Consider the following 140769-nt stretch of genomic DNA (forward strand, 5'->3'; position numbering starts at 1 on the left):
CGCACACCCGCAGCCTCGAGCAGCAGCGCGCCGTGCCTTGCTGGAAGGTTCAGCCTGAGAAAGATGCAAACGACGCCCAGCGAGGCATGAACGCGGCTCTCGAGAGCTGCTGCAAGCGAGGTGCCTCCACCAAAGGGGAAAAAAAACCCCAAACCAAACCCCAGCCGCCGCTGCATGAGCTGCAAAGCAGAGAGCAGAGCTGCTCCCGGGCACTGCTCTCTGCCTGCTCTTGGGGCTGTGCCTCCTCACTCTCGGGCACGTGGGTGTCACCGCGGCGGCTGAACAGCCCCCAGCTCTCTCTGGCTCCATTTCACCCCGTCCTGCTTTGTTTGAACAGCCCCCAGCTATCTCTGGCTCCATTTCACCCCGTCCTGCTTTGTTTGAACAGCCCCCAGCTCTCTCTGGCTCCATTTCACCCCGTCCTGCTTTGTTTGAACAGCCCCCAGCTCTCTCTGGCTCCATTTCACCCCGTCCTGCTTTGTTTGAACAGCCCCCAGCTCTCTCTGGCTCCATTTCACCCCGTCCTGCTTCGATTTGCAGCATCAACCTTCGCTTCCGGGCGAGATCAGCCCGTGTTTACCTGAGATGGTTCCCGTGTGCTGAAGGCTGGGGTCAGGCATGTGACGGGCTGGGATCGAGCACCTTGCTCTGCATCAGGGAATGCTCCGCCCTGGAAGCGCTCGAGGCCGGGTTGGACAGGGCTTGGAGCACCCTGGTCCCGTGGAAGGTGTCCCAGCCTGTGGAACGGGATCAGCTTTAAGCCCCCTCGGGCCCAAACCTTGTGTGCTCGCTCAGGTTGCAGCGATGGGCTCCAGCACCGTCTTTGTCTCGCGCAGCTGCAGCTGCCCCGGCCGCAGGCAGAGCGAAGCCGAGGCGTTTTAACGCCTCGTTGGGGTGGGCTGGCAGGGTGGGCGCAGATGCCGAGGTCAGTTAAGGCTTCTCAGCCGCACTAACTCGAGCCCCGTGTGGTTTTGGGCACGAAGAGAAACAGGCTGGTTGTTCTCTCACCACGCCGGGGTAGTTTTGAGTCTTGTGAATTTAAAAAAAGAGACGTTTGGGAAAAAAAAAAAAAAAAATCTGCTGGTGTTCGAGGCGGAGTTAGTAATAAGCAGCAGGAAATGATGATGATAATTTAATACCCTGCACATGCAGGTGTTTTGTGTTGGGCCATTACTCACAGGGCGCGGGGGAGATGCTCTGGGGGTCCCTGTTTGCTGAGGCGCTGAGTGAGACACAGCCAAAGCAGCTCTGCCCTTCCCCGGGGGTGGAGAACCGCAGAGAGCTCCGCAGCAGCAAAGCCCCCGGGGAAGGAGCAGAGGGAAGGATGGGAGAGGATCCCAGGGCCTCCAGGAGATCTTTGAGAGTCCAGGGTAGAAGTGGAGGCTGGAGGTGACGCGGTTGTGCTGGTTCTGCTGAGATCTGAGCACAAAACACGTGGAGCACGAGTCTGATGAGGGAGCTGGGAAGGGGCTGAGCCTGGAGAAGAGGAGTCTCGGGGGCCCTTGTGGCTCTGCACAGCTCCCTGACAGGAGGGGACAGCCAGGGCAAGTCCAGTCCGTTCTCCCGGGGAACAAGTGATAGGAGCAAAGGAAACAGCCTCAGGCTGCACCAGGGGAGGTTTAGGTTGGATATCAGGAAAATTTCTCCACTCAAAGGTTTGCCAAGCACTGGCACAGCTGCCCAGGGCATGGTGCAGTCACCTTCCCTGGAAGTGTCCCAAAAATGTGTAAAGTGGCACTTGGGGTAGTGGTGGGCCTGGCAGTGCCAGGTTAAGGGTTGGGTTGGACGTTTCTGGGGTTTTGCTGTAAGATCACTCAGCCAGCTGTTCGCAGCTGCAGTGGTCACAGCCCATTGGCCTGGCGAGGGGAGAGGGAGAAACATCCACACCTCTGACAACAGAGCCACATTGCAGCTCCTCCACCCCTGCCACACAAATGGGTTCATTGATGATTAAAAATCTCAGCTAACGAGCAGCTCTGGCAGGACAACTTGCTCAGGGGAGTGAATCCCGTGTGAGGAATGCCGTGTGGGACTGCAAGGGAGCGATTCAGCCAGGGAAACCTCAGCTCACGTGCAAAAACAGAGGATGTGTCCTGAAAACAGCAAAGTTCTTTGTGAGACAGACTGGGCCTGATAAAGCTTTCACAGGAAAGGTGTTGATCTAAAAAAATGGCCTTTTTTTGTGTTTTTTCTTTCTTTTTTTTTTTCCTCTCTCAAAAGAAAAAAAAAATTGGCAACAATTTCCCACCTATTCTCCAGCAAAGGAAATATGATCTCATCTTCCATCAGAGCAGCTCTCTCAGCTTGCAGGTGATAATTCATTCCCCATTGTCGGGCTCTCCCCTGGTTACACTCCTGCATCTGGGTGCTGCATTGTTGATACGACCCCTCTAATCACGATGCTTCCTGCTAATCCAGGTATTTTTCCTCTTGACTTTTCCAGTATAAACTTACTAAGGTGACAGTCTGCTCCAAGCTCCATACGGCTGTGGAAAGCACGGATTTATCTGGCGCTGTCACTTTTTATGGCTTGAAATCTAATGGCCATCTCCATTCCTGCAGGCACCTCCAAGATGATGAGTTATTATATGGACACAACCATCGGCAGCACAGCTCCTTACCCTTTGGCTCGGCCTGGGATGATGGTAAGGAATGCACAGGACAAGGGGGAGTGGCCTTGCACTGAATGACGGTGGGCATAGATTAGATTTTAGTAAGAGATTTGTCCCTGGGAGGGTGGGCAGGCCCTGGCACAGGGTGCCCAGAGAAGCTGTGGCTGCTCCTGGCAGCGTCCAAGGCCAGGTTGGACACTGGGGCTTGGAGCAATCTGGGATAGTGGAAGGTGTCCCTGGCCATGGCAAGGATTGGAGTCAGACAGTCTTTAAAGTCCCTTCCAATCCAAATCTTTCCATGACTCTATAACAGACAGGAACTGGTGCCGGTTTCCTATCCCCAGCAGTTTTCTCTCAGGTCGCTGTGATTTCCCCAGCCCTGACCCAGCTCGGTGCCATCTCCTGAATACCCAAGCTTTTAGGTAGCTCAGAGCAGGCCTGAATTCCAAGCGTTTACCCAGAGCTTCTCTGACCCTCTGGAGCCTGCAAACCTCCCCTGGAAATGGGATCCTGCGTCGGATTTCCTGCGCTTGTGTTGGGAGGAATGTCAGGGGGAAGCATTGTCCGGCTCCTGCTCCCCCTGCTGACCTTCACCCGGGATGGAAGGGACCAGCACAGAGCATTTGGGCAGCTTTTGGGAAAGGCTCCCGTGGTTTTCTGGAGTTTTGGGACCTCTCCAGTGCTCCCTCTCCCGAGCCAGCTCTGCTCTGTTTGCAGCTGATGGGTGGTTGCGTATAATCCAGGTTGGAGTGTGATCCTGGGACAGGTTGGGCTGGGATCTGAGCCTTTTTTTTTAGGAAAATCAGATCCATATTTAGGGAAATCGGATCCATATTTAAGGAAAGCAGACCTATATTCAGAGAAATCACACCTCTTTTTAACCGTTTGACCAAAGAACTGCTGAGCTTTAGAGGTCAGATAAGCTCTGGGCTGACATCTCAGGCTGCACAGAACTTGTGCTAAAACCCAACGTTTTTCCCAAATTGGGAAGAAAAGCCCACCTCTGAGCTATGAAATATTCCCAAGGCAGCTCCACAGCTTTCCTTTAAATGGTTCCAAGCAAGCATTTGGCTTTTAAATATTGATTTGCCATCAAGGAAATCTATTCCCCCGCAGGGAAATGGTAACAATGATAAAAAATTCAAACATCCTGCATTTATTTATAGATGTGCACATGGTATTGTCCTCTTCTAGGGGGACAAACAAATGCGATGTATTTATTATAAGGTATATATGGATATGTGTGTGTGCCCATGGTAAATATAATATATATAATATGTACATACAGATGCACATAATAAATATGGTGTGTTCATATATATACATACTATATATGCATAAATATATATGTATAAAATAGGTGTAGAGAATAAAATTAAAATTACATCCTGGGATCATTTATTAAAGCTTTGTTCCCAATCTAAACAAATCTACACAGATCTAAACAAATCTAAACAAATCTTTCTAACTACATCTATATTTGTGTCTAATAAACATATTTTCTTTATAAAGTATAAATTTAGCTTCATATGCAATAAAAATAAATGTGTAATTTATATTGAGTTATAAACCAGGATTACATCGGTGTGGGTGTATAAATGCTTATATCACACATATAATCAGTACATCTATAATATATTGTGTGTTAACACATAATAATACAGTATATTATGCAACGTTTAGGTAAGAATACATTATATAATATACAATATATATGCATCTGTACATTTCATATGAGGTGTATAACTCATGTGTGCACACCACATGTATAAACGTGTCTGTGGACACAACAATAAAACCAAGAGAAATATAAATAACCCAACTATAACAAAAATAATCCCAAATAATATCCCTATAAATAGGAAGAGGAACATAAATATGACAGCTGGGAGCAGGCTCTCCCACGGTGCCTGGGCAGGGCTGTGGTGACCCCCACATTTGGGGGGTTTGGGGCTTTCTGCTGCCCAAAAAATGCCATTCCCCGTTACGGGGAGTGGGACAAACCCCTGCCGCGGAGTGTCCCCATAACGAGACCCCTCAGGCTGAAACCCTGCCAGGCTCAGCCTCGCTCTGACCTTCGCTTTTCTCCTCACTCCGGTTCCAAAAAGGCCCTTTTGGCCCCATCCCAACACCCTGCCAGAGCAGGGCTCGCTGCCCGGCTTTGGGGGCAGCTCCCTGCGCGTTTGGGGGTCCCGCTGCCCTGACTAGCTCCCCTCTGCTCCTTCCAGAAACAAGGAGTCCCCGCTCCCTGCGAGGATCCCTGGGTGACGTGCGGCTTCCAGGCCTCCTGCTGCCCTCCCCGGCCGTGCTGCCCGCTGTGGGACGAGCCCGCCACGCAGGAGGTGCCCACCGGGCTGGAGCACTACAGCACGGGTAGGACACGGGCGTGGCACGCTGGGACACGGGGGTGGCACCTTCCCCGTGCTGGGGGGGCTCGGAGCAGCTTCAGATGGAAAAACGAGCCTGAATCCCACCAGGCTGTGTTGTATCCCCCACCCCGGTGTCCTCCCAGGTTTGCTTTCTGCCCCAGTCCTGCCTCCATTTATTGGGGTTTTTGCCCTTAGTGCCTCCCTCAGGCACGGCATCACAAGGTTGGTACCTGCCCTGATGGTGTCAGGGGTCTCCCTTAGTGAAGATTGGCCCAGAAAGCAGAAAAAACCCTTAAATGCGGTGGGGTTTTGTATCTATTGTCCTCATGCTGAAGCGATGCTGACGGCTGGGAGCTTCCTTCTTCCCTGCCATGGTGTGGGAGAACTCCTCTCCCCTTTCAGCTGGTGATTTTGCTGGTTTTTGGGGTTTTGAAGCTCTGTGTGCACCTCCCTTGCACGCAGGGGCAGCAGCAGGCTCTCTGGGAGGATCCCACCGGCAGGGTGGACCTGCCAAGCTGCTGGTCGCATCCTCTGCATTTCTCCTGGCATCTGCAGGACTGATGTCCTGGCTCCTGGTTAGGGGCTTTGGAAAGTGGTGTCCATGGAGGCTTGAAAGGAAACAGGGATTCCCAAATTTCCGTTCCACTCTGGTGGTAATTTGGGGTCTCTTGTAACTCAACGCTGTGCACTGGCACAGGGTGCCCAGAGCAGCTGTGGCTGGAAGTGTGCAAGGCTGGGACACTTGGAGTGACCTGGGATAGTGGAAGGTGTCGCTGCCCATGGCAGGGCTGGGACTGGGTGGGCTTTAAGGACTCTTCTAACCCTGACCTGGGGTTTTATGATTCCTTGGAAGATTGGTGGTCACCAGAGCTGGAGAGGAGAGGCCACACTGGGCCATCAGCTAAAGCAACTTCCCTGGCTGGGCCTAGGGAATGTCTCCTCCTACACCTGTAGAAAAAGCACCGGTGCTTGCCCCAACACATGGAGTTTCATGCTCAGCTTGCACTTTGGGCCGTTCCATGTGATGTGGAAGGTGGAATGAGAGGAGCTTTAGGGTCCCAAGCCAGACCATCCCGGGATTCCAGGACTCCTGTATGAGCAGCTGGCAGGACAGATGTTCTCTGGCCCAGGGTGGGTGAGGAGGGAGCAGCCCAGGGCTCAGGGACCCCCCGGCATGGCCCGGCCACAGAACCAAGAGAAAGAGCTCAAGTTGCACAACCATGACCTCTGCCACGGGCCAAGATGAAGTTTGTGTTTCACCTCAGCCCCACATAAGCCTGTCCTGAAGCACTTAAATCCCGTGTAAGCTTTCCCGTGGCGTGTGCTGCTCTCCTGTGAGCGGTTCCTGCTCGTTAGTGGCACTCATTAGCCCCTGGGGAGGGAAAGCCCTGATGTTCAGAGACTTTCTGCAGCTGAGGAGTTCAGCAGAACCAGTGACTGCTGCGGTCAAATGTACAGTTTGAAATCTCTCCTTGGCAAAGGTTCAGGCATTTGAGTTGTTTTTTTTTTTTCCTTTCTCCTCTGGTGAGCACTCGAGTGTGAGCGGGAGATGGACGCAGAGAGCTGTGCCTGTGGCCGGAGCAAAGCCCCTCTGCTATTCCCAGGTGTCCTTACTCCAGCTATTTGCTCAACTCCTGTGAGTGACCTCTCTCAGCGTGATGTCAGCTCTGCGCTGATGAAATCTGCCCTGGCAGCATTTGGATTTGCTCAAACATTTTGCAAGTCTGTGCCTGGAAAGTTTTTTTTAGGGCTTTTTTTTTTCCCCAACCCTCTCCCGTTTTCTGTGAAAGTGCTCTCTCCAGGGAACAACATATCTGCAGCCCAGATCTTCCTTACTCCGCGATGGCTCTGTGAACTTCCTTCTTGCAGAGGCTGGAGCCTGCCTCAAACATTAGTGAAGGCAGGGAAAGAAATCCAAGCTGTTGCTGTCTTCCACAGGTTTTGATCCAGCTTCTAGTGAGTGGGGATGAGCAGGACAGGCCCCTGGCTCTCTTGCAATACCTAAAAATTACTTTTCAGTTCTTCCTGTTGCAATGCAAGGTGCTCTTTCTCTGATTTGTTTTTTAATGTTGCTGGTTCTTCAGTCTAGAGCAGTTTCTAATTTTAAATGAGAGGAAACTCTTATTTGTATATGGGGCCAGGAACAGCCTTTCATTTCTCCTTTGTGTCTCGGCTGCACATGAAAACCATTTGTCATCTATTCTTCTGCTGCACCAGAGGCTATTTTGGTTTTCATGGTCTTGATGTTGGTGAAAGAAACAAGTCAACAAGGAAAATGCAAGTGTGAATATATCCTCCTGCAATAGAAACCCACAACATTTCTAAGAGTTTGAGGGCTGCTTGTGTTTAGGGAAGACGCTTTGCTTTTGAAGCTCGGGCAAGTTTATTTACACTGTGCTTGAAGCTGATAAGATTATTCTGTGATATGGATAAAGGAAAGCCTGATGTGGATTTAGCTCCTAGATAAAGCAAGGAGGGGTGGAGTTTTTTTGGCTTGAAAGGCCAACATTTGAAAATGGACTGGAGTGGGGGTTTTATTTGTCAGCTTGTACCACAATGTGCGGCGCACATGTTGGGAATGGCACTGCCCAGGGATTGCCACAGCCAGGGACAGGCCCACCTAGAGGTGCCAGAACAAGGCCGAGCAGAGGGGAGCTGCTGGCTGCTCACGGACAGGAGCTCTGCTCCTTGCACGGGTGGCATCAGGACTGTAAAGGCACCTTGGCTGTTCCATCTGCCACCCAAATGCAGGCGCCTCCTGCCTGCCCAAAGCAGTGGCTGAAAGCCACATTTAGCACCTCATGGTGAATTCATAAGGGACTAGGATCCTGACATTCCTCCCTGGGAATATTTTTTCGGATTATAAAATGTTAGGTGTAAAACTGGAGTGGAAGAAAAGGTTTGCTAGCGGAATGATAAAATTATTGCGGGGCTCTGAGCAACCTGATCTAGGGGGTGACATCCTGCAAGGGTTGGAATGAGGATGATCTTTAAGGTCCCTTTCCGGGATCTGGGATTCCATTACAATTTCAGCATGGACACGGCACTGGCTGCGCTGCCTTCAGGAGCCAAGGCCACTTTGGCAGCCCCTTCCACTCAGAGTGGGTTTGTTTTCCTTACTGATAGGGGAGATAAACTTGTTGTTAATGGCAAGCGAGGGATGGAGCAACTCCGGCTCCGGCGGAAGAAGTTTCTACAGCTGTTGTGCTGAATTAGCATCCTTGGACTGAAGGTATTCCCAGCCTTTGGGATATTTCTGGAGCATTTTGGGGGAGTGCTCCTGGCTTCGCTGAGAAATGAATCACAGAATCCCAGAACGGCTTGGGCTGGAAGGAACCTTAAGGATCATCTCATTCCAACGGGATGGGACACCTCCCACCAGAGCAAGTTGCTTTAAGCCATGCCCAGGCTGGCCTTGAACCGTTCCTGGGATTTTTGGAGAGCAAAAAGCAGAGCTGGTGCTCCACGGGCACCGAGTCCTCGTGGCCTGGGCGTTGAGCTGGTTGGGCCAGGAGGAGCGCCCGCAGTGCTGTGCCCCGCGCAGAGCGGGCTGAGCGCTCCCCGTGCCCACGCTGCCATCCCTGCCCTCCGCCCCGCGGCCCCGCTCCCAGCCCGGCCTGCGCCGGGGTCCCACGGGGCCGAGCCTCCCTGCTTCTCCCCACGTGTCCCCCTGCTCTGCCGGCTCTTCTCCCGGGGGAGAGCCCCGCAGGAAAAGGTTTGCTGTGAGCGCTTTCCGGGCCGCCTTCCAGGCCCACGCTCGGAGGAAGGGGGCTTGGGGAGGAGGAGGAGGAGAAGGGGGGAAGGTAAAGCTGACCAGGCTCAGCCCGATGGCTTCTCCAGCTGCAGAGCATTTTCCGAGAGAAGCTTTTTTCTTTCTTTTTTTTTTTTTAAATCTCCCTTTTTTTTTTTTTTTTTTTTTTTTTTTCATGTCCTTTTATCCTATTTTTAACTGCGGCCTCCTTCCTTTTCTCAGCCTCCTCCAACACTTCCCCCTCCCCTGTGCTGTGCTGCCTCCCCCGCATGCTCTCGCAGAGATGAATGGGCGCCTTCTCACAGGGCACGCACAGCTGCTGCTCCTGCCTGCAGGACAGGCAGCCCTGCCCGGGGCCGGCCAGGATCAGCCTGGGCTAGCCAGGATCAGCCTGGGCTAGCCAGGATCACCCCTGGGCCAGCCAGGATCAGCCTGGACCAGCCAGGATCACCCCTGGGCCAGCCAGGATCAGCCTGGGCAAGCCAGGATCAGCCTGGGCTAGCCAGGATCAGCCCTGGGCCAGCCAGGATCAGCCTTGGGCCAGCCAGGATCAGCCTGGACCAGCCAGGATCAGCCTGGACCAGCCAGGATCATCCCTGGGCCAGCCAGGATCAGCCTGGGCCAGCCAGGATCAGCCTGGACCAGCCAGGATCACCCCTGGGCCAGCCAGGATCAGCCTTGGGCCAGCCAGGATCAGCCTGGGCCAGCCAGGATCAGCCTTGGGCCAGCCAGGATCAGCCTGGGCCAGCCAGGATCAGCCTTGGGCCAGCCAGCCCTTCCCGGGACCAGCCAGGATCAGCCTTGGGCCAACCAGGATCACCCCTGGACCAGCCAGGATCAGCCTGGTCCAGCCAGGATCACCCCTGGACCAGCCAGGATCAGCCTGGTCCAGCCAGGATCATCCCTGGGCCAGCCAGGATCAGCCTGGGCAAGCCAGCCCTTTCCTGGGTCAGCCAGGATCATCCCTGTGCCAGCCAGCCCTTCCCTGGACTAGCCAGGCTCACCCCTGGGCCAGCCAGGATCAGCCTTGGGCCAGCCAGGATCACCCCTTGGAGCAGCCAGGCTCTCCTCACCCTCTTTAACAAACCAGGAGCAGGCAAAGGAGGATGTGCAGGCAGGTGAAGGGAAGCAGGATGGGGGAAATCAGGGTGACCCCTCGCAGGGAGGGATGTGCTGGATGGGAATTCATTTCACAACTCAGAGAAAGCCCTGCACAAAATCCTGCCCCTTCCCAACGTGCTGCATCATTCCCTGATCCACAGCTCTCCCTGGCCCAGGGGCTGGGTGAGGGCTCTGCTGTCAACCTCTGGCTGCTGGCTGTCATCCCCAGCCTCTCTGGGCCTGGAGCTGTTTAGGGCCTGGCTGGAATTGGGGTTTCTTTTACTTTTCCTCTGGGGATCTTTGGGTATTCCATTGGCTCCAGTTAAAGGCCAGTCCCAGGTGCTGTGCTGGGACAGTCTGGGCTGTTGAGGGACGCACATCATTTTCTCTGTTAAGGACACTTTCCAATCTGTTGGTGGAGAGAGGAGACCCCTCTATGCCTTGGGAATGAATTGCAGGGCTGTGGGATGCCTGAGGTGTGCTTGAATCTGCTGGGAAGGATGAGCAGTCCCTGCTTTGCTCTCAGGTCAGTGGGAGCTGCGGTGCCTGGTTCCTGTGGATCCTGCTGTTTCCCAGGTGAGGAAAACACACACAGGGGTTCCCATGACACTCAGTGAAGCTGGGACCTGCAGCAGCTCAGCACTTGGAGAGGATCATTCGCACTGAGGCAATAGAATGACAAAAATCCAGGCTTTCACTTTTCCATTAGTTTCCTGCCTGACTCTGGAAAATTCCCTGTGTCGCCTCTCCAAGGCAAAACCCCAGGGAGCTCCCTGTGCCTTGGTCATCGGCAGAGAATGAGCTCAGAGCTCCTTTCCCACTTGAGCTGCAGGCTGGAGTCAGCTGGGGATGAGGGATCGTGCTCAGACCAGGGCGCTGGTCCCTGGGATGAGGCTGGGGGAAAGCTGGAATGTTGGTGGGTGGGTTTGGGGAGAAGCCTGGAGAAGCGTTGGGGTTCTCGGGTATAACAGGGGGGTGGGAGCTCAGCGAGACAGAAGACTCAAGTTTGGGAGCTGCAAGAATGAGCAGCAGCACCAAGAGCTCCAGTGTGCCTTGAGGAAGGGATAAGGGGATGTAGAGCCCAGGAGGAAGGGAACTGAGCCACAGCCAGTCCGGGGCTTCCGTGATGCCTGCAGAAGAGGTCTCGTTTTGGGGTGTCCTTGGAGCAGGACTGACTCCTCCATAGGGCTGGAGTGAGCTGGATGTACCTGTTTGGTTTTCCAGAGGAGGAGACCACCCTGCACCACCAAACACTTCAGACAGGCCACACAAAGCAAAACTGGGGGGAAGGGGGGGTGGTGCTTGAGCTATCTCAAGAAAATTCCTCGGAGCCATGACCAGGCGGTTTGGTTGCCCGTGGCTAGCCCTTGTAGCAGCACTTGCAGGTTGCTGGGCTGGTGAAGAGCGGGGAGGGCAGCAGAAAAGAGGAGAGATATTTGGAACAGGCTTCCAGAGAAGTGGAAGAATCCCTGTCCCTTGAACTGTTCGAAAAATGTATAAATGTGGCGCTGGGGGACACCGTTTAGTGATGGACCCGACAGTGCTGAAGGAATGGTTGGACTGGATGATCTTAGAGGGTTTCTCCAACCTTTAGGATTCTTTGATTGTGTTTTCTGCCGGGATGGGCATTATGATGCCAGGAGAGCACAGCAGGGCGGGCAGAGGGGCAGTGGGGAGGGGGGAATCCTGCAAGCAGCCTGATCCTTTCAGCTCCTGGCAGCTCGGAGCACCTCTCTCTCCCTCCAGATGTTCCTCGTGTTTATGGCTGCTGGAGCAAGAGCCTGAACTCTCTCATTAATGCGTTTCTCTCTCTCTCTTCCTCACATCGAAGCCAGAAGTCTCAGCTCCGAGGCTGCAGCTGGGAAGGAGCTGGGGTGAGGGGTGGGAGAGGGGAGGGAGGTGTGCGCCAGCCTCCCGTCCCATTCAACTCCCCCTCCGCTTCCCTCCCCCCGAATCCTCCCAAAATACACATGCCCTGCAAAAAGAAAAACACTGGCAGATTTTTTATTTCAGAAAGTAAACACTTAGGCCATGGGGGTCTGGAGGTTATGGGAAAAGAGGAAACCATTGGGCTAATCAGGCCGGGACACACTTCCCCTGCTGAAATAAAGCAGAAATCGCTGCCTCGCAGGGCGCTGCTGTGGTTAACCCTGGGGCTGCCAGCGCCGTGGAGCGTTTTCCCTCAATCCCTGGGATTTGGTGCCTTGTGGTTCACAGTGCTGGGAGCTGGACCCAGCGCACTCGTTTTCCCTCAATCCCTGGGATTTTGGGGCTCGTGGTTAACCCTGGGGTTGCCGGTGCCACGGAGCTCTGCGAGCTGGACCTTGCCTGTGGGTTTTCCCTCAATCCCTGGGTTTTGGTACCTCATGGTTCACCCTGGTGCAGCCGGTGCTGGAGAGCCCTGGGAGAGGTGCCTACGTGTTTTCCTTCACTCCCAATTTTCTGGCCAGGGTGAGGTGCAGGGTGGAAGGGGAGCCAGCACTCCACAGCAGTCCTGTGGCCCTTTGGGAATGAGCCGTTGGGAATTTTTAGTAGGAAATGATTTTTTTCCCCCTCTGGTTTATGAGCTATCCTATAGAATTTCATCATTATTCTTGCCTGAGAACTCTGCCTGCCGGCTGCAAACCTCTGCAGAGAGGAAATCTCTCTCTGCTTGGATCAGCGGGATTTGGGCAATTTCTGCAGAGCTTTGAAAGGTTTTCAGAAAGCTCCATTTCCCCGTCCTTGCCGGATTTGCATGAGGTGTATAAATGATTAGATTGTGGATTCTTTGGTAGCAAGGGAGGGATCCTTCCTGCTCTCTTTCACTCGGGGGTCTGTAGAGCACATGGAATATGGGATCTGGCCAGGAGGTGGGAGATCCTTGGTGCTCCCACAGGACAAGGAATGGTCTTAGCCCAGGTGTGAGCCCAGGGGCCTTTGTACCAGCTTACAAAGAGATCTCAATTATCCTCCTCAGAGCCTGGCCTTGGATTTCCCAGCTCCTTTCCCATCCCGAGCTGAGCACTAGGAATGGGTGTCACTCCCAGGTCTCACACCTTTTGCAGCTCTTTGTGTTTTTGGAAAGACTGGATCGCTAAGCAGGAACGTTTCTAAGTGAATATCAGGGACTGGCCCTTGCTGGGAGCCAGGTCTGTTCCATCAGACCCAGGGATTGCTGACTCCCTTTGCATCCTGCCAGGCTGGGATTGCCAGAAAACCAGAGGAGACTTTGCACCCAGATCCCTGCTGCACCCAGGAACCCCAAATCTTATCCCGATGGGATTTAGGGCTCCTGCCATGGCCCCTGAGGGAATTCCCAGCACTCTGAGAGGTCCCACAAGCCTTCCCTCTGCCTGAATCACTGAGCAGAGCCTGAAAGCAAAAGCCAGCACGGAACAATCTCTAGCCAAGGGAAAGTGATCTTTCCATCAGGAGGAGGTTTTCCCTCCGTCCTGGGAGTGTCAGCAGGGGTGGTGAAAGGTGCCGTCACCGGCTCCTTGAGCCATCGGCCCGGCTCTTGCAACATTCCCACCAGGAGGCAAACCCCAGATAGCCGCAGTAGGGGAGCTGCAGACCTGCCGGGTCCCACCCTGCTATCTCAAGAATGCATTTGAACAGGAGCTGTTTCTGTAGTCTCTGGAGGTCGGGGCTTCAGATGGAAATCAAGCTCCAGAGACAGTCCCACGGGGCAAATTTCAGGATTTTTGGAGTTGGTGTTCAGCTCAGATAAGCCCTGGAGAGCACAGATACTTTATCTGAGCCTTATCTGAGCTATTTGCATCACTTCAGCCTGAGAAACTGCTGTCAGACGTTTGGGGGAGGAGGGGGGCAATTAGAATGGTCTGTCGGTTCTTTTAATTGTTATTTCCAACACAGAGACACTTCCAGGAGGATGGGACTGTCCTGTGCCCCAGCACAGCTCTGGGAGCTTCTCCAGGCTGGAGAGGGGAAGAGCAGGAAGAAGTGCCAGAAATAAGGACAGAAATTAGAGAAATTAGAGAAATAAGAACAGCATTGGGAGGGATATTTCTTGGAAGCCCTGTAAGGGATTGCATCTCTCTGCTCTCCTTCTAAAACGAGAGAGAGATCAGCCCGAGCTGCTCCTGCTGTCAGCTGGGAATGGAAATGATTCCTGCTCTTTCAAGCACAGCCAGGGTTGAGCTTTCCAAAGGAGCTCTCTGCACCTTGCTCTCCAGAGCCTGCTTTGTGCCTGCGATGTTTCTCACCTCACCTGGAGCCTCTGGGGGAAATACGGGGTCCCTGATCTCTTGCTGCTCCCCCAAATCCCTCTTCATCCCAGCTTTGCAGCAATCAGCTGCTGGGCTGCAAGGACCCCGCAGTGCAACCTCCTCTTCCCAGAGGGTGCGGGGTTCCTTCAGCCAAGCTCCCAGTCCTGGTGACTCTTCCCAGCACCCATGGTCATGGAATCAGAGAATCCCAGAATGGTTTGGGCTGGGGGACCTTAAAGCTCATCTTGTTCCCTGGTCAGGGCCAGCTTCCACTGGAGCAGGCTGCTCCAAGTCCTCTCCAGCCTGGCTTTCTACAGGAGAAGGGTTTCAGGGATAAGATCTAGGAGACCAGACTGAGTCTCACAGCTGGGGTGTGGGAGATCTTGGCCATACCACTTACCAGAAAGTCTTCAGGCATCTAAACCCCACTGCCTTCCCCTGCAGTGAGACCCCTAAATCCCTGCAGCCGCTCCTGTGAGCCCCTGCACAGCGGTTTCTCACGTTGGAGAGGCAGATGATTAATTCAGCGCACTTTTTATGGCCATGCTTAATTCAGTGAGGTCAGGAGAGTGGCTGAGGGTCCCTGGAGAGCGGGGCCGTGCGAGTTCTTCGCATTACACACAAAAAGAGACGTCTGAAGTGACCCTTGGCTGCGGGCGTGGCCAGCCCTGGAGCTGCCTGCAGCCTCCCCAGCGCGTGCTGGAGTTTCCCAGCCCTCCAGCTGGACCTTCCCCCGAGGGCTTTGGGATCAATGGGCTTGGAAAAGCTGCGGTGGGTCAATGGTTGGCTGTTTGACCAGAGCTGGAAGGCGGTGCTCTGTGTGCAGCTGGTCCTGGGGAGGAAGCCCTGGGCCCCTGCGGAAGCAGGCAGGGATGAGGAGGTCCTGGGTGTGTTGGGATGATGGTTTCTCTGGGGGACAGCCACGGGACACTCGCTTGCCTGTCTCCAAAATGGCTTCAGTGAGGTGTGGGAACAGCTTGGGATGGAGGGTGGACTTTGCACATGGGCTTATTTCCAGCTTTAGGATCACGAAAGGAGCTTCTCCATCCTTTGGGAGATGCCTTTGGAGATCTCTGCTCCCCTCTTAGAGACAGGGCTTCTCTTTTGCTGTTTTTCCTTCCTGTGTGACGCAAGGGCAGGTTGGGATGCAAAGCTGGGATCCCCACAAATCCCTGTCAGGAGGGGGGAGCCCGGCAGGGACTGGTCTTTTCTCAGGGGTAACAAGGGACTGGGCAAGGGAAAACAGCCTCAAGTTGTGCCAGGGTTTAGTATTTAGGAAAAAATGGAGAAAATAAAGTGCTCCACCAAAGGGGAGATTTGACTGCTAGGGAGATCCAGCCCAAACTCCTTCTCCTTAACTCAGCAGCAGATCTTTTTCAGGAGTCAGGAATGCCTTTCTCCCACATCTGTGTGATTCACTCTCCACATCTGAGGTTCAAGTGGGGCCAGGGGGCTCTTGCTTGGTCAAACTGATGTCAGTGTTGAGGTGAAAAAGGGAAAAAGGAAGAGATGCTGCAAGGGAGCCTGTTCATGGAAAAATTCTAATTTGGTCAGTTCCAGGCATCTTGCAGAAGAGTCTGTGCTTGGGAGATTTCAACCCAGTTCTCCAGGCTCCAGAGACAGGACTAATTCTGGAAGGCAGTGATGGAAATAAAGCCGGCATCTCCTCCTGCCCTCGATCAGCTCCTCACCACGAGCACCCTTGGGGTATCTGAGACATCTCCCGAGGTGACCAGACCTGCTCTTCCTCTGCTTTGCATCCAGCCCCTGCCTGACCCCAGGAGAGCAGAGGCCTCCCGTGGCTGGCAGCTCCGCCTGTGCTTCCATCCAGGCAAACAGCCGCTCCATGGAAGTAGGAGCAGTTTTCCTTGCTCTGCAGTAATCAGCCTGACAGGATAACGAGGCAGCCCAGTAGCTTGGCTTTGCCTTCCCCTTGTCTCGAGGCTGGGTGTCAGCTCAGTCCCCATATCTTGAGGAAAAACCGCTCCTTTTTTTTTTTTTTTTTTCATTTTCCTCCTTGCTGCTGCCAAAAGTGACAGACTGTCGGGCGGAAATCATCAATATTTTGTCGAAACCAAATCCAAATATTTCCAGCCGAACCTCAGCATTTTCTGGTGCTGAAGCAAAAACAAATCTCCGTGGGAAATGCCAGCAGGGAAAGCAGATGGAGCAATGGGCAGGAGCGTTCCGCTGTCCTGGCTCTCTGCTTGGGATGTGTGGCCGAGGGGCTGCGAGGCGAGGGGTGGTTGAACCCAGGAGCTAAATTTGGGCTGCTCTGTGTTTATTCAGAGCACAGTGGTGTAAACAGCCGTGCTCTGCTGACCTGCACGAGCAGCCCGGCCCAGGCAGTTCATCCCACAGAGGCTGGAGCTCAGCAAGCACCCAAATTCCCTCGCTGCTTTCCAGGAGCAGGAGGTGCTGCTTCACCCTGAGCTCAGGGAATGATTTTAGAGGTTTCACCCACCTGCTCCAGCCTGGCTGCCACCACCCTGCCCTTCTCCCCCCACATTTGCTCCCAACCCCTGCGTTTAGCACAGCCACACCTCCGCAACCATCCCCCTTCCCAAATCCTCACAGCTCCAAAGGCGCTGCGTCACCGTGGGAGGATTTTCCCCCCCCAGCCACCTGAAGCCAGGGGTTTTGGGGCTCTCCCACGCCTGCCAAGAGCACCTCACCGTCACTGGCCGTCGCTGCCGCTCCTCACTTCATTAGCACCAGGGATGTTTATAAATGGCAGGATAATATTTTTCGTTTCCAGTTTGGGTTTCCAGGGCAGCCACTTTCTGAAGCACTTAGGAAGTTTAGAGAAGATGAGGTTGTATAAACGGTTTTTTTTCCCCCCGGGCCCTTATTAATCAAGTGGCTGTGGAGCCATTCCCAGAGCTTTGGGATCGAGGGCACTGGCTGGGTGAGGGGAGGCAGCTTTTCCTTGGCTCCTGCCCTTTATTTGGGAGTTTGGGATGAATGGAGCTCTCAGAGCTGGCTGTGGGGTTTGAAGGCTGCTGGAGGGCTGAGGAGGCTGCTCCTGGGTTATGTTAAACTGTGGTTGGGACTGGACTCTTGTGTGGCCCCTTCTGGGCCTCTGTGTGAGCCGTGGCACATCTTTTAATGATGTTTTTCCTGGCCCTCTGGATGCAGCCCTGTAAAATTTGGTTATTTGGTGTAAAACCTTTGCATTTCCTGAGTGCGGGGCAAATTTGATTTCAACAGCAGCGTGCATCAAGTTGACCCATGTGCTTTTCCAATGAAACCCTAGGGGTTTGTACATGCACTGATTAATAACTCCCTGATGCATTCCTGAAGCTTCTCAGCTTTTTCCCACCCAAGCTCCACCAGCTCCCCAGGGTGGGTTTGGAAACCAGGAGCCAGCTTTGGTTCCCATTAGAATGGAGCAAAGCTCTGCCTCCTCCTCCTCCTCCTCTGTGCCCTTCCTCCCTCTGCCTCCTCCCCACAAGGGATGAGGAATGGGGATTTTCTCTTTTCCTCGGGTGGATGGAGCTCTGTCTGCAGCAGCAGGTCCAGCTGCTTCCAGCCTGGAGCTGCAGGTCCGCAGGAAATCAGCTCATTAATCTCCTGCCCCACCTTCCCAGCCCTCCAGCCAGGCTCTCCCAGTGTGAAAACAGTGATTGAAATAGCCAGGGGTGGGAAATGATGATTTAAAGCGGGTAAAAGGGATATTTGCAGCCATCGCTGACTGGGGCCTTGACAGAAGGGAACTGAATTTCTTCCGGGTCTTGGGAGCGTGTGAGGAAAGGTGCTGAACATCTGGAGTGATTTAGGAGTTCTGGGCTGTTGTGCTGGAGCTCAGCCCGAGGAACTGGGCTGGGATGGGGAGAAAATCCTCCCGTGGCTTTTGGCCCGAGCTGGTGCAGGTTGGGTGTTCAGAAGGTCCACGTCCACCTCCCCCAGGGATGGTCGTGGTGGCCCAGGATATTTCAGGCAGCCCTAGGGTGTTTGATGCACCATCTGAGTGGATTTTCTTCACTTCCCAGAACTCCTTTTCCGGCTGGAAGGAAACCCCAAGGCCCAGAGGTTTCATCTCACAGAGCACAAATCAGCTCCCCAGCTTCCCTTTGGCCTCATCCTCATCCAAGACCTTCCCCTCCCACAGAATCCTCCTCCAAGAGGTGAACTAACTGGGTGAAAAGAGCTTGTTAACAAATTACTTTTAAAAGGCCCATTTCGTTTTCCATTTTGCAATTCCTTCCCATATTAAAAGTGCAAAAATAGAAAGTTTTAGCTCTGGTTGAATGACACAACATTTTCCTTGTTTATTTTCTTCCCACTGCTTTAACCAAGCAAGATGTGTGGGAAAAGGAAAAAAAAAACAACACACCAACTTACAACAAACTGGTTTGTATCAGCCAGGAACATACTCAGAAAAAACACTTGCATCTGATTTTTTTCCTCCAGCCACCAGCAAAGCATGAAGAAAATAATAAATAAATCATCTGTTTTCGTGGCTTTTGCTGCAGGCAGTTGGGAGGTGGATTGGGAAGCAGAGTGCGCTGAACCCTCCTGGATCCCGGGATCTCTGTTCAACAGCTTCCCGGAGGTGGGATAAGGAAATGGCTTCAGACTGGAAGAGGGTGGGTTTAATGGGATACTGGGAAGGAGTTAATCCCTGTGAGGGTGAGGAGGCCCTGGCACAAAGGAGCTGTGGCTTCCCCATCCCTGGAAATGTCCAAGACCAGGCTGGACGGCACTTGGAGCCCCCTGGGATGGTGTCCCTGGCGTCACTTGGTGTCCCTGGCGTCACCTGGTGTCCCTCGTGTCACTTGGTGTCCCTGGCGTCACTTGGTGTCCCTGGCGTCACTTGGTGTCCCTGGTGTCACTTGGTGTCCCTGGAGTCACTTGGTGTCCCTGGCGTCACTTGGTGTCCCTCGTGTCACTTGGTGTTCCTCGTGTCACTTGGTATCCCTGGAGTCACTTGGTGTCCCTGGCGTCACTTGGTGTCCCTGGCGTCACTTGGTGTCCCTGGCATCACTTGGTGTCCCTCGTGTCACTTGGTGTCCCTCGTGTCACTTGGTGTCCCTGGCGTCACTTGGTATCCCTGGAGTCACTTGGTGTCCCTGGCGTCACTTGGTGTCCCTCGTGTCACTTGGTGTCCCTGGCATCACTTGGTGTCCCTCGTGTCACTTGGTATCCCTGGCGTCACTTGGTGTCCCTGGCGTCACTTGGTGTCCCTCGTGTCACTTGGTGTCCCTGGAGTCACTTGGTGTCCCTGGTGTCACTTGGTGTCCCTCGTGTCACTTGGTGTCCCTGGTGTCACTTGGTGTCCCTGGCGTCACTTGGTGTCCCTGGTGTCACTTGGTGTTCCTGGCATCACTTGGTGTCCCTCGTGTCACTTGGTGTCCCTGGCGTCACTTGGTGTCCCTGGTGTCTCTTGGTGTCCCTCGTGTCACTTGGTGTCCCTGGTGTCACTTGGTGTCCCTCGTGTCACTTGGTGTCCCTCGTGTCACTTGGTGTCCCTGTCCCCATGGCAGGGGTGGCACGGGATGAGCTTTTAAGGTCCCTTAACCCCCTGAAATCACCGCTGCCGCCGCCCGTGGCCGTCCTGGGCTGACCGCATCCCCTCGGGAGCCGCGATTCCCTGCCCAGCAGCTGCCCGCTCCCATTCACACCCGCCAGGATTTAGGACCTGGGCGAGCTCATCGGGAGGCGCTCCCGGGGAGCGAGAGGCGTGTTATTTAATTAGCTGCACAATGGGCTGGCTGGGAGGCACGTGGTGGCTCCGATGGCAGGAGATAGATGTCCTTTTAGCCGGGCTAATTGTTGGGAAATAGCGGGGGCTTTGTTCAGCCCCAGCGTGGGCTCTGTGATCTCGCAGAGCCCGGGGGCTGCCCGCTCATAATTTTAGACGGATCTATTCAAGCCTGGCCCGCAGCGCGGGGCCGAACAAGCCGGGCATTGTTGCAGAGCCAGGAGCGGCGGCCAAGAAAACCACCCCGAAATACCCAAACACGTGTAGGGAGGAATATTTCCCTGGCGTTCATTCACTGCCAGGCCAGGTTGCCAAGCGCCGACAATCGCGGGAGAGGAGATTTCCAACGCCGGGCGAGGGTTTTTCCTCTTTGAGCCGCGTTGGCAGGCGGATCCCTCACCCCGGGAGCGATGCTGGCGGTGCCTCTGCGGGCAGAGCCGCTCTGGGGAGGGCAGTTCCAGGGCTGCGGGTCTCATCCTGGAGTTCCCGTGCTCCGGGCACGGGGTACATGGGATAATTCCACCCCGGAATTACCTCTCTAGCCTGACTGTGTGCACCTGTCACCTCACGGCCTTGGCAGGACGGTGGTTTGGGATGGAGGGACCTTGGCTCTTGGGTCCTGGTTGGCTGGGCCTCCCAGGGTCCTGTGGAGCAAGGGATGGAAATCCAGGTTCTCCATCCTGAGCTGTCTCCTCAAATGTCTCTCTGAGACCCCATCACAGTCCCCAGCCCCTGAGCTTTTCCTTTGGGACTGCTGAACCCCCAACTCCTTGGGAAGGGAGAAAGTGTCATTTAAAGATGGGATGGTGACACCAAGGTGGAAATATTGACCAGGAATTAAACTTCCATCACTATAACCCCTCTGTCCTGGCCCCAGCGTTAACCTGGGGGTCACTGCAGTCCTGTGGTTTATTTTCCTGGGCTGATCATTTCCAAATGGCTGCGAGCATGGGATTTTCCTGGTGGCTGCCATTTCTCAGGCTGTGGGCTCTATACCAGAGCTTGGAGCTGGACTGACCTCCCTTGGGAGATGCCTGTGTGTCTCTTGGACCTTGATAAAGTGAAATGTGGCTGTCCCTCGGTGTTTGGCGAAGCAGTGGGTGGTGTTTTGGTGGTGATGGGTTTTTGAAAAGCGTCAGTGATCACAGTCTGGCTGTCAGGAGACCACTTATGAGCAATGATTCCTCTGCGTCTCTTTCGTAATGCCTCTGTGCATCCCAGGGAAGGGAATTCCAAGGGCTACCAGGGATGGGTTCAGTAAGGAGAGACTGGTGAATGCCAAGAGCTGTGCTGCTTAAACCTGCGTGAGCTGCTTTGTTTGTGCTCTGAAGGAGAGAGATCCGAGCCAGATCTGAGCAAAGGCGAGAGGTGTCCTGCAGGTGAGATCCGATGTGTATTGGCTGCACGCGCTCGGTGTGACTGAGAATATCGGGAGTTCGGCAGCAAAACCTTCAGGATGTGTTTGCCAAGAGCTCGGTGCTGCGACTTGAGGGGAGTGGGAAAATGTCCGGAGGGCAAACAGTGCTGCAGGGCAGTTTACGAGGATTTTCCATCCAGCAGGGACACGAGGGAGTGACAGCACGCCCGCCAAGGGAATTCCCGTCAGGATGGCACTGCCGGACCCCGAGCAGCACCTCTGGGGAGCCAGGAGCGGGAGGCACTTGGAGATGCTCAGGCAGCCTGGGAGGCTCTCTCGGGGTCCCCCGGCGTGTGACGGGGCCGTGGCTCTGCGTGCCGAGCCCTGACCCCCGCTGGCCACAAAGCGGCTTTTGTGAGCCCTCCCCGGCGGGACTTAATGAGAGCAGGAGCCGCGGAGGCTCGGGGCCCGGGGACAGTCAGTCACAGGAGGGCATTGTGGCAGCCACGGCCCGGGGCTGGAGATGCCAGCGGGAACACTGCCCTGCTTTTCGTGCCTCCAGCGCCCAGGATGGGGCGCTTCCAGCCCCGCAGCCAGGGCAGCCCAGGGGCCGCGGAGCAGCCACGCTCCGGGCACGGTCCATCACCTCCGGGACCCCTGTGCCGGACCTGGGAGCGGCCCGGCTCCCGCAGCCCGCCCGGGGGCACACGCAGGATGTGCCACTAACGAGCTCTGCTCGCATGCCCAAGCCAAAAACGGGAGGCTGGAGTCGGCAGGGCTAACCCAGCCTCCTCCTACCAAAATACTCCGATGCTTCCCAGCTATTACGGCGCTCGAAGGAATTTCTCGTATCATTTTAAATTCCAGGAAAGGTATCTCCCAGGGGAACGGCCGCGGCAGCTGCCTGCTCTTTCCTCTCATTGCACAGGGCCACCTCCACACCCAGGGCCACCTCCCTGCTCTTTCCTTTCTTGGAGTGGTGGCTGCTGCTCCTTCCAACTATGTCCCCGTTACGATAAATCCTTTCATGTCTCCGTTTCTCCCTGGAATTGCAGAACAGGGGGTTTTTTTTTGTTTTTTTCTTTTTCCTTTCCCCTTTGCTCCTGATTTTTGTCTCGTGCCCTCTGGGTATTGTTTACTTGACAAAACATCAAACCCAATCCCTGACCGCTCGCGGTCATTAAAAATCCCACGGCAGTTTTGGGGAAGGCTCCAATTTGGCTAATTACGTTCTGCCATAAATATCCCCCTGCAGTTTTAATTGGATATGGTGTTCTTCATTTCCTGGCCATTACAGCTGGGTGGATGCCCCGTGTTGTTACGTGGCCGTTGTATTTCACCCCGTGTTTTGGTAGCAGCACTGCTCGGAAAAGATCCCTCTCCAGACCCGAAGTTACACCTAATTCCTGCCGGAATGAGAATGGGGAAATGTGAGGGAAAGGAGAGGCTGTCCCAGCTCCGTGACATCTGAAGGAGAGCCAGCAGCTGTCCTGGGCTGGGACAGGATTGAATTTGGCCATGGAGAAGTGAAAGAGCCATCCCAGCCAGAAGGGAGGTCATGGAAGAGCCGTCCTTGCACTCGGAAGTCACAGCAAAGGCTCCGCTCTCCTACCACCTTTCCTCAGCGCTCAATGAATAATAATTATTATTGTGCCGTTAACCCAAGGTTACTCAGTGGCCCTGGGAACAATGGGGCATTACTGCCCATCCTTTCTTTGTTCCCAGCAGCCGCAAACAGTGTGGCTGCGCTGCAGAGGGAGGGCAGATGGTTATCGCCCGTCTTTGGGCTGCGGGCCGTTCTCCCGCCCGCCATCCTCCCTCCCCGGACAGAGCCTGAATGGATATTAACGTTCGGTAACGACACAGTGGAAAACGAGGGTGAGACTTGGATGAGGGAGAGGAAAGATTTTCTTGAAGCCTGTGAGCAGCAAATAGGAACCAGTTGCTGAGGCGAAGTCATGTTTGGCAGGTCTTGGACTCGGAATGGTCACATCCCAGCTGAAGAAACTAATCAATGGATTCCTTCCATGCCTTCTGCGAACACTGAGCCATTGAGCGGCTCAGCTGGAGCTCAGAGCCAGGGCTTTCATGTTGCAGCTCTGAAGTGAGCACAAATTAAAGCGGCTGCTGGGATGGAGTTCGAAGGAGAGATTCAGCTGCCCTGGGAGGAAACCTCTGTCCGCAGCCTCTCTGTTCTCTTCCTCCCCTTTGGGGATTTTTGCCCTAGTGTTACTTTTGGAAGCATTTCCAGTTTCCCTGCCTGTAGGGGTTGCCATGCATTGCACCAGCAAAATGGAACACAGGTTTGGGGAGGCACAAGGGGGTGAGGCAAAATTCAGAGCTCCTCTGCAGTCACCCTGCTCCAAGCTGGGCTCAGCGTCATCGGCTTTGTGGGATCGGGGCTCAGCCGGGATGCCAGCAGCGTGTGGATCTCTCCTAACACAAAACACACAAGCTGTGAGAAATGTATTTCTTAGAGCCTCTGTCCAGAAGAGAAGGATCTCCAGTACAGGTGTCCTGGAGTTCAGCCAGTCCTCGAGACTGTAACACTACAGGTCAGGCTGAGCCAAAAGCCTCGGCCCAGGGGAGCAAGGCTAAAGCAGAGACACCTCAGGGCACCTCGGCTGCTGCATCTCAATCTGCGGCAGCTCCGTCCAGGGCCCCTCTGCCCAGGAGAGCCTGCACTGTGTGCCACCAGCAGCCTGTCCCAGGCTGTGTTTGGGCGAGTCCCAGTGACCTTGCCGCGCCTCCTCCTCTGTTTCGGTCCGGGGGTTGTGGTTTGCTGCAGCCGCGCTCCGAGCGGCTGAACGATCCTCCCGGCGGGTCATTTCCATACGGTTGGGACCGCAGGTGCTTTCTGCTGGCGCCGTCAGGCAGCTGCAGGCAGCGGCACCCCCGGCCAGCCCCCTCCTCTCCCTGCCGCGGGATCCCAGCCCGGCCGGGCACAGGAAGGGAAGGACCGCGGGCTCTGATGGCTGCATCGGGTTTCTCTTCCCAAGCTTGCTCTGGAGGGATCAGAGATCAGACAGAAAGGCAGCTGTTTCTCCTGAATCCCCTTTTGATTTTCAACTAGAAATGTTCTGCTAAATCTCCTCTCTGTAGTTTCTTCCTTCGAGCGTTGCTGTACAGGGAAGAGAGAAACCCAAGCCGAGGGCAGGTGCAAGCACACAATCCTGTCCCGTGGAGGGACCACATTTTATCCCTGCAGCCCTCCTTTTTCCACCTTTGGATTTCAAGGTTCATTCCTGTGGTAGGTTTCAAACCGCCAAGCCTGCGCTCTGCCTGAGCACGGCTCAGGTTCTGCCGAGCCCTCGGGAATCAGCGGAGGGAGGTTTTTCATCACAGCAAATCGCTGGTCCCACTCCACTGCTGCAGGAACAGGCTGCCCAGAACTGAGCTTGCGAGTAAATTGGAAACAAGATTGCCTGTAAAACTGAGAACGCGAGAGGTTGTCACTGGGTGAGGAAGATGAACTGGAGCTCCCTGCCCGCCTTTTGCAGCTCTCAGCCCTCCTGCTGCTCGATCTGCCCGCCTTGGCAAAGCCGTGCGTGCAGCCAGAGCCGGCTCTCCTCGCCTGGCCCCGGCACCTCGCAGCTCCTTTCGGTTGCACGAACTCTCCTGCTATAAATACGCCCATGGTGGCTGAGAAAGGCCCCGCTGCAGAAGCGAAATAATCAGAGCTGCAGCGTTTGCATCTGCAGTTCATCTTTCGGGGCCTTGGGAGGTTTCAGGGGTGTTTGCAAGCGGGACCCTGGTCCACGCTAAGGGCTGGGCAGTGACTGTGACCCCGGGCAGCTGCTCCTGCGGGCCTGTGTTCACTTGGGCCCATCTTTGATGAGAGCAGCCTGATCTGAGCTAGAATCGGAAGCTGTTAAAGACTTTCAGAGTGACAGAACCACAAGAGCTGGTTGCTAATGACTTTTTTTCTCCGTACCGGTAAGCTGACATCTGTGAGTCATACTCTCCTTCTGCTGTGCCGTTTGTGGTCTGAAGTTTGTGCTACTTAAATACAATCAAACAGATTTCATGTGAAAACCAATATTCTTCTGTTAACTCCATGCCACGCTGGCGTGACACTCATCTTGCATCTTCAAGATGCTCTTATATCCAGTCAGTTCCCAACTCTCTTTGGCCTCCCACCTCTACCAAGCAGGCCCGGGAACAGCCACCCTTGTTTGTCACCCAGCACAGCACAACGTGCACTGCTCTGCCCCGGCTGTGCCCCTGAGTTTGGATGTGCTGTGGCTGGGAGAGGCTCAGGCTGCTCCAGGCAGGATGATGGGAATGTGAAGGGGTGATGGAAACGTGAGGCCATGATGTGAGCATGAAGGGGCGATGGGAGCTGAAGGGGTGAGCGTGAAAGGCAGCGGTTCGTGTCGAGACAGGCAGGGTGAAGACAACTGGCCTGGTTCCAAGAACCATGGGTTTCGGCCAGCGGCTGCAGCCAGGGCTGCGCGCAGCCAGCGTGCCCAGACTCCTATCCCGTCGTGTTGCGGGCCGGGATGCGAGCAGCGTTCGGGGCGGAGGAGCCCTGGATGCTCCGCTCCCCTCCGTCCCCGGATCCCCGCTCTCCCCGGCAGCGCCGGCTCCGCTCCCCGCAGCGCCGGGGGCCGGGGCCGCCTCCGGGGCGGGGCGGGGCGGGTCCCTCCTCCGCTGTCACCGCTCGGGGCCGGCCCAGCGCCCTCCCCTCGGCTCAGCCCGGCCGGGGCGGCGGCGGGGACGGGCGGAGCGGAGCGGAGCGGGCAGCGCAGCGCAGCCGGGAGCGCGGCGAGGGAGCGCGGAAGGAAGGAAGGAAGGGAGGAAGGGAGGAAGGAAGGAGGAGGAGGAGGAGAAGCAGGAGGAGGAGGAGGAGGAGGAGGAAGAGCAGCGGGAGGAGAGAGGCAGCGCCGGCCGCGCTGCCCCGGGCGCCCCGCTCCGCGCTCGGCGGGGCTCAGCCGCCGCCCCCCGCTCCCGGCGCGACGCCCCCGCGGCGCTGCCCCAGCCATGAAGGCGGCTGTGGATCTGACCATCATCAAGACGGAGAAGGTGGACATCGAGCTCTTCCCGTCCCCCGGTGAGCGCCGCGTCCCCTCCGCGCAGCCCCGCGCCCCTCTCCCTGCGGAGGCGGCGGCCGGAGCGGTCTGGCCGGGGGGGAGAGGCTCGGCCGCTGGGGTGGGGTGGTCGGAGAGGTCGCTGGGGGGGGGGGTTGGGGGTGTCTTAAGGAAGGGAACACTGAGCGCACCCCGAGTCGCGGCGCGGCGCCGCCGCCCGGGCTCTGCCCGCTGCCGAAGGCGAATTGACTTTCCGAGCGCTTTTATGACTTTCCACCCCCCTCTTCTCTTAAAATCCATCCCGCCGCTCCTCCAGCCTCCTTTCCACATGCTCCTGGCATCCTTGCCGGGATGCAGGGAAGCCCGTCCGGCGGGGAGGCAGAGATGCGCTCCCCGGGACACCCCGCCTGTTCCCACCGTTAGCGGGGATGTGCGTTCCCCCCATCCCTCGCTGGAAATGTCCTGTGCGGTCCAAGCACTCGTGATATTTGGGAAACACAACTCCAGCGGTATCTGCTCTGGATTTAGCACGTTTAAGAAAGGAAAACCCGCCGCTTTGATTTTTTTTTTTCTTTTTTTTTTTTTTTTTTTTTTTTTTTTTTCTTTTTCACCCGTCTGGAGCTGGAGGAATGGGTGGAGGGAGGGTGCGGAGAGCAACGCGTTACTGAAGGGAGGCGAGAAGCGTTTTTGTGTGCTGTAGCGGTGAGTTCAGCCGCTGCTGGCTGTGGTTACGCTCCGAGCCGAGCCCTGACCAGAATAAGAGCTGCTGTTCACACACTGGTTGGCGTCTGGCTGCTCGCTGACCCCGGGCGCTCAACTCCTCTCTGCCCTGCCCAGGCGAGGTGGAGGATGGAGCTTGGAGAACCCGCAGGAAAATAAAACAACCTTTTTTTTTTCTTTTTTTTTTTTTTTTTTTTTTTTTTTTTTTTCTGCATAAAACGAGCCCTGTTGCTTCATCTCTCCCTGCTGCAATCCCCACTTTTCCAAACTGGAAGTTTGCTGGATTTTGTGCAGCGCCGGTGCGGAAAATCAAATTAAAGATTTGAGTTGTACTTTTCTCTGCTGGTTAGGAAGTTTCTAGGAAAGCCAGAAGGGAGGCACGGCTCCTCCAGGCATCGGGATTTTGGACTGCATGTGGAAATAAAATGACAAATGAGGGCCGGAGCCACGCAGGGGTTGGTGCTTAGACATCAGTAGGCGCTGGTGCAGCATCAGTTGGGCTGCAGAGAGCTCCAAAGTCAGCACCCGCCTGGGCATCAGCCGTCCATCCATGGGCTACGGAGTGTCCAGTGCAGGAGTGTCTCCCTCGGGATCCCTCCTGCCCACCCTGGGCTGCTCAGAGGGTGCCAGTGCTCCCTGCCCCGGCAGCAGGGCTGAGCCTGGCTCCCAGCTGTGGGCTGGGGAGCACCGGGCTTCAAAATGCCCGAGGGATGCTGAGGATGCACCTACACAGCTGCAGTGAGAGGCTGGAGTGGAGCTGTTTGTGCCTATTTTCTGAAACTTTGGTGAAGGCTCGTTCCTGCCCTTCAGCCCCTGAGGGCAGCCTGCTTGCTTGGAGGGAAGGAAAATGGGATAGGAATAAACACCTTGGACCATCAGGGTGGGATGGGGTTTGCTTTTCACTCCAGAGTAAAGTATCTGTTTAAATTTGCACTCTCCTGGTGTGGGTGCGAGCTCCCGCAGAGGCTCTGCGTGCTCTGGGTGTCTGAGCCCTGGAGCAGTGGAATTCCCTGGTGCCTGAAGGGAGAACTGGGAGTTTCACCCTGCCTTAAGCACATTTTCTTCTGTCTCTGAAAGCTCCTCTGCAGCTGATGTCAGCAAACAGTTCGTAGAGCTGACCCAAAGTTTAAACTTGGGCAGGAAGAGCTCTGAAAAACGCAACCCCAAGAGGTAGAAAAGAGCTGCCCCCCCATCGGCCTCAGCTGCAGCCGCTCCTGTGCTGGTGGCTGTGCTCGCTGGGAGCCACAAAGGTCAGTGCTGTCAATTAGCTGGCTTAACCTCATTTCCCCTCCAACTCGGGGAGAGTGCTGCAGCTTTCTGGTTCGGTGGGATTGATGGCGAGGGAAGGAGTGTGGATGCTGCTGGGCTGTGTTCCCGGGATTTAGCCATGCCGCTGGAACATCACTTCTCTCTGCTCCTGGAGGACTCATCTGCTCCCTGATGGCTCCTACCTCCGAATGTTCCCATCGTCCTTAGTTCCAAAATGGGCTGAGAAGGGCTCCAGCCCCTTGTCCCTTCACAAAGCAGCCTTGCCAGATGTGTTCCACGGGGTTAGCCTCGGGCAGGGAGGGTCCCTGCAGCCACAGGATTTCGGTTGTGCAGGATGTTTGATGTGCCAGGTGCCTGATGGCCCACGAATCTGCACCTCTGACCCCTCTCACCCACCAAACCAAACCCTGCTCCACCCCACACCTCTGCCTGCAAAACCCTGGGGAGATTTGTGGTGTGTCCGAAGGGTTTAAAAATAACCTGGGAGGGATGTGGAGTTGTAGAAAGCTTCCAAAGCCAAATCCACCCCCTCCGCCCCGGCTAATACCAGCAGGAATGTGTGAGTGAGATGTGCAGATCAGAGCCAGAAGCCCATGGGGCTGGGTTCTCCATCAAGACACAATTCTATGTGCGTGGATATTTTTATGAGGCTGTGATGGTAACGTCACTTGTGGCCGTACATACACGGCTGATCCACCAGCGGCTTGGTGGGACATTTTCTGAGACACTAAAACCCCAAACCATGCAAAATTCAGCCCCGAGGGGAACTTCACCTGGGGGCTGGTGAGCACTGCCCTCCACAAATCACTTTGTTTCCTGCAGCTCTGCCAAGCTGCCTTTGCTGGCTGTGGGTAGAGTGGGAGGCAGCTCCCTGGATCTTGCTGGGAGTGGGAAACAGCTCCTCAACCTTTGCTGGGAGTGGGAAACAGCTCCTCAACCCTTGCTGGGAGTGGGAAACAGCTCCTCAACCCTTGCTGGGAGCTGTGGGGTGTAACTGGGGCTCCCAAGCTCTCATTTCTTGCTAGGGAAGCTCTGGACTTGCTGCCCCCGAGGTACCAGAGCAGGGCTGTAATCCCAAGTGTCGTTCCCGGGTGTCCCAGGTGGAGCAGGGATGCCGAGCTCCCCGTGCTGCATCCCTCCCTGCTTTTGCCTCCTTTCCCTGGAGGTGTGTTACGGGAACAGGGGTGGATTTGTTCCTGGAAAAAGGATTTGCTCCGTGCACGCGCAGCACAGAAATCCGGACTTTTCGGCTTTTCAGCTCTTCCCGTGCCTACCCAGAGGACAGCTGGGACATGGACACGTTGTTTCCATTGGCCTGTGCGTGGGTGGCATCCCAGGGGTGTGCTTTTATCTGGCAAGAACCTTTCCCTCTGTTTAGGATTTGGGACGACTTCCCTTAGAGCTGAAGCAAGATTTTCCCTTCCAACCCAGACCCTCTGTAGGATTCTGGTTCTCCTGCTGTGGTGGTGCAGGGTACAGGGAAGCTCCTACACAGCTTCCGTGCTGCTTTTGGATGTAGGACCTGCCTGAATCGTGCTTCTCCCCCTTCCCACAGCTTCGCTTTCACTTTCAGCGCAGACAAATAAGGGATTTCGCATTGAAAGCGAGCCTGGCAAATGCAGAGCTCCTCCACAGAGCCTCGCCGCGGGCAAGTGGCAGAGAAAATCGCTCTCCTTTAGGTCTTAGGAGGAGATCCTTCATTCTGTGCTCTACCTTGTCTAGGGAGGAGAAGTTTGCAGCCATCCCTGTCGCCGGGGTGTGCATGGAACGGGGTCACAGCTGGATCAGCCCGACCAACGCGGGTCAGCTTGCTGAGCTGGTCGGGGTAAAAGTGCTCAGGGACGTTATTCTCACCCAAAAGAAAGATCTGATCCTGCATTATCCTCGCAGCACTGAGCCCTCCAGCTGTGTCAGCTGCTGTGTGACAGCTTCCCTGCCGCTGACCGCCGCTGGCTCCCGCACGGCCGCGTTTTCTTTCCATGCGGGATAAAACACAGCAGAGAACCCCAGCATCTCGCTCCCTGCTCTGGCACGTTTCTGCCCCTCCCTCTGCCCCAGTGGCGCTGGGAGAGCGCTCACCTGTCCTCCCGGGGACACACGGGACGCCAGGCCCTGGGGAAAGGAAAGCGCTGACTGGTGTTTCCAGGGATGCAGGGAATTGCGCCCGGCTCTTTTGGAACGCTTTGCTGCGCAGTGCAGCCGAGGTGAGAGCTGGGCTCGGCTGGGGATGCTCTGTGCGGGCTGCAATCATCGGCAGCGAGGCTGAGGCTCAGAAATGGAGGACTTGGGGCTGCTCTCGCCTTTTCGGTGCTGATTGCCTGCGGAGGAGGTGAGAACTCAGCTGAAGAAGAGCAATTACCTCTGTATGCGCTGACAAAATGCCCATTACTGTGGTATCCAGCCGGGATGCGGGAATGAGAGCTTCCCAGGAGGGGGGACTGGCTGCACTTGGATGCCACCAGCTCCAGCTTTTTTTTTAGCGTCAGCTTCACACCAAAGCTCTGAAAAGGGGTGGAAAGAGGGCAGCTGACGGTGCTGTCCTTCAGGGACACAACCACCGAAGCGGTTTCTAACCTGGGTGCAGCGAGGGAGATTTCCAGGGAACAGGAAGAAACCTCCGTTCCTTCCACGTTTCCATCCCGAGCTCCCCAAAGCACGCACCAAGTGTGTAATTACAGTGTCATTACATGAAGCGGCCCCTAATTTGCCATGTAATTACAGCGTGCCATGCTTTGACGGGCCTTACAGAACGATGACACAGGCTCACGCTGGAATGCCGCACTCCAGCTCTCCAAAGCAGCTGCTGAGACATCCTAAGATTTCCTGCGCTCCCAAATCCAGAGCAGATTGCTGGCAGGCAGGCAGCGAGTGGCTGGGACTCCAGCAGGACTGTGGCACGCTGAGCTTTGCCCCGGGATCCTCACAGAATCCCAGAGTGGTTTGGAATCCTTAAAGATCTCATCATTCCACCTGCGACACCTCCCGCTAGCCCAGGCGGCTCCGAGCCTTGGACACACCCAGGGACGGGGCAGCCGCAGCTTCTCTGGGAGCCAGCTCTGGATTTGCTGCTCTGGAAGTGATCCTCTGGAATGGGTGCTGCTGTGTGAGGGGCTGGGGGCAGCTGGGTCAGGCTGCAGAGGTTGTCCCCGAGGTTAAAGCCGCAGGTGGGTGTGAGTGAGCCCAGACTGTCTGAGTAGAGTTCAGGGATGTGAACTGGCAGAGCTGTCACCCTAAATGGCTCTTGTCAGCCGTGGCACCAGGATCCGCTGGGATTTTGGGGAAGGAGGGAACAGATCCAAGTAAATCTGTCCCAGATAAGGCAGGAGAGTCTTTTCCTTTTTTCACTGTCAGCTGGTCCTTGCCTGGCACGAGGTGAGGAAGTGGCACGATTTAGGACAGCAAGTGTCACTGCTGTCCCTGATCCAAGGGATGGAGCTCTGGCACCCTCCAGGCTGACAAATCTTGCTCGGTGGAGCACCTGTGCTGGGTAGGAGTGTGCCAGGACGCTGAGGAGGGGCACAAGGAGGGGATGATCCGCTTTACTTGAGCGCTAAAACTACCCTGGAGCCAGGGCCTGACTGTTCATCCCACTGTGACTGGGGATCCCTGTGGGAATTGGGATATTCCATAGGTGCAAGGCTGTGCCTCTGTAGGCCAAGCCCTGGCTCCCCAGTTTGCTTTTTGGCTGGGAGTTCCTGGTGGATTCCAGTGTCTCTCCAGTGCCTACTGGTGCAGCTCCAAGCCCCATCCCAGCGGGAACCAGTGGCACGATCTGCAGCTGATCTGAGCGGCACAGCTGTCTCACAGCCAAAAATCAGGCCTGCAGCCCTTTTTTGTAACCCCATGCCACAGTTATCCATCTCAGCTCTTTTGTTCCTCTTCCGTGACTAAGCTGCTCGCTGGCTGTGTTTCTTTTTTCTTTTTCTTTTTCTTTTTTCTTTTTTTTTTTTCCTTTCATTGTGTAGTTTACAATCTTCCAACGAGATACAGACAAAAATTTGTTTGCAGCGCTGGCCAAGAAGGCTCTTGTTTCCCTGGCACAGGGCCATGCTTACATCTCCAGTCAAAATACTGCTGGTTAAACAATAAATATTTATTGATTCTCCTACGAGCTCCTACATTTTTCCCAGGTGCAGTGGAATTTGAGGGGGGGGAAGCACTTGAGTGCTGCCCATGGCAGAGCCGGGAGATGGCTCTGGAGATAACGGGCCTGGCAAAGGTGCCCCTTGGAGAGCTGGCATGGGTCCTGCTGCACAGCCCTGCAGAGCTGCTCTCATCTCTCCAGCCCAGCTCTCCCAGGTTTGGGGCTTTGTGCCTGCAGGCTTCCCTGGCAGTGATGGGAAAAGGTGGAAACCTCCAGCTGCTTTGTTGTGCCTGAATATCTCCTGGAACAGGAGGGGGACAGCCTGGGACGGACGCAGAGGAGGCCAAGTGCACAGAGCTGGCAAAAAAAAAAGGAATCAATCCTTGAATCCCAGAAGGGTTTGGGTTGGAAGGGACCTTAAAGCTCACGCAGCTCCACCCGTCCGTGGGCAGGGACACCTCACAGCGGAGCAGGTGGCTCAGGGCCCTGGCCAGCCTGGCCTTGGGCTCTGCCAGGGTGGTTCCAGATTGTGTTTTGGTGCGAGGGCTCAGCCGTGGTGTCTGAGCGCAGCCACCCCCGGAGCGCTGGAGCCGTGCAGGGGCTGCAAACGCTGCCTTGCAGAGCCTGGGCCCTGAGGTGGAGCCAGAGCCCTCGGTGATGTACTCACAGCTGCTCCAAGGTGTTCCATCCTTCTCCAGAGGGGTGGCTGGCTCACAGCAGCCCTGGAGGGGTCAAACCCTGCTCTCTCACTGCTGTCTCTTTCTGAGCTGAAACTCTGCATTTTTATGTTGAGGTTTTGGGTTTTGTTTTTTTTCTTTTTTCACTCAACTGCCAAAATTCCAACACCTGGTTTGCTCCTCTGTCCCACGAACAGCACCAGCTCACGGGAGCCATACCCCCAGTGCAGGACCAGGCAGGTGACATGTTTTCCCTGTCCCCTCCCCTGGCTGTGCTGCAGTTTCCTGGCTCCCCAGGCCATGTCCCGCTCTGTGCAGGGCAGGTGGAGCCGGTGTTTGCAGGAAAGCAGGAAGCTGCTGCAGCACAGCCCCTCAGTCCCACATCTGGTTCCTGCAGCCCGTGGATAAATATAACCTGCCAGAAAAACATCACAAAAACAGCAGCTCGCTTTCCCAGAGAGGAAAAATCCCCTGGTTTCTGTGGCTCCCTGCGCTTTGGGAATGAGGATTGGAGCCATTGTGACAGCCCCGGTTGTGGATTGGGATGTGCAAAGTCACAGGGCTCTGTCTGGGTCTGAATTGGGCTCTGGGGTTGTAATTCCCATTCATTCCCATTCCCATTCATTCATCTCCCAATTGCTGCTGGGCACAGCAGTAATACCTGCTCCAGCAATTCCCTGCTTCCCAGCTTTTTTCCTCATGTTAAAACTTCCCTATAAAGCCAGAAGAGGCAGAGACCTCCAGCTCAGGTAGCTGGTGCAGGAACCCCGGGGTAATTTGGGCTGGAACAAATGTCCTGGGAGGGTGTGCAGGGAGCACTGCTCTCCTCTGGGCTGCTGCTGTGTGTAGGATATCTCCTCGCTGAATCCCACGTTTCTGGGATGGCTGTGGGGCTGCAGGCTGCCTCCTCACCCCAGCTGAGCATCCAGAGCTTTTTAATGAACAAAATGCGTTTTCTTACACGGAGGGGATTCTAAATTGGCTCCACATGGGTTCTGTAGGTTGTCGCACTTTCCCGGAGGGTGATGGCATGAGCAGGAATGTGGGACTGATGAAAGAAGCCAGACACTGAGTCAAAAGCTCCCCCTCTCCCCTCGCCATGCCCCCTCTCCCCCCATCTCATCTCAAATACTTGACGTGATTCCAAGGCATTCTTCACATGGCTGGTGGGGAGCGCAGGAGAAGCCAGCCCAGGGACTGGGCTTTTCTTTAAAAGCTTTTTTCTAAAGCTTTGGGGCCTTTGACCCCAAAAGATGTTGAGAAAAGGCTTGATGAGACCTTGTTCTTAGGGAAACTGAGGCACAGCGCTCCCGTTCTGCCGCATCAGGGAGGCGGGAGCATCCTCAGCTGGGCGCTCCAGGTCTCCCTCTGCTTGCAGGATTCCCATTCTCCACGGTCTGGGTTCCACTGCCCGGCTCCTCCTCAGCACCAGGCAGGCCTGGAGCCATCCACCTCCTGGAATTCCCGGTTTGGGGGTGCTGGCTGACTGGGGCAGGCTCAGCATCCCTCGGGAACCAAGTGTCTGGCACAGCAGGATGGGATTGCTGGGATTCCCGCTGGGATGCTGCCTCTCCTGGGATGGCCTTGCAGGGTAACACTGCTGCCTCAGGGAAGCGGCCACTGCCACCAGCAGACCCCAAAAGCTGGAGCTGGACGCTGGGCAGTGCTTTGGGGGTTGTTTGCTATTGTTTTCCCCCCGCCGTTGTCAGCACTTTTTTATCACGATAATCAAACCGTGGCTTTTTGACCCACATGAAAGTATTTTTCAGAGGTGCCTGCGTGTGTTTGTGCAAAGCCACTGAATTTTGGTCACTGCTTCTGGAAGCAGCAAAGGGGATTTTTGTTTTCTTACCTTTTAGTTTTGAGCAATTGTTTACCGAAACCTGAACCCTCTGAAGAAACAACTTGCAAAAGCTGAGTAGTCCTGGCTTTTTCCACTGGAAAATTGAAAAAAGATGGAGTGGGACACGTGAAATTCGGGTCTTTTTTTTTTCCTCCCCTTCTTTTTTTACCCGTTATTGTTAGAAGCAGTTTGAAGATGCAATGCCAAGAGCTTTCTCTTCTCAAGCGCTCGAGGCACGTTACCCAAATGCTCCATCCCTCAGACTGCTCCATGAGGTCAGCAAATGCAATTCCTCCTGCTCTGCAGCTGGAAATGAGGAAAAACTCCTTTGCTCGGTCCCTGGCATCAGCCCCAGGCAGCAGAGGAGCCCAGCAGGTCGGGAGCGGCGCTGCCCCGAGCCCGGGGCATTTCCCAACCCCATCCTTGTGAAGGGTTGCCAGGAAGCTTGGCCTCGGTGTCCGAGGTTGTGCCGGGTTCTGGGAAAGCCGGGAAAGTTTCCTTTTCCAGCGGCAGCGGCGGCATTTGGGATTCGGAGCTGTCCCGGTAGCCGCGGCCCGGCGGGGCCGCTCCTCGCTGGGGCTCTTTCCATCCCTTTAAGCGGCTCCAGATTTGAATTTGGCTCCCAAGGCCGGAACATGAAAGGCCCCGGCCCCGCGCCCGTTTGCCTCCGAGCGGGATGACTCTGGCAGCATTCCTGCTGCCAAGCAGCCGAGCCCGGAGCAGCCGGGGCCATATGGATCCCATAGAGTGACCCGACTGCCCGGCACGGGGAGGGGTCAGGGGGGCTGCCCCGAGCTCTGTCACCCCCCGGCTGGATCTTCCCCCCCCCTCTTTGGCATCTTCAAGGGCTTCTGTCTTTCCGTGGCTGGCTGGCTGTCCGTCCCGGGCGCTCACGGAGAGCCAAAGTTCGGCTGAAAGAAATTTAAAAAATAAAAGAAGAAGGAAAAAAAAAAAAAAAAAAGGGGGGGGATAAAGCCCCGGAGGAAAAGGAGGCAAGGGAAGGGCAGGGGAGGATGATGCGCCTTTAAGGCGCGTGTGTAACTGCTCGCTAATCTGGTGACTAACTCGGTGCTCGGCTGCCAAGCCGGGATCCATCCCCAGCCCAAGGCTCGGGAGTCATCGGGTCCCCTCCCTGCCCCATCCCTCGCCCCGCCGGGCGCCGGCCCCCCCCCGGGCCCCCGCGCTCCCCGTGGCAATTTATTTACTCATCTGGAGGGCACAGCCCCGGCGGTCTCTTGACTCAGCAGTCCGGGGCCGATGGGAGCTGCGGGAGCAAATTCCAGGCAAGAAATAATCTCATGACTTGTCTCGGAAAAGATTGCTCCGCAAAGATCCCCTGACGGTCACGGAGCGCTCCGTGCCGGCCCCTCCGGCAGGGCCTGACCAGGCTCCCGATTTCCCAACCTCGGCAGCCGGCCAGGGATCCCGGGGGGACTCGCTGCAGCTTTCTCCCTTGGAAAAACAGGGATGGATTTGGAGATAGGGGATGGCACGGGGGCCTCGGAGCCGATGCCTGTCCTCTCTGGGACACGGGGAATGGGGAGCTGGAGCTGGCTGGGAGGGGCAGGGAGCACAGAGCTTGGGGCTGTGTTGGTTTTTGGGGCATGCCTCCTTTTCTTCCCCTCCACTTTCCAGGCAGGTTTTAAGCCCTTCCTTCATCCCCAGGCAATTTCGGTTCCTCCATCTGTGTTTTTGCCCAGGCGCTGGCATCACCTCCGGGAGGGCTGGCACCAGGGATGGCTTTCGAAGCACAAAAACCTTCGGGTTTTTTTTTTTTTCCCCTCCTCTTGGCTCTTTTTAATCCTACATTTCTCTCATCCTGGTCTTTTTCCCCCTCCTCCTCCCCATCCAGAGTAACTGGAGTTCTGTCCCTCTCTGAGGGACCATCCCCAGTGCCTTCCCATGGGTGCTGGGAACGGGGTGGGATTACACCAAATTGGGAATTAAGGATCTTTACAAACGTGCATCTTTTCTGGGAGGAAAGCCCCGGGGTGGGCAGGGCTGTTGGGCTGACAGCTCCTGTGCCTCCTCCTCAGCTGGGATCGAGGATTGGGATCACACAGCTCCTGGGGCCATCCCACCTCCCTGCAAGGGAGCTGGTCCAGTGCAGGGTGCCCTTGGAGATGAAGGGAGAGGAACCAGCCTTGGATCACTGCGGAGTCACTCCTGGAGCACCAGGAGCTCCGGGCCAAGCTCCCAAGGGAATCTCACACCCCTCAAACCACACATCCAAGTCACTGCCAAAGCTCCTCCAGCCTCGTTAGGGTTGATGGAGGATTCCTGGAGTTCCTGGCAAAGGCTCCCAGATCCCGAGTCCCAAATGCCGCCCCCTCCACCCCCTCCTCCACCGAGTCTCTCCTGAAGAGCCTCTTGGCGAGAGCAGCCGAATTCAATCAGCCCTTTCACCATCTGCTCGCAGGCACTTCTGCCGGGGAGGGCTCGGGGCCAGCGAGGCTGTAATTCCTTAATAGCTTCCGGATGCTTCGCGGGGTGGATGCGAGGCCTGGGAGCGCCTCAGCCTCTCTCCCCCAGCCCTCGCTGAGGTTTCCAAGCTCAGGCTTCCTCTGGGCAGATCCGAGCCCCTCCAGCCGCTCGGATTTATCCCTGCCTGCCCTTCACTCTTCCCGGCTGCAGCCAGGAGGTGACATAATCCCGTCCTGGACAATGCTTGGCTCCGGGATGGGGATGGCTGAGGCTGATGGGGCAGCCCAGCTCATCTTTGGCTGCCTTCCCCAGCTCACTCCCACCTTCATCTTCCCAGGGCTTGGTCTGGCCCAATCCCCGCACTGGTCTCTTCCCTGGTGGGAAGTTTCCTAGAAGTAGGAGCTGGAAAAGAAGAACTTCCTGGGGTCGATTGGGAAAACCCTTCTGTGCCTGAGGATGCTGGAAACCTGGATGCTGCATGGTGTAACTCATCTGGGCAAAGCCCAGGAATCCTGTGCTCAGCCTGGGATGGAGAGGATTAATCTTGGTGCTCTCCTGGAAAATCCCCATTTGTTGGTTTTCTTGTCTGCTTAAAAAAGAGTAGAACCAGGAGAATTGTTCCTGGGAAGTTGTGAAATGAAATTGCTTTGGCACCGCTGTTCCTGAGGCTGGTGTGGGCTGCAGAGCTTTGGTTCCCAGGTTTCTCCCAGGCCCCTTCCTGGCCTCCATCACTGTGGGAGCTGAGCTTGGACAGGGAGCAGGGGCTTGAAATGGTGTAGGGCTGGCAGGAGCATCCAGGGATGGCCTTGTCCCTGGTTCCCTCCTGGTCCCAGATGGGAAGCTGACCCTCGTTCTCCTCCTTTCAGCAGTCCCTCGGCTTTCACAGCTTCCAGCCCAGCCAGGAAAAGGCTCCTGTCCTGTTGCGGCTGCTGGGATCATCTGCTGCTGTGCAGAGCCTGTGCCAGGGCTGGGGGGATGTGCAGCGTGTGGGACACCAGTGGTGCCCGTGGAGGTGTCAGGGGGTGGCATCAGCAGAGCCACAGCCCCGAGGAGAGCCGAGGAGGAGGGGCTGGCTCAGGGGGCAGAGCAGAAGGAGCACCTTTTCCCTCTCCTCTCCAGCTGCTTCTCCCTCCCCTCCCTCCCTGGGAGATGCTGCTGCACTGGGAGATGCAGCTTTGGAAGGTGCTTGGAGCGTGCTCCAGCTGCTCCCTGTGAGCTGCCCGGGGTGGGTTCCAGCTGCAGGGGGGTGCTGGGTGTATTTGTGCGTGTTTGAGTGTGAGTTTGGGTGTGTGCTTGTGAGCCCTGGCCAGGGACACCCTCAGAGAGGGTCAAGGCACTCGTGAGGGCAAATCTTCAGGGCGGTAAATCCAGGGATGCAAGGGAGTCAGTCGTAACCACACAGGGGAATTGGAGGCTCGTGGATCGTTACCTGCCATCTCTTGGCAGCTGCCAGCGGAGTCGACTGTTTGCTCTAAAGAGTTATAAAATATTTTGTTGATTAAAATGATTGATTATCCTCGGTCTAATATTATTTAGGCAGAGCAAACAGTGCTGAGATTTACCAGCTGCTCTCTGACCTCCCAACCCTGATCTGTTTGCAGAAAGCCTGTGCAATTATTTGTTTGATTTCAAAGCTAAATATCCTAATCTTCCCTCTCCGCCTTTGGAAACCGCAGCTGGCACCAGGACAGCTCGGGCTGATAAGGGAGGGCAGCCCCGGAGTCTCCGTGCGCAGTGACACTTCCCCGGGCACGGAGGGCTGAGGTGGGGACACGGGGAGCTGCTGCTCACAGGTGAGGGCAGCCAGAAGCTCTCGGGCTCCTCCTCCTCCTCTTCCTCCTCCCTGTGCTGCGCACACCCTCCCGGGGCGCTGCCCGCCGGGCACTGGCGGATGTGAGGAAGAGGAGGGAGCTGTCACTGCCAGCCCGGCAGCGGGGACGCGATGCGCCGCGACTTGCAGCTGCCATTGAGCAATCTCGGCCGTCTGGCTGGCATTGCCCCGCGGGGAAGGGGTGGCCGGGAAGGCTGCGGAGGAGGGGGTGGGACAGGCAGGAATCTGCAGCTGCCGAGCGGAGCGGGGCGCGCCCGGCGCCCGGCGCCCGCGGCAGCGAGCGGAGGTGACCCGGAGCTGGCGGACCTCCCTCCTTCGTCATCATCGGCAGCATCCTGCGGGGATGTTCTGGCTTCAGGAGGCCGCAGGAACATCCCTGGGGACCTTGCGCTCAGGAGTGCGTGGGCACCGCCGCGTCTCCACGGCAGGTCCAGCTCAGACGAACATTCCCGGGGTGCGTGGCGAGCAGAGCACAGGCTTTGATGTGGACGGACAGATGTGGGGGTTTGAACATCATGCCGGCCCCAGGGCACTGCCGCCGTCCTGCCATGTGCTGCCCTCGTGCCTGGCGTGACTCGGCCTTGGCTCTGCCCGGGGGCAGGGGGACACAGAGGGATCAGTCTGTGCAGGGAAATCAAGGGAAGGTTGGGGAATTCCTCGGGACAGACAGATCGGAGGTGTTTGCCTGAGCATCTCCGTGTCTAATCCCTTCCCAAGGCAGGGATAATTGAGGCGGCTGTCAGGACCAGTGATTCCCAGCAGCAGGCACAGCTCTGGAGTCCATCTGCCCCAGAAATGCCTTGTGTCCTGCTGATGGGCAGCACAAATGATGGGGTTTTATCCAGGGCACGGAGTCATTGCACATGCATCATAGGGATTGTGGGGTGAAAGCATCCCCAGCTGTGAGGTCATGCGTGGCTGCTCACAAAGTGTGCTGGCACAGTTTGTTCTTCAGGTGTGTTTGAGCCAGCTTGGAGGGTTGGGATCCTTTGTGAGTGATGAAAGGGCTCAGCTTGAGTGAAGGTTCCTTGGCCCTTCTCCTGCTGCGAGGGGACAGCCCTGCCAAGAGATCTCAGCCTTCCCTCTTCACACTTCCCATCCTGACTGCATCTTCCCCACACAATGTTCTGCCAATTATCCTCAACCTGGCCTTGCTACATCCCTGCTCTCCCTTGCTGGGAGGCTCTGGTGTGTGTTTGGCAGCCCCAGCCTGCAGCAGCAGCTGGAGGTGTTGGACCTGAATCCCCTTGGTGTCTGTCCCTGTGCGTGGATGATGATGAAGGGGAGGCAGATGAATATCTGCAGAAGGGTCGGAGCATTTGTCTGGATGGATGGCGAAATGCTCCATCTGAACTGCTCCAGGAGTACCTTGGGAGCATCCCATGGGTGCTTCTGCAACCCGGGAAAAATCCATGTCAGGGTTCTGGGATGGGTTCATCCTTCTCTTGGGACAAATCCTCCAGTCCCATCCCTTCTGCATCAGATGCCAGAAATGGCAACATCAGCCAGGGACTTGAGGAGAGAGCGGCAGAATTCCTGGGTTTAACCTAGCTGGAAGGGAATGTGAGCCCTCGGGGGTGGTGGGTGTGGATGACCTGGAGCACCGTGTCCTCCCTGAGTGCCGGAGCCCAGCCTGGGATTGCTCTGGAGGGCTCAGGCTGGGCTCCTGCAGCCCTGGAAGCCTCCAGGGGCACAGCTGGGACTGAGGGCTCCTGGCCCAGCCCGGGAACTGTGAGGAATTTCATGTGGCTCCTGGTGGCAGGCCCATGAACACGTCGGGCTCTGTGCCAGCAGCACGGGAATATCTGTCCTTGTTTGCTCGGTGCTGAGCTCTGGGGCTTGGCAGGGCTTTTCCCTCTTTTCCCAACTGCTGTTGAGCAATCCGAGCTCTGTGGGGTGCGAGGAGCGGCGTTTGGTTGAAAGGAGCATCTCCCGGAGGTGGGGCAGTGCCACAGGCATGACCTGGGCTGGCTGGCTACCCTTGACCTGCTTCCAGGCGGGCTGGGTGTCCATGACAGGATTTTCCAGGCTCCGGGAGCGCGTGTGTGCCCTCGCCCGGGGATTAGAGCTCTTTAGCGGCGCGGTTAGCAGGGATTAGGGCGATTATCCCAGGGGAAGCGTGGCTCGAAGGTTTGAGCCAGCCTGGGAGGGTCCTCCCAGCCCTGCTGAGGAGAGATCCCAGCCTGGAAGTGAGGTGCTAATCCTGGCTCCAGAGGGGACGCCGCTCCTGGGATATTCCATTGGGAAGGAGGGAGGGAAGGGCTCGAAGGGCCCGATGGCTGCCAGAAGAGGCTTTGCCTCCTGAGCAGGAGGGCTTTGGGCAGGTGGAGGCTGTTCCTCGCTGGCTGCAGCCTCCTGACCTGGCTGGAGCCTCTGGAGGAGTTTCATTGACCTGGACTGTGCCCTCAGGCCAGCGGGCTCGGAAAAGGCTGGTGGAAGTTTTAGTCTGTGATGCTGTTAAATCTAAAGGAATTGCTGAGGCCATTTGGAGCTGATTCGAGAGTGGGAGGGTCCCACGCTGAGCTGATGGTGCTGCTGGAGCTGAACCACCCCGGCCTTGTAGCATCTCATCCTAGAACCCTTGGATGGGCTGGCTTGGAGGGACCTCAAAGCTCATCTCATTCCAAAGGCACCTTCACTATCCCAGGCTGCTCCAAGCCCTGTCCAACCTGACCTTGGACACTTCCAGGGATCCAGGGGCAGCCACAGCTTCTCTGGGCAGCAGTGATGGAATTTTATTGATGACCAGTCTTGTTTCTGACTTCTCGGTTGGTTCCAACGAGCGCTGCTAAACCATGGCCGCGTTCCCCAGCCTCAGAGGTGGTTGAATCTCACCAGGGCTTGCTTTATCTATCTGTGCTCCTTCCAGCAGCTGAAACGGAGAGGATGGGGTGGATCCCCAGCCGAGGGAAGCCCCTGAGCTGCTGGAGGATGAGGAGCCATGGGCCTGGCTGAGCTGGGGGAGCTTTCCCATAATGGCAGCGAGTGTTGACTCAGGGGCTGTGGTTTAGCCCAGCCTCAGCCCTGGCCTTTCTCTAGCACTTCATTCCCTCTTCTCTCCCACAAAAGCCATGGACGGAGCGAGTTGCCCACCAGGCTGCTCCCCTGGGACTCTCAAGGATGCTGCTTTCCCAGGACTGCCATCCAACACCCACATTGCAGAGCAGGGAGAGGGAGGGAGGAGAAGGAGCTGCAGCCTGAGCAGGGCGGGCTGCGACTGATGGTGGCTGCAGAATCCTTTCCCTGAGCCTGGTTCCTCACAGCTGCCAAGGGCCAGAGCCAAACCCAGCCCTCCCTCACCTGGGGGCTGCTCTGTGCCCAGTTTTCCTCATGGACACGTCTCTCCCCAGCACCCACCCACCAGGGTGTCCACAGGACACAGGGCTGAACCCCAAAACCCACGGCTGAGCAGAGCGTCCCAACTCCTCACCCACAGCTGAACCTTCCCCTCTGGTGCTCCAAGTGCTGAGAGCCCAAACCTGGGACAAAATGCTTTCACCTGCTTTTAGGGAGGACAGTGTTCAGGCCCATTTTTTAGGGGAAAAGCTGGCCCCCATGGCACACCACATCTCCCTAAGAAAAGTGCTGAGGGCCGGAAAAAAGCCGGCTTTGTTGGGCTTTCTGCAGCGCTAAGCACTGTGGGCTTTCGGTTTCCTCTCTTGTTTTTCTCTTGAAGCCCAGCTTTCATCTCACAGTATTTATTTTTCACTGCTTGAAGGAGGAAAAAAAGGACTTATTTTTCTTCTTTTCTTTTTCTTTTTTTTTCCCCCCCCTTTTTTTTTTTTTTGAAGAAATATATTTATTTTGATTTAAAATAGCAAAAGTCTGCACCTTCTGTGCCATCCTTGCAAGGGAAGCAGGGCCGGTCTCTGGCAAGTTGCTGCAGGAAGGGGACCCAAATCTCCCCCTATCTGCTCCCATCCCATCCTCACAGCCCCAGCAAACACCTCTTGCTGTGCTTATCCCTGCTCCCCATCCAGATTTCTTCTTTTTTTCCAGCTTTCTGTCCCACTTTCCCTTTCCCCCCCTGAATCTCGCTGCCCTTTGGGCCCGAGGAGCCCTAATTGGAACAGGCCGGCTCCTCTCCTGCTTCCTGCGTGGGAGTGAGAGGCAACGCTTGTGAAAACAGTTCAAAAGTGCACACAAATTTTTGCCTAATCCTGCCTAAATAACAGGGGGCTCAGCCAGGGTTGTTTGCCCGGGTGTCCCTGCTCCGGGGCGGGGGGCACCTGGGAAAAGCTGAGCTGGAGGTGCCTGGGGGGGCTGGAAACCCAAGCTGGGGACGTGGGGACGTGGTGGGGACGTGGTGGGGACGTGGTGGGGACGTGGTGGGGACGTGGTGGGGACGTGGTGGCTCCGCGGTGCCCGGGTGGCCTCGCTGGGGAGCGTGGGAAGGGTCTCAGCTCGCGGCCCCCTCTCCTCAGCACTCCTCTGATCCTGAGAAAGGTTCTCGGCTGCTGAACCCTCCCAGCTGGGGGACGTTGGGAAATCTGTGCTCCGGCTTCCCCCAGCTCCAGCTCTGCCCTGGTTTGGATCCCGGGGAAAGCTGGGGCAGAGGGGGCTCAGGGAGAGGAGCTCGGTGTGGGCTGGAGTGGGAAACCGTGGGCTTGGTGGTCACGGACTCAGTGTGGGCTCGTGGGAAGAGGGTGGGAGGGTGAACCCCTGTCACCCCTCGCAGAGCCTCTGGGAAACTCCTGCTCCATCGTCATCCAGCAGTGGGGGGACATCCTGGAGCGTGGGCAGCTCCAGAAGGGTGGGATGGGGCTCCAGGGGGATCTCAGCTGCCTCAGGGCTCAAGGACTGAGGATTCTGAGGGACACAGGCACGAATTCATGGAGCCCTTGGATGCACAGTCCCTGCAAATAATCTTGTTTGCAACCATCGTGAATCCTCCGCCCCAATTTAAACACGGGATCCTGGAATGCTCTGGGTTGGAAGAGACCTTAAAGCCCATCCAGTGCCACCCCTGCCATGGGCAGGGACACCTTCCCCTGTCTCAGGGTGCTCCAAGCCCCATCCAGCCTGGCCTTGGGCACTGCCAGGGATCCAGGGGCAGCCACAGCTGCTCTGGGCACCCTGTGCCAGGGCCTGCCCACCCTCACAGGGAAGAATTTCCTCCTAAAATCTAATCTAAATCTAAATCTAAATCTAAATCTAAATCTAAATCTAAATCTAAATCTACTCTGTTTCATTTTAAAGCCTTTCCCCCTTGTCCCCGTGCCTCTGCCAAGCCATGCAAAATCCTGGAATCTCCATGAGATCCCTGTGCTCCAGGCCTGCGAGGGGGAGGCTGAGGAGACCTCGGGTTCCCGCCCTTGGTGTCCATCCATCCATCAGGGCAGGGACAGGAGGTGCTGTGGGGTCAGGGGGCTCCGCTCTGACCCTCCCCACATCCATTTCCAGCAGCTACCGAGTGAAACCCCACACGGGGACACACTGGGGCTCTGGTGGAAAACAAAGTGAGTGGCCGAGGGGAGCTTGGAGGAGTCACTGACCCCGAGTGGAACCTCGGGTGAAAAATGACTTTGCTCCCATCCTTCTGCTCGGAGCATCCTTTTTTTTTTTTTTTTTTATCCCTGTCTGCCATTTATTTTCTTTCTGCAATCAGCTGCAAATGGCTTTGGCGTGCAGAGGAGCTCTGTGCCTTTGAAGGTCAAAATCCCTAAAGTTTGTAAATCTGAGTCCTTTAAAAAGATCAGATGTGTGGAAATAGTTTACACATGCAGGGCCTGGTGGGAGCAGAGTGGGAATTTGGCTGGGAGATGAACTTGGTGATCTTGGCCTCTTTGCTCCTGGTGTTCTCTCAGGCTCCACGTGCCCCTGGCTGGGGGGTCTGGGCAGGTCCCCCTTAGCACAGAACCCATCCAGGGCAATGTCAGGGTGTTTTATCCTCTTGTCTCTGAAGTCCCATCCCCAGGGATTCGCGGAGCTGAAGGGACCTGGTTTGGAGAAGCCATGGAGCCCCCAGATCCCTCTTTGCCTTGGAAAGATGCAGCCCGATAAAAGCTGTCCCAGGCGAGGCAAATTCTGCATCTCTGCTCTGCAGATGCTGCTGACACAATTCTCCAGGGCGGCTGCAACTCCTGGCACTGTTTAAAAATCAAACCATAACTCCCTGCCTGCTCTCCCAGGAGGGAAATCAAAGGCGGCTCTGTCGGCGCAGGACGAGGACACGGCATCCATGCAGCCAAGTGCACGTGGCAGCCGTGTCAGGGGGGCTTTGATGGGCTCGTAAAAACCAGCCAGAAATCCCAGTCTGGGCCCTGCTGCTGAGCTTGCTCTTGGGATTAAAGCCCCGGCATTCCTAAGCTGGGTTCAGGTGGAACAGCTGGGCCTGGAGCTGGCTCCCGCCCCGGCCCCTGCACACAGCCCTCTGCTCTGTGGGCAGCACTAAAGGGGAGGTTTTATTGGCGCAAGGTTTGATTAAAATCTTGCAAACAGGTTTCAGATGGCACTGAAAGCTGATACCGTGGCAGCTAAGCCGGGCTTGTTGCTTTTGTTCCTGAAATTCTGCTCAACTCTGACCTTTAGGCATCCCAGACTGGAGGCGAAGGGCTGGAGGACGTTGCCAGGGCTGGGTTTGCCTCCACGGGAAGGAATTTCCCTGCACCCAGCAACGCTCCTAGAGTTATAGGATATTCCAGGTTGGAAGGGATTCACAGGGATCACTAAGTCAGACTCCTGGCCCAGCACATAAACCGCCCAGTTTTCAAATAAATATCGTATTATTTAAATAAATTCAGTACGTCCAAAGCAGAAGAGGCAGAATTTAGGGTAAAAAATGTCCATCCACCCCATCTTTCTGAAGCCACCCAGCCGAGCCTTGTCCCCAGACACATCTGCAGGGCTTCACACGCACGTTTGGTTTTCCCTGGGTGAGTTTCCCCCAGCTCTGGGATGCTGCTGACCCAACCAAGGCTTCTGCAGGCTCAGGGCTTTGGGGCTGCTTTGTCCTTAGCAGAAATTTGAACAAGTGGCTGCAACCTCGCAGGAAAAAAGCAGATGGTGTTTCAGTCCTAAATCTGCCGAGCACAACACATTTTGCAGAAGCCTTGAAATGCACATTTGGGTTGATTTGGGTGTTTAAATAGAAACCGTCCTCTGCCATGTTTTTTTTGTTTTTTTTGTTTTTTTTTTTTAATTTTTTATTTGGGAACAGACTGTTTGCTTCCCTGTGACCTCTCCCTGGGAATCACTTTTAAGTCTCCCCTGTTTTGACAGGTTGTTTGTGCAGAGCTCAGCATTCACCTTCCTAAACCGAAATCTTATCCTCCCGCTACTGAAAAATTGATTCGCTGGGTTTGTGCAAAGCCAACCCCACGGATCCTGCACGACCAAACAGCAGGATCAGGGATGGCCCTTTGCTGTTGCAGAGATAAAAATGCCATTGTTCGCCCTGCTCTTGGTGTCTGGCCTGAGGAGCTCACCTCCACACGGGTTTTCATGGGTGATTCAGTGTTAAAATCGGGGTTAGAACTGTTTTCTCAGCCTGGCTCTGACTCATCTTCCCAGGGCAGGCAGGAGCTGCTGTTGAGGCAGGCGGAGGGAGCAGATTCCTGGGTGGTCCCTGTGACCACAGAGCAGGGAGAGCAGAGCATTCAAATGTAACTTGAGGATGAAGGGAAAGGGGCACTGAGCCACTTTCTCCCCGTGTTATCTCGGGCAGCAGATGGGGAACAGAGATAGCGACGGTGGCTGCTCATTTTCCGTGCCCTCTCCAGCCAAATCCAGTAAATAATGAAGCGTAATTTGCCAAACAGCCTTTGGAGGCCGGATTTGCTTTCAAAGGTCCTGATCCTGCCACTGTGGAGGCAATCCTGGATTTGTGTGGTGGGCTGAGGGCAGGAATTGTGTCCTGACAGACTCCACGCTGGGAATTTCACTGTTCCTATCTGAGCCAAGGGTCTGCAAACCATTTATTGAGAGCCTTGGGGACTTGGCTGGAGGATGCAAAGGGAAGGGCGAATTTCTGAATTGGGGCTGAGAGGTGGGAGGGGCAGAAGTTGCTCTGTTTGGCAGTGGAATTGCGTTGGGAGCATCCAGTGGATGATTTGGGGATGTTTTGCAGCGCTGTCACCCTCACCCTGTGCTACAGAGCTGCCTATGGATGTTTATCCATGGAATCACAGCACAGGTTGGAAAAGCCTTCCAAGCTCATGGGGTCCAACCATTCCCCAGCACTGCCAGGCCACCACCAACACATATCCCCAAGAGACACATCCATGTTTTTTAAACTTTTCCAAGGGTGATGACTCCAGCACTGCCCTGGAATTCTATTGTCCCAACCCCTAGATTCCCACTTGGAAAAAAACCAACAAACAGTGTTGGGTTGTTTGGCCTTTAAATGATGCCCATTAATTTGGCTGGGGAGGGCTTGAGTGGAACAGGAATTCCAGACTGGGGCAGACTGGGAAGCAGCTGGCTGTTCCCAGTGGCTTCAGCGCTGCTTCCATCCCTGACTCTGTGTGTTTTCAGGAATACACCAACACTGCCTGGAACAAGCCTTCAGCAGCATTTTGCAGGTGTAAAGGTTTATTAAATCAGGCACTTAATGAACGTGGAGCGATGGAAAACCGCAGTGGCTGGGTTTCCTTCCACAAGACACAGAATTCTTTGATTTTCAGTGTCTGCATCCAGATATTCATGAGAGCACCAAAGACTTTGCCCATAGTGTCGTTTTTCCACTGAGTTTTCATGGAGAATTTCCACTAGGCTGCAGAGCTAAACCAACCTCAGGTGGAAGATTTCCATCTCTGCTGACCAATGCAGTTTTTGGGATGGTGGTTGCTCAAGACTTTCCTTCTCCATGAAAGATGTTTTTCAGGAATACTGAAAGTACGGGAAAAAGAGCCAAACCTCTATTCAGATATTTAGCCTCAAATGATTGCTTTTATTTGTGAGGCTCTTTGGCTACAAAGATCCTTCCAGATAAATTAGAAAAAGGGATTATAAAAAGGAAAGGAAGAGGTTTGTTCCTTGTCAGGGTTTAGTCCAGGCCTGGCTCTCGCCTTGGCCCCGCCGTCCCATGGGATGGCTGGCGTTGTCCGTGACTCACCCGTCGCTCCGTGCTGTGGATGTGCATGACGTAACTCTGGGCTAATGTGGGATTTTCCAGCTCTTTGTTTCCCTTCCCCCCTCAAATGGGGATTCTGCCACTTCTCCATCCTGTCTCAGCCTGCTGTCAGCTCGCTTTTTCATGGAGTCGTAGAATCACGGAGTGGTTTGGGATGGAAGGGACCTTAAAGCCCATCCCATTCCACCTCCTGCCTTGGGCAGAGGCACCTTCCATTATTCCAGCCTATGCACTGTTCCAGCCTGGCCTTGGACCCTTCCAGGGAAGGAGCAGCCCCAGCTCCTCTGGGCAGCCTGTGCCAGGGCCTTCCCACCTTCACAGGGAAGAATTTCCTAGGATGGAGAATTTTCTAGGATTCTTTAATTTTCTCCTTGCTTTTCTTTGGACTGGGATGACAGAGTGGCAATTCAGGGATGCTTTTCCCCTCTTTCTTGCTCACTCTGGTGCGGGACTCTTTGCCTTCCTCAGTGCCTGGAGCTGCTGAGCCACTTCCCAAGCTCCAGACACACCTGGAATGCTGAAGCCAAGCAGGCTGATTTCTGGAAAGGCTTTGATACCATCATCCAGTAGCACATTCCAGAAGTGCAGGGACACCGTGTGCACCTGGCTAGCATTCCCTGACATCTTTCCCAGTCCTGTGTCCTCATGGCCACGTTTCCCTCTTGCTTCTTTCAGACATGGAATGTGCGGATGTGCCTTTATTAACGCCCAGCAGCAAAGAAATGATGTCCCAGGCACTGAAAGCCACGTTCAGCGGCTTTGCCAAGGAACAGCAGCGGCTGGGAATTCCCAAAGGTAAGAGATGGTTTCCCGTGAACAACCACAGTCCCCACAGGGGTTGTGTCCCCCTTCCAGGCTGCCCAGAATTCTCTCCTCAGGTGGTGTTGCCTTTTGAATACCACCTGAAGCTTCTTGGAAGCTTCAGCTGGAAAAACGCGGACAAGAAGCAGCAAGGACCCTTTATCAGAGGCTGGTGACAGGGAGAAACCAAGAAAATTGGAGAAATGGGTGGGAGAAGGGAGTCAGAGATGCGATGGGACTTTCAGAAATCCCAAACAAATCCAAAGCTTGTTCCTTGGATGAAATGTGTCCAGCCTAGGCATGGTGTTCCTCACACCCTGAGGCCAGTGGGCTGCCAATCTCCGTGGATGAGGCTGTGCTAGTGCAGGGCAGCTGGAGCACTGTCTGTGTCCTGTTTTCCGGGGAAAACTGCCTGTGGGTGCTCACTGCTGGATCCCTCTGCAGACCCCCAGCAGTGGACGGAGACGCACGTGCGGGACTGGGTGATGTGGGCAGTGAACGAGTTCAGCCTGAAGGAAGTGGATTTCCAGAAGTTCTGCATGAACGGAGCAGCCCTCTGTGCCCTGGGCAAGGAGTGCTTCCTGGAGCTGGCGCCTGACTTTGTGGGAGATATCCTCTGGGAACACCTGGAGATCCTGCAGAAAGGTGAGTCCTGGAGTCTCCTGGGTGAACTATTCATGGCGTCCTGGCCAGCCTGGTTTTGGGGCTTTCCATAGACGGGGAGGTTTTCACCTTGAGATTTAATCCCAGGAAAAAACATCTTCCAAAGCCCAGCTTTTCAGCAGGATTCCAAATGGGCATCCCAACAGCAGCGGGCAAGGCAAATCCTGGCAGTGCCTCAAAGAGTCAGGGTGTTTGTGCTGGCTGCTTGGCAGGGATCCCCAGTGGGCAGGGACTCTCTGCCTGCCTGGAATCCGTGGTGGGATTTTCCAAAGCATTTTTCCTCAGCCTGTTCAGCTCTTGTTGTGAATTTTACTATTTCCTCCACTGGAACTGGGTACAGGAACACAGCCAAAATCCTACCCGAATTTCCCGTTGGCTATTGGAAGCTGTTTTGCTTTGTTCCATATCCCAGAAAAAGGGTGTTCCATGTCTCCCCAAAACCAGCATTTCTGGGAGGAGAAGCCATCCGTGCCATTCCCTGCATGACAGCATCCAAGGGCATTAACTTTCAGCGGCTGGGAACACACACTTTGGTTTAGGGTGTTGATTTTCCGTGTCTGGATGCCCAGGGGCACTGGGATGGTTTCTAAGGAGCAGGTGAGCAGCTGACCACCTCTGCCTGAGCCACAAGCAGGAGCTGCAGCACACCTGGACTATTTTTCCCAGCTCCTTTCTCTGCAGAGCTATTTGCTTTCCTGGAATGTCCCCTGCGCTGTCCTACTGACCCTGGTGGCAGGAAGGGGAGGGGGAGCACAGTTATTCCTTCCAGGAAACCATTGACAAATGGATGTTAATTGCCCATTACTAATTTTACTGCTACCTGTGGTTTGCAGAAGGTAAACATGGCCCTTCCCAGGCTCTGGGCAGGCCAGGCTGTTTTCCTGCTCTTGGGCTCTAAATCTGGTCTGCCCCTTTTGTTTTGCATATTTTTCATGGAGTGCTTGGATCAACACCAAGCAGTTTAACCAAACAAAGCCAAACCTTGTGGCCAGCCCAATTTCTCCTTGCAATGAGCCATAGCTTGCACCTTCCCACAGCTCTTCTTCCGTGCTGTCCCTGCCCATGGTTGGGAATGGGTGGTCTTCAAGGTCCTTTCCAACCCAACCCGTCCTAGGATTCGGTAATTTTGTGATTTTGTTGGGCTGTGCCCACTGGAGAGGGTGGGATGTGCTGCAGGTACTGACTGAGGCACCAGGGCTGTGTTTGCACCTCCTTCCTGCAGGTTCCTCACACGTGGAGGAACTGATGCTGTAAATTTATGGCAGAGCGGGAATGATGATTTCAGCCAGCACTGACACCTGTGGGTATTCAGACACTGCAGTATTGACGGTACAAAGGCCTGGGATAGGGAAGAGTTCTTCCAAGAAGCTGAAAATCTTTGTGCCTGCCGCAACTCTTCTTCTGAAAGGCCAAAAATGAATAAAGCTGAATTTCTGTGTCTTCACACTGTTGGTGTGGCCCTGGGAACCAAGACATCTCCGTTCCCCGTTTGGTTTCACTGGTGGCTTTGTCACTCTTGCACAAGCAGGGCCCTTGCTCCTCCGATGGGCTCTGAATGTGTTTTCAGTGAGGTATTCAGTGAGTAACAAAGAGCTTCCAAGAAATAACCAGCCTCCCCACCCAGGACTGGTTTCTGTTCCCTGTGAGTCCTGGGGCTCATCTCCAGCCCTGACCAGAGCTGGGCAGTGCTGGTGTTGTACAGAGCAGAGTTGTCCCTGCCACGTCTCTGCCCACGCAGGAGGAGCTGGGGTCTCCCTCTGCACCCGGATGTGACGTGGGAGGAGATCCAGGTGTCTCCAGGCTCAGCCAGGGCTCCAGCTTATCTCTCCATCTCCCCCACCATCATCACTGGGGGTGTTGGTGCTGGGAGCAGTTCTCAACCCCGAAGTGCCTCTCACCTGTGCTGCTGGCCCGGGGTCGTGCTGGGACAGGCTGTGACCCCGCTGTCCCCTGGGCTGACACTGTCCCCTGTGAGCCCTGCGTGACTCACGTACCACAGCCTGCTCAGGGTTTAAAAACAGCACATGGGCACCTTTTCCCTGCACGGATTTAGGTATCTTCAGGTTTATTTTTCCATAATTCTTCCTAAAATAACCTCCTCAGTTACCAGCAGTCAGCAGTGCCCTGCACTTGACTCGAAGCATGGCAGAAGGTTCTCCCCTGCTCTGTGGTCACCCCCTGCCCCTTGGCAGACGCTGTGGAGAGAGGAACAGAGCATTTCTCATTAGTCCTCTGTGTTTGCACAACCCCTCCTTTTGTTAGGGAATATTTTCCAGCCTGCAATCCCCAGAGGAGAGGGCCAAATTTAGGCTCCTCGAAGGCGAACGTGCGTTATCTGTGCTCGGCTTCTCCAGAGCCTCCAGAATCAAACCCAGCCCAGAGCTGCCCGGGGACATTGCTTTGGTTAAAGGAAAGAAAATCTCCCATCCAAATATCCCTGCCCAGAATTCCGCACTGGAACGAGTCAGGTGTTCATGGAAAAACTGCTCAGGGTAGGGGCAAGGGTGGCTTTTACGTGGGAAAGCAAATTCAGCTCAGCCCAGGAGGAGCAAAGTGCTTGGAAAAAGCCACGGGGAGCAGGGAATCCATGTTTTGACAGGTTCTGAGCTCTTTTCCACTGAATTATGCCTATGGGAGGCTGAAATGTGGCATTTTGACCATATACACATGGAGGAGTCCGTGCCAGGAGTGGGGTCAGGGACAGCGAGACAAAGCGGTTTTGAACATGGAACGCTCTACCGACACCAGGCGCTGCACAGGCTGGGAATCCACACAGGTTTGGGGCTGGAGGAGCTGGCTTTGGGATGGGTTACCCGCTCCCTCACACACACCTTCTGCTGTTCTAAAAATAGGGCTTTTCCAGGAAAACAACTGTCCCTGTGTGGGGAGTTGTTCCAGGAGCTCACACATGGAAGTGTGCTCAGCAACCCCCAGGAGAATGAGAGGTGATGAAGCCTGAGGCAAGCAAGGAAATGATGGAGCGGGGAGCTCAGAGCCTCCCAGAGCCCTGACTGAGAAAGCTGTTGCTGTTTGGGCTGGGTTGGTTTTAAGTTCGGCCACACCTGCAGCGGGAATTCCCCAAGGACCGCGGGTTTCTGTGGGATTTCAGCTCCGAGTTAATTTCTGTTGCTCAGAACGTCCCAGTTTAACCCAGGGAGGAGATTTTGGGAAGTTCAGGGCTCTCGGTGTCACAGCAAGTCTTGCACAGCTCCGTGTGCCTTCAGACTGGTGACATTTCCTTCCTTTCCTCTTTGCAGAAGAGGTGAAACCGTACCCAGCAAACGGAGTGAACACCACATACCCCGAGTCCCGCTACACTTCAGACTACTTCATTAGTAAGTCTCAATTAGCAGTGTCAATTATCACCATCATCATGTCTGGGAGCACCTTTGATGAGAGATTTGTCCCACCACAATAGGACTGCACCATGCAAAGGGTGATGTTGTTTTTCCAAGGGTTTAGGGTTGATTTTGGAGCCTTCTGTATTTTTTGGTGGCTGCCTTGTGGGCCAAAATCTGATTTTTTTCCAAGCACTATTTGTTTGAAGTTGCAGCTCGGCAGACTTTGAAAGCAGCTTCAGCACACCTGAGTATTGGGAATTGTGAAAAATCTATTAAAAGAAGGGAGGGAATGAGGGGAGAAGGCTTAATTCTGTACTGCCAGGGAGGAGCCTAGCAAGGACAGGGATGAGTCTCCACCTGCACCCCTGCATTTCCCATTGCCATTGCTTTGGAGGTGTTCCTTAAGGGCTTTGGAAATCTGGGAGATATTTCATGAACCACCAAAAAGCCTAACTGCCCTGAAGAGGAGAGATCTGGGTGAAGTGTGAGGGAGAAATCCTTCACTGTGAGGGTGGGGAGGCCCTGGCACAGGGTGCCCAGAGAGGCTGTGGACTCTAAATCCCTGGAATTGTCCCAGGTCAGGCTGGGCAGGGCTTGGAGCAGCCTGGAATAGTGGAAGGTGTCCCTGCCCATGGCAGAGGTGGGATTGGATGACCTTTAAGGTCCCTTCCAATCCAAAACCTTCTGGGATTCCATCATTCTGTGGATTGGGATTCCAGGCTCCGGCACTGGGGAGAGGTGGCTGTGGAAGGGACTGAACTTTCCAATCAGCAATGAAACATTTTTGCCCCGTTGCTCCTTTGCTGAGACTCCACTCCCCAGGATTCTCCATCTTTTCCCTCTGGGAGGAGGTTGGTGCAATGCACACTGAGGGTTGGGGTGGAGGATGCTCTGGTTCCTCGGGGCTGGTTTTGGGCAGGGTTTGACTCCTCTTGTGCCCCCAGGTTATGGCATCGAGCACGCCCAGTGCGTGCCCCCCTCCGAGTTCTCTGAGCCCAGCTTCATCACCGAGTCCTACCAGACGCTGCACCCCATCAGCTCGGAGGAGCTGCTGTCCCTCAAGTACGAGAGCGATTATCCCTCGGTGCTGCTGCGGGAGCCGGCGCAGGACTCGCTGCAGACAGACTACTTCTCCATCAAGCAGGAGGTGGTGACGCCGGACAACATGTGCATGGGCCGTGCCAGCCGAGGTAAAGCTGGGCTTAAAGCCGGGGCTGCCTTGGATTCCTGCTGTTCTCACCTTCCCTCCCGTGGGAATGTGCGGTGCTAACGCAGCCCTCTCCCAACACGTGCTGGATGCCCTGGTGGCTTTGAGCCCTCCCTGCTCTTCTCTCCAGGGAAAACTCGAGGGAGGTCTTTCTTTCCTCTCCTCTGCTGCCTGTTTTTACATCATCTGCAGAAATGTTTCTGGTGCTGGGCTTTGATGTCAAACCTGAGTCAAATTGAACTGAGCTTTCATGTTATCGGGGAGGACTAACTGCTGGGTGCTTGTAGAAATCCCATTTTTTAGGAGCCCAGGCAAAGCTGCACAAATTCTTTACAAGTTGTCATCAGGAATTGCTGTTCAAGGCTCTGAAGAGTTTTGCACTCTGTGATCTGAAGCCTTTATCCGTTACGCCCAGGGATTTGATGGCTGCTTGTTTGAAATATTCTGCTGTAGCCAATTCCTGAGCTTTGTTACGAGGTGCAGATGTACGGCTGAGGCAGCAGGACCCCCGAATGTTCCTCTCCAAAGAGTTCTAGGTACACGATTCCTGTCTGAGATGGTGGGATTTGAACACCTGAACACTTTGGAGGATCTGAGCCCAAATGGTTTCCCAATTAATGGTATGAGACTGGGAACACGTGGGGCCCACGTGTCTGATTGCTTTGTGATCACATCAGTGATGCCAGGCTGGAGATGTGGCTCTGCCTCTGTTCAAAGCAGAAAGTTTGATCCACAGAGCTCAAAGTCCCTCACAAGTAGGATCATTATCTCCGGATTCCAGGTAGGGAGCCTGAGGCACAGGGAAGAGATGTGACCCTCCTGCCATCCCCCTGAATGGAACTCAGGTGTCCCCAGGCCCAGAATTCATTACAGTGATGTGTTGCTGTGAGCCAGGTTCGATGTGGAGCAGTTAAACCCGTTTATCCAGAGAGCTGAGCATGAGCTGCCTTCCCAGGAAAGCCAGAGCTGCTTTCCAGGGCTGCATCGCACATGCAGCTCATTTGAACTTTCTCTTTTTCCAATTACTCTTCCCTGTAATTACAGGGAAGTTGTTATTCATGTTATTGCCGCTTCTTTGAGGGAGGTGACCTGAGCCAGAAGGGCAGCAGGGTTTTAAGTTTGGGTAAACTTCTCTTTTTGGGGTTGTTTTTCTGCCTAGGTTTCATCGGTATCTTTCCCTTTTCTTGACCTTTTCTTTAACACAGGTGATTTCATCACTCTCACAGTGCAATGGTTCAGGAAGCCTTTTGCAACCATACCTCGAGCCTGTTCTCAGTGGCAAACCCAGAAATGGTTTCAGGGGATGGAAGAGAGAGCCCTGGGTGCTGCTGGTAGCAGCCTTGAGCACTGACTGCAGGAGGCTGTGCTCCACCAGTGCTGCATTTCAGCCGTGGAAGGGCCCTTCGGGGACGCAGATCCTCCCAGGGGCGGGGGAAAGCCTTAATATAAAGCAGAGCCCGGTTAATTTATATTGATGTCCCTCTTTACCTTGCTCTGTCTTACAAGGTTAGTCTGGCACTAAGTCAAGCCCTTCAGCATCACCTCAGCGTGAGGGTTTTGCAGACAGCTGCCTTCTGTGGGGCCTTTAGGAGGAAATCTTGAGGTTCCACGGGAGTTGTTTCTCTCTGCCCTGTCAGCGAGGGTGGCTGCTTGGGAAGTGGAGCTGCCAAACTCATTTAAGCTTCTCCTGAGTAAGTGCAGGGTGTGATTGTTCCACCTAGGTGGAACTTAGGTGAATTTCCAGTGGGCTGACACAAATCACGTCTCTGTCAGCTTCGAATTCCTTTTCTAAAGGAGCCTGTGCTGCAGGACTGCTCAGGGGATTGGTTGTGCCAGTCAGTGTACACACACACACACACAGCAGCGTCGTGTTCCCCTTAGCAGGATTCAGGGAAGGACTGGGGAGTGAAATGCTCAAAAAACTAAGAGAAAGTAGAAAAGAGTTTGAAACAGGGCTGTCCCAGCAGAGTGAAGCCAATGGATCCCAGCTCCCAGTGATTCCAGGCCAGCAGTTGGAGCAGGGCCTGCAGTAGTTGAGTCTTTGCACAGCAAGTGCTCTTCAAACTACAACACAACAAATATCTGGGGGCGTGTGCCAGCGCCCTTCCACGTTCCCCTTCCCCTGGGATTTGCTCTTTGGGCCCAGGCTGTGGGTAGCCCTGCCAATGGAAATTTCTCCAGGAGCTCTTGCACAATCCCAGCAGCTGTTTTTAGCCGGGTTTGGGAAATTAGTGAACTTGAATGATCCTGTTACGCTCGTAGCTCGTCAGGAAAGATGTTGAGCAATCGGCAGCGTAGGGAGATCAGAGGCAGAAATTTCAGTTTGTTCTTTGGGTCCTTTTTTAGCTCTGTTTCAGTACAGAGGCTGCACGGGCTGGCTCTGGGGGGTGTAAATCAGCACGGCTGAGGATCTGGCCTCTCATGTTCTGGCTTTGACTAAAAATACCCCAGAGAGTGACTTTGACACAAACCAGCTGTGCTCACCTTACCAGAGCTGGAAAAAGCTGTTGGAGCTCGCAGCCATTGGCTCTCCTCCTCCATCAAACCTGCGGCTGGATGGAGATTTGGGGCTGGCTGGAACAGATGGCAGCAAAGGGCTGCTTTGTAGTTTGGGAAGAAACATCAAAATTAAAGGAGCTGGGTGTGCCTGAGCAGTGTTTGAATAGGGCTGGCAGATGTAATGAGGGTTTATTGGAGACCTCCAATATCCTTCAGCAGCAAGAGAATCACAGAAATCAGAGTCATAGGAAGGTTTGACTTGGGAGCGACCTTAAAGTTGGTTCCACACCCTGCCATGGGCAGGGACACCTTCCACAGTCCCAGGTTGCTCCAAGCCCCAATGTCCAACCTGGCCTTTGACACTGCCAGGGCTGGGGCAGCCACAGCTTCTCTGGGCACCTGTGCCAGGGCCTGCCCACCCCCTGAATAAAGAGGTCCTGGAGTGCCCATGTTCAGGCTCCTGAGCTCAGCCTTGAGCATCTAAAGTGAATTATATCGCTGACATTGCCTTTTGGAGATGAGGGACCATTTCCAGTCAGCCCCAGGCACCAGTCTGGGGCAGAGAGGCCAGATTTGGGTTTTTCCCCTGTCTCTCTCTGCCTTGCTCTTCTGCCTGAAGTTTTCCAGGGTTTAGCCCTGCTCTGAATGGCAAAGGTAAAAAAAGTATTGCAGGTCTGGGCTGCATAGGTGAAGCCTCGTGTGCTGGCCAGGTGAAGCCTCCTGTGTCAGCCAGGTGAAGCCTCCTGTGTCAGCCAGGGGAAGCCTCCTGTGCCAGCCAGGTGAAACCTTCTGTGCTGGCCAGGTGAAACCTCCTCTGCTGGCCAGGTGAAGCCTCCTGTGTCAGCTAGGGGAAGCCTCCTGTGCCAGCCAGGCCCGTCTCACCTGCTGTGCCTCCTCCAGGTAAGCTGGGAGGCCAGGACTCCTTCGAGAGCATAGAGAGCTACGACAGCTGTGACCGCCTGACGCAGTCCTGGAGCAGCCAGTCCTCCTTCCAGAGCCTGCAGCGCGTCCCCTCCTACGACAGCTTTGACTCCGAGGACTACCCTGCCACCCTGCCCAGCCACAAGCCCAAGGGCACCTTCAAGGACTATGTGAGGGACCGGGCCGACATGAACAAGGACAAGCCTGTCATTCCTGCTGCCGCCCTGGCTGGCTACACAGGTAGGGTACGGTGCTGGGAAACCCCTCTGTGACCCCCAGCCCCTCGGGGGCACCTCCCCATCCCTGGGGGCAGAGCCTCGGGGCGCTCTGGGCTGTCCTGGCTCGCTGGGGCCGGTGCAGGGGTGTGAGGGAAGGTTTGGGGTGTCTCTGGGGTCGGCCCGAGGCTGCATCTCCTCCCAGAGTGGGCATCCCACATGTGCCACACCTCAGGGGGATGTGGCACCTGGCTGGGCACAGGGCACCCGGTCCAAGCAGTGCTTGCTCTCCGTTTGCCCCAGGCTGGCTGTGGCAGGAGCTGGTTTGGTTCCTGAACTCAAGGTGCTGCAGGGCCCCCAGCCCCCCGTGGTGGTGACCGGGGGCACCTCGGCCATGGTGTCCCCTGGGGCAGGAGCAGCCTCACCTCCAGCCCTGCTGTGTGTGGTGGGGATGGACGGATGGATGGGCGGATGGATGGATGGATGATGGATGGATGATGGATGGATGGATGGATGGACGGATGGATGGACGGACGGATGGATGGACGGATGGATGATGGATGGATGGATGGATGGATGGATGGATGGATGATGGATGGATGGATGGATGATGGATGGATGGATGATGGATGGATGGATGGATGGATGGACGGATGGATGGACGGATGGATGGATGGATGGATGGATGGATGGATGGATGGACGGATGGATGGACGGATGGATGGATGGATGATGGATGGATGGATGGATGGATGGATGGATGGATGGATGGACGGATGGATGGACGGATGGATGGATGGATGGATGGACGGATGGATGGACGGATGGATGGACGGATGGATGGACGGATGGACGGATGGATGGACGGATGGACGGATGGATGGATGGACGGACGGATGGATGGATGGATGGATGGATGGATGGACAGATGGGTGGATGGATGGATGGACGGATGGACAGATGGATGGATGGACGGATGGGTGGACGGATGGATGGATGGATGGATGGATGATGGATGGATGGATGCATGGATGGACGGATGGATGGATGGACGGATGGATGGACGGATGGATGGATGGATGGATGGATGGATGGATGGACGGATGGATGGATGGATGGATGGATGGATGGATGGACGGATGGATGGATGGATGGATGGATGATGGATGGATGGATGCATGGATGGACGGATGGATGGATGGACGGATGGATGGACGGATGGATGGATCCTCTCCCCTCTGGCACAGAGGAGCCCAGCTATGCTCTGCACATTGGTGTGAGACAGGGATGGGGAGCTGCCAGAGCCAGCCCAAATGTTTTCCATTCCCTGCACTGGGAGAGATGAGAAGGGGATAGGCCATGGAAACTCTGGCTCTTTATGACAGCCCTTCAGCAATCTGGCATCTCCAAGGAGAGAAGCTTGGTGGGATGGGACTTCCAGCTAAAGCTGAGCTAATCCTTTCCAGCCCTTCTGTGCCACGGCTTTTCCCTGTGCTCTGAGGAAAACTCTGGGGCAGCCTCCTGCCAGCTCCCCTGGCTCTGCACACTCAGATCCGTCCTGCCCCAGCTGGGAGCAGCTGGTGGAAAGAGTTTGTGCCGATAAAGATCATCAGCAGGTTCAGAGCAGATCCTGAGGTGCGACTGTCTCCTCCCACGCACGGCTCATCTTGGGGCTGACTCCGAGCCTTTGTGAGGGTGGGGAGAGGTGCAGGAGGGAGGAAAGGTGGGGAGATAATTTTAGGAGCGCAAAAAAGGAAGTGGTTTGTTGCTATAGCTTTAGTTAGAAAGAGAGCTCAGCCCATCCCGCTGAACGAGGCTCTACCAAGTCCATACAGAATACGAGCGTGCTCTGCACTCCTGAATAGATTGGGGCTTGGGAGAGGAGGGACTGTGACCCGGGGCTCGTCCTCTGCTGCGCCACAGAAATTGATCTTCCTGAGAAAAGAGACCACTGAGCACAAGTTGCTCTTTTTATTCCTCTTTTTATTCCTATTTTCTCCTGACAATGCCTTTCCCTACAGCACCTGGAAGTGCTTTTGGGTATGCAGGAGCCCGGGATGCATTTGAACAGCTGGGGAAACTGAGGCACCGAGGTGCTGGCAAAATCAGGAGCGTTTTTTCCAAGCTGGATATTTCCCTCCACGTTTGTTGTAGCTCATGGATAAGAGTGCAGAAGAGCCACCCCCAGAGAAAGGCGAGGAGCTGAAGGCAGCGGCTGAGCCCGATGTTTTCCCAAGGAATGTTAGCACCCCAAGGGCTGTCCTTGGAGCAGTGCCTTCAGGAAGGGGAGATTTGGGTTCATGAAATGCCAGAGCACAATTCCAAACACTTTGCTCTGCGTAACATTTTCCCTCACCTCATTTCCAATCCCTCTTGGATCTGGGAAGAGAATCCCTTAGCCCAGGCACTTTGGTGGGTTCAATAAGTGGGAACACCTGATTTTTTAAATTTATTTTTGCATTGTTTCACTTAAGAGGATTTAAATGTGGTGAGGAAAATCTGAAATCACTGGGAAATGCTTGAGCTGGAGTTCTGTTTGCCTGCTTGAAGGCTGCTGAGCAATATCCAGTGCTCTAGCCAGCAGAGCCAGCTTTTGCATTTGGGAAAGGTCCCTGGACAGGTGATCCTGGCAGGCAGTGACTCCAGAGGTGTCCTCTGAGCCATTTTAAAGTCCCCAGACCTTCAGCACCGGGTTTTCCAAGCAGAGGGAGCTGAAGCTGGGTCACTGTGAGAGCAGCTCCTGGGGAGAGCGAGTAGAACGTGCTGGGTTTCAAACTGGAGGAGAACTGGGCACTCTCCACTCTCTGGGTTTATGTCAGTGTGAAATATCCCGCTCAGGCTGCCCACTGGGAAGTGCTGGAGGTCTGGCCTGGGCCAGCAGAGTGGGGACTCAGGCAGAGCTCAGGCCTTTTTGCGCACTGCTGTGCTTTACTCGTACTTTGCTCAGGGGAGGAAGTTCTGTCTGGCAGCTAGAGCAGAGGAACTCAGTGTTTGGGCTCTGCTGAGGAGGTGGAGCCTGCCAGGGAGCAGAGCAGGGCTCTGCCAGCCCAGGAACCCCAAACACGCAGGCCTTGGGGTTCCATTTCCCTCTTGAGGACACGCCAGGGTGGCCCAGCTGGACCCGGCAGGGTGAGGAGGGACACCCCATCCCCCATCCCCAGAGCTCTCTGCGCTGACTTCAGGGGCCTGACAATCTCGTTCAGGTTCTGTTACCAGGCCCTGTCTCTGTGCTGCCCAGGGAGGTGGCCCCAGCACATCTCTGATGGTATCTGCCCCAGAGGCGCGTTTTGGGGTGAGAAGGTGCATTTTGGCGGAAGCTCCGTTTGCGTTTGATGTGTTCTTCACCCAGCTCCGAGCGGCCTTTCAGAGCTGCCTTATCTACCCCCACATCTTGACCTATTTTAACAAGTTGCCATGGTTGCTCGCAGAGAGGTTGATGCAATTTTCTTATCTTTTTTTTTTTTTTTTTTTTGGGAGGAGGAAGAGAAATGTAATTGCTCAGGAGTTGGTGAACTTCAGTTTCCATCACTGCAGGGAGGGCAGCCCTGGACACCTGGGTTTGGAGCTTGCTCAGAGCTTGGCCAGCTTGAATTTTACCTGAGGGCACAGCTGGAGCTGTACCAGGGCAGGCTCAGGCTGGAGATCTGGAAAGGTTCTTCCCCCAGAGGGTGCTGGGCACTGCCCAGGCTCCCCAGGGAATGGGCACGGCCCCGAGGCTGCCAGAGCTCCAGGAGAGCTGGGACACAGCTCCAGGGATGCCCAGGGTGGGAGTGTTGGGGTGTCTATACAGGAGCAGGAGCTGGGCTGGATGATCCTGGTGGGTCCCTCCAGCTCAGGAGATTCTCTGACCCTGAGATTCTACATTAAGCCAGATTTTAACTTCTTTGCCATGACACAGAGTGCATCCGTGAAATCCAGGCAAGGGATGGGTCGGGATGTATGTTCAGTGCTAAACCTCACGCTGGCTCAGCTGAGCTCCTTCTGAGCTCCTTCTGAGCTCCCTGGTTCAGCAGCAGAGCTGTGTTTGGTGTGAGTGGGCAGAGATCCCTCCAATGCCTGAGCCCAGCTGGGCTAAAGCTCAGCTCTGCCTCCACATCCCCTGGGGCTGTGCCGTAGGTGGATCCTGCAGCCTCTGATGATTCCCACGGCCACCAGCATCCTGCAGGAGCCATGGCACCACGTGGATAAACTCAGCTGGATCTTTGTGCCCTGTGTTGGTGTTTGCAGCCCGTGCTGCTGCTCCCCTGGTGCTGCAGGGCCACAGGAGGCTCAGCCTTGCTGGTTTGCCATGGCTGTTCAGCACTGAGCTGGTTTTGGGTTCCCTTGAGCAGCTCTGTGGCTTGGCAGCCGAGTTACGGGGTTTGTTTTCTCTGCGGTGGGCAGGACCGACACGCCGGGGATTTCCATCCACGGTGTCGGTGTTGCCGTGGCCTGGAGCTGCTGCTCCTCATCACTGAGCACACGGCAGGGCCATCCCCTCGTGTTCCAGAGGGGACAGGAGGGGAGAGGTGAGGTGAGGTGAGTGCACTCCAAGCCCTGACCCTGTGGATGCAGGGCTGCGGTTGTGTGGGTGCTGCCTCCTGTCCCCTGCTCAGGGCCTGCTTAGGGAGGTGCTGAACCCTTTAAAGCTAATCCCAGCACTCAAAGAGTTAATGCCTCTTCCAGCTGATGTCACCCATGACCTGGGTGTCCCTCTCAGAGCAATTCCATCCTCATTACCCTGCTGGGCATTAGGAACTCAGGAGGCAGTGCAGGAACAGCCTCCTTCACAGATGTTATCCCACCCCGGCGCTCTCCCCACCCAGCTGGACCTGCCCAGGCCAGACCTCGCCCTGACCCCGGCTATCTGCACCCACAGGGCTGTGTCATGGGGCCCAGATGTTCCTCTGAGCCCCCGTGCAGCGTGAGCTGCCTGTGCTGCACAGCCTGAAGCCTCCCCGGCCTCTGTTCGTGAGCGATGCTTATCTGTGACCCAGCAGTGAAAGAGCAACTGCTGTTTTGCAAGCGAGTCGAGGCGGCCCGAGGAAAGTGGGTCTCTTTCAGGACAGTTCAGGTGCTGCTGCCCCTCCTCCTGGTGCTGTGCTGCTGCTCTGAGGCTTCCACAGGCGAGATCCCCCCTGTGCTGTGGTCATCAGCACCCAAAAATCTGCCAGCAGCTCTCCTCCTGTCCCCTTTCCTGCGGCACTGCAGTGGTGTGGCAGTCCTTGCCCTCCCTTCCTGGAGGCACCAGCATCCTCCCTGCCTGCACTGCTGGAGCAGCGTCCCTGTGGGCATCTGCAGCCATGGCATGGGCTTTGGGAATGCAGGCACCCCCTTCCTGTGCTCAGGAGCTCCTCTGGGCCTGCTGGGATGCAGGGGATGGTGTTACCCTGCTCCTCCTGGGCCATGGCCTTCACCTGCCCTCAGCATGACCACCCAGCAGCTCCTGCCCACTTTTGTCTTGGGCAGGGTCCAATGTGCTCAGTGCCCTTCTGGCCTCCCCAGGGTGGGACCAGGGCCGCTTCAGTGGCTCCTGCCCCACCTGCCAGATGTGCAGAGGAGAGCAAACCCAGCCCCACGCACCGCTGCCCAACCGTGGCGGAGCTCAGCCCTCCCCAGGGCTCCTCCTGCCCAGGGGGGTGATGGGGGGCTGCAGCTCTGGCTGTCTCCTCCACACACCCAGCTGGTGCTGCTCAGCAGCTCGTGGCCTGCAGGGCCGTCATCAGGGGGATGTGGAGCTCACAAAACCCCTGGAGCTCACAAAACCCCTGGAGCTTTGCCAGGTGCCTCTGGAGTCAGCCTGTGAGTCCAGGGACAACGCTCTCAGGCACAGGGTGGGATTCTTGGGGTTGTCCCGTGAGGAGCCAGGAGCTGGAGTCCGTGATCTGTGTGGGTCTCTTCCCACTCATGAGATTCTATGAGATCAGTCCTCCCAACACCCCTTCCTGGGAGCACAGGAGCTGCAGCAGGGAAGCAGCTCTGGCCTGGACTGGCCCCCTGGCTGCTCTGCTGCCTGTAATCGTGGCCGTGTTGCTCCCTAAGGAAGGCGCTTCCCGGGCCTTTTCCTGCTTTTTCACACCTGTTCTGTGGAGATGCCTCCATCCAAGCCCCACCACTTTGCAGTGTCTGATGCCTGCACCAGCCTGGGCAGCAGCTGGGGAGGAGTTCCCGGTGGGAATTGGTCTGACAGGGAGTGATGGGGACCAGCACTCTCAGCACCTTGGGGGATTTGGGGACCGTGGTGCCATCAAAGGGGGCGGGCAGGTGAGTGGGGCAGGAGCTGTTTTGGAGACGTTGCCAGGGCCGATTGTTTGTGGGGTTGGAACCACAAACCGCAGGGCGCCAGGCAAAGGTGCCTCGCTGGGGGGGTTGGTGGGTGGGTTTTTTTTTTTTGTCTTCATGTCTTGTTTGAAGCAAGGGAAACAAAACAGAGGCCGTTGGGAGGGGTGGGTGTGTTAAACCGTCCCGAGAGAGATGCCGGGGCTGGGGCTGTGCCCTCCCTGTGCGGTGCCCGTCTGCCCCAGCGTGGCGGTGCCACGTCGCCGTGCCACTGGAACATCCAGCAGAGTTTGGTATCCCAGCGGTTGGGAAGGAGGTGGGGAACCTGTCCTGACCCAGGAAGGATGGCTCAGGGATGGCGTGGCACCAAACCCTTCGCTCTGGGGACACCACCAGGGCTCGGTGCGGAGGAAGCCCCGCTCGGCCAGCGGTTCCCAGCTCCCACAATTCCCACTGTCACCCGGCTCAAGAGGAATACTTTCCCCCTGACGCCACAGAATTCCTGTGGTGTGACAGTCCCTGCAGAAGGAGCCCGTTCAGTGCCACCAAGGCCAGACAGGGCCCCCATTGTGGGCGCTATTTTTAGCAGCCCCGTGGGTGCGGGAGGTCGCTGTGGTGTGGGAGGACACCCCCACCGCTCTGAGTCCTCCCCTTGTCTTTTGTGAGCCAGGGCTGGGTCTGCTCTGGGAAGCCCTGGCTGTGTGTGGAGGGAGCAGTGACATAAAAGCTGCCTTGTGCCTCCCCGCCTCACGCTTGGAGCTGCATCCCGATCCAGGCTGCGGGAACAGGTGGTTGTTTTGGGATAACCAAGGCAGCAGATCCTGTGGTGGGAATCACCCACTGGCCTCAGGACAGCCTGGCTGTGTGTGCTTGTGCCGTGGAGTGATCCCAACCTGCCTTCCCGGTGGGGATTTCCAGCCCTGCCTGGGATGAGGGGAGGGGTTGGAGCAGAAGGGATGGAAGACGGGCGCTGCTCCCCGCTCCTGTGGATGAGGAGATTTGGGGTGCAGGGACAAGCCTGGGAGCTTCCTGGTTACCCTGTGACATTAAGGGGAGTGGCGTTGCTGCATGAACCGCCTCGAAATCCTCTGGGAAGACATTCCCTGCTCCTTGCTGGCTGCAGAGTGGCTCATTTGTGAAGATCCCCTCTCAGCACTAATTATAGCTGCGCAGATGATGCCCTGACCTCCAGCACTGCTCCCTGCTCTGCTCTCCTCCCTTCCAGCGCTGATTTGGGCACAGGCCTGGGCATGTGCCGGCGTTTGGCTCCTGCCACCTCGCTGCCATCTCCGAGCGGTGCCACATCTGCCAGGCTCGGCTGCCTCCCCCTCGGGCAGGGAGGGGGTGTTTACAGGAGCTGGGACATGCCTGGAGCCCTGCATAAACACATTCCTCACATAATTGCCTGTCCAGGGAGAGGAATTTGGGGCTTTACGCCTGTCCTGCAGGCGGCTTGGAATAGACCTTGGGAATCCCTGTTCCAAGGATGACACCACTTCCTTGGAAATCCCGAAATACCCAGCAGAGTGGCACTGGGGGTGATGGCAGGAGCCCTACCTTGCTTGCTGGAGTGAGGGCAAGGATTCCTGGGTTTCCCAGCACCTCTCCCGGCCAGCTGGCAACCAAACAGGAATGGCACTGGGCATTGCCTCAGGGCTGGTGAGGCTGGAACCTCCAAAGATCCTGCAGGGCTAGGATGGCCCAGGGGTGTTCTGAGGGCAGTTCCCTGCCCAAGAACCCGTCACCCAGGACATGAATTTCCGTTCCTCTTATTTTGGGGAAGAAATCAACCAAAAATCCTTATGCTTCGTTGGGCAGGAGAGAAATCAATGGGAGGGTGTGGACCTGGCCTTGGACTCCTTGGGCTGTGTCTCAGTTAACTTGATTTGGGCGTTGGACACTCCCTGGCTTTGTGTGGGGAGTTGGTGCAAGGTCACATGGGCCAAGAGAACTCATCCCTGTGGGAATTCGCCTGGGGAAGGCCTCAGGCAGCCACTAAACCTTTTTCCTGGTGTTTTCTCTGCATTTAGAGCTCACTGCTATAAATAGGCCTGAGCCTGGAGATGTGGTAGCACTTCAGGCCAGGCTTTTCGCTCTTCCCTTTCAACAAGAGGCGAAGGCGTCATCTGAATTTCCTCCCTCATTTTGGTGTGGATAATCTGGCTCCATCCCTACTGGAGATTGTGATTGTGGAGTCAACATCTTGGCAAGCTCCAGAGGAGCGACGGGCTGGAGCCTTTCCCCACCGAGTCCCTTCCCATTTCCAGCAGAATGAGCCGGGAGCTCCCTGCCTTGCCCTGCCTGTGGCTGTGATAACCTCCAGGCTTGGCGCCGACAAACCCCTGGAGCGGTTCCACGGGGATAACAGGAGGGAAACAATTTGGGAAGGGCTGGATGGGACACAGCGATTCCCGTGTCCTGGAGCCAGCTCTCTCATTTCCTCCTCCCCAGCAGCTTTTGAGTAATTTTGAACTTTGTGGAGAAGGGAGCAGTTGTCCCTTCCCTCCGTGGGTTATCCCGCAGCTGCAGCTCGGACAGCATCCATTGTCATTCCTGGGAACAGGCTGGGCTCCATCCCTTTTTCTGAGTCCGTAACTCATTTTTTCCTTGCTTGAAGCTTTGCTCAGTGCTGCCAGAACTGGGATTACCCCAGCTAATCCAGCCTGTGCAATTCCCTGTGGGATAAATAATTTCCTCTCCTCTGCCAGTCTCGTTATAATTATTGTCATTATTAGTGATCTATTGCAAGCTGTGTTTAAACCGTGGCAGGGTCACTCCCAAAACACCTTGCCCACAGCTAAGTGCAATGTTTGGGGCATGGCCACCTTTGGAAATTGCTCGTCAAAGAGATTTTAGCTCCAGAGCTTTTCCTCTACCTTGGATTGGGACACAAGCCCAAGGAAGAGATGAGTGTTTCAAAACTCCTCCACGACTTCAGCCAAACCCAGCCGCAGGCTCTCACTGGTGGCACTGGGACAAATTGGTGGTGGCCAAAGTGAGCGATTGGAGGGGAGGTGGAGCCCAGGTGTGGAAGGAGAGGCGGAATGCCCGTGGCATGGGATGTTCCGCATCACCTCGTGCCTCTGCAGCGGGGTCAGGGGAGCAGCAGCCACGGGGAGTTCCTTATGGATTTGCTGTGCCAAGGGGGTAATGAGGAGATCCTGGGCTGGGGAGCTCTGTGTGCCCCCGCCCTCCCCACCAGCCGGCAGAGCCCATTCCTGTAGCAACACGCCCTGGAAAGAGGCCAAGGAATTCCTGTACCTGGGTCCCCCTTATCTCGATCAGCAGCATGGAGCAAGGAGTCACGGTCGGGAAGCGGAGTCTGCCGGAGTTCAGCCATGGCTGGCGGCTCTTTGGCACAGATTGGTGCTGCTCCGGTGCCAAGGCAGTGGCTCCTCCTGTTTGTGTGCCAGAAAAATAATCCTATTTATGTAACCCCACGTGAAGCATTCCAGGGCATGAATATTCAGCTCTTCCTGCAAATAGGAAGTTTTGATACCTGTAAGGATTAACTCCCATCTCAGCTGCTGCCCTGTGGCTGCTGGTGGCTCTCTTTGACAGGAGAATGCTTTATTTTATTCAGTGAGCACCTTTTGCATGTGATTTTTTTCCTCCTCTGCCGCAGAACGAGCTGTGCTTTTCCTGGCATTAATATCCTGTGTTTCCATTGTCTTTCTAGGCAGCGGACCCATCCAACTGTGGCAATTCCTGCTGGAACTGCTCACTGACAAGTCCTGTCAGTCCTTCATCAGCTGGACGGGTGATGGCTGGGAATTCAAACTTTCAGACCCAGATGAGGTAAAGTGCCCTGGAATTAAGCGCACAACCCAAATTCCTCAGAAATATTGGTGTGGATAAGTTTCTCCTCCTCCCTTTGGGCAGCCACTTTTTTCTGGTCTTGGATATGTTGTGGGGACCCAAGGAATCAGAGTCCAAGTGAAAGTTTGCTGAAAGTTGGGATGCAGTCACCCTTTTGGAAGCAGGGCTTTGTGCCCAAAGTTGGTGGGAAGTAGCTGAAACACCTTAGGGAGAGGAGCAGGGGCAAAGCTCTTCAGATTAGCTGGGTACAGGTGAGGGGCAGTTGTCCCCTGGTTTGGGGAACAGATGGGATCTTTGTCCCCTTCCCTGACTGGAAGGTGGGGGTTGGTCTCTTCTGCCTGGAGGAAGAGACAGAGCAAGAGACAGAACAAGAGGAAGTGGCCTCAAGCTGCACATGGGGAGGTTCAGGTTGGCTATTAGTGAACATTTCTTCATGGAAAGGGTGTCCAGCCCTGGCACAGCTGCCCATGGAGTCCCCATCCTGGGGGGATTTAAAAGCTGTGTGGATGTGGCACTTGGACATGGATCAGTGCTGGGGAACGGTTGGACTCCATGATCTTAGAGGGCTTTTCCAGCCTACATAATTCCATGAGTGACTGGAGCCTGCCAAAGTGCAAAAGTGACGGGCACTGGGCCATTGCATATTGGTGTCATCTGGTTTAGAACTGGCAGAAGGTGGAGGAGGAACCTTGGGGAAGGGATGAAGGACTTGGGATATGAGGATATATCTGAGGCAGGACACGAAATTATCCCAATAAACCCTCATGGAATGCTCTGCCATGTTCTGCCATTGCACAGAGGCTGGTTTTCCCAAGCATCAATTCTTAACGAGGAGAAAAATCCTCCCCCTTCCTGGTGGGAAGGGGACATCCACACGGATGTCCCAACCGAGCCGGGCTGACTTTTCCTCCCTGTCCCCGCTCCCTGCAGGTGGCCCGGCGATGGGGCAAGAGGAAAAACAAGCCCAAGATGAACTACGAGAAGCTGAGCCGCGGGCTGCGCTATTACTACGACAAGAACATCATCCACAAGACGGCCGGGAAGCGCTACGTGTACCGCTTCGTGTGCGACCTGCAGAGCCTGCTGGGCTACACCCCCGAGGAGCTGCACGCCATGCTCGACGTCAAACCCGACGCCGACGAGTGACAGGGACGCGGGGGCACCGCTGTCCTCCGGGAGAGCCCACGGGACTCGTTTGGTGGTTCTTTTTTACTGATTTTCGCTGTTCTTCTGCTTGGTTTTTGTTTTGTTTTTTTTTGGTTTTTTTTCTTCCAAGGGCCACGCAGATTCGAGGCTTTGAGGATGTCGGGGGACAGGAGGGAGGAAGAGGAAAACTTTTGGGAAGGATGGGCTTTTTGTTGATTTCCTGAAAGCACCAAGACAGGCTTTTCTGGAGGCAAATTCAGAGTTTTAAGAGAGCCAGAAAAATGTAGCTCACTTAAAAAACAAAACAAGGGTCCCCCTCCCCACCCGTGGTTGTTTAGAAGAAAATGCGATTGAATGGATCCCTTTGGTTGCTCACACACAAACTGACAGGTCAGAAATGACAATATTCCTGAGGATTTGAGGAATTTAAACTTTATTTCTTTTGGAAAACCAAAATGGGTGAATATTCTTGCTATGGGGAGGGGCAATATAGGAAAAAGCCAAGAACTGTTGTTCTTGTTCCATCACCTTTCTGTCCATTGTCTTCTTTTCTACGAGAGATAGAGTTTTTCCTGGGAGGGATCAAGACTTTTTTATTTTTTTTTAAGGTTTTTTTATTAAATTTTGTGCCAGTATTTGTTTTTTGGTTTTTCGTTTTTGTTTTTTGTTTTTTTGGTTTTTTTTTCCTAAATAGTCTTAAGCTCTAAGATGGTCTCAGTATTGCAATATTATGTGTGTTTGTTTCTGTTCTGCCAGCAGAGAGTTTTACCCCAGGGAGGAAAAAAAGAGGAATTAGTTTATGTAGACCTCACTGGAGAATTGGAATGCTGGGACTGGGATGGGAAGGAAAATGAACTCCAAAGTGGCTCCTGTTGATGCTGGCTGGGGGTGCCACTCATGTTTCTAGCCCCACACACTGTGCTGATAATGCTGGTTGAAATCCCTGCATTTTTTTCTTTTTTATGTTTGGTTGCACAAATCCTCTCAAAATGTCTTTTTGCATTTTCCAAATCACTTCTTTTGCTCAAGGAACACTTTGGTGCTTACAGAAAACATTTTTGGGGAGGGGGGGAAAGGAGAGAAATTCCCATGTTTTCAAGATGGTAAATGGAAAATATGCAAGTTAATTGAGGGGAAAAAAAAATCAGGAAAAAAGTTCAAAACCCAAAGGGAAATGTTTTTTCCTTCCTATTTCAAGCAGCTCTGTCTTTATGGCTGTGTGTGGGCGCAGCAGAAAGGAAATTGTCCCTGCAAGTGGGCTCTTTATGGCTCTTGGGCTGCTGCTGCCACCAATCCTGCTGGGGTGTGGGCGACACGGAGCACTGCCGGGATCACCAGGGATGGCTGTGGGATCAGTCCTGGGCCAGCTGCTCCCTCCGGCTCCAAACCCTTCCTGCAGCTGGTTTGCTCTGGAGGGGTCACTCCTGCTGTTGCCAGTGCTCCCTGGGATGCTCTGGCCAGGCTGAGGACAAGGTGCCACCGCCCTCGGGTGCGCTCGGTGGGAGTTGGAGGGTCAGAGGTTGTTCCCATATCCCGATACAATCCCAAAGGCAGATCCCCGCAGATTTGGCTGCCCAAGGGAATCTCTCACCCCGCTGGGTGTTTTCATTTAAAGGCAGCATTTTGTACTTCACCGAAATCCCTTCTCTGCGTGTGCTTTGTCTGTGTCTTTAGGGCACAGAGTTCATTGCAGAGGCACTGTGGGACAGCTCCGGGAATCGGGGGTCAGAGCCTTTCCAGAGCTGCTGTGGAGTGATTCCTGCCTGATCCCAGTGGATCAGGTGGCAGGACAGGGATCTGTGTAAAACAGCCAGAATATTCAGGCACAAACCCCCTCACACAGGGGCAGAGCTGGAGGGGAGCCCAATCCCAAAGTGATGCCCAGACGTGCTGAGCTCTCCTCCTTTCCCTCCGGAGCTGGGGAGACTCAGCACCTCTGTATCCTAAAACTGGTCATTTTAGGGAAAGTCAGCCCCGGGATTGCTGTGTCCTTATAAAAGGTGGTGTTGGAGGGGAAATGGGAAGGCCGGGACAGAGCTCCTGCCAAGGGGGAGGAAGCTGAGGGGGTCCAGGAAGGAAGGTTGTTACACTCAGGTGCTGCGGGTTGTCCGAAGGAAAGGGTGGGCTGGATGGAAAGGAGGGAAGAGGGGATGAAAGGAAGGTGAAGGGAACCCCAAAGGAGGAAGGGAAAGCTGCCCACTGAGAAGCAGAACTTGGGCTCATCTCCTTGGGCAGGCAGGGAGGAGGAGGATGGAGGCAGCCTGGGCAAGCTGGAGGAAGGAAAGGAAAATTGGGATATCATGAATGAGACCCCCATAGGAGAGGCTGTGGGACAGATCCAGCCTGAGCCAAGGTTGGGCAGCTGGACAGGGAGCCAGGAGAGGTGTGAGGGCACAGAGTGCACAGGGAGGAGCTGTTACAGAACATCCCAACAGGTAGGGTTGTATTTCCAGCAATCTGAGGGTTTTCTGGGATGTTCAGGGTTGCTGCAAAGTGCCCAGAGCTTGCCCATCATGGGTTACTCAAATCCCCCTTCCACCCTACAAAGGACTCCCAGACATCCCAGCTCCTGCCCCTGGCACAGGCCGTGTCCCAGGACATCCCTCCTGCTTTGCTCCGATGCTCCAGCTGAAAAAGAATGAGAATGGGATAAAATTTCCCTGCAACAGGAGGAATTGCAGGTTTGGCTATAACCCCATCCCCCTGCCAGGCTAAAATCCCTCATCCACTGTGCTTATTCCAGGTCTCCAAGCAGAGCCTGTGTGTTCCCAGTGATTGTGGGGAGTTGGTTAAAGGTTAGGAAGGGTGAGCCACGGGAACCAGCTCGGGATTTTTGGAAGAAGCCTCTGGCTGGAGTTTCTTGATCGTCTCTCCCGGCCCTTTGCCCTCCCACCCCACAGCCTGTGAACAGTCCCAGACACATCAGCACCACCATTTCCTGTTCTGCTTTGCTTTTATTCCCATTCTAGAGGCCGTCCCAGAGATGGGTGCTGTTTATACACTGGAAATGTGCAGATTTCTCTTTGCTTCTTTCGCTTTGGTTCCTTTTTCCTTCTGTTTTCCACTGCTGGCCTTTGGCGAGGGCTGTGCTGAGCCAGATGAGCTCAACCCAAACCCTCTGAGCTCCTTCAAGTCCATGAAAATTTGGTTAATTCCCACCTGCTGGCCCAGAGGAATGGATTTGAGAGGGGTGATGGACATCTGCCAGGGCTGGGACTCCCTCCTGCGCTGCTTCCTCCACGCAGGAGCAAATTTCCCTTGGCAGATACCGTTGGAAACGGGATGATTTTGTCTTGGTTTAGAATGTCTCAGGTGCTTTGGGTGAGTTTTTTGGGGTATTTTCTGTGTCCTGCTCTTTTTCTGCTGTTTCCATGTGGGTTGGTGTCCCCTTGGCCCCTCTGGCAGAGCCTGAGCTCTACTTGCAAACAGCTTTGGGGGCCTTGACAGTTGTTATTTGAGAACACAAAAATAAAGGGAAAAAAACCCCAATAATGATAAAAACCACCCAAATAACGATAAAGCCCACGCCAATAATGGCAAAAACCACAAGCACTTTCCTGCTGCCCGTCCCTCTCCATCTCCGTGTGTGGGATCACCGTAATCCTTGGACAGTGGGGGAGAAATAACCAAGCAAGGCAAAAAATAATGTAAAATTTCACTTTCTCCTGTCTTCCCGAACCAACCCCTCCTCCAAAAAGTGGTCCCAGAAAGCACCAGTAAATCCAGATGCTGCAGAAAACATCTCCACCTTCTGAGTTTTGATTTTTCTGGAGGGGTTTTCTCTGAGGTTTTAGGATTCGATTGCTGGCTCCTTGTGAACATTGGAAAACTGGGATGCCTTGGTGTGCTCTGCTCCCTGGTAGGGTCTATGTAACACCCAGGAGCCGTTGTCTACATTCCAAAGAGGTTTAAATAAAGGATAAATCTATGTATACATATATGTTATAATGGAATATCTCCAGGAATTAACTGCCTCAGTAAAAAAAAAAAAAAAAAAAAAAAAAAAAACCAAACACCACAACAACAAAAAAAAAACACCAAAAAAAGGAAGCCTTTTTGTTTTGTTGTTTTATTTTGGTTTTACACATTTTTTTAAGCTGATAAACTTAGAAGAAGTTAAAAAAAAAAAAAAAAAAGAGATTGTTATATTGTGCTGTTCGACTATTTTCCAACATGTATTTTCATATAATTTATATTTTTTAAAAGTGGGGGGAAAAAAAAGTTTAAAAGTGAGATTAAAAAAAAAAATAAAAAAAGAACAATGAAAAAGCAGGTGCTTTTTTAAAAAAACCTGAGCTGAGGTAGCTTAGAGATGTAGCGATGCGTGTGTGTGTCCGTGTGTTGTGTCTGGTTCCGTCTGTCTTTTTTTTTAAAGGATTCAAAAGAAAAAAAAAAAATAAAATCCCTCCTCCATTGAATTCCTAGAGAAGGAGGGGATTGGTTTTGTTTTAATTGCTGATGCTGGCACATCATTTTGCTGGAGAGTTTTTTATATACTGTAGCCTTATTTCATATCGTATTTTAAACCATGTGAAATTAAAAGAAGAATAATTCCTAACTCTTGGTGTCCGTGTGATTATTCCTTGCCTTTCCTCTTTAGATTTGGGACAGAAAGTGGGAAAACAATGCAAAAATGTAGAAATCTCAGCAATTTCTCTATTTTTCCCATAATTGTGATTGGGGTTTTATGGGAAAGAAGGGCCTGGCTGACATCACAGCTCATGGTGGGGTGATGATCCCCATGGCTCCCTCTCACTTTGGGATCGTGGGTCCACATTCCAGGCTTTCCAAACCCTCTTCCAGCCCCAGTGCTCACTGGGAGTCTGGGATATCTGTGGTTCACCAGCCCGAAGGAACTTTGAGTGGTGTTTTCCTCAGCAGGACGGCGGGGAATGCGTGTGGCCAACTCTCCAGATCCCGTGGCCACCAGCGGGAAGATGTGCTGGGGATTCGCTTTCCTCCTGGAAACCTTGGGCTGTGGCCCACGGGGAGGAGAAATCCACCTCGGCACTCTCCAAATCCTTCACCTTGTGCTTCAGATCCTGGAAAAATCCCCATATTTGAATCCATTACGGAATATCCTGGGTTGGAAGGATTCACAATGATTCCAACTCCCAAGCCTCCACTGGAGCTGAGATGTTTTTTTTCCAGGGAATTTTAGGCTGGCGCTGGTGTTTTCTCGTCCTCATCAAGCCAGGAGGAAAACTGGGGCTGGATCGGAGCCCCATCCCCTGGAAGTGGTGATTAATGAAGCCGGCATCTGCGACGCGTTCATGGACCAGCAGCTGATGCTTATCCAGAAGAGTCTGCGTGATGGGAAGTTCCCAAGGGACACCGGTGACGCTGGATTGACTGAGTCAGCTCGAAGGGGATCGAACCCATTGTTCGGGAATGTGACGCTCGGGTTTGCTGGATACCAGGAAGAGTGGTCGAGTCACGGTGGGGGGGATGCAACGGGCGGATCCGGGATAAGGAATTCTCTCATTTATAGCAACCCGCAGCCATGCGGGGAACGGCATCCCGGCCTCCTGAAGGATGAGGGTGGAGAATCCTGGCGGTCCTCACGGCAGCCGGGGGTGGTCCCGGGACGGACCCAAAGAGGGGACAGCCCCGGGACAGCGCCCTGTGCTCTCCATCCTTTCCCTGGAGCCACGGAGCTCCAAGCGGGACTCGCCTTTCCCTTCTCCACGGGCTCTGGATCCTGACCTGGCTTTTTCATCTCGGTGGGAGCCGCCGGGGCTCATGCTCGGCTGTCTCGGGAAAAGAAACATCCAGCGGCTCCTTTCGGCTGCTTCCCGCTCCTTCCCCAGCTTCCAGGGGCAGCCGCTGCCGAGACTCTGGCTGGGGGGAGCAGCCAAACGCCCAAGGGGTGAAGGTGCCCCAGCTCTCGGGGATTTTCCCTCCTTGCAGAAGCTGAGGATGCCGCTGGTCCCCGCAGCCCGAACCCTGCATTCCCCAGGGATTGTAGACTGTGGAACGTTCCCGTTAAAAACACCCACGCGGGAAGTGACGCCAATTAACGGCCCCGCGTTAATTATTAACCCAAATTAACTGCCCTGGTGCGCTGAGGAAGCATCGGGGGGGACACACGGAGCAAACGTGCCCCCTTTGATGCCCCTGCCCTGTCCCCACATCTCTTTTTCCCGACGGTCTCCGTGCCACCGCTGGCTGCAGCGAGATTTGGGATGGGGAAGTGGAGTTTGGGGAGGGAGCCAGAGCTTTTCCCATGAAAAAAAACAAACATCAGAGCCACACCCAGCTCCCCCCAAATCCATCCCCTGTGTGGCATCCTGCAACCAAGCTGTTAAATAAAGGAACGTGGGAATTTGGAATCGTAGAATATAACTGTTCAAGTTGGAATTCAGGCTGCTCCAAGACCATCGAGTCCAACTGTTTTGTAGAATCATGGAACAAATGAGCTGTGAGGAAGGGATTTGCTGGGAGTGATGTCCTCCCCTGGAAGAAAATCCTACCTGTGTGGGGAGTGGCACCTGGAGGAGGATTTTCCCGGTGTGTCGGCCCCGGTGTGGCTGCTCAGGTGCGGTACTGAACAGAACCAGAGCGGGCAGAAGGATTTTCCCAGACTCCAGCAGGTGATTCTCCAGGGAGGCACATGTCCAGCAGCACAGAGGAGCAGCAGGCAGCGTATCCCAAGGGATACCTGCAGGATGGAGGAGGTTTGTGTGTTCGAAAACAGCTGGAAACTCCGTGAGCTGCTGTTCCAAGGAGAGACCAGCGAGTAAAAGGCACATTTTCAGGTCGGTGCCGTGAAACGAGACATTGGAAGTGGTGCTTGAGGGAAACTGAGATGGAGACAGGAACAGGAATAACTGAAGGCTGAAGCGAGGGAAGGGCTCTCTGGAAATCCCTGAGATCCCAGGGAGGTGGAAGGAGGCAGGGAGAGGAAGGAGTTCAAGGGGAGGCAGTAGAGGGGTGCACTGGGAGAGGTGGGAGGAGGAAGATGGGGCGCTGAGCAGCACGGGATGAGCTTGGCTCCTTCCTGGGTGATGTCTCCTGCACGATCTTTAAGATCCCTTCCAAGCCAAGCCATTCCGTGACTCCATGCGGGATGTGCACACCCTTCCACACATCCCGCCGATGCTTCCCGGGCACAGCAAGCACGTTCCACCGAGCAAGCGGGGATTTGGGGCTGCTGGGAGGCACCGGGACACTTCTGGTGCCCATTCCCCCTCCCGGGCTGGCCGTGCCGGGGTTGCCTTTCGGAGTCAGCACTTTCCGCTGTTTGCTTTCCTCCCCCGGCTCCCTCCCGCCGAGCCCCGGCCTCTGAACCTCGTCCAACAGCAACTTTCCGTCTCTTCCAGCGGCCTTTCCCCGCTCCCGGGAGCACGGCCGTTCCCTGGCCCTGCTTGAAAGCTGCTCCCACAAAGAGCCTTTGTGCCAGGCTGCTCCGGAGGGCAGGAATTCGGGATTGCTGGGACACGGGGCCAAACCGCCTGTGGTGGGGGCTGAGGGCCTCGTGGGGAGCCCGGGGCCAGGGGCGCTGCCCCAAATTCTGCATCCCTGGGTAGGGATGCTCCTCAAAGCGTGGCATCCCTGGCAAGAGGATGGTTCCCACGAGTCCGTTGGATGCTTCCCAAAATTCTGCATCTCTGGGGTAGGGATGCTGTCCGAGATGCTGCATCCCTGCAGTAAGGATGGTCCCCAAAATGCGGCATCCCTGGCAAGAGGGTGCTCACCAAGGATCCCTGGCACAGGGAATTCTGCATCCATCAAAGAAGGATGCTTCCTAAAACTCTGCATCCCTGGGGTGGCGGTACTCCCCAAAATGCTGCATCCTTGGGGTGAGAATGCTTCCCAAATGTCTTCATCCCTGTGGTCAGGGTACTCCCATAGCTAGTACATCCCTGGGTGAGGATACTCCCCAAAACTCTGCATCCATCAAAGAAGGATGCTCTCCCAAATCTTCATCCCTGGAGTGAGGGATGCTGCATGTCTGGGTGAGGATGCTCCCCAAAATTCTGTATCCCTGAGGAGAGGATGCTCCCCAGATGTTGCATCCCCTTCCTGCCTTCAGCATCATTTTGGGAAGGGAAGAGGTCACTCCCAGCCTGTCCACGCTGAACTGAGCTTATCTTTTCCTTAAGACAAGGCTATCTTTCCATGGGGTAAATTTCCCAGTTCCCCATTCCCTGAGCTTGGCTTTCCCCTGACGGACCCAGGACAGTCTTTCCCTCCTCCTTCATGCTCATTCCCTAACTGCCTTGCCACATTCCCCTTCTCCTCCACCCCTCCCGCCATCCCAAACCCTCCACGCTGCTCCCGAGCTCATCCTTGGCGTTCTCCATCCCACATCCTCCTGCTCCAGCCCCGGCACAGTGGAAAAGGCACGGCAGGAGCGGTGCCGTGGATTTTCAGCTCTGATTGATGACGTTTCCCAGCTGGAAAGCACGAGGTGAAGCCGGAGCCACGCAAGGCCTTGGCTTGGGGCAGACCACCAACGTGCCCACCGCAGACCTCCGGCGAGCCCGCGGCTCCCAGCCCAGATCCAGGGCTTGGAGGGAGCTGGGAGCAGGCTGGGAAGGTTGGAGGGGAGAGCAAAATCTGCTGAGCTCCAACCCTGCCAGAGAAGGGGTTTCTTTTGGACCAGGGAATCATCCTCTCCAAGAAAAGAAATAAAGCTGAAATTCCCCACATTGAGGTTTTTCTTTGGGGTTTTTATGTTTTTGGCCTTCCCTGTCCTGGCTGCTCCTGCAAAATTCCCGGCTGGTGCTGGCATCGCTGTCCTCGTGCTGGGGGCTCTGCTCCAGGGGGGAGAATCCTTTGCTGAAAGAACCCAGGAAGCCAAGCAGGGGGATCTGGCAGCTGGAAAAGGCTTTGCCCCCTGTCTGAAGGGCAGCAGGGGCCGGCAGGGATCCCCCAGTGGAGGTTTGGGATTCAGGATCTGTAACTTGGGGAGCTCTTGGGAAGTTTGGCCTCTTTCACCATCTTTGCCTCAGTTTCCCCAAGTGCAATCCCAGATCCCAAACCTTCTCAGCCTGCCTTAAATACACAAACATTGGGGGTCCCTGTATTGGATTGGGATGGGATGGGATGGGATGGGATGGGATGGGATGGGATGGGATGGGATGGGATGGGATGGCTGCTCCTTCCAGCCCCCCCCACCACTGTGATGTTTCATTTTTCCAATCCTCTGAATCCACAGCCAGGATCACCCCAGCACGGCAGAATTAACCCATTCCCACATTGCTGCCACTTTTCCCACCTCTATCCCAGATATTTCCCAGGAAAGTGGGATAAGGGACACTGCGGGATGGTATTTGGGGTTCCCCTGGTGACACCATACCCAAAATCTTGGAGCTGGGACCATCCCCGGGGGATCAGGATCCTGTGGGAAGCCTGGTGGGATGCCCTGCCCAAAGAGCTCAGGGCATTTTCTTCCTGTGAGCAGCCTTTGCAAATGGTTCTGTGTTCCCAAACGCATCCCAAATGCTTTCCTAGGAACATGGGGAACAGCTGAGACATCAACACGGACGGTTAAAAATTAACCTGGGTCATTTTGGACCTTGATGATGTGCAAAAGCTCTGCAGAGCCTCATCCAGATTTGTCCTGCTCTTTCGGGGTCGGGGCTCAGGGACACTGAAATGGGGTTGGGGACAGCGGCTGCACCTCAGGGACAGTGAAGGCACCTGGAGGCGTTGTGTCCTCATCCTGTGCCCCAAACCCTGGGATAGGGTGACCCTTCTGGGGCTGGACTGAAGGGGTTTTGCAGCATCTGTTCCCAATTCCCAGCCAGCTCCACTTCCAAGCCCTTCTCCTCAGCAGTGCCCAGTGTGTCCAAGTGGAAAGTCCTCCTTGGAGGAGAACTCCCCATAAATCACCAAGATCTGCATCACCATGTGGGGTTTTCATCATGAAATCCCCCCAAAAGATAGCAAGTGGGGGAAATCTCACTCTCAGCATGAAGCTGGCCCAGCCCTGGTTTGGCTTTTCCCTCCTCCCTGAAATCCAACCCTGGCTCAGCTACTGGCATAGGGTGAGATGGATGTTTATTTTTCCCTCTCCCCTTTTTGGGATCCTGGGGTTGCTCCGGTGAGGTCCCACTTTCATGGCAAAGCCAATTCCCGATGATAAAAATAGAAGGCAGTGGCTTCCTGCCAGCGAGGAAAAGAGGAGAAGGGGGAATGAAATGCCAAATAAATGAATAAAAGTGAGTGAGTGGCACTCACGGGGCTGCAGGAGGACTTGAGGACCCAAGAAACTTCTGTCTGGGAGGGATCAACACAGGCAAAGGGAACAAATGGAGTGATTTTGTCCCCATCCTTGGGTGACACAGGGAAAAACCCCTTTGCTGGTGTGGAGCAATGGATTTATGTCCTTCGGAGTGAATCCCAAAACCTCCAGCACCTTTCCCACTTGGATGTGGAAATCTCTGTCACTGCTGACCTGTTTAAAGGCAGTGCCAAACTTCGGCCTGTGATGTGCCAAAGGGTTTGGATCCCATGGTCCAGTCTGATGTGTTTTTGTGGGATGCCAGCAACTTCCCAAGGCCCCCTGGAACCCCCAGCACCCATGGGTGCCTTTCCAAAGGGTAGGATGAGATGTGTGAGGCTCTGTTTGGTGCTGCCCTGGGATTTGGCAGGTTTTGGGAAGATCAGTCATTGAATCCTTGAGAGTTTGGGTTGGATGGGACCTTAAAGCTCATCCCGTTCTACCCCCTGCCATGGGCAGGGACATCTTCCACTATCCCAGGTTGCTCCAACCCCCTCCAACCTGGCATTGGACACTTCCAGGGGTTTCATGTCTATGCATCCTTATCTCCCCAGTAAAACAGGGATAATAACCAAAAAATTGTGCCTGGTCTCACGGCTTTGCGAATCTAAGTCTGATTTTGGGGTGAAAAAGCAGGGAGTGTGAACCAGGAGCAGCAGGAGCATCCCAGAGCTGTGACAGCTTTTGGGCTCCAGCAGCACCAATATTTACAGCCCAAGCGGAGGAGCTGCAGAATTGGCAGCAGTTCAGGAGAGAGTGAGGAGAATTATTGGAATGAGGCTCTGGGAACTCCATTTCTCTCCCTGTGTGTCGGAAAGGATTTATCCAACTCACAGGCTCCCTTCCTCCACGGGGAAGGGAAATTTGGCCATGAAGGGTTGGGAGGCAAAAACTGCTCAGTGAACAAATAGAGAGTGGGAATGAGGAAGGTGTTAATTGGTGAGGTTTGTTAAGCTCTGGAAGGGTTTGCTCAGGAATGCTGTGGCTTATATAGAGCCTGGGGCTTGTTTTTGTTCCTCAGCCCCCAAATATGTCCTGTAGCAAAAGAATTCTTTCCTTGCAGCAGGACACAGCAGCTCCTTGCAGGGATCCCATCTGGATGCCAAGCCTGAGGTGCTGACACCAAACCTGGCAGTTTCACACAAGTTTTGGGAGAGTTTCTGCAACAGAACCTCATTTTGAGATGGAAATGTACCTCGGTGCCAATGGCAAATCCATCTTGGAGTGCCATGTCCAGCTCAGGAGTCCAACATCGGAAGTGGAGCTGATGGAGAGAGTCCAGAGAACCCACGGAGCTGCTCCAAGGGCTGGAGCGCCTCTGCTCTGGAGCCAGGCTGGGAGAGCTGGGGGTGCTCACCTGGAGAGGAGAAGGCTCCAGGGAGAGCTCAGAGCCCCTGCCAGGGCCTGAAGGGGCTCCAGGAGAGCTGGAGAGGGACTGGGGACAAGGGCTGGAGGGACAGGACACAGGGAATGGCTCCCAGTGCCAGAGAGCAGGGATGGATGGATATTGGGAAGGCATTCCTCCTTGTGAGGGTGCTGAGGCCCTGGCACAGGGTGCCCAGAGCAGCTGTGGCTGCCCCTGGATCCCTGGAATGTCCAAGACCAGGCTGGATGTTGGGGCTTGGAGCAGCCTGGGGTAGTGAAAGGTGCCCTACTGAAACAAGCCAAGATTTAAGATATCTTCCCACCCAAACCACTCTGATTCCATGATCCCTCCCTAATCCCAGGATTACTATGTTGTAGCAGTAGCAAAATGGGATTTTGCGTGTTTCCCTTCCCAACCACCCCGTGCTGCTAATCCCAGGATTAGCCAACAGCAATAGTAGCAATAGCAAAATGGGATTTTTCGTGTTTCCCATTCCAACAACCTCGTGCTGCACCAACCCAACCCAAAGCTGGTGCCCACCCCCTAAACCTCCCAACCTGAACTCAAAATTCCCGTCACAACCAGACAGGCCAGGAAGAGCTGGATCCGCCTTTGCCTGGTCACGGTGAATCATCGGAGGTGGAGCTGTGCCAGCTGCTTGCTCAGCCACCAGCAAGGAGGGAAAAACTCCAAACAAACCCAACAACTCAACAAAAATCCATTCGCAATTCCTCTCAGGAAGAGCCACTCTGCGTACGCACAACACTGGCAGGAAAACACGATGCTCTCTCCACAGCAGCATTCCTGATATCAGCGCTGAGATCTGTGCAGTTCTTCTCCGATAAAATTAGCAACGAGGAATGTGCAGCTCCTAATGGGATGGCTTATGGAAATGATAAACAGAAACAGAACAAATCCGGGTTTGGTGTGTGGATTTAGAAATCTCAGCAGCTGCAGCGCTGGATTCCCCCTCTGCGAGCTTTGGGACTGTGGGAGAGGGGGAAACTGGAGCACAGGCTGCTTCCAGAAGTGGCACATTTCATTGAAATTAGTTTAATAAACAATTTGGGTTGTGATTCAAACTTGTTTAACCACACAAGAAAAGCTGAGAGGAATCACTTGGGGGCTGGTTTGTTCGAGCCTAAACCAGGGTTTTGCACAGATCTGCAAGTGGGGAGATGGGGATGATCCCTTGGAGATAAGGGCTGGATTAGCTCAGGGGTCTGGGTACAAGAAGAACTTGAAGGATTTCACCCCAAATCCTGCCTTGGCCGTGGCCAAAATGAGGTGGTGCAGGAGGGACACTAGCACAGAGCAGGTGATTTATCTTCCAGAGCTTCGTGTTGGGAGGACCCACATCCCTCCCTCTGGAGAGCACATCCCTCCCTCTGGAGAGCACATCCCACCCAGTCTCCCAGCCCCGCTGACAATTTTCTCAGACATTCCTTCTCAGCCCTAGCGCTCCTCGTTTGGGGTTGCTGTGATTCCAGAAATAAACACAGGAGGTTCTGCTGGGGGATAAAAATGCCGTGTGGTTTTCCCTGCCTGGCTTCTGTGTGCTCGACTTCCAGATGCTCCGGAAGGGTCGGCTTTGGGAGAGCAGCGGTGACGTGGCCTGGGAAAAGCAGGGCTGCTTAAAGCCAGGCAGTGGGGTCCCAAAATTCCAAGCCTGATGTTAGGAACAGGAGCTGATGGAGCTGTGGAGTAATTCTGGTGTTCCATGTGCTTTCCTTGTGGAGGATGAAGGTTTTTTTCTGCAAAGGTGGACTTGTTCCAGGATAAATCACATCCTGAGAGAGAGCAGAGGCACTGACAAACATGAGCTCAGTTTTGTCTTCCCTGTCTTCCTCACAAAATGCTGGGAGCCATTGGAGACAACTCAGTTCCCTTTTGCTCTCCCTGTCATGCCCTGGACACGGACAGGCCCAGCCCAGGCGTGTCCTGGTTTTTGTGGGACCAGCCCTGTCCAGGAGCTCCATCTCACCCATATGTAGCCACCAAAACCACTGGAATGGGCTCTGACTCGATCCTGAGGCCCCAGCACTGGGATGGGATGGATCTTGGGGGACTCCAGATGAGAGTCCCATGGTGTCTTCCTGGGGATGGAATCTCAGCCTCCAGGAGATGCATTTTTGGGAACATCCCTCTGAAAACCAGCCAGAGAGGAGACTAATAGATCTCCTTGGGAAAAGCAAAGCCTGGAGAAGGAAAGCAGGTGACCAATGAATGGGAGTCCAGCACAGGGACTGTGAGCTGGGAAGATCCCAGCCTGTGAGTAGGGCTGCATAACCCAATCCAGATTTCCATAGGAAATAACTCAGGGACACTTCCACCACAAACTATGCGCTGCTGCTGCTTGGGTGAGTTCGTACATCGTCATCCCGGGCTATTTTTTCCCCATCCTCCCTTCCAAGCATTGTTCCAAGGGTGAGGCCACTGCTGCAGCCAGCTGGGTGCCCTGGGAAAGAACTCTCCCAGCACTTTCCCTGTCCCCGGGAAGGACACGGCGGGAAGCAGACAGGAGGTCTCGCCGAAGCCAGCGGGAAGCACACGGGGGGTGTGGGGTTATTCAGGAGTGCAGTTCTGAGGAGGGAATGCCGGCTCCTCATCCCCGTCACCAGTGGGACAAAGCTGGGATCCAGTTGGTTGCTCAGGCTCCACACATGGAAGCGTGGGCTGGGCTGGGCTGCCAAAGCCCGGCTTGGGAAGACAATATTCCTGTGCTCTCCAGGAATGAGGATGAACATGAGGGACCGTGACCTCCAGCAGGGCTGAACAGGCCAAGGCAGCCCCGGCTTGTTCTCCTCTTCCCAGCTGGATACTGGGAGCTGTGGAACGTGAGCCCTGGAGTGTCCCGGCTCTGGCAGCTCCTTGGGGACTTGAGCTGTCACACAAAAGGAAAGCCTGAAAAAATTCTTCCTGGAAAAGTCAATAATCCCTCAAGACAATTTTCCAGGTGAAGAATGGGATTCCCGATAAGCTGTTTGTAAAATATGTCTGCCTTCCAGAGAAATTCTGGGATTGGCATTACAAAAGAGGGGAAAGAATCAGCACAAAAATAGAAATCACATGGGAGTAAAGGGGGAGAGTTTGGCTTTGAGCTGAAAAAATCAGTTTTCTGGGGCTGGAGAGAAACCGAATGAAATCAAAGCGTGTTTTGATCAGCTCTCCAAAAAATTCCAGGATCTTTTTCTCTAACAGGCTCCTGGTTTGAGAATCTGTAACCCAAGGAGCTTTAGCAGTGTGGCACAAGAGCTTTAGAGGCATCCAGAGGGAGGGATGGATGGATGGATGGATGGATGATGGATGGATGATGGATGGATGGATGGATGGATGGATGATGGATGGATGGATGATGGATGATGGATGATGGATGATGGATGGATGGATGATGGATGGATGGATGATGGATGGATGGATGGATGATAGATGGATGATAGATGGATGATGGATGATGGATGGATGGATGATGGATGGATGGATGGATGGATGATGGATGGATGATGGATGGATGGATGGATGGATGGATGGATGGATGGATGGATGGATGATGGATGGATGGATGGGTGGATGGATGATGGATGGATGGATGATGGATGGATGGATGGATGATGGATGGATGGATGATGGATGGATGGATGGATGGATGGATGGATGGGTGGATGGATGGATGGATGGGTGGATGGATGGATGGGTGGATGGATGGATGGATGATGGATTGGTGGATGGATGATGGATGGATGGATGATGGACGGATGATGGATGATGGATGGATGGATGGATGGATGGATGGATGATGGATGGATGATGGATGGATGGATGGATGGATGGATGATGGATGGATGGATGGATGGATGGATGGATGGATGGATGATGGAGGGATGGATGAATGGATGATGGATGGATGGATGATGGACGGATGATGGATGGATGATGGATGGATGGATGGATGGATGGATGGATGGATGGATGGATGGATGATGGATGATGGATGATGGATGAATGGATGGATGATGGATGGATGGATGGATGGATGGATGGATGGATGGATGGATGATGGATGGATGATGGATGGATGATGGATGGATGGATGGATGGATGGATGGATGGATGGATGGATGATGGATGATGGATGAATGGATGGATGATGGATTGATGGATGGATGGATGGATGGATGGATGGATGATGGATGAATGGATGGATGATGGATGGATGGATGGATGGATGGATGGATGGATGGATGATGGATGATGGATGAATGGATGGATGATGGATGAATGGATGGATGGATGATGAATGATGGATGGATGGATGGATGGATGGATGGATGGATGGATGGATGGATGATGGATGACTGATGGATGGATCTCCGTGGGAAGAGAGAGGTGACTCAGCCAACCTAACAAGGTTTTGTGGTGCAGAGTGTTGCCACTGAGGTATCCCAAATAATTTGGTGTCTACCCAAGGCTTTGGAGACGCCTGAGAGAGATGGGATAGATGGATCCATCTGCCTGGGTAGAGAGAGGAGATCCAACCAACCTGACCAGGTCTTGGTGGAGCATGGTGAAGCCATCAACACACCCCAAATAATCCATGCACTTCCACGGCCACCTTGTTTTTTCTGGACAAGGAGAGATCCTGTTTCCAGGAGCTGCAAACAGGGCAATCCCATGGGATTTTAAGGCATTTGGAGGTTTTCCCCACAGGTCCAGGCTGGCTGGGGTGAGGGCAGCAGGAATGAACTCCCTGAGCATCCCTTGGGCCCTCAGCAGCAGCTGCCTTGGCCTGGAGCCCGGGAAAGGATTTACAGGGACAAGAGCAAAGGATAAATTTCACCTCTGGATCGCTGACAGCTGGAGCTACCTGGAAGAGGAAACTTCCTTTTTAATGTGCTGTTATTGGAACATCTGTTGGAAAAGAAGGCTGGGGAGCCTGGACATTTCCTCCTGGGGCTGATCCATTGAATCCAGCATTGGCAAAACAGTGAACATAAGCCGGAAAACCGTGGGGTGGCTCCAAGGTGCCTTCACCAGGGTGGTGGAGAGTTTAACCTTCCCAGGGGAGGTTTGGCTTGGGCTGGACAGTTTTCATCTCATCTTTCCTGATTCCTCCTGAAATCCAAATCCCCCATCACCCAGGATTTGGGAGCCAGCTGTGGTCTTTGGGAATGAAGGAAAGCAAATAAAAGTATAAGGAATAATGAAAAGTTTTATTTAGTGATGCTTTTCTCAGAAAGGGGTTGAAGTTAGCTGGAAATTGCCAGGGTGAGGAAGAGGCTGGTCCTGGTGGTGCTTCCAGGATGTTTCCAAGAGTTTAAAGGCACACAGGGAAGGAGGAAAATGCTCTGACCCACTTTGCTTTGCCTCTGCTGTCACAAACCTCTCACCCTCAGCCCTCCCCATATCTCAGCAGTGGCTTTCCTACAGAAGAACTTGGGATCTCAGCATGGAGAAATCCTTGGCAGGGAGCAGGGAAACTGGGATTTGAGCATGGAGAAACCCTCAGCAGAGAGCAGGGAAAGCAGGGACCCCAGCAGCTCTGGGTCTGCCCTGCCCTGCTCCCATCCTCCTGGAGAGCAACTTCCAAACTCCGGCTGGAAACCCGACCCTGCCGCCCCGCAGGAATGAAGGGGCTCACCAGAGCTGGTACCAAAATTCCCCAAATCCCTGAGCAGCGCGGAAGGCCTGGGATCTGAGCGTGGTCCCTGGCATTAATCACTGTAATAGAAACCAGAGCTGGCTCTGGGCCCACTGAGTCCATGCAGCCCCTGCCGAGGCGTTGGGAAATTCACAGGCTGAGAACGGGCAGCAAAAGAAATTCCAGGCAGAAGTTTTTGGGGTTTTTTTTTTTTTGTTTGTTTGTTTGTTTGTTTGTTTGTTTGTTTTAAATTAAGTGGAATTTCAAAATTGGAGAAACATAAAGGGAGTAAAAATAAAAACAGCAACAGCAAAAGAGTCAGCGAGCTGCTGGGCCTGAAACTCCCTCCTCTTCCTCCTCTCGCAGCCTTTTCCACCTCCCTGGGTTCCTCTTCCCACTCCTACACAAAGTTCAGCTGGGACGGTGGGAGCAGGGAGGACCGTGGGGAAGAGAAAAGGACAGGTGGGACAGGGGTTGGAGCAGCCTGGGATAGGGGAAGGTGTCCCTGCCCATGGAAGGGGGTGGGACTGGAAAAGCTTTAATGTCTCTTCCCACCCAAACCATTCTGGAATTCCAGGATTCCATGAAAAGCCTCCTCTGATGCTGCTGAGGAGGGGTTCCATGGCCGGGAGGTCAAAGGAGGGCGGGTGGTGTCAGGGCCACACCATCCTACCAGACCTCAGTGAGTCCCACTGGGATTTATGCTTGGACTTGATGACCTCAGAGGTCTGTTCCAACCAAAGTAATCCCACGATTCTGTGATTTCAGGTGCTGCTGCTTGACAACAAACATCTCATCCCAACTCCTTGGTCAGGAGAAGCAGAGATGTCACCCAGGGTGACAGGACTGGGTCTAAATCCTTGCTTCTGACCCTTCTCCATCCCTGGGCATCTCACATTTGGATTTTTCCCACTTTTCCATCTGTGTCAGATGGGATGAGCTCAGGTAAAGATTGCTGCAAGTGCAGGGATCACAGGAAAACTTGGGAGAGATGGATTCTCAAAACATTTAATGAGGCTTCACTTAATTATCTGCGCTCCTCACTCTCTAGGAACTGCTTGGAAGATGACGAGGAGAGAAATCTCTCCAGAATTTTATTGGATGATGCCAAAAAGTGACACGATTTTTTTTCAAATTAGCATCCAGAATCATTTGGAGTCACTGGGATATTTTGGAGCGTCAGGGCTTGACATTCAGACAAAGAAAATTGCAATCAGGGAAAAAAAATCCACCCCAGCTCCCCCATCCTCCCTCCTGCAGCTTTTTCCCACAAGAAGAAAACTTGGATGTTTTATAGAACTGTTTAATAACGTGATGACAATCCCAGCCCCTGCTGCAGCCTCAGGCTGATCCCTGGGGGATGCTGAACTCCAACCAGCTCCAAATGCCCTGGTCCCTCCTCCTGGAGTTTTCCCTCCAGTAGAGTTTTCCATGTGGAGTGGGGGAATTTTCCCTTTTTCTTTACATTCCTGCTGCTGGGACATCACACGTGGGGGTGGCACATGGAAATGTCACATTAAACACTGGAAATTTTGTTCAGCTCATCAGGGCAGCAAGCTTCGGCATGTCCCAAAGATAAACAGGGAAACTGAGGCGCACAGTGCCTGTATTCCCAGTGATGCTCCTGGGAAAAAAGGCAAGAGGGATTGCCCCTCTTTTTTAAAAAAAACAGAATTTTGCCCCTCTTTTTTACCTTCGTCATCACCCTCTCTTTCCCAAGAATATGACAAAAAGAGGCTGAAAATCATCTGTTTAATCAGAGCTTCATCCTTAAAGCTGCCCTGAAAGCACAGCCTTGTGTTCTTCTTATCCCAGCATCCCAGATCCTCTCCAGGGACAGGGTGGTGTTTATCTGGGATCTGAGAGGGAAAACGGGGCAAAACCCAAGAGTTTCTGCCCACGCATGGCAGCGTTGAAAGAGATCCTCCATCCCAGATGGATGCAATTAAGGGCAGGCAGCAGAGAAAATATTCCACAGGTGCTGTGGGACCTTTGTGGAAACTTCAGACGCTGCTTTTCCCAACGCTCCCAGTCCCAGTGCCCTGAATTATGGCTGTTTTCCCGTGTGTGCACCCTGGCCTGGGGGTTAAGGAAACACTCGGATACTGCTGGAGGAGATTTTATCTTTTTTTCCCTTTTTGTCTTCTGCTGCTTTTCCCAATTTTATGCCCAGCTCCATCCCAAAAATGTGGTTTCCTTGGATTCTCCCCGATTTTCACAGGTTTGATCCCAGATGTGCAGCCAAGCACCTCCCTCCCACTACCTTGAATTCCTTTCTCTGGCACCTCTCCCCTCATAGCTTTGAAATAAACCCTTTTTTTTGTCCTAATTATCCTACATGGATAAAAAATCCCAAGTTTTTCCAAGGAAAGCTCCACAGTGAGGCTCTGATCACTGCCAGCCGTGAGAACTGGGGCTTTTAGGAGGGAGCTTTTGACTTGGTTTGTTTGATTTATTTTTCCTTCAGTGGAGGCAAAGTGAGTGGGGCAGCCTTGCTCCATGTGGAGAGCATTCCACGTGTCCAAGGGCAGCAGCTTTGATTTTGGCCAGGGTTGCGTGAAATTCCCTATCCCATTCTCAGGACATAAAGGGGAAGGAAAAATCCACCCCTGCTCTGTGCCTCAGTTTCCCCACCTTAAAAACGTTATCAAGAATAACTTCCCAGTGTTGGGGTATTTTTGGCAGAAGAGATTTCCATGTTTTTCATTTTAGGTCCAGGGCTCAGAGCTGAACACCAGCAGTGGAAAGGATGAGAGGATGGGGAGAAAAATACCAACAAAAGTGGGGACAATTTTTTCACGGCCATGCAAACAGCACAGCAAATTCCCAATTTTTGCAGGGGCAGCAGGAGCCAGTTTTTTGTCTCTCCCGGTATTTTTAGCAGCTGCTGCCCCCGGGCATCTCTCCCCAGTCCCTCAGCCCCGTGTCCCGTTGAGGACTTTGGGTGACAATGCCTGGTGCCCAGGGTCATTTCCTGCAGGCAGGGCCACATTGGGAGCTTCTGTTTCCCATCTGCTCCCGCTCCTCCCGTGGCCTTTTGGGTCAGCGGCGCCGCTCCCCTTTCACCCCGGGAACAGGGAGCAGCCTCCCCTCCCGTTCCCCCCTTGCTGCCCCAAAGCCCCACAGGAGTTTTGGTGTTGAGATGAGCTCCTGGCCCCCACGGGAGGTCACCCATGGGGGCACGTTTGGTGACCTCTGATCCATTGATCACACAGAAAGCGGCTTTGCCCGTCAGTGAGGCATCATCACTCCAGAGCCTGGCTGAGCCTGATGGCATTCGCCTTTCCTCCGGGAATTTGGAGTCCAGCAGACAAATTGATGCCGAGTGTGGAGATGCTGGGCTGCAGCTCAGCCCTTTAGAAGCCACCAGAGGCTCTCCCCTGCAGCTTCCAGGAGCCTGTAGGGAACTCTGTGGATCTTCCCTGGTGAAATGGAGGGTTTGGCTTCCTGTTAAAAGTGATCAGCTTACCTCTTTCCAACAAAATGGCTCTGGCAGCGAGATGAGGGGATCTGGTCCTCAGAGGAGTGGTGGGGGTGGAGATTCAGCACCAGCAAAGTTCATGGCCCAGGAGCTTTGGGGTTTTTGCATGAAACCACCCCAAACTGTCAGGAAAATTTCTTCCCCCTTGTCCAGTGTGTGGACTTCACCTCCTGACTTATTGAGTATCCCCAGGTCAGGACAATCAGGTCCCTGCAGGCACTTCCAGGCTTGGGCAGGAGGTTGGAGCATCCCTGGGAAATCCAGCGTGTGGTTTTAATTTTCCTCCTGCTCCAGAGAGAAAAGGAAGGCCAGAAGATTTATGGGCTCCCTGTTCTTCCTGCAGGTTTATAAATAGCCTATCTCAGGTGCTGGGCACATGGGGGCCTTGGGGGAATGCCGAGAGGGATCAAAAGCAGCTTTGGGTCCCTCCTCCTCTTCCCTCTCCACGTGTCTGATCCCTGCTCCCGTCTCCAAAGGGCCACAACAAACTCTCTGCATCAGACTGGAGATTCACCGGGATGATTTCACTGCTTGAAAGCCCGAAATCCCAAAACAAGCCCTCTTTGGAGCACCAGGACTCCCCCTGGCTTTGAGGTTTGCCCTTGGAAATTCAGGTTATCTCAACTGCTGCGGGGGAGAGGGAGAAGCTCCAGGAGCCCCAGGAAGGGACCCCACCTCTGCAGTGCTCACACTGCTAGAAGGGTCTTTGGGTTGAAGGAAAGCAGCTCTGGGAATTTAAAATAAAGCAAAATATTAAAAAAGAAATAAACCCGAGGAAGTTGATTCCACAACATCATTGCACAGAAGTGGGTCAACAACTCTCTCCAAAACTTTGGATTTTAGCATTAATTTTCACTCTCGAAGTGCAATTTATAAGTTTTACTGAGAAGTTTTCTGAGTATTTTTTTTAACTGAAAGTTTTTTGGTTCTAAAAGAAAAGTTTAATTTGACAATGGAAAGTTGAACCCCACTCACAACCAGCTGCTCCAGGAGAGGAAAGGGAAGAGCTGGAGAAGGCAGAGGTGGCAGAGAGGGGAAAAGGGGTTTTAAAAAATGAGGAAAATAATCTCAATGTTTTTGTTCATTCTCTTTTACCTGAATTTCTGTGTCCTTAATTACAGCATACAGCTTCTTTGGGAGGCTGCAAGGCAACACTTGGCTTTTCCAAGGAGCTGTTGAAGTGAATTCCCAGGAAAGGGAAAAGCAGACTATTCATACCAAGAAATAAAAGCCTCTAAGGACCCTTTATAAAATAAAATAACAACTTCAGACTGCACAGAGCTCAGGTTTTAAGTGACATTTCTAACTCGAGCTCTGGCTTTAAGACACCACCTGATTCCCCCCTAAATGCTCAGGGTCACCAGGACAAACCTGGCGGAGATGTCACCTTTTGGTGAAGCCACACAAACCACAACCCATGGATGGGGACAAAAACCCCCCAAAATCCTCTTTGGGAAAAGTCCCGGCAGCCTCTGGAAGTTGTTGTGCCACAATAAACGCTCACTGCTGGTTTTCTGCCAACTTTTTAATGCTTTTTAGGGAAAGGGGAATTTTCCCCCAATGTTTTTTAGGGGACAGGGCATTTTCCTCCAGTGATATTTAGGGAAAAGGGAGTTATCCCCCAACGCTGGAGCTGTAATGGGGAACATTTCTCTTTCCCTGCTGCCAGCAATTATCTCACGATCCTTATCTCGCACCATTAACGGGAGTTAGGAGCAAACACAGCTCGGGGCTAATCCTTCTCCTGCCCTGCAGCACCCAGGGACACGCCAGCCCAGCCCAAGATAACATTTTCCGTGGGGAAACAGCTTTCCAGAAAGGCTGATGGTAAAATTGTGCCAGGATTAACCTTTCCAGACCCCTCTTGGAGTTTGGAAAGTGGTTGGGTATTTTTTTTCTGGGAGATGTCAGGCCCAGGAATAAATAGATGAGAGAAGTTTTCCAGCACTCGATGATTCAAATCTCCTTCCCTTCCGCTTACAAAGGATTTTTTTTTTCTTGTTTTTTGGGGTTTTTTGGGTTTTTTTTTTTTTTGCAGATGCCTTTCCTGATTTCAGTGCAGATTCGAAGCAGAGGGGCTGTAAATGGAGGATTAAAACTCTTCAGTAAACAACACACACTGGGAGAAGATTTCCAGGTGATATAACTCCAACAGCGTCAGCAGGGATGGAAAATCCTCGTCAGTAGAATTGCAAAATGAGCAGCTGCTGGTTTAAAGTCACTGTTTTACTACCGAGTGATGAAACAAGGGGTTTTTAACTAATTAGTGTGGTTTAAATCTGGGTTTAAATCCTTTTTATTTGCCCGAGCACCGGAGCCTGAGCCATGCTGGCAGCTCACTCCCCGCTGCTGGCTGACACACGGGGCTGGTTTGGATGGGCAGGGGCCCTTTTTGGGCTCACAGACGAATGAATCCCAGACTTTCCAGAGAAAACAAGGCTCCTACACACACTGGGCTTGCCACTCCTCGGGGTGCTGACCCCGTGGCCAGCTGGAGTGAAGGGATTTGAGCACTTGCACGGCTCCCGCCAGGCCCCATGGCCTCCGCCTGGGCCCTGAGGGGCGGCGTCTCCTGGGTTTGGCGGAGACGTTTTCCAGGCTGACATGATCCCTGGCCATTCCCAACACTCCAGGTGCCCCAGGAACGGGATGATCCCCAAAAAGCATCAGCTGAGCCCTGCTACCGAACGCTCTCCCCAGAGCTCCTCCTTGCAGCGCCCGCGGGGAGCGGCTCCAGCCCCGCGCGTCCATCCAGGAGCTTTGGGCTGCTCAGCCTCGCCCCGAGCAGCTCCCTTGGCTTCCAGCCCTCCCAGCAGCGGTGTGGGAGCAGGGATTTCACCTGGGACACGTGTTCAGTGCCCCGGCAGGGGTTAGGCTGGAGCACAGCTAAGCTCGGCCCGGCAGGCCTGATGGAAAGCAGACGCTGCCCTCGCCGGCTCTCCGGTTCTGAGGGCCTGACGGGAAACGCAGCGCCAGAAGCAGTTCCTGGAGATTTTCTGGTGGGAGAGCATCCATGGAAGCTGGAGAGGAGAAGGGGAAGGCAGAACCCCTCAGGAAGCCAAGGGGGAAAGGGAACTGGAGAGAAAAGGGCACAGAAGGATGGGGGCGAGGCACCAGGACAAGGCACCAGCTCCTCCACAAAAGAGGCCAAGGGAGCAGCACTTTCCTTGTTGGGAGCAAAAATTTTCAAAATGTATTGGTGTTTTCTTGTTCTTCCCCGTTTCCCTTCCAAAAATGGTGAGTTTCCACCTAACCTCAAAGCCAAACTCCTTCCCCACAAAGCATGTATGGTGAACAGGGCCACTTTTAGGGTAATTCTTATTTTACCTGAGCGTCTTCATTTTTTTAATAGGTCAAAAAAAAAAAAAAAACAACCTTACAAAAATGTGGTTTAGGTAAATGGATTTTTAAAAAGCCATAGAAAGGGTATAATTTTCTGTGTTGGCAGATTTTCCTTGTCTTCCAGGATAAACTCAGGACTTGGGGAGCTCCTGCCTATTTCCACCCCCTGGCTGTGTTCAGCCCCTGTGAATGAACATTGATTTATCCTGGCAGGAGACCTGGATTGCAGCCTGGGAATGGGGGATGGAGCGGCTCTGGCCCTGCAAAGGTGAGCAGGGAAAAGCTCAGCTCCTTTTGCTGGCACTCCCACAGCTGCAGTTGTCTCTGCACAAGGTCTGGGTGATCTATTAAACCTCTCAAATCAGGATTTAATTTAGTTTTAATAAGACAGTTTGGGAGATGTTAATTAAATTGAGTTATTAAAGCCACATGGGCTGGACTTGACTGATACATTTCCGTCTCTATTAAGTCCATTAAAAAATAAGGGAAGATAGAAGGGGGGAAAAATATCATTTGGATGCAGCAGCACATTCAAAGAGTTTCTTTTTCCTTTGTTGAATTAAACATGTGGAGATGAATAAACACCAAAAACTGGGCAGGTGAGCTTGAATCCTTCCAAGATCAGAAAGACTTGGCTTAAAGATGAAGCCAAAACGATGAAATCCATTGAACTTGAGTGTCCAACAGATCTCTGCACACTTAATCCCAAAATTTCCTCCAAATTCCATCTCCGCTTCTGGATTACCAATGGGAGAGATGCTGGATCATCATTTCCATCCATCCACGCTCCAGCAGGGAAAAACTACAGGAATGCAGGTTTTTGTCATCTTACCTAATCAGATTTTCCCTACCTCTGGCAAAAAGTGCTTCTGGGAATGTCTTCAGTTGCAGGAATTGTCAGGGTGATTGTGTTAAGCTGAAGAAAAACTCCCACGTGCCTTAGAAATGACAAATATTTTATTAGCTGGAAGTGTAAGCAGCTCTAATTAGCTAAGCAGGCCTGAGTTAATTGATTTATAAGCTTTAGAGGATGTAATGAGCTGGTGAGACAATCCAAAGGATCCTGGGGAGGAAATCCATCCTGCACTTCCCAAACTGTCCTGTGCTTTATGTCTGGGCTGAGCACAGAGAGCTCCTGGTCCTGCCCTGAACGCTGCAGAGGATGGGGAACCCACCAGGCTTTATCCCAGCTCTCTCCTGCTTTACTCTGGAATTTCTCTGGAATTTTTTCCTTTTCCAAAACCCCTCTGGCTATTATTTATGGTGTGTCAATACTGGCAGCTCCTTGTCCCCTCCCTGCCATTGACTCCTGGTTGATTTTGGTCCTTCTCCACCCTTTTCTGTTCAGTGCATGGATGGAAAGGGATTGACAGCACCAGGGAAAAATCCTGGGCATCTTTAGATCCACCAAAGCTGGAAAACACAAGGAAACACTGGAAAATAACCCAAGACCCCCTTCTTTCCATGCCTGTTCCCTAAAAAGAGTTTTGTGCTGGATTTCTGACTGCTCTCAGTGCAGACCCCCTCTGCTGGCCCCTTTTATGAGGATTAAGCTCTAAAAAGATACAATTCTATAAAAACATTGTATTAATGAAATGTATCCTTTGTGCCAGAGAATAAAGCGGGAAAGGCTCTGGGCTTGGGGAACTTTCTGAGAGGGCTGGTGAGGGAAGGACTTGGATTTTCCTGGTGTGGGGAGAGGGGTGTTGCAACATGAATAGAAATGAGAGGGTTTGGGAAAAAATCTGAGGTGTTTGTTTGGAATCTCAGAGATTTCCAGGGGACTTGTTCCCTTCCTCACCAGAGAAATGTTTAATTAAGAAAAAAAAAAAAAAAAAAAAATTTGGGGGGCTTTTAATCCCTAAATGTAAATTTCTGTCCAAACTTCCCCTGCTGCAGGGAGTTCCTGAGTGTCCAGGCTTTGCAGCCCTGTTTGGCATCTTTGGAGTTCTGCAAATCTTCCCCAGCCCATTCCAGCCGATATCATGGACCACTTTCCCTCCTCTGACCCTTCTTGCCCTTCCTTCCCCCATCCTGGGCAGAGGGAGCCACCACCACCTCCCCTTTGGAGAGGAATGAAGGATATTTCATGGGAATCCTGGAATGCTGAGCTGCCTTTGGTCCACAGCTGCTTCCTGCTGAGGAAGGGAAGAAAGGATCTTATAGGGGAAAAAATGGATGAGTACCTGTGGGATTTATCCACCAGTTTCCCAGCTTTGAAATGTCCACAAATCCATGTTCTTTGCTTCTTCCCATCTTTGCTGTTCAGATCTCCTGTTTGTCTTTATCCCATGTGCTCAGAGCTCTCCTGCTCTTCTCAATCCCTTTACAAGAAGGAGAGCCCATCCTGTGAATGAAACGTCTTTACCTGTCATGGGTAAAACTCCTCCCTCAGAAAACTTCGGATTCTTTAGCAGGAGCTAATCTCCTCTAAATCCTCTTCCCATCAAATCCCTGCAGTAATCCTGTTTACCCTGGAACTTCATCCTGTCTCAGAGAGCAGCAGAGCTGCATTAGGGATCTTTTTACAGGAAGGAAAATCGTCCCATGAATGCTACCTCTTCCCCTGCCACGGGTAAAAGAAATCACTGATCCTGGAAATGTTCCATGGAGCCATCTGGAAACATCTGTCATGGATTGTCCAGGTGTTTCTTGCCATACCTGTGCTGAAGGCACCTTTGCAAGACCTGGAGCACAACCTTAAGCATCCATAACTGATGTTTAAAACAAATCGGTGCTTTTGGGGAGCAGGAACTGAGGGGCGGCTGGGGCTGGGCAGGTGTTCCTCACAAAACCTTGGCTCTCTGCTGCACCCAGGTGAAGGTCACAGAGCCAGAAAGTCACCGAGGAGCCAAAACTCTTGGAAAACCTACTAATATTCCAGAAATGCCCCAACCAGCCCACATCCACTGATAGCCACCAGTCTGGACCCCCCCCCCCCCCCCCCCCCCCCCCCCCCCCCTAATAATGGTGTTGATCTAAAAGAGATTCAGGAGGTGAGGCTGGCGTTCAGGTGTCCCTTGTGACCTGGGGCTCGGTGTCCCCATGTGCTGAACGGGTGGATTTGTGTGGGCACTGCACGGGCTCTCTGAGTCCAGCCTGGCTTTGGGGGTGGTTTGGGGCTCAGGCCTGTCCTTGTTTCCATGTCCGGACCAATTAGGGCAGGGAAAAGCTGCCGAGTTTTCTAAGGCAGCTCTGGTTCCTGTGTCCCAGCAGGGCCAGGGCAGGGCAGGGGAGGCTCCACGTGGCCTTGGGCAGGTCCTGGTGGGGGCTCTGCAGGGATGGACCTGGACACAGCAGCTCCAAGGGCTTGGGGTGATCCCAGGGGTGTTATGGCCAAGAGCTGGGACTGATTCCTTCTCCCTCTCAGGAAAAGGGAACCCATGTGTCCCAGTTTGTTCCCAGGGAGCCCAGCCCCTGCTTGCTCGGTGCGGGGAGGACGTGGACATGGCACCAACTCCTCCCGACAATCCAGCAGAGGCTGCAGAGCACTTTGGAACACCTCCAGCAATTCCATGGATCTTGGAGCCGTGTCCCCGTGTCACCCCAATGCAACTGCAGCAACCTGCACCAAGCAAGGTGGATCCCACGCTCAGCCATGGCCACAAGATAAATAAACCAACAGATGAGTCCAGGCCTCATCTCGATGGCCATGAGGGAAAGGAACCCCCAGCTCTTGTGTTTCTTTCTAATGACCTGCAGATAATGAAAGGCAAATTGCACTGCCTGTAGCTGCCCCTCACCAGGCAGTGAAATAAAGAGCTTTCCCTTTCCAATCCCTTTAATTCTTGTTTATTCAGATGTTCCATATGAACCCAGCAGGGCTTGATGGCCACAGAGCAGGGATGCTTTGGGAAGTCTCCTCTGGACATGGAGGAACTGCGGGGTTTTTCAATCACACCGTCAATGTGTGACCCTGTTCTTTGTCTGCTTCCCTTTATTAATTAAGGGTGAAGCTATGCCCCTGGATCCCTGGAATTGTCCAAGGCCAGGTTGGATGGGGCTTGGAGTGACCTGGGATAGCGGAAGGCATCCCTGCTCACGGCAGGGGTGGGCTTTAAGATCCCTTCCAACACAAACTAGTCATGATTCCACAGATCTGTGACTGCAATCTTCAGGTCAAGGTAGAAATTTTATTTTCCTCCAAATGAGGGAAGGAATCTCTATCTCCAGAGAGCTCATCCATAGCACCAGAACCATCCACACTGCGGGGGGCTTGTGCAGAGGCTCACCTGGGAAAGACCAAAGTGGGAATTAATGCAGAGAGAACACTTGGCATAACCCCATGGTGGAATCCCAGCACTTCCAGCAGCGTCCTGGCTGCCATCTGGAAGGGACATGGATCTCCAGTTTCACCTCCAGCAATTTCCCTGCTCACCTGGAGCAGGTTGCCAGCACCATCCTGCTTTTTGCCCTGAGAAAGTCCACATTTTCCTGCTGGAAACTCCCCCATCCCATCACCCCATGTTCCTTGATGAACCAGCTCCCCTGGAAGCACTTCCAAGGAGTCCCTTCCCCAGCTGCTGCTTTGCAGAAGTTTTCAGGGGGCTGGAGGGGATGCAGGGTGGGATTTGTGCTGGCAAAGCTCAGTTTGCAGTGCCTGGAGCAGGTCTGGCAGAGGAGGGAAGAATCCCAGCCCCGAGGAGCTCCAGCCCACACTGGCACAGGCCGTGGGTGGGATGTTTGGATCGTGTTCATCAGCTCCACTTCACAGACAGTGACAGCCAGACATGGGCTTTCCATGGAAAATATTTTGCTTCAGAGTTAAAATAAAATCAAAAAGAGAAAGCTAAAATCTATATATATATTTTTTTTTTTAATATTTGTTTTTCTTAGGAGTTCTCATTCTGCCAAAACAAACACTTCCAAAACCATTCCAGGAGCTGTTTCATCCCATCCCTTCCAGGGATCAGGGAAAGCTGTGGAGTGCATGCACCAGCCTTCAACTTGGTTTCCATCCTGGTGCCGTTCCCAGCAAGGGGAATTCAGGTCCTTACACAAAGGATGTGTGATCCCACAGCCTCCTTCACATGGGATTATTCCTGTTATCCATCCCTCTCCCCATAAATAATGGTATCAATTAGACAACAAATTAAACAGAACACGAGATTTTATTTTTATATTAAATATTGACTAACAGGAGCTGCATGGAAATGTTCAATTTTTTTTTTTTTTTTTCCTATTTTGGGGGGGAAAAATATCAATGCTTGCAGGCAGCTGCTCTCTCCAGATGTCCCAGTGCCCAGCGAGCTGAGCAAACACTGAACAACCCAAAACAACACTGAAAACCCCAAAACCTTGGGCTGGGCTCCGGGTTAGGAAACATCTGGAATTCTGTTTGCCTGACCTGTCAGGGGCAGATAAAGGATAAATGTGGAGTGACAGCCGTGGGCTCTGCACATCTGCCAGGGCCGCAGGTGGGATTTCAGGGGAAATTCTCCCTGGACGGGCTGGGACCAGGAAAAACCCACACAAACCTTGCAGCTCCGTGAGTCAGGGCCATTGTTTGCCTGCACGTCTGAGGGGAAGACACGCCTCGAGTTCCTCCAGGGACGGACGGAGGCCACGAGTGACGTCCCCACCTGGAGCCGAGGCTGAAGGCTGGGGACTGGCAGCGCAGATAATGATTTATCCAGTTTGGATTAATGAATGGCCTGGAATGGGGCTTTCCTGCAGCGCTGGCTCCACCCGGCTCGTGCGAGGGGGAGATTAACGCTGGCGGGGTTCGTGTTCGCCTTTGTTCCGTTCCTGGGCAGGGATTGCGGCTGCCCAGGGTGGTGGAACGGGCTAGGGTTTGGCCCTGGGGTAACCTCTGCAAACTTAATGATGGGTTAATGATGGCTCTGGTCACCAAAAAACTGGGGAAATGGGGATAAATCCCCTGTGCAGTGCAGAGAGGATGAGGGAGGGCATGGGCCACCCTTCTGCCCACCCTGCTCAGAGCAAACCCAGGGGGTGGTTTGCCTCCTTCTTGTAATTTTACTCTTTTTCTGCCCATCCTGCTGATCACAACCTGTTCAGAGCCAACCCAGGGGTTGATTTGCCTCCTTTTTGCAATTTTTCCTCTTTCTGGCACAAGTAAAACACCTTTTCCCTCTGCCTTGGCTCTCCCTCTGCCGGGACAGCACCGCAGTGAGGGCTGGGGATCCCTCACGTTCATCCACCCGCCCCAGCAGGAGCAACTGGAACCGGGGTCAGGTCTGATTTTCTTGCCACACCTTTTCCCATTAAACACCGAGTTCTTTTTTGTCAGCCTGAACTGAAGCCCTCCAGCAGAGAGGAGCCCAAAGCCCATCCTGTTGTGGCCCAGCTCTGTCACAGAGGTCACCACGAGCTCTTGGCAGCCCCGGCTCTGCCCCTTGCCAGCTCTGATTTACCTCCTCCAACAATAAAAACTATCTGGGAAAAAGGTCTCTGCTGCTAGAATGAACAGTTCTGTGCACAGGATCAGCACAGAATGAAGATTTTTTCCACTTTTTAAAACATCCAAGGCTTGATTGTGTCAAGGCATGGCCATGGCCTGCCGAGCTAAAGCACTACCTGTTCTAGGAGGCAAAAAAAATCCATTTGGGGCCCAAATCTGAGACTGGATATGGTTTTGAGGTCACCAAGTGGTTCACAGGGGTAGAAGAACTTGCGATAGCCCAGATTTTATTGCCTGAGCAGTCCCAGGACAAACTCTCAAGGGTTCGAAGCTGGGGCAGCGCCTGACTTGGTGACTACAGCAACAGAGTGCTTTAGAGCTCAATCCTGGTTAACCCAACTATTCCCAAACTTCACGGGCTTTATGGCTTTGCTGGATCCATCCCAAACCACCGTCCGTGTCCCTGCTGGAAGGAGAACCAGGATTGTGTGGAGGTCTCCGAGGAGGGGCCGGGGCTGGCTCCGCCCGAGCGCTGTAAACAGGAAAGCGCGGAAGCGGGGAGCGGAGCGCGGCTCATCCAGGGCTCCGGCACACAATGCCGGCCCGGAAAGGGGGATTATAAATACCCGGGGTCAGGGCCAGGCTGCGGGAACAATGGGCAGCGGGAGGATGGAAAAGGCCGGAGAGGACGAGCGCAGGGCCAAGGCCGCCCCGCCGGGTGGTGACGCAGCTCAGGCGCTGGGGTTTGGGGGTGCAGCCGGCCCCTGCAGGGTAATGGGGCTCGTGGGGTGATGGTGTTCCCAAACCACATGGTGAACCTCCAGAAAGTTACTGAATCCTGGAATAGTTTGGGTTGGAAGGGCCCTTTCAAGGCTGGGCTCGCTGCAGGGTTGGGTAAATCAGTGGGTGCTGGGGTTTGGCAGCTACAGCTCCCCATTGCCAGATTTGGGGTTCCTGCTCCCACAAAGGGGTTAATCCATCCACGGGTGCTGATTAGTCATGGAGAGGCTCGGGGGACCCAGTGCCTGGCTGGGTTTAAATCCCCACCAAGGTTTAACTCTGAACATCCCGACAGGCTGGGGGGAAGGATCACGCCTCTGCTGTGCCCCAAGCCACCCGGCCCTTCACAGGGACACCCTAAACTCATCCAGGATCCCCACCCCCAGAGGGTCCAAGGCCAGGCTGGCCAGGGCTTGGAACAACCCAGGAGAGGGGAAGGTGTCCCTGCCTGTGGTAGGGATTGAACTGGATGAGCTTTGAGGTCCCTTCCAGCCCAAACCATTCCAGGATTCTCGAGGACCTTACAGCAATGCCGGTTTAAATAGCGGGGTTTGGGAGCTGCTCATGGATGACGTGGACAATGCAATTTGCTCTTCCCACCCTGCTCCAGCATCCCATGGGGATTATCTGTGCCCGTGCTTCCCGAGGACACGGGAGGCTGCAATGCTCCCGCGCTGCCTTCTCCAGCCCACGGAGCCACCTCTGCTCCGTGCTGATCCAAAGACGTCAAAGGAAGTGAAATCCAGGGAGAGATAAACCCCAGAACGGGTGATGCTGCAGCCGGGCTCGGGGGGAAGGTCAGCGATAGCCCGGCCGCAGCACCTCGATAACCAAAGACGGGTGAAGGCCAGCGAGAATTCCGGGAAACATCTTGGCTGCTCGGGAGCCCCGGCGAGAGCCCCGGGATGGCTCTGGAGGGGAGCCCGGCCCTTCCTGATCCCCAGGGATGCTCAGGAAGCTGCTCCGCTGGGAGCTGCTCCCGACAGCGGCCCATGGCTGGAATTCCTGCCTGTGCTGGATTTCCCACCCCGGGGAGGAGCTCAGGGAATGGGAATTCCTGTGTGTGCTGGATCTCCCACCCTGGAGAGCTCAGAGAATGGGAATTCCTGTGTGTGCTGGATCTCCCACCCCAGAGAGGAGCTCAGGGAATCGGAATTCCTGCTTGTGCTGGATGTCCCACCCTGGAGAGCTCAGGGAATGGGAATTCCTGTGTGTGCTGGATCACCCACCCTGGAGACCTCAGGGAATGGGAATTCCTGTGTGTGCTGGATCTCCCACCCCGGAGAGGAGCTCAGGGAATGGGAATTCCTGCGTGTGCTGGATCTCCCACCCCAGAGAGGAGCTCAGGGAATGGGAATTCCTGTGTGTGCTGGATGTCCCACCCCAGAGAGGAGCTCAGGGAATGGGAATTCCTGTGTGTGCTGGATCTCCCACCCCAGAGAGGAGCTCAGGGAATGGGAATTCCCGCGTGTGCTGGATTTCCCACCCCGGAGAGGCACTTCAGGAATGACACCATCCCCTGGGACTCATACTCCTGCCGGAAGGGCTCTTTAACCACTGGCTGTGACATGGTTGGAGCATTGCTGGGAGCATCACTGAGATCTCCATGAATTCAGCCCTGGAAGTCCCCAGATTTAGGTCAGAAACAGGGCTGGGGGTTGCTCTGCTCTCTGGATTTGCCCTCCCCCATCCCTGCTCCCATAAATATCCCATTTCCCATCTCGAATCCTTCATGGTGTCCCCGAGGAGCCGCCTGAGCTCTTAGCACTGTCCCCTGGGAATGCTCAGGGATGATTCAGGAGGGGCAGAGGCTGCTGGAGGCACAGATATCAATCGGGAATGACAGATAATGGCTGGGAAAACATCTCCCGACATCCCTGCTCAGAAATATCCCTGTTCCCCGGCCTGGAGCAGCCCCAGATCACTCCTGGGGGGCCTTTCTCTCCCTATTTCCTAAGCTGAAACACAAATATCAGAGAGAAGAAGGGCAGGAAAAGCTGTTCGCTTCCTCATTTCATGGAAAAAGGGTTTAAAACATCCCAGGAGAACTGATTACCGCTGTTCAGCCCCAGCTGCCAGGCGGGTCCTGCAGCCCCCAGGAATTATCCATGGCAGGAGGATCACTGTGAGCTGAATTCCAGCCTGGTGTTATAAATAGGCAGGAGTCGATGTTATCTCCTTTTAATGCCTTTATTAGTGATTTCAGCAGAGGGACGGCTCGGGGTAGGGATGCCCTTGCCCACGCTGCACCAGCCGGACACCGCCGAGGAGGAGGTCTCGTCGGATCTGCGTCGCTGTCGTCGCAGAGCCGGAAGCCACGCCTCACGGGAGTCCCTAGGCTCGCTGATGGCTCGAATGTCTAGGGGGGGTGACTCTTAGCAGGGACTTCAGAGGTTATGGCGACCCCTCTTCGGTGTTTATAGATGATACTGGCAGCTACCTTGGCTCTTTCCCCACTCAGTGCTGCATTCCGTCTCTCCGGGTCTTGATCGGGCTCGCTGTTCTGAGCGGTTCTTTGGTTCTAAACTCACTTCCGGCTATACTCGATTTGCATAAAGGCGGTGACAGGCCCAGAGCAGGCGAGGAGTGGGCGAGGCCCCCAAGTTGATGGGCAGGCTGGTATGTGGGCGGTGTCTCGGAGAGCAGCAGGGCTTACAGACTAAGGTAGGGGTGCAGGGAAAGTACGGGACGGGATGAATGTAACATTCGAACCACAGAATCAGTGCATTTACGATTGGGTTTTAGGGTACAACAGTACATTAAACAGATAACTAACAGATAACATTGATACATAGAACAGAGGATACCCACAACTAACTACTAACTGCTAATAACTAATGGCCTGGACCCTTTGTTAAAATCTTTATCTTTCTCAATCCCCCCTCTTTTTCTTTGATCGAGTTTAACTCGCATCAATTCTTTTGAGTTCTTGGTATTGATTGTAAATTTCTTCTGCTGTACTTAGTTCCTTTATTTCTGATGTTAAACTCAACATATGTGGGAGCTTTTGTGTATTACCTTGGGATACTTGGAGGCTTGCTTGCACTGCTGATGTAATAATTCGGATTAGGCAGGGTAGTAAGCATAGGATGAGTATGAGGCTTACTAATGCACTCAGAGCTATAAAACTTACTTTCTTCCACCACGCCCCCTTGGATGACCAAAATCTGTCCCACCAGTCAATGTTTAGTAATGGGGTCCACTCCTGGTTTCCCACGTAGGCGACTCTCCTGATTTCTTTCGAGATGTTTCTAATGACCTCACTCTTATCGTCAATCTCAAGGCAGCACTCAGAGGTATTAAACTTCCCGCATATGCCACCCTCATCGGCTAACAGGTAATCCACCGCTAGTCTTATTTGATATACCACTGTCCTAGTTTGGGATAACTGCTGGCTGATATGGTCTAATGCTAGGGCAGTGTTATTTGATATTACTTCTAAGACTGCCTGCAGCCTAATAATTCGGTTTAACATATAAACGGGAGTTCGATACCCCCACGACCCGTCTTGCGCCCAGGTTGCTGGTCCATATGTTTGTATAATTTTTTCAGGAGTCCAAACTTCTCCTTTCCAATCCTGGGAGCTGCCTATATTGATTACGGTTCGTTTTTGCCTCTTTAGGTTGTCATATAATGGTACTCCCAGGGTGTTTCCAGATTGGCGTGGCAACAGAAAGAAAGCTGGTTTTATAATTCCTATAGTGCAGCTCCCTGCCCAATCCCTGGGAAGATGTGTATACGCTTTGTCCCCACAAATCCAAAAGAGATGTTCGGGGGCGTTCCAGAGCGTATTTTGGGTAATAAATGGAGATTCCCAGTATTTCGAGATTTCTTCAATTCCCCAAAAGGGGTTAATTCCCCGGTCAGTGCATTGGTACAAGTCATACACCTCATTATAGATACATCCTGTTTCCGTTTTCCTAGTTGCCCAGTAGGTGTACGGTTCTCTGGGAATCCACTTTTGGATGAAGTCCCTGATAATGAGGGTTCTTTTACAGGCCATTCTCCCCACTGGGGTCTTGTATCGTTTGCCTGTTCTTTTAATGCATTCTTCTCCGACTACTTTAGTTTTCAAATCCCATTGCTCTATTTCTCTTTCCCCTATGTATGGTGGTTCTGGCTTCATCATTTTCCATTTTAGTATGTCTAATGGTGATAAACTGATCCCTTCCCAAGGCCATACGTCTGCTACTTGAGTACTCCCACATATCCAGCAGTTAGTTAAGTTCAATTCGTGGCTAATCCTCTCAATTAGATCAATGAATAAATTTTCGTTGGGGAGTTCACTTAATTCATCTTTTCTGATGGTTAAGGGTTTTTCTTTCACTAGGTCTGAGGCCCCTTCCTGATTGTCTATCTTTTCTAAGCAGAACCATTCTCTCATAGGGCATTCTCTAGTTAGACGCTGCCTATAATTGGCTATATTCTTGGCAACCCAATATTTCTTACCTTCCTCTTGGCAGGAGGTAAGTTGTCCGGCCTCAAAACAAGTGGGGTTTACATTCGTATGAACCCTTATCAACTGCTGTAAATCCTCCCCATCATAGATGGGTGAATAGCACTTTGTGCAAGCGGCCCCTTCTGTATGTTTATTCATCGCCAGGACTAGTATCAGTCCTATCAGCTTCCCCAAGAGTCCAGTATGAACCATGATTGTTTTGGTCTCACCTGGGCTTGCCTCTTGGGACTTAGGGGCTCTCCGCGTTCTGTCCTTAGGGTTCTGTAGTTATCTTTCCTTCCACTCAGAGGTTAATTTGGTTATTTCGCCCTTCTAAAGATTGCTCTAGGAGAGAAATTTGAATATATGTTCTAATTTACTTATCTATTTGCTTAACTGCTTTTAACATTAACTGAACTTTTATTACACAATGTCAACAATTTTCAAACCTAATACAACAGCAAGTGATTTATAATAACTTTTCTTCACTTGAATTAATTTCTTAATCACAGTTCTTTAACAGTCTCTGGGGCTCAACTGAGTTGCTCCAGTCTTCTACTGAGTTTTTGTTTTCCTTTTAAACGTCAGTTTTAGCGGGTCCAGTTGCGGGGTTACCGTCCAATCGGAGGAGTCAGCTGGTTGGCTTAGGTCTGGGGGTTCACTTGGGGGTGACACAGGTCCTTTTACTCTAGTGATGTGGGTCCAGCCTCTTTCTTTAGTGCGTACCGCGGTATGAGTGGTTAGGAGTACCTGGAAAGGACCTTCAAATTTTGGGGTCAATGGGGTAGTGCTCCAAGATTTAATTAAAACCCAATCCCCAGGAGTTATTTGATGTATGTTAGCGTCGAGAGGGGAAGTTTGAGGAATATACCCTTTTATTCTGAGGTTTTCTAGTGTTTTACTGATGGTCTGCAGATACTTTCGGGCGGCTGTATCACCTTCTATATATTCCCCGGTGCTGTATGTTGTTAAAAGAAAGGGGAGCCCGAACATCATCTCATAGGGGGAAGCCCCTATATCTGATCTTGGCCTAGTTCTGATTCTCAGGAGAGCTAGGGGTAAACACTTTAACCAATTCAACTGTGTTTCTTCGATTAATTTTGTTAATACGTTTTTAAGGGTCTGGTTCATTCTTTCCACCCTCCCTGAGCTCTGGGGGTGCCAGGGGGTGTGCAATCTCCAATTTATGCCTAATTCTTTAACAGTTTGGCGCAGAATTTTAGCAGTAAAATGAGTTCCCCTGTCTGAATCAATGTTATTTACTAACCCATACCGAGGGATTATGTGCTCTAGGAGTATTTTTGCCACTACTTCCGCTGTTTCCTTTTTGGTCGGGAACGCCTCTATCCAATGAGTAAGGTGGTCGACCATGACCAATAGATGTTTGTACCCTTGGATTTGAGGCATCTCAGTGAAGTCAATCTGAATACTCTGGAATGGTCTCAGAGCTAGTTCCCTCCCTCCAGATATGGCTTTCCTCGCTATCCGTTGGTTGACTTTTTGGCAGATCGTACACCCTTGCGTTATGGCTTTTGCTATGCTGTATATTCCTATGCAAAAGTTTTCTTTTAGGAAATGATCACATAATCCCTGGGTTCCCCAGTGGGTTAGTTCGTGAATTTCGGTTAAAATCCTTCTGGCTAGAGGTTTATTCAAAAACTTCCTGCCATCCGGAGTTAACCATTCCCCATGCTCTCCCTTCCTCATTCCTAGGTCCTTGATCGCTTTTAATTCTGTTCTATCATACTTCGGTTTCTCTTCCCCTCCCTCTTCCTCTGATGTTTCATTTAAGGCTAATATTCTGATTGATCCTTTAGGGTCTTGAGCCGCTCTTTTTGCTTCTTTGTCTGCTAGTTGGTTCCCTTTCCCTTCAAATGTGGTTTCTTTTTGATGTCCTTTTACATGTACCACAGCAATCTCAATGGGTTTTAACAAAGACGTTAAAACTGATCTTATCATTTCCTTATGCACTAGGTCTTTCCCTTTTGAATTGAGATATCCCCGTTCCTCCCAGATCTTTCCGAAGGTATGGACTATCCCAAAAGCGTACTTCGAATCGGTGTAAATAGTTCCCCGGTCTCCTCCTAATAGGTCTAGTCCCCTTTTTACAGCATAAATTTCGCAGAGTTGGGCAGACCAACTCGAGGGTAACTTTCCCGTTTCTCGAACTTGAATGTCTTCTATGGTGGATCCTTCTACCACTGCATACCCTGAAACCCTTTTCCCCTCTAGAACTCGTGATGATCCATCAGTGAATAACCTTTTTCCATAAGGTAAGGGAGTACTTTCCAAATCTTCCCTTACCTTCGTCTGGAGACTCATAAGTTCCAGACAATCATGCTCCAAGTCTGGAGGTGGTTCCCGAGAGAGGAACTGTGCAGGGTTCAGGTTTTTGGAAACTGTTAACCTCAAGTTCTCCGAGTTTATTAAAGTGATCTCATATTTCAGGATCCGGGAATCGGTTACCCACCCCGGGGCTTTTTGGCTCAAAACTGTTTTGATATCATGAGGTGTATGAATTTGAATTTTTCCATTTAATGTGAGCTTTTGGGACTCCTCAACCAACACTGCGGTGGCGGCTACAGCTTGCAGACAGGCTGGCCACCCTCGGGCTACAGGATCTAATATTTTGGAAAGGAAAGCAATTGGCTTTTTGCACCCTCCCCACTCCTGAGCTAACACACCATAGGCCACTCCTCCTTCGGTGTTCACAAATAGATCGAATTCTTTCTTCAGATCGGGCAGGCTCAGGACAGGTGCGGTGGACAACTTGTTTTTTAGTTTTTCCAATTGTTTTTCATCCTCTTGTGTCCACTCTATGGGCTCTGGACTTACCAATTTATCATAAAGGAATCTCACATTTTGGGTGTACTCATCAATCCAATGTCTGCAATACCCGAAAAGGCCTAATAATTTTCTTATGTCTCTTTTGGTTTTTGGAGCAGGTATTGCTATTATTCCGGCAATCCTTTCAGGGCTTAATTTCTTGTATCCTTTGCCAATCAAATGCCCCAAATAGGTCACTTCTGGTTTCACGAATTGTAATTTCCTTTTTGATACTTTCAGCCCTTTTTCCCCCAGAAAATTCAGGAGTTTAATGCTGGTGGTTCTCACTTCAAGTTGGTTTTCTCCTGAAATCAGTAAATCATCTACATACTGGAGGATTTGCACCTGTCCTTCTGGGGTGAATTGCTCTAGCAGCCTTTCCAAAGCTTGCCCAAATAAATTTGGTGACTCAGTGAACCCTTGGGGCAGGCGTGTCCATCTTAGCTGCTGTCTCCTCTTTGTTTCAGGATGGTCCCATTCGAACGCAAACCAGTCTCTGCTCCCCTCTGCTAGTGGACATGCCCAAAATGCATCTTTCAAATCTATGATGGTGAACCAGGCATGCTCTTGGGGAATCTGGCTCAGGAGATTGTATGGATTAGGGACTACAGGGTGTTTGGTGATAGTCCTCTTATTAATCTCCCGTAAATCCTGAACCAATCGATATTTCCCTTCCGCTTTCTTCACAGCTAAGATGGGTGTGTTATGTGGGGACATGCATGGTTCCAGGATGCCTTCTTTTAACAGTTGTTCAATAATGGGGATCAACCCTTTCTTTCCTTCCAAAGACATTGGATACTGTTTTATCCTGATGGGAGGAGTTCCTGGTTGCATTTTAACTTCTATAGGTGGTATATTCAGGAGGCCGCTCTTCCCTCCTTCTGCCCATACCTCTGGGTTTATTTCCTCTAAGTCTTCGGCGGTTAATTTCATAATCTTTACTCTCATTTTGCCGCCTTCGGGGATAACTCCTATTCCTAATAGTACTTGCAAATCGCGTCCCAATAGGTTGCTCTCTAGTTCTGGTAAATAAATAAAATCCGCTCTTATTTGTTTAGAATTCCCTTTGACCTCTATTCCTTCTATAATTGAGGCTGTAAATGGTTTCCCCTCCGCCCCTAGGACCTCACATGTTCTAGTTCCGATATTAACTCCCACTGGAAGCCTCCTAATACTGGATCGGTCTGCTCCAGTGTCTACTAAAAATTCATATTCCTCGTGTTGGGGACCCACTTCAAAATTTACTATGGGCTCACCTCGGTGGTACATCGGGTCCCCTAGTGCATAGAGCCCATGACACCCCTAATCCTCGTTGTTTTCGCCCTTTAATAGCTTCTCTAAGGCATCCTGTTCTTTTGTGATGGCTTCATCAAAGGATAATTTCTGACACTCTCTTCTTATGTGTCCAACCTCCCCACAATAGAAGCATTTTCTGTCCTCTCCTGGCCTCCCAGGAGTCTTCCAAGGTGGTAAGGCCCTTCCTCCCCCTGACTTGGTACTTCTCCGATTGGGAGGGTTTTGATCTTGTATCGCTTCTCTTGCTACAGCCACCATTATCTTTGCTTTCGTCTTGGTTTTCTCCTCCTCCCTTCTTAGATAGACCTTTAAAGCCTCTCTTAACAACTCATTTACGTCTTTTTCTTGCCAGTCTTCTATTTTTTCTAATTTCCTCCTAATATCGGGCCAGGACTTGGTGACGAACTGTGTCTTTAACAACACCTGACCCTCGGGACTATCGGGGTCTATACTTGAATAAAGTTGAAAATTCCTCTTTAACCTGTTTAACCAGGTTGCGGGAGTCTCGTCTTTCCCCTGCATATTATCAAATGCTAATCTGGTATTATTGCTTCGGGGTACTGATTCCTTTATACCTTTAACTATTAGACTCCGATAGTCGTCCATACTTCTCCGGTCTTCCTCCCTGTTCGGATCCCACCTCGGATCTACGACTGGTAATTTGTAATCTCCTGGCGGACCCGTTCTGTTTTCTTTCTCCCAAATTTTCATCCCGGCGGTCCTAATCATTCTAATCTCTTCTGGGCTAAATAAAATCTTCAGAATCGAATTCATCTCTCCCCACGTGTAGGTATTGGGGCCCAGAAATTGATCAACTTGATTTGATATGCCTATAGGGTCCTCTACTAGGTTTCCCAGTTCTTTCTTGAAATTCCTCACCTCTGAAGCTGTTAGTGGAGCATTTACAAAACCGACCCCTCCTGCAACTCCACCCATCGGGACTTCCCTTAAGGGGAAAAGTTTAGTTCTGGACCGGGTGTTATAGTTATGTCCCTCTGGGACTTCAGTTACCCCTATGAGGTTGGTACTGTGAGAGGGGTCCGTATTCGGGGTGTTAAGGTCTAGCTCCCAACTACGAGGTGGAACAGGAAGTTTAGATGGCGATGGAGAATGTATGGAGTTTGGAGAGACTGGCTGCGAGACTGAAGGAGGAGTAGGAGAAGCTACAAAGCTATAAAAGGGGTTTTTACTAAAGCTATGAGATGTTACTGTTAGGGGTGTATTCCCAGAAAAATTCACAGCACCTACTAGAGGGGCATTCATAGAAAAATTAGTCCCCATCGGGGACGTATCTACCGAAAAATTAGGGGAAGGGGAATTAGGTACAGGGGAGGAAACTGGTGAGGAAGGGGTCTGAGGACTGACTTGGGGTAGATCAGGGTAAATAGGAGGAGGGGGTAAGTGCTCAAGGGGGTCCCATACAGGACCCTTCTCTTCTTTCTTATCTTTATTTTTCCCTTCCTTTTCCTGCATCTTGCAAATTTTTACTGTCTCGGTACCTGATCTTACATGCATCCAGCAAGCAGCATACCTTAGCTGCTCTGTGTCTACTTCCTCTTGGGCTCTCAAATATTGGTTTAACTGTGAGCTCATCCAAGAGTCGGTGGTACCGTACCATGGCCATTCCCCGGGTAGATTAAGGGTTGGCCATACTTCCACGCAATAGTGAATCATTTTCACTTTGTTTAAATTCTTAGTTTTCTCATTGTTCTCCCACTGGTCTAACATTCTCCCTAGTGGGCTATCAAAAGGGATGTTAGCTACCTTCCCTTTTCCCGCTTTTCTCTCCTTCCTGATCTTACTTCCACACACACCCATTCTTACTTGGTCAAATGAAAATACTCTACTGTGTCCTTACCCAAAGGAAATCTTACGACAGGACAACGCAAACTAGAAAAGCGACCTTTCTTGAACTAAAATCTTATAAGGTGCCCCTACTCAAACGGAAATTTTAAAGACGGGCAACTAAAATCTAAAATTTCATTCACTCTGGATAGCTTACTGGCACGCCCTTAGGTCCTGGCCACTATCCCTCTTTCACTCTCTCAGACAGCCTGTTGGCCCGCCCTCAGGGCCCAGCCACTGTCCCTCTCTTACTCACGACGCCACACTAAACTAATCCCCGCAGACGGCCGGTGGACCGGGGCCCAAGGTATCAGGCACCGCCTGCAGCCAGGATTAGTGCGTCGCGGTGCGACACTCACTCTGTCCCTAGCTTTGAACTACTCGCACCTCAGTAATTCCCTAACCACACACACCCCCACCCGGGACAGCGTCCTGTCCGCCCGCCGGTGGGCTGCCCCCGGATAGCGTAGACGCCTCCGCCCAACGGTCCCAACGTGTCCGGTAGCGTACCCTAGTGGTACCCCCGCCCAACACTCCCGTCCGGTTTGCACGTCTACCCCCGCCAGGGCAGGTCCCTTACACCCGGTAGCATAACTCCCCTTTGAGCTACCCCCGCCCAGTGTAAGGCTCGCACTCTTGGTCCCACCGTACTACGCCGGATTAGCGGCGCACCCCCTCGTTGCCGGCCCGTAGGTCCGCCCTTAGGACCCCAGCCGCCGCGCTACGGGCTTCCTACCGCCCTTGCTCGCTGGGTAGCCTGCCGACCCGCCCTCAGGGCCTCAGCCACTACCCCGGGTAGCCTGTTGACCCGCCCTCAGGGCCCAGCCACTACCCTTGTGGGGGGGGGATCCCTAGTGGGGCCTCCTACCAGTTGCCTATCAACCTCACACGGGCCACTCACACCCTAGGTTTCCTCCGCCCGTTCGGAGGGGGGCCCACTATGCCCCTGGAGGCGCCTCACTCGCTCAGGCTCCACTCGCTTCCCCCTGTTCCCGGCCGGCCCCCTCGCGGGAGTCCCGGAACCGCGGTACTAAGGGGTCCACACTCGCTTCGGAGGTCCGAGCTGCCGGCCCCCGTCTCATTCACACCACACTCGCTCGCCTCCACTCCCGCCACCGGCTATACTTACCAGCCGGCGCTCCTCGGCGCTGTCTTCCTCGATGCTGCGTCCCTCGTTGCTGGGGTCCGATGTTCGCCAGCTGTCCCAGGAGTTCGAAGATGGGCGGCGCCTTCCCTTCTTCGTCCTCTTCTGGGCGTGGCGATCCCGGACGAGCCCCCAAAATTGTTATAAATAGGCAGGAGTCGATGTTATCTCCTTTTAATGCCTTTATTAGTGATTTCAGCAGAGGGACGGCTCGGGGTAGGGATGCCCTTGCCCACGCTGCACCAGCCGGACACCGCCGAGGAGGAGGTCTCGTCGGATCTGCGTCGCTGTCGTCGCAGAGCCGGAAGCCACGCCTCACGGGAGTCCCTAGGCTCGCTGATGGCTCGAATGTCTAGGGGGGGTGACTCTTAGCAGGGACTTCAGAGGTTATGGCGACCCCTCTTCGGTGTTTATAGATGATACTGGCAGCTACCTTGGCTCTTTCCCCACTCAGTGCTGCATTCCGTCTCTCCGGGTCTTGATCGGGCTCGCTGTTCTGAGCGGTTCTTTGGTTCTAAACTCACTTCCGGCTATACTCGATTTGCATAAAGGCGGTGACAGGCCCAGAGCAGGCGAGGAGTGGGCGAGGCCCCCAAGTTGATGGGCAGGCTGGTATGTGGGCGGTGTCTCGGAGAGCAGCAGGGCTTACAGACTAAGGTAGGGGTGCAGGGAAAGTACGGGACGGGATGAATGTAACATTCGAACCACAGAATCAGTGCATTTACGATTGGGTTTTAGGGTACAACAGTACATTAAACAGATAACTAACAGATAACATTGATACATAGAACAGAGGATACCCACAACTAACTACTAACTGCTAATAACTAATGGCCTGGACCCTTTGTTAAAATCTTTATCTTTCTCACTGGGAAGGGGAATTACATCCTTGCAAGTTTTATGGATCCCAAATAACTTTAAACAGGTACAAATGTGCCCAAAATACGGATTATAAATAAAATAACGATATTGGCAGCTGCAAACACGGCCTGAAATGTCTGAGATTTGCTGTTGCAGGAGTCTTGGAGGAGCCTCTGTATCAAAATCCTCCCAAATAACTGCTGGGACTTTATTTGGTTTTTAATTATATATATATTTTTTTGAAGGATCGGGTGATGCACAAGCAATTTTCAGGGTGCTGGGTATTACGATAAGCACAAGGAGAGCACCAGCATCACTTAAAGCACTTTCTGGGCCCTCTAGTGGTGCTGGCTGTGCTGAAGGTCAGCTCTGCTTCCCAAAATAACACCAAAAATCCCCGTTTTAACACTTTGCCTGCTATCTTTCCTCAAAAAAGGGAGAAAAAGGCCAAATGTCTCCTTTTCTCTTCTTTTCTTAAAGCACTCCTACGGGAGGAGCCGTGAATCCGACGGGTTGGGATCTTTCTCCTGCACTTTTTGAACCAAACCCAAGGAATTAAATTCATTTTAAAATCCAAAAGAAACCCTTTGGAAACTCTGAAGGGGGAGAGGTGCAGTGGGAGGGGAAACTGGGCTATGTAGGACCAACCTCTTTTCCCAACCTTTAGTTTTCCCACTCTCCACTTCAAAGGAAAATGATGTTCCCAGGAGCTCTGCAAGCTCTGAGAGATGAGGGATTTATGAGTTTCTTTCCAAGCCATGTCTCTAAAATAAATAAAGGTTGAGTTTGGCTGCAAGGGGCAAAATATTTGAGTTTTATTTCCGGCCTGGAAGCTGCAACCGGTTTAACAAAGGGAAGAACGGGGAAAGGTGACTTGGAGAACATCTTCCTTGGGAATTTGGGAGTCAAATATATGATAGAGATTAAATACATGAGAGATATAAAATAGATGATAGCAATTAAATATCTATATAAAACAGATATAAATAGATAATAAAGTATCCCCCACTCTGGCCATCATATCCTATCCCAGTTTTTTGTGGGAAAAATCCAGTTTTGTTAAGGATGGCATTTTTTCCCCCCAAAATAGCTGTTTTGTTTCGAAAAGTTGCAGAGCAAAGACAGCATTTTTAGTGTGGGCTGGATAAGAATTTGGGGTGGCTTTCTGTGCCTGTTCCCTTCTGGCATCTCCCCAGCCTTGGCTGGGTAGTAGGAGAAGAGGATGCAGGGACATTTTGTTGGATAACCAAGGGAATAACTCTCATGGAGATCTACAGCCCATCCTCAGAGTGGCTGCCCAAAAAGTCCTCTGTGCCACACAGAATTACCAAACCCCTCTCCCCCCTTTTCACCCCCTCTCTGGGGTTAGGATGAGCACATGGCATGAGCTGGGTCAGTCCTCAGCAGCTTCCCTGGGTCTGGAATGGCTTCCAGTGCCAGAGGGCAGGGATGGATGGGAGATTGGGCAGGAATTGTTCCCTGGGAGGGTGTTGAGGCCCTGGCACAGGGTGCCCAGAGCAGCTGTGGCTGCCACTGGATCCCTGGAATGTCCAAGGCCAGGTTGGACAGGGCTTGGAGCACCTGGGACAGTGGAAGATGTCCCTGCCATGGCAGGGGATGGAATGGGATGAGCTTTGAGGTCTTTTCTAACCCAAACCATCCTGGAATTCTGTGATTCTGTTTTCTTGATTCCAAACCTCCCTGTTTCCCGTCTGTGTGGATTGGGAAGGACTCAAGGCACCCCCTAATCCTGGGACAGGGCTGTGGGCTGAGAGCCCAGGCTGGAGAAGCTTTCCGAGGCCAAGGCTGTGCTTCGGCTGTTCTGGGAGATATTTAAGCTGCAGAATTGAGGGATCTGGGCAGGTTTGGGTTCAGAACGTATTTTTCCAAGGGTTGCACACCATGATCCAGAGGGATCTGCACAGGGAATCCTCAATCCGGCGTCCCCCTGCTGAGCCCCAGTCTGCCCTCTGGAACACCCTGCGCTGTGCTGAGCACCCATCCCTGGAGTCACCCAGGAGCGGGTTCTGAACAACCTGATCCCGTTGGAGATGTCCCCGCTCAGGATTTCATGTTTGCTCCAGCCCGGAGGATCCCGTTTTCCCGGGATTCTGTGGCCGTGCAGGCAGTGGGGTGGTGCTGCTCCATTTCCAGGGGAATTCCCAGCGTGGCAGGAGCTGAGGATGCAGCAAAGCACGCCCAGATTTTAATGGCTTTTCCCTTTTCTGGAGGAGAAGGCAGGAGGTGGGGAAGGTGGATCAGGGAGTCAGGAGCCTGGGAAGCAGGAGCTGGAGCGGGAGGGATTGCCAACACCCCCACTTTTGGGGATAAAACATTCCTGCTTCTTTCTGGCTGTAACTAGGGGCTGAGTGGGAATTCCAGGGCTGAGTGTGAGGGTGCAGCTGCTGTCCTGCACCTCCTCCCCCGATGTGGGAATTTGGGAGGGTCCCAGGTGAGATTTAATGCCTCCAGGGAGCCTGGAATTCCTGCCGGGATATGAGACACAGCAAGAAACTCAGAAGTTTGGTGAAAATTGAAAAAAAAATATGGATTTTTCCATTTTTAGGTGAATTCTCCCCATCTGCCCAGACACCTGGACACAGCTGGGCGGTGGGACAGAGGCTGACATGAAAAGAAACAAGATTTTTTTTTTCCTTTTCCCCCCATTTTTCCAAGGAAACACTGCCCAGCTCAGCTGTAGCCCTGGCCCATCATCTCCATTGGAGCAGTGGGTTTTTTGGGAAAAAAAAGCCCAAATCCAGAGGTTGCCAGGATCTCTGTGGGGGCAAAGACGCTCGTAGTCTCACTTTCTTCATTTTTTTAAATTATCCAAGAGTTTCTTTAAGGGAGTGACCTTCAGGAATGAGGAGGAACTTTTATATAGATAAGATTACTTATCTATTATTGACTGTTTATTTATTATTATTTATTTAAATTGATCTTTATTCAGCAGATATTTGCACATATAAAGATCTCCTTATTAAAGAAAATTTACAGTTATTTTATAATATTTATGCATTATAGTATGTACTGTTTATTTATTATTATTTATTTAAATTGATCTTTATTCAGTAGATATTTACACATATAAAGATCTCCTTATTAAAGAAAATTTACGGTTATTTTATTATATTTATGCATTATAGTATGTATTATTTATGAGTATTTAATATATTTAATACATCAAATGAATATTATATGGAATATACAGCATATGTTTCTATAAATTAGGATTTGGGCAGGGTTTTCCCCATCTCTCCATCATTCCAGAGGGATGATGGTGGTCCCTTCCCAGGGCTCTGGGGGCACAGGGAGGGAGCAGTCGTGCTGTTATTTTTGGATTGCATTACACAGCTCCCAGATGGAAAACCTCCCTCCCTGGGGGCAATAAAATGGATTAAAAAAAAAAAAAAAAAAAAGAAAGAAAGGTCTTGACCCCATCAGCAAAGCAGGAACAACATTTCTTGGGGAGAAAATCCTTTTATGAGGTGGGGAAGAGGAAATTTGGAGCGGGGGGATGGAGTGAGAGGGAAAATGGGGATCAAATGCACCAATTCCGCTCATTTGGAGCCTGTGGAATTTTACAGGAGAATGAGGAGGGGAGAGAATTCCACCAGGCTTCATTAATAAACCACTTTTCTGTCTGAAAATGAGCAAAGAGGGAATCCAGGCAAAGTCCTCGGGCCCGGGATGCTCCAGCTTTTCCCTCCTTGGAAAACTGGAGAGAAAGGTGGGGGCTCTTTGCTTTTTTGTTGGTATTTGAGTGGAACTGGGCCCAAAAATCTCCTTCTGAGACCTTTAAAACATTTTCTTGTGGAGGGGAAGGACTTGTGGTGGCGGATCACAATAAAAATTAATGGGTCTGTGGAAAATCGGGATTTCACGAAATGCAAATTGTCACAGGGGGTGGATGCTTCCTTCCCAGCTTTCCCATAAAAGAAAGCTGGAAAATGAATATCTCTGGTCCTGGAGGTTTTTACAGAAGCACCTGGATTGGGAGGGAAAGGCAGTGGCAAGGAAGGGGAGAATTTCTTTACCTCTGAAATTCCTGCTGCTTCCAGGCATGCTCTGAATTTCACCGAGGAGCACAAGGGACCTGCTGAGGATGCCTAAAAATATCATTTATTAAACAGATCCTTTAGGGCTTATTTATCCAGCATTTATCAGGATATTTGAACAGGCAGAGCAATGGGGAAAACACGACTTTTCATGAGAAAATCTCCTTTGCCTCCAGAAAAGGGGGAATCTGTCCAAATGAGAGGTTGATTTTTGGAGCTGAACTTGACCTTTCCAGCACAATTCCCTTCCCTGATCCAGCAGTCCAAGTTTCCCTGGACACAGGATTATTTTCTTACTGGTTTATCACCAGCCCCTGGTTTCTTCCACCAAGAAATGTGCTCCAAAAATCCTCCAATAAATGTGGAATGTTTGAGCTGGCCAGGATTTTTCAAGTCCTGTGCTGTGCCGCTGTTTCCCTATTTTTCCAAGCAGGGATTTTCTTTGCCACCCTCTGTTACCCTGGTTTTTCTGAGTTTCTTTATTAGCCTTTTGATTTTCATAAATGGAGTCAGATCTTTTAGTTACTGTAGAATATTAGAGCAGTTTTCTACCTTTCTCACAGATGTAACATAAACAAATCCTTTGTTTTTCATTCTCTGTCCTTTGTTTGCATATTTCTAACCTGAAAACAATTGTAACTGACAATTTGTCTGGCCACTGAGGCTGAGGGGTGGAAACCCCAAAAAGCCAATCTTCTGCTAGACCCACAAATGTATAAAAAGTAAAAATAAACAAAGGGTCTTCTTCCTCTTCTTCTCTCCGCTCTCTCAGCTGTGAGCTGGGATCAGAAAGACCTCTGCCTTGCGAAATCTCTTGTCTGCGTGTGACTGCTTTGTGTGTCTCAGTGACAACCCTCCTCTGAAGAAAGGATGCCATTCAGGCTTTGATCTATAAAGAGATTAAAATTCTCCAAAAGAAACTTTATTTGAGCCTCTGAGCCAGGAGTTTCGGAGTTTTCATCAACCTCAGCCCCTTCCAGTGGATTTGCAGAGATCTGCGAGTTTTTATGGAATCACAGAATCCTTTAGGTTGGAAAAGACCTCGAGTATCAAGTGCAACCATTAGGATTCATCAGGGAGCAAATTTGGAGGAAGGACTTGGAGCCGTAAATCACTTTCTCCTCCAGCTGCATCATCCCAGAGGTTTCTCCTCTGGGAGGGAGCAGGAGCAGGAGCACCAGCCCAGGCTCCTCCACTTTCAACAGGAGCAGGAGCCCCAGTCCAACCCCTCCCCTGTACTGACTCTGTGGTCCCAGCTCCTGGAATGAGAGAAAAAGAGGAAAAGAGGGAGCGGGAAGGACTCAACAGCACAAAGCTGCTCAGCTCAAGGAGCATCTGGAGCTGGTTTTAGGTCCAGATCGGAACAAACTTTTAACAAAGCCTGGTTGAACCCAGATTTTTATCACTGCAAACTGAAACTCTGCTGCGTCTTCAGGAGTCAATAAACCCACATTTAGGATCTTATTTTTATCACGTTTTGCATCTCCAGGAGTCAATAGTGACCCACATTTCGGATCGTATCTTGTATCTTCAGGAGCCAACAACGGCCCCACGTTTCAGATCGTATTTGTGTCATATTTCACCCATCACAGGGTGCTCGGTTGCCACGCAACCTTTATCTCGATCTCGAGAGTTTCACTCAGCTCCTGGGCAAAGCAGCTGCAAACCAAACCCCAAAAAACTCAAAAAAACCGCCTTTGCGCCTTTAAAGCAGAAGCTGTTACTGAGCTGACCTGCAGGCAGAAGTGAGAGGGGAGTTCTTGTCACATCCACCCCAAACTGGTGTCACCCAGAGCTCTGAGTCACCGCTGTTTGCTCGGGGGTTTGGGTGCCCCTGGCAACACCCAGAGCTCAGCACGGCAGAAATCTCTTCATCTGCAGCATTCGCTTTTTGGAGAGGTGCAACAGAGAGAGAGGTTTGGAAGCGCTCATGTGGCTGGGTGCATCTCACCCCAAACCTCCTGGGCCTCTCTGAAAATGCAGCCAAATATGGCCCAAAATGTGGGGCTTCTGTTGGCTCCTGAAGATGTGGAATATGGTACAAACATGACACAAAATGTTGGTCCTTCGTTGGCTCCTGAAGATACAAAATATGATCCGAAATGTGGGTGGTTATGGACTCCTGAAGGTGCAAAATATGATACAAATATGATCTGAAATGTGGGGCCTTTATTGGCTCTTGAAGACACAAAATGTGATATGAATAGGATATAAATATAATAGGATATAAATATATGGGTCCTTTATTGACTCTCGAAGACAGAAAATATGATATAAAATGTGGCTCCTTTATTGACTCCTGAAGATGAAAAATATGATAAAAATATGATAGAAATATCGTATGATGATATGAAATTTGTGTCCTTTATTGGCTCCTGAAGATATGAAATATGATATGGATATATCACAAAATGCGTGTGCTTTATTGACTCCTGAAGATGCAGCAAAGTTTCAGTTTGCAGTGGTGAAAGTCTGGGTTCAACCAGACTTTGTTAAAAAGTTTGCTCCAATCTGGACCTAAAACCAGCTCCAGATGCTCCTTGAGCTGAGCAGCTTTGTGCTGCTGAGCCCTTCCTTTCCCCTCTTTTCCTCTTTTTCTCTCTTTCTCTCATTTTTCCCTGCTACCAAACCCCTCCAGCTGCTTTTGGGGTGGCAGGGCCCAGGTGTGGCAGGTCCCTATTTCAGCCCCAGGGCACCCAACGGCTCTTTGGGCGTGGAGGTTTCGGGGACACCACCCAAAATCTCCTGGACCTGGGCACTGAACCCTCCCTTCCACCCTGGTGGGATCTGTGGTGGGACCTGCACCTGGGTGAGGGTGAAGCTCTGGAATCACCTGGAAACATGGAATTGTGGCATCCCAGAGTGCTTGGGGCTGGAAAGGGACCTTAAAGCTCATCCTGTTCCACTCCTGCTGGCAGCAGGGCAAAATTCCACCATCCCAGGTTGCTCCAAGGCCCATCCAGCCTGGCCTGGGGCACTTCCATCCATCCATCCATCCATCCATCCATCCATCCATCCATCCATCCGTCCATCCATCCATCCATCCATCCATCCATCCGTCCATCCATCCATCCATCCATCCATCTATCCATCCAACCTGTGCCAGCGCCTCAACCCCTCATCCCACGGAAACCCCAATGCTCTGAGCCCTGTTGTCTTTCTAATATCTGTGTTTTATTGTTTTATTTCTGTCCTTACGGTGAACAAGTTCCTTTTTCTTTTATTCTCCCCGATTCTGCAAATATTTTCTCAAGGGCCCTCATTCCAAACGGTGGAAGGGCAGAAGGTGCTGGAGGGAACTGTGGGAAAGGGACATGGAAATAGGAGAGTTTCTGTGCCCTCTGAGGGGATTTTTGCTTCTCTGGCCTTTTCCCACCCTGCACAGCAAAACAAATCCACACTTTCACTGGGAATTTCCTTAATTAAGGAGAAAAATCCTCGGGAGGGGCATCCAGGGCTGGGGAAGATGGGGAGAAGAGCTTGAAGGTGACACTGCTCCTGACAATTCCCCCATGGGCTCCTGTGATTCCAATGAGATGGGATGGTCTCCTGTGGGAATATCCATGTTAACCCTTTCCCTGCTACTGCTCAAGATCCCTGCTCCCACTGGGATGCTCAAAAAATTCCCTTTGCCTCAGCAGATGCCAAAACCCCTCCGCAAATCCAACCTGGGGCGTGCCAGGAATGGATCCACAGCTCCAGCTTTGAGTTTCCTTCCATGCTTTATTCTGATCAAAGTCATTTTCACCCCTTCCCTTAGTGTGGTCTGCACCTCCAAATAAGGAAATGTTCACCAAGGAACATTCCCAGGGAAATGAAGGGGTTTGGCCGTTGTTTCTGGGGAAAATCCAACAATTCCCCTTTGTCTCTGCCAGATGATGGATTACAGATCGACCTGCGGGGGGTTGTGAGCAACACCAGCCCCTCCCAGCACTGCTGGGCTGATGTTCCGAGGGGAATTGTGCGTCCTAGCGGGATGGGGATGGACAGTGGCCACCTCTGAGCCGGGATCTGCAGGGCCAGGCCGGCAAATCCCTCCGGCCTCACCGCTGGAGGCCCCACGGGGGCTGGGCTCCTGTTTATTGGCAGGGTCCTGACCTTGGCCCGTTTATTCTCCCGCCGGGATCTGGGCATGGAAAGGGGATTTGTAACGTGACACTCACAATAACACAGCCGGGACAGGCGGGACAGGGCTCCCACACGGCACAGCTGCTTCCCGGGATGGACACTGGGAGATGCTCCACTCGGGAAAAGACGGGGATTCTCCTGCAGTTTTGCTTCCAAGCTCCTCTTCTGTTGGATTTTAAAAGAGAGGAAGCTCCTGGGCACCAGGGATGGGAGGGCAATGGGAGGTGCTCTGTGCTGAGCAACATCAAACAATCAGTGACAAAAAGGAGCTTCCCAGAGGGTTTCCCTTGGCTTGGTGGGAGAGTTTGGGCAGGTTTTAATCTCCAAACACGGTGCTCTTCCCTCCCTATGGACTGTGGGATAAAGGAGGGGAAAAATGAGAAGAAACTGCCAACCTGTGGGAATGCTGCGCATGGAGAGCCCAGCCCAGTGCTGGGTTTGCATCCCCAGTACAGGACGGAGGACTCAAGGTGGAGAAAGCAAATCCTGGAGGTGGCAGAGGGAAAGGAGAGGGGTGGAAAGGGCCTGGAACACATCCCCATTCCATGGATCCAGCTCTGTTTATGACTGCAGCAGGTGCTGGGACATCCCATACCTCAGGCAGTATTCCTCACCTATCAGGATGGAAACCTGGATCAAAGGTTCTCATCCTGCTTCCACCCATTCTGGATTCCCAGTCCAGCCAAACCCTTCCAGGCCTCAGTTTCCCCAGGAAAGCACCATGTGTGGCTGTGTGGATCCCATCATCTCCCTGACACTGTTCCCTCGTCTTAAATATTGCACAGGAGAGGCTGAACCATGGAAAACACAATGCCCTGCATGGTCTTCCTGCACTTTTCCTACTGCTCCTGCTCCAGCTTAAAACTGAAGCCTTTCCATGTGCCCTGAGTCCAGCTCATCCCACCCCACTTTTCCCTGCTCCGGTTTGGAGAGGATCTCAGAGTTCCTGACTCTCTTTATGCATCCTCTGGGGATGGGCAGGGATTTTCCAAGCCCCTGAGGTGCCTGAGGTGAGGTTTATTTTGGATGGAATGAGGTCTGGAAACCTCCTCAATTAAAATGAAATGAAGGTGATGTTCATCTGGGGCTTTTGGGAGAAATGTGAGGAGTGGAAGACACAGGAGCAGTTCAGGGGACATGGCAGGGATGGGAACATCCAGCAGGGTGACAGATATGGAGAAAATTCCCTCAGCTTTTACAGCTTCCAGCATTCCCTGGGACGAAGCCAGAGGTGGTTTCCTTAAATGTGAATCCCAGCTAAGAGGTGCTTCCTAAATCCAGCCCTTCCACACCCCAAACTCGCAGGGGGGCTGTAGCAGCTGCAGTGATGCCCCACACCCCGATCCCCAGGGGTTTGGGGTCATGGATGCCCCCAGATTCCACACTCCCTCTCCTGGCACCCTCCAGGGGCACCAGGGACAGAGCTGCTTCTTCCTTTGGGATTGTTCCTCCAGCCTGCTTTCCCTCCTTTGGGAAGCTTCGGGATGCTGAATGTGGGAAACCCAAACCCCAAATGATGAAGAGCCTCAGGGCAACTCCAGCTGTCCTGGCTCACAGGATCCCAGGAAGATGTTTCCAGGTGACCCAAGAGGTTCAGTTCCAGTGCACCAGGAATCTGGTGTGGAACACTGATTTTTGGGAAGCACCTCTTTTGTTCTTGCCCACCTGCACCAGCCTGCAGACAAATTCTGTAGGAAACTAAATTCCCACTTGGATAACTCCTTAAAATTATGGGGAGGCTGGGTTTTCCCTGGAGTTTTATGTCCAGAGCATTCCCTCCTCCACACCTGCACAGCCCAGCCCTCACTGCTTTTGGGGCATCTTAAAGAGCAAAAAAAAGGGGCCGATTCCACCATCCTGTGCTGGATTTTTTCCTTCCCAGGATTGTTCCCTATGAAATTAAAACAACCCAACCACCTTCCTGAAAAGATGCATTCCTCAGATCCAGCGCTTGCCAATGATTTGGGAGCCCCAGGAATAAGGAATGAGGAATGAGGAATGAGGAATGAGGAATGAGGAATAAGGAATAAGGAATAAGGAATAAGGAATAAGGAATAAGGCTGCAGCTCTTAGAGGAGGGAACATAAAAAGATGCTTTGTGCATTTTTTTATAATGAAACCTTTAAAAACTTTTGGGAAAAAACCCAGTTTTCCCTAAAAATTCTGAACTGAAGAGATCACTGATGATTTTTCAGACCCTGGCAATGGATTTCTGCGCTCCTCTCGAGAAATTCCAAATGGAAGAACACAATTCTTCCTGAGCAGAAAGGGCAACTGTGAAAGGAGAAAACTGCTGGAAAAATTTAATTTCCAGGGCTTTGGGCCTCCCCTCCCCATGTCTCTATTTCTTACAATCCCTAGGAAAGGACTTCCATTTGTCCCCAGAAATGTTTTGGGATGCATTTCCATGTGCTGGCACATCCTATAGACATGGAGCCTCTGATGCCCAGCGGAAGCAGCAGCTCCGTAGTGCCCAAAATTCCCTGGTGATGACAGAGCTGGGAATGTTTTTAAGGAAAGGAGTTTTCTGGATGGAAAATGGGATTTCTGCTGGATCTGTGGGAGAGCAGGGCTGGCTGAGGGATTGCAGGGGAGGAAGGGGATTTGCTGTGGGTCTGCAAGGCTTCAGTGGGATGCAGAGAGGGCTCCTGATGGATGCTTGGGGATGGATCCAGGGTGATGGATGGAGGTGGCCTTGGAGGCTGGGAATGTTTTAGAAGCGTTTTCATCCCAACCCCTGCACTCTCCATACCTCAGGAATGAGCTCCTGTTCCCCTCCGGACACGGAGATCCAGGGAAGCACCAGGGGAGGGGAGCTGGGAGCTGCCACCCCTCTGCAATAACAAGGTGGAGAAGACCCTTCAGTAATTCCCAAAAAAAGATATGTTAGTGGATCCCACTGTCCATCCCCTTCCCAGACCTTCTCCTCACCTCCTCCAGGATATTTTTATCGCTCACAAAAGTGAGGCAGAAAAAGCCCAATTCTGTCACTTCCTATTATTCCCAAATAAAAACCAAATGTTGGGCCCAGAGTTCAGATCAGGGGAAAATCCACAAATCTCTTGGCCGTCTGGGATCTTTTGTTTATCGCTGCTCTTAATCCCATTTTTTGGGTCTCCCGGGCTCAGGGAAGATAAATGAGGTGCGTCAGGAGCTCACCTGATTAACTTGGCCCATTCAATGGAGTTATTCTTCTCCAAGGCTGAGCTGGAAAGGGAACAGCAGGAATTTGGGAGTGCAGAGTCCCAGTCCCATGAAGGCAAAAGAAAAGGAGTTTTTCCGTTGGTCTTTTTTCTGCCCAGGACATTCTGCAGAGAGAATGTTGTAAAAAACCCTCTGGATAAAGTATATTTTCCCTGGATTTTCACTGCAGGTCAGATTTGGCCTTGTGCTGGAATCACCCCCTCAATCCCCCAAAACTGCAGCTTTTCCCACAAATGTCCATGAAATCTGTGCTGTGGGCAGAGATCTCCCATTGCAATGCCATATCCACCCTATTTCCTCTGCTTTTTCTGAGCTCAGATGGAAAAAGAGAGAATTTTACTGTGCTTTGGGTGAAGCACATAGGGGACATGGGAAGGTTCTGTAGGAGCCAGAGAGATGGAAGTCCCAAAACTGATCCCAAAGTCCTTTTGTCTGGGTCCAAACAGAGGTGTGGGGATCACACGGGCTCTGCTTCCCATCCCAGCCATAGAAATCCCCACATTTCCCCCAGCACTGAGGCAGCCAGGACTTTTTCCTGTATTTTTTCCATGTGGAAGCCGAGGCTGGCAGGGGCAGGAGGAGGATGCTGTGTCCTCGTCTCGCTCCTGCCGCAGGCTCCGAGCGAGGGATGGGGAGAAAACGGGAAGGCAGCCCTGGGATCTGTCAAAGCTGCCACGAGCTGGGGCTTGGGAGGGAGTGTGGATTAACTCTGCTTCCCGGCTGGAACGAACTCTGCCTCCCAGACGTGTTCTGGGGCATCCCTGAAGGAAGGCGAAGCAAACCCCGCCCTGCTGGAGGCTTAATCCCGAATCTTCTCCCCCGACCCTGAGGCATCTCTGCTCTCTTTCTGCACATGATCGGTTTTAATCACTTTATCTCCCCAGGTCCCTCCCTTCCATCTGCTTTGGGTTAGGATCCCGCCTGCCGGCAGGGCTGCGGGATGCCCCGGGAGCGCCGGGATCCCGCAGCTGCGGCCGGGATCGGCCCCGACGCTCCCCTGACCCCTCCGACATCTGCATCCCATCGCTCCGAGAACCGGGATTTCGGACAAAACCCACCCCGTTCCTGTTCTGGGACGGCCAGGTTAAAAATTCCCACTCCAGCAGGAGCTCCCCTTTCTTTAACAGCCAGACAAGTGATGTTAGCTCAGGTCAGAAAGGCAGAGTTGAGATTCCAGTAAATTCAGATTTTCTTCGGCGCTGATCCTTGGGCTTTGTGGTGGATGAGTGACGCTCGTGTCCATGCAGGGTTTGTGCCTTTGGGATTCCTTTGGGACAATCCCACGTTAAATCCTACCTTTAATTCCTGCCCCATGTCCCAACGACCCTTCAAGCTCACCCCAGCCTCAGCGTGGAGCGGAGACCTGGCGTGGCAAAGGCACCATCCCACCTCCTCCCTGGAAATCCTTTCCAGGCCTGGCACAAGAGGGAGACAAAAAAACCACAGCAGCAACAGATTTGGGTGGGGACACCTGGTTTAGGAGGGGAGAAAAAAGAAAATATTGCATTTCTGTGATGAGAAGCACAAGGTTTTAGCTCTTCTTGTATTGGGGGTTGAGTAGGGAAATGGATCCAAACAGCCCCTGGAATTCATTTTCCACTGATAGATTCAAGTGGAATTTTGTCTCTTGGTGAATTAAATCTTTTTTTCTGAGCAGCCCAGGAATCTGATCCAACAGGCAGAGCTGCAGGCAGCTGTGCCAGGGTTGCACTCCTGGACCCCACCTTGCACCCCGGGATTTCAGGAGCCCAAACCCAGCCCGCATCCTGCCTCATTCCAGCAGCAGCACATCCAAAAGCACCGTGGTCCGTGTCCCTCCCTGATCCCATCTCCCTTGAGCACTGAAAGCTGGAGAGAGCACCCAAGAGTCTTTAAAGCACTCACGATGGACTCCAAGTGTGGCTGCAATGAGCTGTGAAATCTCTGGGCAGAGCCAGGGCCAGGAAAAAGCAAGGGAAAATCTCTTCCAAAGGTTCTGAAGGGCCAAAACCTGAATTTCATGGCAAAAAAAGAGCAGGGAGTAATTCCACTGCAGGAAAACTCTTCCTTTTCCCATCCACAAGTGGGATTAAGCTCTGGAGAAAACTTCTGGAGGGGCTGATTGCTAAAATGAGCTTGGAGAAAGTTTGGGAGATGGAGGAGGCAGAAGCATCCACGCTGCTGGAAGAGGCTGAGCTGCACTTGGGCTTTGTGTGCAGGGTCCAAGCAGGGCTTGAGCCACTTGGGTTGGCAAATTTGGCTTTTTTTGGCCCCAAAATTGGAATGCTGGCAGACACCCTGCCTGTGATCCGGCTGGGAAAATTACTGTGGATATGAAACACTGCCCTTGGTTTCAACTTGCTGACACCATGAAGATGGTTTTAATTAAAACTCGTTAACAGCAACCTGTTCCTGAAAATGAGCGTGGCTAACCCAATTATGGAGCTGGTTCCTTGGAGATGCTGCTCTTCCCAGAAGCCCAGTCTGGACACGGTGTAAATCCTCACTGTGTTCCTATTCCCAGCTCACAGAGGATGAGAATCCTGAAAGGAAAGAGGAGAGTTTGGGGCGTTGCATGACTTTGGAGAGTGGGAGTACAGGGAAGGAGGATGCTGTCACATGCCAAGATCAATCCTCTCCACAGGACCACTTCTCCTGGGAGATCTGTGCTCTGTGCAGAGCAGTGATTTGAGCTCTGCCACAGTTTGAGGGGTGAAATGGATATTTTGGGATTAAATATCAGCTTGTCTCTTGGCCATGAGCTTTAGCCTTGAGCTCAGCTCTGGGGTATGGAATTTCCTCTGTACCAATCTTTTCTCTGGGTCAGGGGAAGGCAGGCGGGAACATCACACCCACCCCGGGGAATGGGAAATCCCACTGAGCTTGGAGAAACACCTCAGCGAGGTGTCGGCTGCACCCACAGGTGAGCAGGTCCTGAGTGCTGGCTCTGGGGGACCGAGCATCCCCAGCATCCCCAGCATCCTCAGCATCCCCGCTGCCAGGTTCTTCAGGCACCTTCTCCCCATCCCCATCCCTCCCTCCCGCCGGAGCTTTGGGCAAGGAGCAGGAATTATGAATGGTCCCTTCCCCCGCCGCCCCATCCCTCACGGCAGCTGGTTCCCATTACCAGGAAGCTGACAAGGTGCAGGAGCCTCCTTGGCAGGGAGTTGTGACGAGAGGCAGAGGCCGGCCGGGTGTCCCTGATGGGTTTCCGGGGCTGTTATCGGCCCGGCGCGACCCCTCCCGTCCGCGCCCGCGCCGGGGGGAGCGTGGGATGCAGGGATGGTGCGTTCCCAAACGCCCTCTCCTCTCGCTTCGGTCCCGTGGAGAGCGTTTCACCTGTCTGCAGGAAACATATCCCTGCTGCACCCGGCCTGGATAAACTTCCAGCCTTTTATCTGGCGGCAGCAGAAATAACCCAGCTGTGTGCTGGGAGGAATAATCTCCGCAGGCCTTCCTCCATCCCGGCGTTTCTTGTTGTGCCAAGCTCTGGGGCCCTGCCCTTCCCCTTGGCACGGCGTTCCCACCGCAGCCAGGGACGCGGGCAGGCAGGAGATGCCCTGCTTTGGGCGGGATGGATTTTCCCAACAGGGCACCCATTCACGCAGGAGGTCAGCCAAGGCTTAAGGATTCAATATATTTATTCAATAAAGCAAATAAATAGCTGCCCCAACTCCTGGGCGTTCACGCTTCTCCTGCGCCTCCCTGGATGAAAGCAGATCTATGGTCACAAACACGACCAGCACTTCCATGCCCCCAGACAAATTAATCACCTCCTTCCCAGGCAGACACATTAAACATCATTTTCCAGCTCTGCCCAGGCGCTGCGAGACGTGATGGAAGGCGCGGCGGCTGGAAAACACCCCGTGCCGCGGGGGAGAAGGAATCGCCGGGGGTCTGGGGCAGAAAATGCAATTTGTCTTCCTTCTTTTCTGAGCAGGCCTCACTAAGCTGTTGTTTTGCTTTAGCTGGGTTTGTGGGATGAAGGAATCCCACGGCTCTAGGATGGGTCAAATTTGGGGATCGTGAGTCACAAAGGGGATCGTCCTCCTCGACCTGGCTCCGCAGGGACCTGCAGCCTCTCTTTCCCCCTCTGGCTGAGATCTCACGGTTTGGTCTCCCTAGAAACTCCTTTGGTTTTTCCAAGCGCAGATTATCCATTTCAATTGTCCTTCATTAGGCAGTAATCAGGTAATTACTGCTCCTTTAACTCCGGTCCAGGCAGCTGCCGGCGCTGCACACTCCTGTCTCCAGCGTCATTAGCAGGGAGATGCCATCCTTCTCCATCATACCATCCTCCATCATTCCATCCTTCTCCATCATTCCATCCTCCATCGTTCCATCCTCCATCATTCCATCCTTCTCCATCATTCCATCCCTCTCCATCATTCCATCCTTTTCCACCATTCCATCCTTTTCCACTATTCCATCCTTCTCCATCATTCCATCCTCCATCATTCCATCTTTCTCCATCATTCCATCCTTCTCCATCATCCCATCCTCCATCATTCCTTCTCCATCATTCCATCCTCCATCATTTTATTCTTCTCCACCATTCCATCCTTCTCCAGCTGACATCCATCTCCGCCTGCTGTCCTTCCCCAGCGTCTTTCCATCTCTGGCCACCCTGCCAAGACCCTGCTCCATCTTCCAGCGCCTGACCTGATGAGGCAGGAGCAGATTTTTGGGAGCAGAGGGGTTGCTGACCTCAGTAATGGAGGGAATAATGCCACAGAATCCGAGAATCCCAGAATGGCTTGGATTGGAAGGATCCTTAAAGCTCATCTCATTCCACCCCCTGCCATGGGCAGGGACACCTCCCACTATCCCAGGTTGCTCCAAGCCCCATCCAGCCTGGCCTTGGACACTGCCAGGGATCCAGGGGCAGCCACAACTTCTCTGGAAAGCCTGTGCCAGGGCCTGCCCACCCTGTCCTGCTCCCCCCATCCACACACTCGTCTCCATTTCAATCCATTTGCATTTTTCCAATCAGACCCACCAGTCCTGTCCTGTTTAACATCAGCCACACCCCACTGCCATACTCCTGATGTTTTCCAGGGCCAGGCAACACCTGCATGTGTGCAAGAGGGAGGAAAGCTCCTGCAACAAGCTCCCAGCTAATTTTTTTCCAAATTTCCTTCATTTCTCCTGGCAGTCCTGCCTCAATTTGCATGGATGCTCCTCTGGAGCCTTCCTGGAAACTGATGCTCCAGAGCATCCTCCATAGCAGCACAAACTCCTGGTCTGCTGGAGCCAAAGCCATCTTCTCCCACCTCTCACCCAAAACCCTCCCGGAGTCCAGCACTGAGAAGAACAAGGATTTGGGAGCCAATCTCATTTTAATGGCAATTTTAAGGAAAACGGCATGTTAAATTCCTGCCTGGAAGGATCAAGTCCAAGGGCATCCTCTGAACGGGGCCTTTGGCACTGAACCCTCTTTGTGTGGCTGCTGTGTCCCAGCACCGTCCTGGGGTTTCACGCCGGCCTTTGTCCAGCGCTGGGTTTAGCTGTGGGGTCAGGGGTGGGTTTGATCCCAGGTGTTTGTCATCACTAAACAGGGAGAGCTCACCCTGTGGGAATGGGGCGAGCGGCTCCATCTCCCCCAGGTGTGGCAGAGGAGAGGTTTAAGTGTTTGGGCTCCGGCCAGGGACAGATAGATGGAAAATCCCATGAGACGAGTGAGATGCTGTGCTGCCCTCAGCCTGTGCCTGCATCGTGTGCTTGGGCACACGGAGGGGTGGGAGCTCCTTCACCCTTAAAACTGTTCCCAAATCCTGGAAAGCATCGCTCTGACTGGATGCAAAGAGGCTCTGAAGGTAGAGATGTGCAGGAATCCACTCTGGAAGGTGCTTGTCCTGCTTGGATGTTAGCAAGAGCACCAGTCCATGCTCCAGCAGAGGATTTGAGCCAAATTCAGTGTCCTCTGTATTCTGTACATATTTGATTTGGGTTTTTTTGAAAGATCACCACTTTTGCCCAAAGCAGGACCACTTCCCAGTGCTCCCTTTGCAGTGACATCATCCCAATTTTCCCCCCATGGATGAGCAGTGTGCTGAGCCCTCACCGATTCCATGGGGTTGGAAGATGTGCAGGGCTCCCAGGATGATGTAGGATTTGTTTTTTAGGGAAAAACCCCATTATTCTGTGAACAGTCCACAGCTGTGATCTCAGGTTAGAAAAGCACTTCAGGATGAAAGGAGTGATGGAAGTGTCAAATATTATCCTAGAGAGCTCAGTGAAAACTCCTGGATGTTTTAGGAGTGCTGCCAGGGGAGGAGCTGAACAAAACCAAGCTCTTCCAGAGGATTAATTTTTGGCAGCTTAACGTTGTTCAAAGAGCAGACAGTGGGGCTGAGAGCACACAGCCCTGCCTCCCATCCCCTCACGTCAGGAGCAGGACAAAGCTGGGGCCCCCAGAAGGCAGCAGCAGGAAATCTGGGCTCACTCCAGGACATCCCTGTGCACAAGCACAGCAGGTCTGCCCTGCTGCAGCTCCAAGGCCCTGAGATGCTCTGGAAAGGCTCAGGAGCCGCCAGTCTGCTCATGGCTCCTTGGGCCACCTCATAAAGTGGTGGGGACAGGACAGGGAATGGGTCCCCATGGACAGAGAGCAGGGATGGATGGGATTTTGGGATGGAATTCTTCCCTGGGAGGGTGGGGAGTGGCTGGGATGGAATTCCCAGAGCAGCTGTGGCTGCCCCATCCCTGGCAGTGTCCAAGGCCAGGTTGGATGGGGCTTGGAGCGCCCTGGGATAGTGGGAGGTGTCCCTGCCCATGGCAGGGGTGGGACTGGCTGAGCTTGAGGGTCCCTTCCAACCCAAACCACCCTTGGATTCGGTGGTTCCATGATCTCCTGACACTTAGGGGCAGAGATGGAGCTTGGGGGACTCAGAGGACGCAGAATCCACTGAGCCAGGCTGGGGTTGCTGAGCCTGCAAAGCTCCCTCCTGTCACTGAGTGATCCCAATCAGGACACCATAAACCTGGGATTGCACATCTCATCAGTGGGATCACAGGGAGAGCAGGAAATGAGCCAAGTTAATCAAATTAGATGAAAGACGAGTCGAAAATCCCATCTGGGGAGCAATTTTATTGGTGCTTTGCACTCCTGTGGAACATTTCTGAGAGGCAGTGCTGCAACACTGATCCATCCCAGCAGTGCCAACTGGACACTGCACTGTCTGAGGGAAGGGGATGGAGGAGAACATCAATTCCAGCACCACAGTCCCGTTAATCTGGGCTGTACAAGAAAAATCAGGGCATTTCTCACTGCAGTGTTCTCCCTTTGCTGAAATTCCAGGAAAGCTACTCTTCTCTTCCTTGCAGATCAAGGAGAAGATTTTGGTCTCTCCTGTGAGAGCCCTCGTGCTGCAGTTGCTCTTTGCTTGTATCCAGCACAGTGATGAGGAGCCAAATCCCTCCTCTCTCTGCTCCGGGTGACAGAAATACGAATGGAAAGAGCAGGACACCTCTTCCTGTCTCGATCTCACATTTGGTCTGTTCCTCCTGCCTTTCTCTGGATCTCCTTGACAGAAGGAATGAATATTTCCTTACCTTCCTTCTGATATAGATATTCTGACTTCTCCTGCAAGTCCCACAGAAGCCTGGCCAAAACCGAGAGAAGGAATACAAAGAACTGTGGATGGATCCCATTAATCCCAGAACTTTCAGACCACCCAACAATAGCAAAACCAGATGGGGCTCGATGGTGGTTTCACCTTTCCCACTCTGTTTGGGGTCCTGCTGTCCCCACCAGGCCTAGTGGTGTTCCCTGGGCTTTGACAGAGGTGGGATCTCATGGAGATATCCCAGAGCTTCGCCACGCAATGCCCAGGGCATGATTAGAAGCCTCTGGAGGAGCCATCTCAACCCAGGACCTGCTCTTCTGGCATTTGGAGCATGGAGTGCTCATCCTGCCGAGGACCAGATGAGACCCAGCCAAGGTTTGAAGCCAGGCCGGGATGAGTTGTTCCCACAAGGAACTGACGGTGTGAAGCCAGTCTGGGATGAGCTGATTCCATCTCTAAGCAAATAAAAAACAAAAGTCCCGGAGTATCTCAATGTAAACTGGATTGTTTTTCCCATTCCTGTATTGAAGGTTGTCAAAGCCAGGTTAAGAGAGGGGGAGAGCTCCTGGAATGACTTCATTAATGCATTCAGGCTCACGTGATGAGATCCAGGGATCCAGAGCCTCAGGTCCATTTTCAGTGGTGACAGGGCTTGGGTTTCCTCCTGCTGCAATCCCCTCCACAGCTCAGGTTCAACAGCTGGGAAGGGCAGGGCCCAAGGAGCAGCTCTGAGGTTCTGTGACACTGGAAAACACCCAGGATTTTCCAAAGCATTTTCCACCACCCGGGCCCCACCAGCTCCTCGCCTGTCACCCACCATGAACACCCCACCCTCTTTTCAGCCCCCTGGATCTGCTGGAGCCCCGTTTCCCTCTGGGTGCAGAAGGGGAGAGAGTTTGACTTGCAAATCTTGTTTCAGTTCCTTGTTGAGAACTGAGCATCTCAGCAGCGCTGTTTCACTGACGTTTCTCCAGCATCCTCCATCCCCTTGTGCCCAAAGAGGTGCCAGGGGCATTTGGGGATGCCACAGACACCTGGATTGCAATGGCATGGATAGATCCACTTTAATGACCTTGACCTCCAAATATCCATGACAAACACTCCCATTCCCAGCTGCTCCAATGCTCAATATCAACATATTCCCTTTAATGAGCTTTTTTTTAGGAGAAAAATCCACTCCCACCTTCAGGACTGAGTAACCTGTATGGGTTTTTCAAAAATTTTTACATGGGGCATCTTTTTGCACAAAAAATACCCCAAGCTCTGTCAGAAAGTGGCAGTTTTGTCACAACTGAAACCATTTGCAGGAAAGGGCTCTCAGACGAGTTTCCTGTTTCGAAAAGAAAACAAAAAAAACGCTCTTTGAATGTCCTGAGATTGTCAAAAACATCCTGTTTTGACATTCAAAGAAAATTTGTCTTCTGGCTGATAACAACTTTGTTAAAGAATAAGGATTCTGAGAAAGAATGGGGAGAAAACCAAAACCGCTACCCCATCCCAACACAAAGTTTGCTTCAAGGATCTGGATGAGCCCAGTTCCGATTCCAAGACGGGGGGTGTGGATTTATGGGTTTTGAAACAGAACTGCAGGCCTTGGGAAGCAACCAGGCATTTGGTGGCTCAAAATACGGGAAAAAAATTCCAGCGCGGTTGGGTCACCTGTGTGGTTGGCCATTGATACTTCAGGGATCCAGGTTTATGTGGGAAAAATCCAATAATAACATCATCTACTCCCTGCAGGTCCTGGCGAGCAGTGGGAGCCTGCTTTTCCCTTGGAAAGCAATGGAATATTGATTTCCAGGAAATAGGAAAGAGCAGGTTTTGAGGGACTGAACGCAGGTCTGTCCAAGATGCCAGTGCTTTTCTTCCTGGGATGTTCCTGCCCCAGGGTGCCTTTGGATCACTGGGAACCCACCAGAATTTTTCCACCCACTTCAAATCTGGGTGCTCCCGGCTCCCATTCCAAGCCTGGATGTCAGGGATGAGATCCCAAGGCAGCTGAGCCCGAGGTGTTTGCAGCCATCCCTGGATTTTGGGCCAAGGCACAGGAGCGAAAGCAGCAGCAAGGAGCCAAGGGAAGTTCAGGCCAGGTCAAAGCAAAGGGATTTTGTGCCAAATTACTTATTTTAGGAAGAAGCAAATGGTTCTTTTGACATTCAAGAGGAGTTTTTTTGGGTGAGGAGTGAACCCTGCTGTGCTGGCCACTTTTAAGACTAAAATATCAGTAACTTTTTTTTTTTAAAAACCCTACACCAAACATTCTTCTGGACAATGGCAAGAAGGAGTAAGGTTTGTTTGGACATTTTTTTGCCAAATTTGTTCACAATTTTAGGTTCAGTCTGAGCAGGTGAACAATTTCCTTCCTGCATCTCCTCCAAATCTGCCATATTTTGGCAACTTTGAGCACAGCAAACATTCAGATTGGAGATTACCTCCACAGCACCAGCCCTGAGAGGTTTTAAACATCTTTGTGGCTATTAGGGATTCTTAGTAGAAAACGGGATGCAAAGAGTTGCTGGATTTCATGATTTATAAGCCCTGACACTCTAAATTCATTAGGCACCAGTGGACAAAATGCAAATCCAGGAGCAGGGAGGGAGAACACAGCACTAAGTGGATTCCAGATGATGGATATTCGAGTTCCCACGTGATGAAAGAGCCGAGCTATGGAAGGTGTCTGCAGTCACAAACCAAAGTCTATTAAAGCTCCTTGTTCTGGGAGTATTGAGCAAAGCTCAGGAGAAAAATTGGATAAAATAAATGCTTTTGATTTCCTAATGTGTTTTGAGCTCAGGCCAAGGGCTCAGCTGGTTTTCCTGGGAATTACACTCGGCTGTGTGCAGGGAAACAGCTCTTGAGCCTGGAACAATCTCTGGAGCTGCTGAAATGCATCCCAGCTGGGGGATGTCACCCTGGCCTCAGCAAAACCTCCCTTCTCTGCAGATGGAAACGGGATCAGCCCGGGAGTGCTCCGCATTCAGCGCCAGCCCTGAAACTGTGGCGTTGGTGCTGCTTGAAGCCAAAAGTCCCCTCTGTGGGAGAGGTGCTGCTACAACTTGTAAGTGCTGAGCGACCTGGGAGCATCTCCTGGAAGGGACAGGAGGGGACCAGGAGATGCTGTGGAATGGAACAACACTGCAGGGTTTCCCGGAAAATGGGCCCACGCCAGCTGGGTTTGGCACCCTGGGGATGAGGTTTGGTGTCTGCGCCCCTTGGGGTGCCAGCTCTGTGCAGTGGGCTCAGTGGTACTGCACCTCATGTCTCACTTCTTCCATGTTTTCCTCCGGAAGCTTTCTTCTTCCCTCTCATTTCTTTTTTTTTTTTTTTTTTTTTCCCCAACTTTCCCCCCCCCCCCCACTTTTCCCTTTTTGCCAACATTTCCTGCTTGTAAATGAGAGCAAGAAGGAGTTTTTGGGGGGAGCAGGGATCATATGGACATTTTTGGGCTCTGATAGAGGCTGGAGGTGCTGGCAGTTCTGTCAAAGCCCGGCTGATGGCTTTGTGATGTGGGCTCTGGAATGTCCCATCTGGGAGGGAGCTGGGGCCAAGCTCACCCACTCACATATTTTTCCAGGGATGTGTTCCTGCACATATGTTCAGGGACAGGAGAAACCTGTTAAAAGAGATAACCCCAGTGCATCCCAGCTCCATCCTCCTCCCAGGCCCGCTCTGGATCCTTCAGCTGCACCAGCTCTGGCCATGGACACGGACCAGCACTGCCAGGAGAGAGTAAGGGGAAGCTCTCCCTGGAGCCCAGCCCAGGATAACACCACGTCAGAGTCCTGGAGTGCTCCTGGAGAGCAGTGGGTGACAGGAGGGCTCCATGCTGGGAGCAGCAGGTTGGTAAGGGCTGGGAATGCCACTGCAGAGCTGTCCCTGTGCTGGTTCTTGGCACTGAGGGCTGGATCCTGCCCTCCGGTACGGAATTTGCAGGATTTGTCCCCCCATCCTTGAGGAAATACCATCTGAGATAGAGGAGAGGCTGGGAAGGGCTCACAGCAGTGCCCCATTCTGCTTTGCAGGGGGGAAAATTGTCCTTGGCGGGCTCAGGGACACAAAGAGGATATTAATTATCTATTAATTATCTATGAATTCTCTCTCGCCCAGCATCTCCCAGGTCTGGACTAAAACCTTCTCACCAGAAATCCTGGGCAAACAAGAACAAGAAGCAACACAATTCCCCCACAGCCTTGTAAACTCTTCTGTTCCCTTGAGATCCTCAGCTGAGATGGATAAATCCCGATTTCCAGCAGCCTTTTGCCCCTCCATCCCTCAGTTTGTCAGTGTAGGGAATACCTGAGGACATGGTAACAGCCTGGAACATTTAACCAAGTGGGGGAAAAGAATCAGGGTGTTCAGAAAGCATCTGCTGTGGCATTGAGGGACACAACAGCCCAGGCAGGGCTGATACCTCAGACTTCTGTGGCAAAGACCTGCCTTGGATATTTCCCCCCTTGCACGTGGATATTTTCCTATGGATATTTTCCCCTTTGCACACCTTTTGTGCCTGGGTTTGCATGCTCACCTGCCACCCCTGGGTGACCCAGGTGGCCTTTTCTGACAGGTTCTATGAGTTTGGGAGCTTTGGGAGTTTTATGTTCAGAGTTAAAGCTTTCAGTTTAACTCAAAACTCAGCTCAAAACTTTGAGTTGGGTTGGGTTGAGTTGAGCTGAGGTGAGCTGGGTTGGGTTGGGTTGAGCTGGGTTGGATTGTGTTGGGTTGGGTCCAGTTGGATTCAGTTGACTTGAGCTGGGTTGGGTTGAGTTGGGTTGGGTTGGGTTGAGCTGGGTTGTGTTGAGTTGGGTTGGGTTGGATTGGGTTGGGTTGAGCTGGGTTGTGTTGAGTTGGGTTGGGTTGGATTGGGTTCAGTTGAGCTGGGTTGTGTTGAGTTGGGTTGGGTTGGGTTGAGCTGGGTTATGTTGAGTTGGGTTGGGTTGGGTTGGGTTGAGCTGGGTTGTGTTGAGTTGGGTTGGGTTGGGTTGGGTTCAGTTGAGCTGGGTTGGGTTGAGCTGGGTTGTGTTGGATTGGGTCCACTTGGGTTCAGTTGAGTTGAGCTGGGTTGGGTTGTGTTGGGCTCAGTTGAGTTGGGTTGTGTTGGGTTGGTTTGTGTTGTGTTCAGGTGAGTTGGGTTGGTTGTGTTGAATGCCCAGCGAGCCAGGAAAGATGTCAGGAATTCTTCAGCACATGGATCACACGGGGGGCTTCATCCTCCTCCCACCCCATGCAGCTGAGGTGGTGGCACTGCCTCAGTCCTGGGCCAGAGGAATCACCGGTGGCCTCAGATTGGCTGGGGATTGGCCCTTATGTGGCTTTGAGGGGATACAAGCTCTTCCTGCTGGATAGCCCAGACAGAGCTGGGAACAAGGGCTTGGTGAGGGCTTTTATCAGCTCTCCTCATCCCAGGGCCTGGCTGCCAGACTGCTCCGAGGTCAGGGAATTAGAGATGGATGTTCAAGGAGGATCATTTCCTTCCCTCACTCTGCTATTATGGAAAAATGTTCCCGTTGATCCATTTCATTTTCCACCAGGGATAGCCCGGCTGGCTGGAGCTGGCAGCGACCTCCCCTCCGTGTGCCAAGACTCTTTTGCACACAGGCAATAAAATAAATCACTGGAGGTACTCGTGGTGCAACTCATTCTCCCTCACACCTCAGCACCAGGAGCCTGAAGCCAAAATCCCGTGGCCGTGGGAAGCTCAGCCACGGGCTGTGTGTGGGGTTTGTGGCCCCGAGGGGAGGGGATTTATAACCCCTTGCTACACCCCGCTGTGCTCCTCCCTTGCTCTTAATTAATGTCAAATTACCCTGAGCTGAGCATGCAAACAAAGGGTCTGGGGAAGGTGAAGGTGACGCTGCAAGTGGGAGGTTGTTCAGGAAAGAGGCTTGGAAAATGTCCTCAGGATTGCATTCCAAGCCACCAGCTTCAGGGATGCATCTGCACTTCAGGCCAAGCGTAAAGAGGATAACACCAGGCGCATACCCAGGCCTGGCTTCTCCCCCACCATGAGCATCCCTCAGGGAGCCATCTCAAAGTCCTTGGCCAAAATCTGCTGGTGGGAATCCAAACAAGAGCCTTTCCGGTGTTACGGACCCTGGGCTTGTCAGTGATGATGAGGGGAGAGGTTTCCAAGTGCTCCTGGTGCTCAGGGGTCTCGTCTCCATCCAGGAGCTCCAGGAGGGTCATGGCAGAGACTCCGAGGGAGCAGAGCTGGTCCCTTCCCAAAGCCAGTTTGGATCCCATTTATTGGCTCCCGTTCATTGACAATTGGGCTGGAGAGCAGCAGCCAGAGCAGGTTTGCTCTTTGCTTGCTCAGAGCGCTCTCACCTTGCAGCCTGTCCTGCTGCTCCTGAGGGATGCTCCTGGCTGCTCAGGGAAGGATTCGGGCTCACAAACCCAGCTCAGGAGTTAACCTGAGGGTCACCACTGACAGATCACCTCAGGGGAGGTTCTTAGGGGCTTCTGTCAATGAGCAGAGGAGCAAATTCCTCGTAGGCACTGCTTCATGGGCTCCCAGGACTTGGAGCCCTGGCATTAAGTGGCTGCAGCAGAAAAGTGGCTCCCAGTTTTCCTGAAATCATTCCTTTGGTGCTGATGGCTCAGAGGATACAACCAGACGGGCTGTGTTGGTGTGCTGAGTGCCATCCTTGCTGCTGTGGGCAAACTCAACATGGAAAAATTGGGTCCTGGTCCACACAGCCGGTTCTGAAAGCTCCTCATTTCCCACATCAGCTCCAGATGCTCTCCCAGTTTTCCACCACAGCACATTTGGGCTCCTTCCCTTCACACACCAGAAGGTCCCTGCACTAACCCAGCCCACAGGGGCTCGGCGTGACCCGTCCACCTTCGCACCCCAAACATCTCCTTGGCTTGGTTTGGAAACCCACCAGTCCCCGCTTCACGGAGCACCATGTAAAACCTCCAGCCTCAGATACTTCTGGAAGAGGAGCAAGAGCATCCGTTAATGAAACGCTCTCCAGGCTTTTCCAGCAGCATCCAGAGGAGTTAGCTGGACATTTCCAGGCCTTGTGCTGTGCAGGGCAGGGTTTCCTCAGAGCCAGGCAGTGTCCTTGGATATGCAGGTGTTCTGGAGCTCTCTGCTGTGCTAATTAACATGCAGGGAGCAACTGCAGCTCTGGAGTTTGCTCCCCTCACCACCTTCCCATGCTGGCCTCTCCAGGTCAAGCGCTGGCACCCGGCATTCCCTGCGTGCGCCTGGAAGCTGTGCAGGGTTGTGCTCACACAGGCTTTGATGTCTGCAGCATTTGCCATCATCTGTTTTCTGATCAGCTCATCCTCCGTGCTCAGGGGGACTGGATTTAGGGATGCTCCTGCCTGATCCCGGTTTCTGCTGGCTTTGTGCCGCGTCTGGGAATTCCCCACATGCACAGGAGGGCAGGATGCCATTAATTGGACAGTGCATGTTGTATTAATTACTGATGGTTAATAACAACCTCCTGCACCCAATATTTATAGAATAATAAAAGCTGTTCAGGACACTGCCCTCACATCTGCCGCAACTGGAGAACACATTTTCCTTTTCCTCCCTTTCCCGAGCGTGCTGATGGCTTTCAGATTTCCAGGGGGACAACGGGAGAGCTCTGGCTCGTGGACACATTGCTGATGGCTCCGGAGTGAAGGGGGAGTTGGGGTTTGCACTTCAAACAGGCCTGAGCTCCTCCATTCCTCCCCTTGCCCACGGTGGCATCGCAGCTCTGGGATGAAAAGCCAGGATTTTGGTGCGATTGTCTGACTCAGTTGTTTACAAACAGTGAAGCTCCAGTTTGGAAACTTTCACCTGTGATGTTGCAAAAAAGGGAAGCATCCCTGAATCCCTGTATCCCTGTATCCCTGTATCCCTGTATCCCTGTATCCATCAGCACTTCTAATGCCCATGAGAAGGATGCTGAGCAGCATCTCTGCAGGGCTGGGAATGGGTGGTTTGGGTTTAAGCAGAATCATGGAATAGTTTGGGTTGGAAAGGACCTTAAAGCTCATCTATTCCACCCCTGCCATGGCAAGAACACCTTCCACTATCCCAGGGTGCTCCAAGCCCTTTTCCAGCCTGGCCTTGGACATTATTCCAGAGATCCAGGGGCAGCCACAGCTGCTCTGGGCACCCTGTGCCAGGGCCTGCCCACCCTCCCAGGGAACAATTCCTGCCCAATCTCCCATCCAGCCCTGCCCTCTGGCACTGGGAGCCATTCCCTGTGTCCTGTCCCTCCAGCCCTTGTCCCCAGTCCCTCTCCAGCTCTCCTGGAGCCCCTTTAGGCCCTGGCAGGGGCTCTGAGCTTTCCCTGGAGCCTTCTCCTCTCCAGGTGAGCATCCCCAGCTCTGCCAGCCTGGCTCCAGAGCAGAGGGGCTCCAATACAGGCAGAAAATGCCCTTCCCATCTGTAAGGAACACTTGGGAGGAGAAGTGCTTCCAGGAGGGGCTAAAAGAGGGTGTTCCATTATTTAGGAGAGACTTTCTTGTCAGGAGCTCTGCTCTAACTTCTGAGGGCTGGGAAGTGGAATTTGGGGTGCTGCAGGGAACAGCAAGGCTGGTGCTGCTCTGAGATCTCTGGGAGAAGGTCTCAGGTCAGACCTGAAGGATTCTGCCCTGCCAAAGGTTGGGAACAGAGCCAGGACAGGCTACTGAGCTCAGGCATCTCTCCTGCTCCAAAAGAGGGGCTGGAGAAGGACCTCTCATGGGAGAACTCCGTCTTCCCCCAGATGTTCTGGAAATCAGCTGTTGCAGAGCCAGATGGGCTCCTGGGGTGGATTCCTGGCTGAAACACCTTAAATCAACATTGAGGCACTTCCTGTGCCCAACACTATGCTGCCCTCTTGGGCTGGGCTCTAAAGCTCTTGGCAAATTCCGAAGGAGTCAACATTCCTGTGCTAACAGGAGGCCGGGGAAAGGTGCCCCAGGATGCTGAGGTGGTGTCCTTACCCTAAATGAGTAGGGACCACCTATGGGAAGGTTGGCACAGGGAATAGAATGGTATCAGGTGTAATACTACAGAAAATCTGGACTGGTTCTGGCCCGAGGTTGATGTGATCCTGCAGAAATCCCAAGGAAATGGCAGTTCCTGGGGCAGTGCCTTCCTCCAGTCTTGACGTATCAGAGCTCCTGAGCTGCCGAGCTCCAGGCCCCGGCTCCCAAATAACGCAAAAGCAATGGAGTCTAGGGACAATGATTCAAGTACAGGATCACAGGAACACAGGACATCCTGAGCTGGATGCACAGGGATCACAGAGTCCCCCCCCCGACCCTGCACAGACACCCCAACACTCCCACCCTGGGCATCCCTGG

The 140769-nt window shown here is 53.0% G+C and overlaps 1 protein-coding gene across 2 annotated transcripts; it reads left to right on the plus strand.

Annotated features, from left to right (window-relative positions):
• Positions 1-2562: 2562 nt before the first annotated feature.
• ETS1 (ETS proto-oncogene 1, transcription factor) lies at positions 2563-69561 on the plus strand. 2 transcript variants are annotated; one of them, XM_040085057.2, is made up of 9 exons: positions 2563-2645; positions 4841-4985; positions 48732-48851; positions 49302-49502; positions 52778-52855; positions 53806-54051; positions 57468-57728; positions 67641-67759; positions 68711-69561. In XM_040085057.2, the coding sequence occupies exons 1-9, from the start codon at positions 2574-2576 to the stop codon at positions 68924-68926; spliced, it is 1458 nt and encodes a 485-aa protein (XP_039940991.1). In that variant the 5' UTR covers positions 2563-2573; the 3' UTR covers positions 68927-69561. The 2 variants fall into 2 exon arrangements, with proteins under 2 accessions (XP_039940991.1, XP_039940992.1); XM_040085058.2 differs by lacking the exons at positions 2563-2645; positions 4841-4985 and adding an exon at positions 26054-26158.
• The last annotated feature ends 71208 nt before the right edge of the window (positions 69562-140769 follow it).

Source organism: Hirundo rustica, chromosome 23, assembly GCF_015227805.2.
Source record: "Hirundo rustica isolate bHirRus1 chromosome 23, bHirRus1.pri.v3, whole genome shotgun sequence".
NCBI lineage: Eukaryota > Metazoa > Chordata > Aves > Passeriformes > Hirundinidae > Hirundo > Hirundo rustica.

Excerpts from the sequence above, each read along its gene's own strand:
- ETS1 (XM_040085057.2), top strand. The coding sequence starts at position 2,574 with ATGATGAGTTATTATATGGACACAACCATCGGCAGCACAGCTCCTTAC. Across the intron at positions 2,646-4,840 it reads TGGCTCGGCCTGGGATGATG|AAACAAGGAGTCCCCGCTCC; the intron begins GTAAGGAATGCA and ends TGCTCCTTCCAG. Across the intron at positions 67,760-68,710 it reads AACTTTCAGACCCAGATGAG|GTGGCCCGGCGATGGGGCAA; the intron begins GTAAAGTGCCCT and ends CGCTCCCTGCAG.